Raw genomic sequence first — 144,179 nt, forward strand, 5'->3', positions numbered from 1 at the left:
AGTTACAGTGGGCTTTGACACTGAGATCATTTGACATGAAAACTCCAAGGTCTTTAATGGGGTGGGGGTCATCTGTAAGGTAATGTCCATCAAGTATGTACTTAGTGTTTGGGTTCTTTTTTCCAATATGTAAGACTGAGCATTTGCTGGTTGAGATCTGGAATTGCCAAGTTTTAGACCAAGTGGTTAGATGATCAAGGTCTTTTTGGATGATAGATGCATTGTCTGTGGTGTTAAATAGTTTGACATCGTCAGCAAAGAGAACACAATTACTTGCGATATGGTCACAAAGATCATTAATGTATAGTATGAAGAGTGATGGTCCAAGGATGCTGCCTTGAGGAACGCCATTCTTGACAGGAACAGGATTTGATAGAGCATTGCCAATTTTGACCACTTGTTGTCTGTTGGACAGAAATGCAGATATCCATTTGTGAAGGGCTCCTGAAATGCCATAGGATCCTGAAATGCCATAGGATTATGGGAACTCCCCAGTCCCCTGGACCCCTGTATCATTTGGTCGAGGCTGGGGAAAACTGGCCTCGGAATGAGATAAAATGGGAAGATCTCCCAGCCATTCATTCATTCATTCATTGTCCCCCTTCATCCTTCGTATCTGGGAAAGTCCTTGTGTGGCATGTAAAATCAAGAGAGAACAGATAACCTCTCCGAAAGTTTCTCGAAAGAAGGACAGTTTAAAAACGTTTCCTGGAAAGGCGTGAATAGATCACCTAAGAGGGAAAGACTCGGGCACACCTTCCCTAGCAAATTTCAGCACTTTGCATGGGACTCTCGCTGCCAAATCAATCTAACGTACAGCTCAGGAACGGGAAACGCACATTAATTTCTGGAAAGGGTTGCCTGAATTGTAATCGCTAGAAGGCGGCTCTCAGGCCAAAAGCTGGAGCAAGGGAGGGGAAGGAGTGGGGGGGACGTCCCTTTCCCTTTCTCGACAGAGCATTCTGGGCAGACTTTCCCGCAGCGAGCGAGCGAGCGAGCGCCGAGGCGCATTCTCTCTGCCAGGAGAAGCCCCGGAGCAGCTCGCCGGACTCCAGGGAGCGCTGTGTCGCCGCCCGCCAAGGGAGGGGAGCCGCAGGAGGAGAAGGCGGCAGTCCACCAGGCGCATCTGGACACGGGAGCCGAGGGCGCAGCCTGCCTCGGTGCGGCTGATGGGCGCACTCCGGCCGGCAGCCGCCAGACTCAGCCACAGCTCCGAGCTCCAGGTAAATCAAACTTGCCGGCTTCTTTGTTGTGTCTTGCTCGGCCGGAGGGAAAGGCACGGCCGCCCGATCTCTCGCGAATCAAATCCCCGCGGGTCGATCTGGAAGGGTCCCCCGGGGTTGACAGTCTCCAAGGAGGAGGGCGAGGGCGAAGGCGGGCAGGGAGCGCTGGAGGGCTCGGGGGAAGAAGGAGGTGGGGGGAGTCCGGGAATCGGGGCAGAGCAACTAGCGGGACTGAAGCAGCTGGGGGCCGAGCCGCAGCTTATCGTGGGGGGGGGGCGACCTTGGAGTAGCGCAGCAGCAGCAGCGCCTCCCCGAAGGTTTGCACGGGCTCCCTTCCCCTCGGGGAGCACCGGTCTTCGGATCTGCTCGCCCCCATGCCCGGGCCGGCTGCCCCCTGCAGGTCAAGGCCGGCCCAAGCCCTAGAAGCTGCCCCCAATTGCAGCTCTAGCGGGCTGGACGTTTCTGTAACCGGCGGACTGCAGCAGATCTCCCGATCCGGGACTTAGGGAGATCTAGACGTCTTGCCTCCGATTCCCTCTTTGTTTAGTTAGGAGCCCGCGATTCCGGCTCGAAGCCCATAACGCCGAGGAACTAACCTCCAGTTAGTCTGGCCGGCCGGAGCCCCTTCCCTTTCGGCGCTGCGTAGTCCATATGCCTGATGAGGGAGAGATGTGGAAATGGGTCGGCAGCCCCGATTCGGTTCTGCTGTAATGACCCAGCCCTAACTCGATTGGGGGACAGTGAGGAACGGGCTCTGGGAAAACTAGTCGCATTGGGTCTTTTCCAGAGTGGGATCAGTTGCAAGCCAAGTTGACCTATTTGACCTCTGGGAAACAATTTTTGCCGTTTCCTCCCCTCCCCCAAGGATTGGGTTTCTCCAATAGTCTAGACTCCTGATAAAGTCTAAACTGCCCATTCCTAAGACTCCCCATTCCTAAGAGGTCTATAAGGGCATAAGAGCACCAGCGTGCCTATGTTCCTGTCCTGATGTTCCCTTTAATTGTATCCAATTTGTATGGTTATTTCATGCTTATACTTATATATACTGTTGTGTTTGACAAATGAATAAAAAAATAATAAAATAAATAAATAAATAGGACTGGGACTGGGACTGACTTCCATCTTTGATAGCAGAGTTAAGACACAGGACTTCTGGAGACCTCAGTTGAACCCACTAATGATTTACTAGCCCCGATTTCTTTGAAAGTCCAAATCACTTATTTGGACTGAAAAAGAGTTACATGGTCTATTGTGATATGTGGTGCATTCAGCCGCTTTGGGGCTTTCTTTGATTCTGGGTATAAACTCAAGGCACCCGCTCCAGTCCACCTGCGCAAAGGCCATCTCAACATGCTTCTCCTGCTGAGAGAGAAATTGTGGGCAGGATCTTATTTTATCAAAGTTAAAGAAGTATTCCAAGAGTTTAGACAGAAGCATGTCTGTCTGTCTGTCTGTCTGTCTGTCTGTCTGTCTGTCTGTCCATCTATCTTCATCATCACCATCACCTTCTATCTATCTATCTATCTATCTATCTATCTATCTATCTATCTATCTATCTATCTATCTATCTATCTATCTACCTACCTACCTACCTACCTACCTATCTATCTCTTCATCATCTACTCTGTCTATCTATCTGTCTCTTCAACATCTACTCTATCTATCTATCCCTAAAATCTTCATCATCACCATCACCATCACCATCATCTTCTATTATCTATCTATCTATCTATCTATCTATCTATCTATCTATCTATCTATCATCTAACTATCATCAATCTTGGCAAGTTTAATACTTTAATATTGGCAAGTTTAATACTGGGCCATGGTAGCTCAGGCTGGTAAGAAGCCTGTTATTAGAACACAGCAGCCTGCAATTACTGCAGGTTCAAGCCCGGCCCAAGGTTGACTCAGCCTTCCATCCTTTATAAGGTAGGTAAAATGAGGACCCAGATTGTTGGGGGGGCAATAAGTTGACTTTGTAAATATACAAATAGAATGAGACTATTGCCTTATACACTGTAAGCCGCCCTGAGTCTTCGGAGAAGGGCGGGATATAAATGTAAATAAATTAAAAAAAAGTTTCCCTTTCTTTTAAATTTTGAGCATTGCAAGTTGTGTAAGTGTTTGGGGCTCTGATCACCATTTACTACTTTCTATAGTGTGTGGGTTTAATGTCATTTGGGACCATAAAGGCAGGGGAGGATGGTGGGTAAACAATCTCAAATATTCACAGAAAAAAAGTCTTCTGGGAAATTTCACTTCAACTCTGGATACAATAATTGGTGCAATTACTGTATCTAGAGCTGGTTATTAAGACTGTCACGGTAGTTTGGAAACATTTTTTTTAAAGAAGTAAAGATTATGGAGGAAACTGTTCAGAAAAGATAGGCTCTGCAACACAAGAGGATAACCTTGATTGAATTCCTGACTTCTTTTTTTTTTTTTCAAAGGAGTGTGCAAATGCACATGAAATAGACCAGTACTTACCTCGGGAGGTGTTTTCGAAAGTAAATTGGGTAGGCATGGAGTGATCGTGCATATGTGTCACATACAGGAATAGTATGTTATGCATCTTATCAGTATATTCAGTGTATCCAGTACATGCATGTTATGGTATACAATAGCTACAAAGCAGGGATCATGCTTACTGTAGGAAAGACTAATGTTTATTAAGATTGTAACACAAGACCAATAAATGATAATACAACAAGGAGAAAAGAACTTTACATCTTTATTATGCTAGCTGATCTCCAGTCCAACATCTTTTTCTGTGCCCATACTTAACATTTACTACTTATAGGACAATCACTTCTCAGCCTTTCTATTAAGACCAAGGGTTGTTACCAAGAGTTGCAGATAGTCCTTCACTTTTGACCACAGTTGAACCCAACATTTCCATTGCTATGCAAGATGGTTGTTAAGAAAGTTTTGATCCATTTTACAACCTTTCTTGACACAGTTGCTAAGTGAATCACTGCAGCTGTAAGTTTAGTGAGATGGTTGTTAATTGAATCTGGTTTCCCCACTGACTTGGCTTGTCAGAAGGTCTCAAAAGGTGATCACATGACCCCAGGCAACCGTCATAAATATGAGTCAGTTGCCAAGTTGACAAGAATTTTGATCATGTGACCATGGAGATGCTACGATGGTCGTAATTGTGAAAAAATGGTCATAAGCAGGGGTGAAATGCTACCGGTTCGCTCCAGTTCGGGCGAACCAGTAGTTAAAAAAAGCTACCAATTTGTCCGATGATCAGCTATGCTGCACAGTTTAGCTTCACTAGAAAGCAGGAAATCCTACTTTGTAGAGAAGCTAAATTGCGCGGCACAGCTGTTCCCCCCCTCACTGTTCTACTTACCTAGTGAAGTCTTCTTTTTCTGTGCGCAGTGTGCATTTGGAGTGCGGCGCGCATGTGCGAGCAGCAAACCAGTGGCAATCCGAGGAGGATTTCACCACTGGTTGTAAGTCACTTTTTTCAGTGCTTTTGTAACTTTGGATGGTCACTAAACAAACTGTTGTAAATTACCTGTACAGTTTTCAGCATCCCTGCAAAGCATGAGCAATACAGTAGGATGCTCGGAAGGGTAGTTTAGCAACTTTCAGAGAACTCTTGAGTTGTCAACAGGATATGATGGCCTGTAGTCCTTGGTGCTCTTCTGATTGACATACCTGGCATTAGTTTACAAATCTCATTTGGTTTTGGACTGCTAAGGTATGACGTCCCTGGTTTTTCTTTCTGAGATCACTGTCTAGGTACCATAGTGAAGATATTATGGAATGGATGGAGAAGAGAGCATTTCAATATAGCTAATTCTCAATTTACAACTACAATGGAGCCCATAATTTCTATCATGTGTCATGACGGCTGTAAGTCAAGGCACACACAACCAACCTAATTTTATGACATATATTATAGTAGTTCTTAAGTGAGAACTACAGAGAGAAGCCATTGTCCTCACTGGGCATTTTTTTTTTGCCAGAAATGAAAAATAAAATGCCGGTTTCTAGCAAGAACATCATAAATTGTGTGACCATGGAACACTGCAAACAGGTATAAATGCAGGCTGGTTGACAAATGCCCTAAATGTGACAATGTGTGTGTGTGGGAGGGGGGAGCTGGCGGTCTGAACTTTAAATATGCATCACAAATATCGTTTGGGAGGTTCATCATAATTTCAAATAATTGCTAAGTGAGCGGTCATAAGTCAAGAACTACTTATTTCTGATTCAGGTCTAGGATATGACCTTTAAAAAATACTTAAAAAGGACATCATCTCTCTCCCCCCCCCCACAATGTAGATTGGTTTTGACCCTGCTAGCCTTTAAGAAAGCCCTGAAGGCATGGTTCTGTTACCATGCTTGACGTATGTCAATGATGGGGAAATTTTACAATGGGGTTTTGTGGGGCTTGAAACAAGGGTGGATTTGACTGCTGATGAGTTATTGATGATTTTATATGCTTGTATATTGGTTTTTAACTTGTTCTTATTGGATTGTTGTTTTAAATTGTGAGCTGCCCAAAACCACTTAGGTGTGATGGGTGGTGTGGAACTGTATAAATCTAATAAATAAAAAAAAGTACAATAACAAGAGGCAAGAATGGATGCGTTTAATTCCTTACCCATGGTTCCAAAACCTCCTGTAAATAGACTACCTGAAGCTTTTGAAGGTTCACTAAAAACTTTGACCAGCAATTTTTATCCTGAAGTCTGTAAAGGCATCTAAAATAAGTTATTGTTTTTATTGCTGTATATTTAAAAGGGGGGGGGGTTGGTACATTTTTCTACTTTTCTTTCCTTGTTTCTGAAAGCATCTACTGGGGTAGATTTAAAGGGAGGCTTGTTTGTACAAGTGACTATAGGAGTATGAAATTATTGAGGGATAAAGTTGTTTTGGATGACTGTTTTCTTAAGAGTTCAGGAGTGGGTAATCTCTAATTCTTAGAAAATAGATTCTCAGGACAAGAAAAGTGAAGTCAGCAAAATATTTAGGCATGATTACTTGCCAAACAAAAGAATAGCTACTATTTTGAAGTATTATGACAAATATTTCCGAGAAACAAAGAAAATGGGGGGCGGGGCGGGGAGAGAAACCCTTGAAGTATTCGTTTTTTTCTGGCCAAGCAAACAAAGCTAATTTGAAAAATCTATAAAGGATTTTTGTTTTGTTTTGTTTGCAAATAACCTCTGCTTCTTAACACCCTTAAGAAACAAGAGGATTATAAGTATATGTGAGCATCTTCAACAGGGCTAATCAACAATCATTCAGAAGACACATTCAAATAGCAGGTCCTTAAGACTGACCTAATTAAGTTTACCATCAGTAAGGGACCTAAGGACACAATTATTATGCTAATCCAATTTGCCTTGGAAATTAGCAGCTTCATGGGCGACGATTTCAATCACTGCAAACTGAAGGCATTTATGCCACAGAGGAATTTTTTAATATATAAATAAACAAATTGCGCCTCAAGAGAGGTAAGGAACACCATAGTCTTTATATACAGCAAATGCAGTGTCCAATATCACAATCAGAATACAGCTGAAAGGGACCTTGGAGGTCTTCTAGTCCAACCCCTTGCTGAAGCAGGAGACCCAATACCATTTCAGACCGGTTGCTGTCCAGGCTTTTCTTAAAAATCTCCAGTGATGAAGCCCCCACAACTACTGAAGGCAAGCCTCAATATTAGGAAGTTCTCCTTCATTCTAGGTCGCTTCCCACCTTGATTAGTTTCCATCCATTGTTTCTTGTCTTGCCTTCTGGTGCTTTGGAGAATAAGTTGACCCCCTCTTCTTTGTGGCAGCCCCTCAAATATTGCTTTCCTGTCACCCCCAGGCCTTCTTTGCTCAAGACTTCCTGCAACCATTCTTCATATTTTTTAGTCGCCAGGCCTTTAATCATCTTAATTGCTCTTCTTTGCACTTTTTCTAAAGTCTCAACATTATTTTTTTTTTGGTAACGTGGTGACCAAAACTGGATGCAGTATTCCAGTTGTGGCCTTATTAAGGCTTTATAGAGCGGTACTAATACTTCATGTGATTTTAATACTATGCCTCTGTTTGTACAACCAAGGATTGTATTTAGCTTTTTTGGCTGCTGCTGCACACTGCGGGCTCATGTTTAAGTGATCATCCATATTGGACCCCTTGGTCTCCCCTTCCAAAGCTCATAATAATTAAATTCCTGTCTGACTTTTTTTTTTTTACCTCCAGAGCAGCTTATCCTACCTGGCAGCTTTAAGACTTGTGGACTTCAACTCCCAGAATTCTCCTATGCTGTCTGGAGAATTCTGGGAGTTGAAGTCCACAAGTTGCCAAGTTTGGGGACCCCTGTGCTATAGCATTCAGGTAGACCGCCTCTCCTCTCACATAGGTAGGTAAAGATTCCCTGGGATCAAAGAGCTTCCATTTGGTCTTGGTAACCACCTTCAAAGCGCTCCATGGCATAGGGCCGGGTTATTTACGGGACTGCCTACTGCTACCGAATACCTCTCACCGACCCATGCGCTCTCACAGAGAGGGACTCCTCAGGGTGCCGTCAGCGAGGCAGTGTCGTCTGGCGACGCCCAGGGGAAGGGCCTTCTCTGTGGGGGCTCCCACCCTCTGGAACGAACTACCCCCAGGACTTCGTCAACTTCCGGACCTCTGAACCTTCCGTCGTGAGCTTAAAACACACTTATTCATTTGCGCAGGACTGGATTAGATTTTAAATTTATGGGTTTTAAATGGGTTTTATTTTTTTTATATTGTTTTTAAACATTTGGCCTTTTAGAATAAGTTTTTTAATTGTTATTTTAATCTGTATTTATGTGTTTTTATTTGCCTGTGAACCGCCCTGAGTCCTTCGGGAGATAGGGCGGTATATAAATACGATTAATAAATAAATAAATAAATAAATTTTCAAGAGGGTCTTAGCAAGCATTCTCAAGGGCTTTGGATTAAGAAGATTAAGTTTGACTTTTAGCTTTTTAACTTTCTTTTTACAGCAGGGGTCCATGGGGCATGCCAGCAACCAGGCCGCACAAACAAGTGAAGCCCCATCCACAGGCAACATGCAAAACCACACCCCCTCCAGTTTATTCATGGAACCAGTCTTTGGTGCCCATAGGTTTGGGGGCTACTGCTTTAGAGGGAGTCCTCAATTTACAACAATTCATTTAATGACCATTCAAAGTTACAATGGCACTGAAAAAGTAACTTATAACCATTTTTCACACTTACAACCTTTACAGTCTTCCCATGGTTACCTTATGCACAGTCACCCATGCCCTTGTTACATCCCGCCTGGACTACTGCAATGCTCTCTACATGGGGCTCCCCTTGAAGGGGACCCGGAGGCTTCAACTGGTCCAGAATGCGGCTGCGCGGGTGATAGAGGGAGCACCTCGTGGCTCCCGTGTGACACCTCTCCTGCGCAGTCTGCACTGGTTCCCAGTGATCTTCCAGGTCCAATTCAAGGTGCTTGTTATCACCTTCAAAGCGCTCCATGGCTTAGGACCCGGGTATTTACGGGATCGCCTACTGCCGCCAGTAGCCTCACACCGACCAGTGCGCTCTCACAGAGAGGGCCTCCTCTGGATACCGTCAGCCAAACAATGTCGGCTGGCGACCTCCAGAGGGAGGGCCTTCTCTGTGGGGGCTCCCGCCCTCTGGAATGAGCTGCCTCCGGGGCTTCGTCAACTCCCCGACCTCCAGACTTTTCGCCGCGAGTTGAAGACGCTGTTGTTTCGACGTGCAGGACTAGCTTGAACATAGTTTTAATTTTAGGGTTTTAATTAGGGTTTTAAATGGGGTTTTAAACTGTATTTAAATTTTTAGGCCGTTATTGAATCAGTTTTTTATATAGTTTTTAAATTTGTATTGTATGTACCATTTTTATTGGCTGTGAACCACCCTGAGTCCTTCGGGAGAAGGGCGGTATACAAATATAATAAATAAATAAATAAATAAATAAATAAATAAATAAATAAATAAATAAATAAATAAATAAATAAATAAATAAATAAAATAAAATCCGGACGCTTGGCAACAGGCTCATATTTATGACAGTTCCAGTGTTCCGGGGTCATAGGATCAGTTTTTGTGACTTTTTGACAAGCAAGTTCAATGGGGAAGCCAGATTCACAACCTGTCTTGCCACAGATGTTAAGTGAATCACTGCAGTTGTTAACAACCGTGTTAACAACTGCAGTGCTTCACTTAACATCTGTAGCAAGCAAGGTTGTAGAATGGAACAAAACTCACTTAACAAAAGTTTTGCTTAGCTCAATTGTGGTCAGAGGTTGAGGCCTACCTGTATCATGCTTCTTCACAGAAGTAACTCCTGATACAAAGACCTTCTGTGGTACAGGGATTAAAGTTGTGGATTAGAGCCAGATTCAAATCCATCCTCAACTATAGAAGCTCACAGGGTGCCTTTGGGCCAGTCACAGTCGCTCAACCTGACATAACTCGGGGGATTGAGGGAGCTCCTCGTAGCTCCCATGTAACACCTCTCCTGCACGGGCTGCATTGGTTGCCGGTGGTCTTCCGGGTGCGCTTCAAGGTGTTGGTTATCACCTTTAAAGCGCTCCATGGCATCGGACCGGGATATTTATGGGACCGCCTGCTGCCGCCAGTTCCCTCCCATTGTCCGGTGCGTCCAGGGCGCTCTCACAGGGAGGGCCTCTTTAGGGTGCTGTCAGCCAACCAATGTCGGCTGGCGGCCCCCAGGGGAAGAGCGTTCTCTGTAGGGCCCCGGCTCTGTGGAACGAGCTGCCAGTGGGACTCCGTCTTCTCCCTGATCTTCGGACCTTTAAACGCGAGCTCAAGACTTTCTTTTTTCATCAAGCGGGGCTGGCCTGATTGATTCATTTTAATAATTGAGGATTTTAGCGGGCTTTTAACAGGGGTTTTATCTTTGTATTTTTATCTAATAGTTTTAAGTATACAGCAGTTTAATTAGATTTTTAACTTTGTTATGGTATTTTAAATGGTTTTTGTATTATTGTCGTTTTATTTGCTGTACATCGCCCTGAGTCTTCGGAGAAGGGCGGTATAAAAATGTGAATAATAAATAAATAAATAAATAAATAAATAAATAAATAAATAAATAAATAAATAAATAAATAAATAAATAACTAACTAACTCAAAGAAATTGGAGGGAGAAGCTGAAAGACAAATTGTGGTAAATCCTGGCTTACAATCATGATGGATACAAAAAATAAATTCTGAAAAATGTCACTTGGTAGAATCTGGAGAAGACATAGAACAATATTCTTTATGTATTAGTACTAGCACTAATAATTTTTATTATAGGATTATTTTACACAGGTTTAAAAAAATTACAGAGATGTAAAATAAATAGGAAAATAAAGCAAAACATGAAAGATAATAAAAGACAGATATCTAATGAAGGAACTTCTGATCTTCTTTGCCGCATAATAATTTCCATCTCCATCTTCCCAAGTTACATCTTTGTTCCCTTATTCCCATAAGTAGACCTTTTTAATCAATAAAGCCCCAAATCACTCATTCATTTTAATCCATTTTCAGCAAAAAGTCCATAAAAGGCTTCCAGTCTTTTATATAAGTAATTATAGTTCCCTCCTTAACAGAGCATGCCAATTTGGCCATTTCTGCAGGCTCAGCCATTTTCACAATCCACGCCTGCATTATGAATATTTCTGTAATCTTCCATCTTTGTGCATATAATAATAATAATATATTGAAATCATTTCCCTGGGCGAGAATTATACAGTGCTCTCAAGACTCAGCCTTTTTCCAAAACATCCCAAATATCTCCTTGAAAGGTGATATACTTTATTAGGTATTATAAACCCACAAGCAGCATGTGAGAATAATAAATGTTTTGCCCATCATGGGATATTCAAAAATACACTGATTCTAAATGTGGTTGTTTTCAAAACATAGCTGAATACATAATAGTTTTATTTATTTTATTTATGTATTTATTCGTTAAATTTATTAGTCGCCCATTTAACCACAGGGTATCTCTGTTTTCTAGACTCTGTGGAGTCACATATGTAAGAATTAAATTTGGATCTCACAGGCCTAAAACATCTAATGTCTTGAAAAAGCAGTTCAGAAACTGAATAGTTGAGTGACAGTATTGGTTATTACACAGGGGGTGCAATGGCTCAGTGGTTAAAGATGCAGAGCTTGAAACTTGACAGCCTGAATTTGAGACCAGAGCATTGCATGACAGCATGAGCTCCTGTTATTATTATTATTTTTTATTATTATTATTTATTTGATTTTTATACCACCCTTCTCCCGAAGGACTCAGGGCAGTGTACAGGCAAAATAAAACAAACAATACAAAGTACAATTTAAAATGCGATTTAAAAAACTTATTTAAATTAGCCTGGAAATTTAAAATTTACCATACATTAAAAACCCCATTTAAAATTGATAAAAATTTGACATTAAAATTCAGTTCAAGCCAGCCCCGCGCGGATGAAAAGATGTGTCTTCAGTTCGCGGCGGAAAGTTCGAAGGTCAGGTATTTGGCGTAAACCCGGGGGAAGCTCGTTCCAGAGTGTGGGAGCCCCCACAGAGAAGGCCCTTCCCCTGGGGGCCGCCAGCCGACATTGTTTGGTGGACGGCACCCTGAGAAGTCCCTCTCTGTGAGAGCGTACGGGTCGGTGGGAGGCATGTGGTAACAGCAGGCGGTCCCGTAAGTACCCAGGCCCTAAGCCATGGAGCGCTTTAAAGGTCGTAACCAACACCTTAAAGTGCACTCGAAAGGCCACAGGTAGCCAGTGCAGTCTTACATGGAGCGGTGTTACATGGGAGCTACGCGTAGCTCCCTCTATCACCCGTGCAGCTGCATTCTGGACTAACTGAAGCCTCCGAGTGCACTTCAAGGGGAGCCCCATGTAGAGAGCATTACAATAATCCAAGCGAGAGGTAACGAGCGCATGAGTGACTGTGCACAAGGCATCCCGATCAAGGAAGGGGCGCAACTGCCGAACCAGGCGAACCTGGTGGAAGGCCCTCCTGGAGACGGCCGTCAAATGATCTTCAAACGACAGCCGATCATCCAGGAGGACACCTAAGTTGCGCACCCTATCCTTTGGGGCCAGTAACTCGCCTCCAACAGCCAGCCGCGGCTGCAGCTGACTGAATCGGGATGCCGGCATCCACAGCCACTCCGTCTTGGAGGGATTAAGCTTGAGCCTGTTTCTCCCCATCCAGACCCGTACGGCTTCCAAACACTGGGACAGCACTTCAACAACTTCATTGGGGTGGCCCGGGGTGGAAAAGTACAGCTGGGTGTCATCAGCGTACTGTTGGTATCTCACCCCGAAGCCACTGTTACTTCCCCCAGCTCCTGCTCACCTAGCAGTTCGAAAGCATGTACCTTATTTTTTTCACTCCCCCCCCCAAAAAAGTGGGTTGAAATGTCTGTGTATCTTATAGAGTGAATATTGCTGCGGGGGGAAGGGGGGGTTGGTGCGGCAGCGGTGTTCACCTGTCACCGTCACCGCCTGTCACCACTGCTTCCATTCGCTTCTGCAGGGGAATGCTGAAGCCTTTGCTGCCGAGCAGCTGATCAGTGGTTGGATCAGCCTCCCGGCATACCGCCAATCAGCTGTTCTAGGCAGTGGTGATCAGTGGCAATAGGTGGCAGGGCAATCAGCGGTGATAGGTGGTGGTGGCAATCCCTGTCACCTAGAACAGCTGATTGGTGGTATTCTGGGAGGCCGATCCAACCACCAAGAGGCTGCTTGGCAGCGAAGGCTCCATTGTTCCCCGGTGGCGGCAGCAGCTCAGCTCAGTTGACTGATGGTGGGCACAATGGAATGGAGCCCTGACAAAACATGTGCTGGGGCTGTGATAACATGCTGAAGCTAACCAGGCTGTTTGCTGTTTGCTGCAAGGACACTAGCCAGAGGAATACCAGATGGATATTGGGAGGCTGATTTTTTCCTCTTGTTTTCCTTCTCTAAAGCTAATGTGTGTCTTATAGTCCGGTGCGTAGTATAAGTGCGAAAAATACAGTAAATGCAATAGATAAATAGGTATCACTTGGGTGGGAAGGTAACAGTGCTCCGCATGCCTCTGCTTATAGTCATGCTGTCCACATCACCATAGAAAAGTCTTTGGACAAAGCTGGCTCCCTCGGCCAAGAAACGGAGATGAACAATGCCCCTTAGAGTCAGACATGACTGGACATCACCTTATTATTTTTACAGAGTAGAGTCAATCTTAGACCATTTTTTGTAAGCCATGAGGGACAAAAGTTCTAGATCTTGCATGATAAAGATAAATTACAGTACTTCAGAGTCCATATGTATTTCATAACCAAATTGTCTTCCGGGATTAATCAAACTAAATTGACTACTTATGGAATAAATGCTGCTTTGTTGACAATTGTGGAACAACTCGTTTTTGTGATACGTCTTGTTCAAAATTACTTCTGATCCCTCTTTATCAGCATTAGTACTATCTTTGGTAGTGCTGCCCAATCAGGAGGGGTAGAAATGTCCTGCCCTTTATAGTGGTGCCAAGGTGAATGTTTTGTGTGTGTGTGTGTGTGTGTGTGTGTGTGTCTGCATTTTGGTTTCTCCAGGTGCTTACTTTTCTCTTCAGATCCTCTTATACAAAAGTTTAATACTAGGTGGTATATAAGAAAATGCATGTTGAAAATGTGAGAAGCTCTAACTTGCCTGTAGGAAAAACAATTCTAATATGCTGAAATAAATCCATACTTATTCCCATTTAATTCCTGTACATATTCATACCTAGATGCTGGATCATAAGAAATCCTCTTGTTGAGCATAGGGTACATTGTTTGGGTTCAGAACACACAAACACAAAAATGTCATTAGCTTTTTAGCAGGCTTTTGATCGTTATTCTAAATGAAAGAAGTTCCAAATCAGCTGTTGGACATGTTTTTCTCTTTTAAAAATGTTACCTCTAGTCTGCAGGTAGCCCTCAACTTACAACTGGTTACTTAGTGATTGTTGGAAGTTACAACAGATCCCTGCCTCTGGGTTGCAAAGTTCCTATGGCCACTCCCTCCCTCATTTCAGAAAAGATATCTAGAATGTCTAGATATCTAGATATCAGCATCTTTCACTCTGGATAGGTTAGTGATGGAGTTGGCCAGCCTCTTAAGGATATAGGGCTGGCTTTAGGAACATGTCAGAGTGAGAAATGCACTGGCTGCCCACAAATTTCTGGGTACAATTGAAAAGTGCTGGTTGTCACCTTGAAAGCTCTATGTATATCAAGACCCAGTTACCTTCCTTCTCCCAGTTGAATCTGCCAAATCAATAAGATAGAATAGAATAGAATAGAATAGAATAGAATAGAATAGAATAGAATAGAATAGAATAGAATAGAATAGAATAGAATAGAATTCTTTATTGGCCAAGTGTGATTGGACACACAAGGAATTTGTCTTGGTGCATATGCTCTCAGTGTACATAAAAGAAAAGATACGTTCATCAAGAATCATAAGGTACAACACTTAATGATAGTCATAGGGTATAAATAAGCAATCAGGAAACAATAACAATACAAGCAACAAAGTTACAGCCATACAGTCATAAGTGGAAGGAGATGGGTGGTGGGAACAATGAGAAGATTAACAGTAGTGCAGACTTAGTAAATAGTTTGACAGTGTTGTGGGAATTATTTATTCAGCAGAGTGGTGGCGTTTGGGAAGAAACTGTTTTTGTGTCTAGTTGTGTGCAGTGCTCTATAGAGTCATTTTGAGGGTAGGAGTTGAAACAGTTTATGTCCAGGATGTGAGGGGTCTGTAAATATTTTCACAGCCCTCTTTTTGACTCGTGCAGTATACATATCAATGGAAGGCAGGTTGGTAGCAATTGTTTGACAAAGATCTGACAAAGAGGGCTTGCTGAGAATCCCACGTTATCTTTTGGGATCATTGGCTCAAGATGTCTTGCTAATGGTTGTCCTCTTTTGGAATTCACTTCAGGAGATCTTCTTCGCTTCCTCTATATTATAGTTTTGGAGAGCCAAAAAAACCTGAGAACAAGTAACTGCTCATGATCCCCACTCTTTATTTTTATACGTCTGCTTGCTTGATTAAAGAAAAACAATTTTTAATTTCTTCTTTTAAAATGATCTCTGTTGTGAGGCCTATGAGGTAGACCCAATAGGGAAGCTGACTCCCCAGGAAGACTAGCTCTACACTTACTTGAACTATGCTATAGTAACAGTATCTTGCAAGCCTGTGTTTTTCCACTTATAGCCATGATGGTGAACCTTTTTGCCATCGCGTGCCAAAAGGAGGGGGAATGCGAGAAGGGGTCGCACATGCGCATGCCCACGCCCATAATTCTATGCACACCACCCCTGCGCATGTGCGCGTGATATCCCCCGTGCTCTCCCCACCATAGCGAACCAATGCCATAGGATTTGCCATCATGGACTTATAGCATAGCGAGTCAAAGGGCATCCACCAGAGACTTTTTCCAATACTTACCTGCATCCTTGGGCTGAATGCCCTCTTCTGCACTTGTTCTTCTTCTTTGATGGCTTCTGGATGGTCTAAAGCAGGGGTAGTCAACCTTTTTATACCTACCGCCCACTTCTGTATCTCTGTTATTAGTAAAATTTTCTAACCGCCATCTGCGCATGCCTCTCACGCATCTTGGATTGGGTTTGTGGGGGTGCCGACTACCAGCTCTGCTTGTCTATTACAGCTGGGTGGTGTGGGGGGAGATGCTCAAACTATTCTGGGACGAGGCTCTTTTGTTTGCGGTCGCACTATAGCGCCATTTAGTTTCACTTAAACGTAATGTGAACTAAACTTATGCGCGGGCGATACAAATAGTATATTTTCAGAAATTTAAATTGTCACGGGGAATTTTATGAAAACCTAATGAAAATGTTTTTAAATAATGCTATGAATTTTTTTAAAAAAGTCAATTAAATTAAAAAAAAGGAAAGTGCTTCAGTATCAGACAAAACCCCTACCGCCCACCATGAAAGCTGGAACGCCCATTAGTGGCCGGTAGGGACCAGGTTAACTACCACTGATCTAAAGGCTATCTCTATAGCTATTTACAGCTATTTACAGTGGCTTAAGGGCTAAGACTCTGAGCTTGTCAATCAGGTTGGCAGTTCAGTGGTTCGAATCCCTAGTGCCGCGTAATCGAGTGAGCCCCCGTTACTTGTCCCAGCTTCTGCCAACCTAGTAGTTCAAAAGCATGTAAAAAATGCAAGTAGAAAAATAGGGACCACCTTTGGTGGAAGGTAACAGTGTTCCATGCACCTTCAGAATTTAGTCATGCTGGCCACATAATCAGGGAAATGTCTTCGGACAGCACTGGCTCTTCAGCTTAGAAACAGAGATGACCACCGCCCTAGAGCCATAAATGACTAACACACATGTGCGGGGGGACCTTTACCTTACCTTATAGCTGCTTACACCCATATATTTAGGCTAGAAATGGAAGAAGAGAGTGGTCTTTAAGAAATGTTTTTCTACCTGGTGTGAGTCATCATCTCCCAGTTTTCTGCTTTGCATTCATAAAGCTGAAAGTTCCCACAATTTGCATTTCCTATTTGGCACTTCTGGAGCTTCAAAATAGATGTTCAAAGGACTTATTTTCTATTGTTGAAAGGGTCATCTAGATGTTATCTACCTACAATAGCTCTGGCTGCTTTGACTTAGATTCTACCTAACCATGGGTCTGTCTACTGTGAATCTTGGTTTTACCTTTCCATGATATTGCATACCATTGGCTGTCCAGTCTGTATCCCACCAATGGCAGCGGGACAGATCGCAACCCTCCAGTTTAAACAGTTTTAATAATTGAACCAGACGGGACAGTTTATCATCAAACCTTCTGGTTGACCTAAAGAAATCATTAATTCCTCAGTTATCTTCTAGAAGTATTGAGAGCAATGAATTCAGAGGGCGCTTTTTTATATTCCTGATTTTATGTGCAAATGTTGCTTTTTGCTTTGCCAGCTTTAAGCTTTTTACTCAACGACACATGCTAGCACAAACACTACAAAACTTCTCCTTTTTCTTTTAGCAACATATAAGACCTCCCAACCTCCCAAAGTATGATCTTTCAGCTGTACATTAGGTGTACGTATTTGTGGGTGCTTTTGACAGTTTGTGTTCCTTTTTTGGCGACAATTTTGTCTGCTGTTGAGTTGAATTCAGAAAATGGATATGCGCAACCTTCATAAACGGCAGTCTTTACTTGGCAGAAGACAGAACATGCACCTTCCATTCAAAGTAATCATGCAGTTAATTGTTATGAAACGTGTAGGACACATGAAAGATCACAAGCACGGAATTCTGATCACAAACTAATTTAAAATCTGTGCTATACTGCTATTTTAAATGAAGCCATTCAACTATTAAAATGCTGACATCAAAAAAAGGATTTGGGTAGCTTGATGATAAAATATATCCATGTTAAATAAAAAACCTGATCTCTGCTTTTAAAAGAAATGGTCTGGCGGATATCAAAGCAAGCTCTTTTTAAAGCAAGCGAAGAGGGGGGGAAACAATTATTGAATTAAAGAAGAGATTGGCAGAGATGTCTCTTTTATTTTTCTAATATAATATTATTAAGAAAATTTAAAAGGAAGTTAAAAATTAAGTAATAGAAGAGAAAAAAAATAAAGAGTAAGGTAAAAATGCAAGAAAGAAAGAAAGAAAGCAAAAGAAAAAATAGAAAGGAAAGGAAAAAGATACAAAGAAGTGGCTGCTAATCTTTATAACAGTTGTAAGAATCTGGTTTCTCCTATTAACTTTGCTTGTCAGAAGCTTCCTAGGACAGTGACAATCCAGGAACCTCAGGATGCTGCAACCATTGTAAATAGATGCTGGTTGCCAAGTAGCTGAAGTTTGATTATATGACTGGGAATGTTGCAATGGTCATAAGTGTGAGAATTGGTCATAAGACACATTTTTCAGTGCCATTCTAACTTTGAATGGTCATTAAATGAGTTGTAAGTCGAGGACAATCTGTACATCATTCTAGATATTGTTATCACAGAAATTCTCCCTAGCAATGACAGTTTTAGTTTTTTCCATCTTAATGTTTTAAAACTTCATTCCATGTCTTAACATAGTTATAACATGAAATAACATAATAATCATATTCATCATATTGATATCCCGATATCTTACCTTACTCTCAAACTTAAAACCCATTTTGTTGATCAGTTTGTTTTGATCACCTTCATATTTTTGAATTTTTGTTCATTTTTTATCCTGTTTGTTAATTTGGCTAATGCACCAATTTTTTAAAATTTGACTATTAAGGTTTCAGTTTAAAGGATCTTCCAAAAATGACATCAGCATCATCTGCAAAAACCCCTAATTTATGAATTTCTTTTTAAATCTTTGATTCCATAATCATTTCATTTAGTCTTATAAATTTATTCAGTATTTCATGGACTGAAACAAGAGAGGAGACGTTCCCCTGGAGTGGGGAGGGAATTGAGATTTTCCCCTGCCACACCCACCAAGCCACACCCACAGAACCGGCAGTAAAAAAATTTGAAACCTACCACTGCCTATCTTGTTTCTTTTTGTACATTACAGTAAATCTAAATGTTGTTAAATTTCTATTAACAATTAATTGTACTTTCTGTGAAAGATTTTATCCATTTTATAAAGTTCTCTCCAAAATTCATACTTTCCAAAACCTTGAAATAGAAAGCCCAGTTCAAAGTTTCAAAGGCCTTCTCAGCATTTAAAAACAACATATGCCTCTTGTTTTTCATTATGTTGCTCCAAATATTCCAAAATGTCCAGCACAGTTAACACTGTCCTTTCGCTGTCTAGTAGGTAAAAATCCATATTGATCTTCATGAATAAATTCTTGCAAAATTATTTTCAGTCTATCTGCTAGAAATGCTGTAAACAACTTGTAGTCATTATTCAATAATGACATCAGCTTGAACCTGGAGTGCGTGCATGTGTATGCACTGGAACCCAGAAGAGAGCAGCTAGCCAGTGAACATACTATATGCGCGGCAACCAGCTGCTCTTCTGGGTTCCGTCGCATTCATACGCACTGGCCATCTGCTCTCTTCCGGGTTCCGGCATGCACATGCATTGGTGTAACGGAACCCAGAAGAGCAGCTGGTGATGATGCATGTGCCCACAGAGAGGGCTCTGTGTGCCACCTCTGGCACACGTGCCATAGGTTCACCATCACGGGCCTACAGTGTCTTGTTAGACAAAAGAAGGCAAATATATGTGTCCCAGGATAATGTTGCAGGATCCAATCTGGGCTGGTCACCAGACCAGAAATTTAGTTTTCCAAGCTTACAGACTCGTGCTGGAGCCCATCTTCAGGGAACTTCTCTCTCATCAGAGTGGGTCACCGAATGTGTTTGGTGAGAGAGAAGTTCCCTGGGGCTCCAGCACAAGTCCAAAAGTTTGGAAGACTAAACCTCTGGTCCCAGTGAGCGAACTAGATTGGATACTGTCTGATTAAAATCAAATCTTGTCCCTCTTTAGATATTGCTGGCCTTTTCCCAACTCTATAGCATCTTTCTTCTCTGTAAGAAGTAGAGCAGTCTCTTTTATCTTGTAGCGGATCAGTTGTTTAGTCTTCTTCAACTTAATATACATCGGCTAGGTTCACTTTGTAGTTCAAGAGAAGCACTGATGTGATTTTAAAAGCTTTTTAAAGTTATGTGAACTTAACTGTGGTTTATATATTACTACAATTAATATAAATTGTATATTCGTATGTTAAACTGTGGTTAAACAATAGCTTAGTGCAATGTATGAAAGTAAATTAGGCATGCACAAGAAATGATTAGAAATCATAGTGAGAATTATTAATCAATGAAATAACTTGCCTCCTGGAATTGTGGGTGCTCCTTCACTGGTGTTTTTCAAAAACAGACTATTTTATTTATTTATTTATTTATTTGATTTGATTTTTATACCGCCCTTCTCCCAAAGGACTCAGGGCGGTGTACAGGCATAATAAAACCGACAAATACAATATACAAGTTTAAAATACGATTTAAAAAACTTATTTAAATTAGCCCAGTAATTAAAATTTACCATATTAAAAAACCCCATTTAAAATTAATAAAATTTAACATTAAAATCCCAATTTAAGCCAGCCCCGCGCGGATAAAAAGATGAGTCTTGAGTTCGCGACGAAATGTCCGAAGGTCAGGTATTTGGCGTAAACCCGGGGGAAGCTCGTTCCAGAGTGTGGGAGCCCCCACAGACTAGACTAGACAACCATTTGGTTGGGATGGTATAACGTCTTCTATCTTGCGCACAGGGTTGGACTAGAAGTCCTCCATGGTCCCTTCCAGTCTACAATTTTATATTCTACGTGCTATATTCTCCAAGCAGCTGTTTCACATAAAAAATAGAATTACCCCACCCCCAAAATCAGAAATCTAAAGTTGCAGGATGGGTGGGCAGCCCTGTTATCAGAGGTTGTTTTTCATCAAATGTTCTACACATGTAGCACCAATTAGCCAAGTGACTGTAGGAACGTTTTAACCGTTGGATAATTGTGCGGTTGATAAATGATATCTTTTTAATCAAATCCACTACAAAGAACATGTTCACTGGATTTGCATATTTCTTATGATTCATTCACAGTTGCCTGCATTGCACCATCAGTTCAGAGCCACCATTCAGTGTGAACAGAGTAGCATTTTGTCTAAGTTTGAAAAAAAACGCAATTCTTGCAGTATTTGGTGTGTAGACATTCATTGGTGGGTGTTGACCTTCCCTCTGAGCTACAGATTGTTAAACCCATAAGCCAGCTTGAGAAAGACCGAATTGCTTTTTGACTGACATCCAAGTTTTTTATCCAAGAGAAGTCAATGGGACCTTTGTCATTGACTTCAGTAGGTTAATGATTTACTCTTTTGAAAATGCCTCATATTTGCCAACTTACTGCCAGGACATATTAAAGGATGCAACACTCTGCAAACCTGAACCATGTTGAAAGGGAAGGTTTAATGATTTTTAAAGTTTTATTTTATTTTTTAATAAAACATACGTGACGCAACTAAGCAGAAGCGTATCTGCAAGTGAACTAACCTTCCTAACAAAATCAAGCAAGCATTAGTTATGTAAGAGAAAATGACATTTGAGACAAAAAGGATAGTCCCATATATGCATTATTGCCTTCATTGTTAACTGGTTCTTTAGTGGTGTACCGATTCAGAATCACTAAAAGTTGAGCTAAACTTTTTGAATACAATTGAGTGTGTATTAAGTGATTCTGAATTAATTGTATCAAAACTAAATTGTATCAAAACTAATTTGCACAAATTAGTTCACATAGTAATATATCTGATAATGACCCAAGCTGACCCAAGGTTGATCTTCCGTTGAATCCCAAAGGTGCTTTTCCAAAAGGCACCTGGACTTCCCTTGTTTCCTTTGGAGGTGTTTTGTTTCTCATTCAAGAAGCTTCTTCAATTCTGAGATGAGAAGCTGAAGAAGTTTCTTGGACAAGAAGTGAAACGTCTTCAAGGAAAAACAAAGGAAGTCCGGTTGCCTTTTGAAAAAGCATATTTGGGACAACCATGACCTGGATGACTGAGAATCTCCATAGACATTCTTCTGATGAATGTAATTAACAAGGTCAATTCAATTTACAGATATATCTTCTTCCTCCTCCCCCTCCTCCTCCTCCTCCTTCTTCTGCCATATCCGTTATTGGATGTTGGCGATCATGTTGGCAATCCTATTTTTGTCAACAGCTGTATGAAAAAGTGCTGCTGAGTTTTGTCCAGACCGGTCCCTTTTGAAACCATGATGTTCTTCTTCTGCCTGGACCTCATTTGCCTTCAATCTTTCCCTGGAGGATTAAGTGAAGGATGCCGTATTTTTCTGGGTGTCACATCACATGTCCAAAATATTCTAACTTTCGCTTTTTAATGGCTTTGATTATTTCCCTTTGCTTTCCCAGGCGGCTTATCACCTCCTCATTTGTGATTTTGTTAAACCAGCTTATACGTAACAGTCGTCTGTAAATTCACATTTCAAATGCTTCTAGTTATATACAATGTATATACAGTGTTAAATCCTCAAAAGATCTATTTTTTTAAAAAAGGACTATTTTTTAAAAATAGTAATATAGCAGGGGTGAAATGTAAAATTTGTTACTATCGGTTCTGTGGGCGTGGCTTGGTGGGGGGGGTAATGTCACTGGGTGGGCATGGCCAACTTTTTTTTTCTTTTAAAAGCATTTTTTCTACAACCTCTTCAGCTGAAGAGGTTGTAGAAAAAATGCTTTGAAAGGGTTCTGATGATCCCAGGTGAGTTGCCTGATCGCCAGAACCCTTTAAAAGCATTTTTTAGCCAAAGAGGCTATTAAAAAAAGCTTTTAAAGGGTTCTGACAATCCCAGCTGAGCCGCACGATCATCAGAGGCTTTTTTTTTTACTTTTAAAAGCATTTTTTGGCCAAAGAAAAAATGCTTTTAAAAGTAAAAAAAAACCTCTGATGATCGCGCAGTTCAGCTGGGCATGCGGGGGGGGGGGGAGGAGGGATTTTTGCTACTGGTTCTCCAAATCACCCGCCGGCATCGTTACCGGATCACGCGATCCGGTCCGAACTGGGAGATTTCACCCCTGATATCACGTTCTATTTTCTTAAAAGCCTCTTCTAGGAACTTTCCCCAACTGGTGCTTCCATATCTGTGGGTACTTGGAAGAGTCATTGTTTCAACACAACAGGAGATACCAGGCTTGGTATCAGGTATACCAAGGTATATTGCTCATTTAATGCTTCTTACTATCAGACATGGCTGCTGTTATGTATCTTTAAATATTTTGGCGGGAAACAAGCACGTTGCTGATTGGTTGAAGCCGCCGGTGAAACAGTATATAAGGAGAGGTTTTTCCCCAGCCAGGTTGCTGGGTTCACCATATATTAAAGAGCTGTTGTCACTACCCTGGTCTCCAGCCTCGTTACTTCCCGAACATAACACTGGCGACGAAGGTGGGATCTCGAGGCTAAGGAGCACCAGAACCGAGCTGAAGCACGGAAGAACCGAACCCAGCAAACACAGGGCAGAAACGCGGAGATGGCCAGTTACACTCCGCCCACGCCGTTTGACCCAGCCAGAGAGAAATGGGGAACGTACATGACCCGTTTCGAAAGCTTTCTAGAAGCAAACGAACTGCAAGGAGTTCCAGACAACTGCAAAAGGGCATACTTCTTGAGCCACTGCGGTCCCGAGGTCATCGACATCGCGGAAGCCCTGGCAGAGCCAACGCCGGTACAATCGGCATCGTGGCAAACTCTGCAAACCCTGCTAAAAAACCATTTCGCGCCAACGCCGTCCAAATACGTGCGGCGTTTTGAATTTGGAGAGCGCCGACAGCTAGAGGGCGAATCCATCGGCGACTACATGGCCGCCCTGCGGAAAGCCTCCAAAGACTGTGGGTACCGAGACCTGGACGAGGCGCTGCTGGAGCAACTCATCCGTGGGGTCAGAGACATGCGTTTGCGGGGGCGGCTGCTATCGAAAAGCAATCTAACGCTGGCAAACGCCCTGGACGAAGCCAGAGCGCATGAAATGTCCACCCAAGCGGCGGAGACCCTGCAACAGCCACTCACACCGAAGGCGAGCACAAAATCAACCCCGGTGCACCAAGAAGAGATCCAGACCGAATCCGACGGTGAGGATGAGGAAGGGGTTTGTCGAACCGAGAAACGCGGCAAAGAAGACCGGGACGAATGCGGAAGTTGCGGAGGTCAACACCAGCGCCAACACTGCAAGTTCAAGGACGCTACATGTCGGCGGTGTGAGAAGAAGGGGCACCTAGCTCAAGTCTGTCGAGCTCCCCAACCTTCCCGCCGAAAATTCAAATCGGCCAATCAGAGCGCGGGATCGGCAAGGCGACCCGTGATTGGCTCAAACAAAAAAGGCGCGAACTCGAATCAAACGACGGTGATCATAGGCCGCGCCACAACCCGGGTGGAGAAGAAGATCTTCACCAAGCCAAAAATAGAAGGAGTGCCGTGCCGACTAGAAGTGGACACCGGGTCAGCGATCACCATCATGTCCTGGGACACTTTGGCGAAAGCGTTGCCATCAGTCGCAAAGCGCCACCTGCAAACACAACGGCTACGAGTCCACGACTACCAAGGGAATCGCATCCCTGTTCGAGGGACCACCTCTGTCCGAGTCGAGTACGGACCACACAAGAAGACCCTGCCCATCACGATCGTCGAAGGGACCCTGCCTAGCTTGTTGGGACTAGACTGGTTCCGTGCGTTGGGCATGGGAGTGACTGGCATCTACAGAAGTGACTGTAACCTGAAAGACATACTCATGAACGAGTTCGAAGATGTCTTCAAGGACTGCCTGGGCAAGTACAAGGGGACCCCTATTTCCTTCAACTTAGACCCCCAGGTAGCCCCCATTAGGTTAAAGGCAAGGAGAGTCCCTTTTGCCCTGAAACCTAAGATTGACAAGGAGCTAGATAAGCTCATAAATCAGGGGATTCTGGTGCCAGTCGATCACGCAAAGTGGGAGACACCAATCGTCACCCCAGTCAAACCAGATGGGTCAGTTAGAATCTGCGCTGACTACAAGGCGACATTAAACAAAGCCTTACAGAAAAGCGCTTACCCGGTTCCCGTGGTGCAACACTTGCTGCACTCGTTGGGGCAAGGGCAAGTCTTTGCAAAGTTAGACTTGGCTCAAGCCTATCAACAACTGCCCGTAGACGCCAACACAGCTGAAGCCCAAACGATTGTGACTCATAGAGGTGCTTTCAAGTGTACCCGATTACAATTTGGGGTGAGTGGAGACGACTTCCGGTATCCGGTGGCAACGGACGTCTGGAAGGCTTCTCCTGCCTCCAGTGTCCGAATCCGGCCGCCGCCGAGGCCCTCAGGGGCCAGGTGTTCCGAAAAGGACACCTGCCGCACGGACGGCTCGCCAGGGGTCTCCCAGCCGATATACAGGACTGGGGGGACCGATGCTGGCGCGTCCTAGGCTCGGCGGGGTCCGGAGGCCACAGGCCGCGGCCATTATTTTGGTCGTCGCCTAGGCCGCTGTGCCCAGTGACACCGGGGCTTTGGATTTATAATTGCAGCAGCCTGGTAGTGAACAGGAAACGGAGAAGAATTGAGGAATGAAGAAGGGAAGGGGATATCGGCAAACGTGGTGGAGTGCTCCGGTGCGGGGGTTTTCTCCCCTGCGACTGGAAGGAGTACGAATCACTTTGGAGAGAGGAGAACTTAAAATAACAAGATTACGGTTTTGTGGAGCTCTGGAGAGAAGAGGTGATGGAGAAATTTAGGAGGGAGGTTTGAGGCCCCTCCTCTGAGGAACAATGGTGGCGTCCAGCTTCCGCCTTCACTATGAGAATCTTGATGACATCACTTCCCTTGGTTTCCTGGTTGACTAACTGTACTCTGGACTCGTTGCTCCTGTGAGTGCCCCTGGTGGATCCGGAGGAAATTATAAGGATACTGTGCTTGCCTGAGGACTTTAAAAATTTTTTAATGGCAAAAGGTCAGAGACCAACTGCTGGAGAAATGGAGAATTTTGGAAAAGTTATCTAATATGGACAAGAAACTGGATGAAATAAGAGCGGAAATTGTGACTATCCAAAAGGATTTAAAGGATACTCAACAAGTCTCAGCAGAAAATAAGCAGAAAGTGGAAGGTCTGGAGGGTGAGATGCGGGCAGTGCAGAAAAGAGGGAGACGACAAGCAATGCTGTGCTTGGACTACAGATGGATAAAATGTCTTATTTCCTTAGGTTTCAAAATTTGGAAGAAGTGGACCAAGAAGACTTGAGAGATGTTGTGACTAACTGTTGGGAGAATTTCTTGGGAGAGGTGTTGTTTTTATGAATTGGGATGTGGATCGAGTTTATAGAGTTAATTCACAATATGCACGCACGCATGCAGTTCCTAGAGTGGTTCATGTCAAATTTGTGAAAAGAGAGGCGAGTGATGAAATTCTTAGAAAACATAGGAGTGGGGCACTGACTTATAGGGGCAGGCAGATAGCCATTCTGAGGCAGATTCCCAGACAGGTACGTGAAATGAGAAAGAAATATTACTTTTTCTCAAGCAAATTGTACCAGAAGGGAGTAGGCTTCAGATGGCTGTTGCCAGAGGATTGATGATTTTCCGGGAGGGCATTACGAAAAAATTAGTACAATTGCGGAGGCTACGGCCTACGTGGAGGAACACAAAGCCCTCCTGGAATCAGATGACCCAGGAATTGAAGAAGGGGAGGTTATAGACCATGGGGCGGAGGCGGCTGCCGCTGTTGCCGCCCTGGGGTTGGGGCAGGCTGAACCCAGAGTTCTGGGGTCCAAAACTAGGAGGTGACAAAGATATTTGGTATTGTGTTGGTTTTACTTATTCTCTTTCGTATGATATTCTGATTATTCTTGACCCTTCTTTATTGCGTATGTAAGATTGGTAAACTTAGCTACTCCGTATTACCTGCTTGCCATATGGCTGTTGTATGTGTTTAAAATTTTGAGTAAAATTCTTATCATGTATAAGAAAAATGAAAATTTACCATACCTGATATGTATTTGTATAAACTTTTTTTTGACCAATAAAAACTTTTTTTGGAAAAAAAAAAAAAAACAAAAAACAATTTGGGGTGAGTGTGGCACCGGGACTGTTCCAAAATCTAATGGAACGACTTCTGCAAGGGCTCCCAGGGGTAGTCCCCTACTTCGATGATGTATTGATATCAGCCGAAAATTTAGAGGAATTGGGGGAGCGTTTGAGAAAAGTTCTGGGCATTTTCCGGTCAGCCGGACTAAAGGTTAAAGTGAACAAATGCCAGATAGGGGTAGAATCCGTTGAGTTCTTGGGCTACAGAATAGACAAGAAAGGAATTTACCCCACTGAGAGCAAAGTCAAGGCAATAAGAAAGGCTCCAGCGCCTAAAAACAAAACAGAGCTACAGGCATTCCTGGGGCTAGTGAATTTTCTGGTCTTTTAAAAACAAAGCGACCGTTGCTGAACCGCTGCATAAGCTTCTGGGAAAGAATACTGTTTGGTCTTGGGGAAAGTCGGAAGCTAGGGCTTTCGAAGCAGTAAAAAACCTACTCTCAAGCGATAGCCTACTGATTCAGTATCATAGCTCATTGCCATTATTACTGGTTTGCGATGCCTCCCTTACGGGGTGGGGCTGTGCTCAGCCACAGACTTCAAAGCGGCACAGAAGCCCCTATAACCTTCTACTCCAGAACGATGTCCTCCACAGAGAGGAACTATAGCCAGTTGGATAAGGAAGCGCTAGCAATTGTGTCAGGGGTAAAAAAGTTTCACGAATACGTTTTTGGTAGAGACTTTGAAATTGTTACTGACCATAGACCGCTGTTAGGGATACTGGCTGGCGACCGCCCAACGCCTGTGGCACTTTCGCCACGATTGACCCGATGGACTATCTTTTTAGCCGCTTATTCCTACAAGCTGCAGCATCGACCGGGAAAAGAAGTGGGGCATGCGGACGCTTTAAGCAGATGCCCACTACCAGGGGCGATCGAAGACCCCACTCCGGGGACGCCCATCCTGCTAATTGACTCTTTGGACTCTGGCCCAGTCACATCTAAGGAGGTGGCTCGGGCATCATACCGGGACATTACTTTGAGGACTGTACTCGGTTGGGTACAAAGAGGGTGGCCCTTCTTGGCGAGCGTTTAAGGAATTTGTAAAAACGTGGGGAACTCTCGGCTCAAGGGGTGCCTGCTATGGGGCGATCAGTGGTGATCCCGGAGAAATTGAGGGAAAGGGTATTGGACCTCCTCCACGAGGGTCACCCAGGGATCGTAAGGATGAAGGGGCTAGCAAGAAGTTATGTTTGGTGGCCACTCATGGACTCAGAAATTGCTGAGAGGGTAGGAAAATGCCAGGCTTGCCAAGAGTCCAGACCTCTACCCCCAACGGCCCCAGTCAGGCAATGGGAACAACCCCAAGGGCCCTGGTCCAGAATCCACATTGATTTTGCTGGCCCTTTCCACGGCCAAACCTTCCTAGTGGTAGTCGACGCTTTCTCTAAATGGTTGGAAATCATTCTCATGAGATCCATGACAGCCGAGGCAGTAATCGCAGCCCTGCGGCACCTATTCGCAACCCACGGGTTGCCTGACACGCTAGTATCCGACAACGGCCCGCAATTCACGGCAACCCAGTTTGAGGAATACTTGGCAGAGGAGGGCATCCGACATGCCCTCTCTGCGCCTTTCCACCCTGCGTCGAATGGCCTTGCAGGCGTTCCGTCCGGGCGCTAAGGAGGCGTGTCAGACTCAAGCCAGGCGACTGGCAAACAAAGATAGACTTCTTTCTGGCCGTTCAGCACAGAACCCCAGCACTGCTACAGGCAGAAGCCCAGCCGAATTATTGATGGGACGGAAGCTCCGGTGCCCACTTGACCGTTTAAATCCCCATTACACACCAGAGGGTTACAAGGGGGAACTGGAAAAAACTAGAGAAATGGGCATAGGCGACCGAGTGTGGGCCCGCAACTATGGGGACGGCCCAAGTTGGCTAGCAGGGCAAATCATAAAAGCAACCGGTCCAAAATCATACTTAGTTGAGTTAAAAGACAACCGAGTATGGAGGCGCCACATAGATCAGATAAGAAAACGAATAGCCGAACAACCCGAGCTAAATGAGACAGATCATGACCACTCATTATTTGAACCCACAGCTGACCCTAACCCGGGGGAGGCACAAGACTTAGCTGAATTCCCGGAGGTCCAGCGACGCCATCAGGTTCCCGATGGAAACAGCAGGGACAACTCTGCAAGTAATCCAAGGCCGGCTGGCCTAGAAAAAGAGTCTGCAAGTAATCCAGGGCCGGATGGCCTAGAGAAAGAGCTGGGAGGAGCAAACAGCCCCTCCGACCAGCTCAACCCACTCCCAAGGACTGAACCGCGCAGGTCCGAAAGAATCAGGAGACGCCCAGGTTATTTGCGTGACTACGTCGAAAAATAACATGTAAATAATATGTAAATATAGGTAAAGTGTTTTCTGGGAGGGGAGGAGTGTTATGTATCTTTAAATATTTTGGCGGGAAACAAGCACGTTGCTGATTGGTTGAAGCCGCCGGTGAAACAGTATATAAGGAGAGGTTTTTCCCCAGCCAGGTTGCTGGGTTCACCCTATATTAAAGAGCTGTTGTCACTACCCTGGTATCCAGCCTCGTTACTTCCGGAACTTAACAGCTGCTTCATAAAAAAAAAAAAAAAAAAAAGAGCTCAAAGGTTAACAGATTTTCATTAAATGCGCATACATTAATATGGGAAGAGTATGCTTTATAATTACAAGAGTAGTGAAAATATTATACATCTCATCCTAGGCAAGATTGCAACAGTTTTAATGTTCAATTCTCATGAGCCCTTCACCTTGTTACCTTGGTTTGACTCTAGAATTATTCCATACCCTATGTTGCAAATAATTCACACATAGAGACCCATGCTCACATATATTGGTGCATTTGTCTTCTCAGAGCCATATAAATACAACTTAGAATTTGACCTTTGATTATGTGGAAGCTCCTTTCTGGATGCTTTTCATGGGCATTACCATGTTTTATTTTAACATAATAATAGTAGATACATTTCAGGTAACTTTTTTTTAGAGGTGACCTTTCCAGAATGCTATTACACCATGCAGCAATCGTACGGATGATTCCTTAAAGACTCATGAATATTTTGGTGTAATTTATTTTTAATGGGGCATATAGTAAGAGCATCTTTGCCCAAGGAAGAGTAATAATAAAGTCGGCATTGTAATTCAGCTTAATTTTTTCATTAGATTGTTTTATCCCTCCTATTGCTTTCTGAAAGACTTTCATGCTGTGCCTGGTATATTTAAGATTTTCCCAGGGCAGATGTTAACTAGAAAAGAAAAAAAAGTGTATTTAATGTATGGCTGCAAAAGATAATTCGTGGAATATGGAACACTCTATGTTATCTATTCATTTATTGAAATGTAATTTTTCAATTTCACGCAATGAACATGAATTTGGGCAAACTCTGGGAGACAGTGGAGGACAGGAGGACCTGGCGTGCTATGGTCCATGGGGTTGTGAAGATCAGACATGAATTAGCGACTAAAAAAACAACAACAAATTTTTCAGCTCAGCTTCTAAAATGAGAGAAGAGCCTGGTTCGTCTATGATTGCAGAAAACCAGAAAGAATCTGGAACCACCTGATGCGATTCACCAATTTTATTAAAAGCCAATATACTTTTGAGCATCTCATATAGAATAATAACAAGAGGACCTTAGAGGTCTTTTAGTGCAGCGGTTACCAACTGGTGGTCTGTGGATCACTGGTGGTCCACGAAAAAAATTTGGTGGTCCGGAGAAAAATTATTTGCATTTTTTATATTGCACTAAATCAGGGGTCCTCAAACTAGGGCCCCTGGGCTGCATATGTGCAATGAACATGGCAGTTAAGAAGCAAAAACACTTGTGTTGCTGCAGAAAGTCTCCCCCTTCAGGGTCTTTTTGTGTTGGTTGGAGGTGGGCGGAAATTCCAACTGGGGGTCTGCTTCAGCCTCCTGATGCAGGGCTTTGGGCGAAGGCTGGAGGGAAGAGCCGCTGGTGGCAAGGAGCCAGAGGGCCTTGTTCCAGTGGGACTGCATCATGGCCTGGAACTGGCTAATTATCTCAGCCCACTGAGCCTCCAGGCACCGGTACCTGGCCTTGCACTCCTACAGGTCTTCCCTCTGATTGGAAAGCCTATGCTCCTAGTCCTCAGTGAGGTGCTTCTGCTCAGCCTTCATCTTGGTCAGATCCAATTTGAACTGAGCCAGCTGTTTTGCCAACTCTTTCTCGTGGTGGCTGCTTAACTCCAACAACTGCTTCCTGCTGGGGCCCTAAGGAGCCCAGGCGGGGAGGCAAGGAGGGGCTGGGAGTGGAGGAGTGAGTAGAGGCTGGTGAGGCACCCCTCAACGTGAGTGACATCAAGTTGGCCACGCCCACCCAGCCAGTCATTAGGCAGATCATATTCGTCATCTGTGGGATTTAAAATTATGAATTTAGTGGTCCCTGATTTCCAAAAGTTGGGGACTCCTGTTCTAGTGCAACCCCCTGCCAGTAACCCTATACATTTTAGATAAATGGTTGTCCAATCTCTTCTTAAAAACTCCCAGTGTTGGAGCACCCACAACTTCAAAGGACAAAAGAAAGGGGAGAACATTTGTAATGCAGAAGATAAATATAACACCTTTTTACAACTTGCAAAATCTATGGCTTTAGGGCAGTTATAAAATCAGAAATGGAACTAGAAATAACGTTCTGCCTTCCAAAACCAGCTGAAATCTGAGCTATTCCAGGTCATCTGTGTGTTGATGACAGATATTATTTGCGGGCTGTATATATTGTATAGTTTATTATTTATTATGATGTTATTGTTTTTGCCGATGAGCTGCTGAGAATCCATTTATGATTGCAGTGAGATATAAATCTAATTACCATATTGTACCATTAACATAACACAAACATATTCCATGATGAAAAAGAGTTGCCTATGAATCTCTGGATCTCAGGCCACTCCTAAGGATCTCCTTCATATTTCTAATTTCCTGGTAGCATAATTATAGCTCCTGGGTCCCAGTGTAGCTGTTCTGAATATTAATATGCATATCAAACTCGCGGTGTAACATTGTCGTCATGTGATTTATCACAACTTTTCCCCCTTCATTGAAATGGGGGTGGACGTGGCCTTTAATTGTGTAGATTTAAACAAACAAATTATATACATATATGCCAGTTGCCAAGTGCCCAAATTTTGATCATGTGGCCATGGGGATGCTGCGACAGCCATAAGTGTGAAAACCGGTTATCAGTTACCTTTTTCAGTGTCATAATAACTTGGAATGGTTACTAAACGAATAGCAATAGCACTTAGCATTTACATACCGTTTCACAGTGCTTTACAGCCCTCTCTAAGCGGTTTACAGATTCAGTGTATTGCTCCCAACAGTCTTGGTCCTCATTTTACTGACTTGGAAGGATGGAAGGCTGAGTCAGCATTGAGCCTGGAGAGATTGGAACTGCCAAACTGCAGGCAGCCTGCACTATTGCATTCTAACCACTGAGCCACCACGAATGATTGTAATTTGAGAATTACCAGTATTATATTTGAAGAATCCCAATTCTGGCTGGTTTATATTGAAAAATGAAGAGAACCTGTGTGAGAAGACAAACCAATCATCAATCAATCAACTAGGGCTGCACAACTATCTTTTAAAAAGGCCTGGGAGAAGTCTTTTTTTAAAAGGGCTTTCAGAACACATTCAAGATGAGAGATACAGAGATCTCTGGGAGAATATAATTTCAGAGGGCAGGCACCACAGGATCTGTAGCACATATGTCTGAAAAGGCAAATTGGGAATTCTAGCTCCACGGACAGATGAATAGAAAGAGAGAAGATCTTTCCTACCTGTTCACCTGTTGAGCCTTGCCACTAGCCAACTGAGCACAGAGGCCAGAAGGCAATGAGAAAGATGTTGTGGATATGCCTATGACAATCACATGATCTTAGATGATTGTGGTTGCATAGTAGTAGAGTGGCAGTGCTTAGGCAGTGACAACATTGCTAAATTTCAATCTCATGGGAGAATGGATCCTGAATTTTGGATGAATTTTGTAAGTTAGCTTATTTGCAAATCATGGTGTGCAAATTACCACAATAAGACTATTATAATAATAGTATAGTATAGTATAATTAGAATATTTGTTTTTATATTTTGAAAGGTTGTGTCAGGAGGAAAGATAGATTATAAATCTAAAAACAATATATCAGTGATATATTTCGGCAACGAGTGCCGAAAAGGGAGCGCGTGGGCGCGTGGGGTACCAATTGCCAAAAAGGAAGCACTTCACGCACACGCGCTAGTCAGGGCTGCAACCAGGAAGAGGAGCTGCCCAGGGGGCATGTGTGTGCCGCATAAGATACTTCTGGTTTCCAGTGCACACATGCGCGCCGGCAAGTCTTCCAGTTACTGCTGCTCATGCACACGTGCCGATCAGCTGGCCGGCATGCATGCTCATGCCGGAAAATAGAAGACCAGCTTTTCCGGTTTCCGGCACTGCCACATACACAAAGGTCAGCTGATTATCATGTGCTCATGCACGCCAGAAACCCGAAGAGGAACGGGCGACACCACGCGTGCCAGGTGACATGGCTACGCATACCACTCTGGGCACATATGGCATAGCAATATGTACTTGTATAATTTAATGTATAATTATTGCTTTATTTACCACATAAATAATATTGGATTATTAAAAAGAAACCAAAGTAAATGGACACAATTCAGGAGGTTCGCCTTGGCTACACTCCTCCAAACTGCTTATATTGGAATATAAAACCTGTTGGAACAATCTGATTTAAGACTCAGGAATGTGTTTAGAATTAAAGGAATATTTCAGAAAATAAAACAGTTTCTTTGTATGGAGGTTTATTAGGTGAGGCAAAAATCTCTTTTAAGAAGCAGCCTTAACTTGCCTTGTTCTCGCCCTCAATATTTTAATGTGTGTGGTCCTTTGTGTGATCCCTGATATATGATTAACTATCTTAAAAAAAACAACACCTTTTTTGAGTAAGGAATGTACATTTATATGATTTATTGGAAGTTTTTGAAGCTTAAAGATTTTTTTCTACTGAGGATTTAATTAACATAACTGGTGTCAATAGGAGGCCTCTTTTGTCTATTTCCTCAGCCAGGGTAACTTAACCAATGTTTCTCTGCATGTTTGTGAACATGAATTATTCTTGCACCCCCTCCAGGTTATCATACTGCAAGTTGTATTTACTTTTCAAACAAGGTCATTAGCCAACTGACCCACTCCTGTAGTTTCTGGGGGGGAAAAAACCATACACACCATGATTTGCCAGTATAGCAATTCTGAGAACTTCCTCGAAAGGAAAGGTGGCCCGATTCTCTTTCCTTGGCAGCTAAGAGTCTGTGAAGGTAACTCACAAGGCACTTGTCTTAATTGCTAGTTTTCATTTGGGTCATTAAATGCTAAATGGGATGGTTGTAATGCAGCTGAAAATGATAGGCTGGATCAGAAAGCAGTTGCTGTAGCTCTAATGAGATGGGATTAATTTTTTAATAAGTCCATTGGAAAGGACTTATATCATGGTTTGCTTCTGGGCGGACAAGTCCTTTTCCCCTTAGGGACTATTTTAAGCATTACTTATTCTGCGTGTGTTTCTTAATTCTTGCAGTCCTTCTCTTCAGAAAATGTAAGTTCCATTGAATTTAGTGCTCAGTTGCCTCTGATTCTTTGTGACTCAGTGGATAATGTTTTGCTCAGATTGTATCTCGGTTCTGCTTATTAGGATTCTTGAAGCTTAAACTTGAATCTTTGGTTATGGTATCTGGGTCCTTGCTTTCTTTTCAGCCTCTTTCTAACTGGCCTCCCATTTTTCCAAATACCAGCATTTTCTCCTGTGACTGATGGGATTACTGTTTAAGTAAAACGGAATTGTAGTCTTAGTCACTGAAGTGAGCTTAGCTGAAATTAATCCTTTATATTATATCCACCTATTTTGATTTAGAACAATAGGTGTGGAAGGGACATTTCACAATAAGTTTAGTGCAGAAGTCTACCGGTAAATTAACTGCTCTAAGCAGCCTCTGCTTGATGCTATCCAGCAAAAAGTATCCCCACTGACCTGGATAATTGGTTACACCGTTGGACTGCTTTTACTATTAGCATTGGGTTGGGGAAAACGGAACTTATATTCAATTTATCTGGAAATCATCACATTGGAAAATGCTGTTCTAGATACATTAGTGCTCATGTGTTTGAGAGTAAGATTCTTTATATATTATATGAATAGACATTGACAGGATTTTGCTTTAAGTTAACATAGTTTTAAAATGGTTGGCTGATCCTCATGACAGTATATTTTATTACGAGATTCAAGTTTTTTGCACTTTGGAATCAGTATAAACATAAGGGTAGGTTTCTTTTCTACAAAGATTAGAGTTTTTAAAGTTGTTGCATCATCTTTAGAAGTAAAAAAAGCTAGAATATATATTTTTTTACACGGCTTCAATTTTTCCCATTTAATAATATAATTATGTAGGTTTATAGCTTTATTTTCTGTTATGTTTTCATTTATTGTAATTGTCCCCATTCATATAGATGCATCCAGTAGGACAGGAAGTTGCTCATATTCAAGCAATTTGGCTAAAAGTTTAAATCAAATTTCTCAGTGCTGTTGTATGCACAGAAAATTCTTTTGCGTAATACACATTTCTGGATTCCAGTAGCATAGTCAAAAGGTTTTCTTAGCAAGCAAAATATGACTGTTTAGATGTGTGCACTGAATTCCGAGGGCTGCTATAATTTAATTTGGGCACATAAAAAATGAAGGGTCTGACATCAGAGATGGAGTCTTAAAATTACCAGGTTGTGAAAAAGAACCAAGAGAGAGAACGGCAATGGAGCTATAATGGTTGGTGGTTCAGATGGTTCTAGAAAGGTTCTGGGTACTGAAGATTAATTTTTGGCCTTAGCGAAGAGCAACGATAACCCTGAAACAGACTGGACAGTATTACACTACTGAACCTTTGTTTCTGTTCTTGGAATCGTGAAGTGGAGAAGAACCTGATCTGGAGAAGTATGTGAAAGTGAAAAGAAGGACACATTGTGAGAGAAAATCTATTCTTCACGGATGATCCCTCAGGAATTGAAGATTATGGAAATGAAAAGTGTTGTAAGCTAGAGAAAAGCCGTGATCCAATTTGGCTGACAGAGGGAATTAAGCCTCTTCTTGATTCTAGACGGTAGTATTTAGGAGCACAGAGTACATATAGGCTAAACTACAAGTATGCCTTGCTGGAAAATATATATGGACTCTTTAGTAAAGGAAAGTCCATCCATTTACATGCATTTTCTTGATCTCAGGCAAAACTACTCTGCTTCTTATCAGTAGCTAAGAGAAGGCAGGAGCACCCCTGTATGGTTTGAACAGCTATAAATAACCTTATTGTGGAAGGTGATTGAAAGTGAAATTAGAAGCTGGTTGTTTAATAAAAGGGAGGAACAGTCCGAAATGTTGTTTTGCATGGAGTTTTCTATCAAAGCATAAGACCCTACAGAAAATCTGTAGAACAAAAGAAAATTACATTAACCCTAGGTAGATTTCCTAGAACCCAGCACTTAATTGTAAGGACCATAATTCACACAGTGAAAGGAATTCCTTCAAGCTATCTCTATGTATTTCTAAACTGTGCAGTAATCTGTGATTACCTTTAACATTGGTAGAGTTCGCATAAAGTCTAGATTCCTTTTTCTATTGTGTTCTTGGTATACTCACCAATTAAAGCACTAATCAAGGTTATCAAGAAGAATGATCTCTATCCCTAAAGCAGGAAATGTATGATCTGCACAAATAGGCACATTAAATATTACATTCCTGACATTTCAAGACTGTATAACCATTAGGAATTGGGGATTTTGCACCATTAAAAGAAAAATTAAAAACCTATTATTTAATTCTACAACTGTATACTTTTGTACATTGACACTTTGAGCTTGTGAAGCATAAATAGGACTATCTCTAATTGATTTTTTGTATCTGCCAAACACACACACACACACACACACACACACACAAAGACACAAACATATGTCATATAGAAATGGAAGGCTACACAACTGTAACCGAGACAATGAAGTCAAGAAAACATTATACAAGGTGACAAAGGCAACCACTTGTTTACTGTTGCCAAGAATATTACATGGATGTGTTCACAAAACCCCCAGAATTCAAAGTTGAGTTGAACGTAAATTTATGTATAACTATTTAAACTAGGAAAACAATATATAAATTGCAAGCCTTCCTACTATGATCAACATATCTCATATAATACAATGAGAAGTAGAATTAGATGGGACCAGTTAAGCTATTGACTTCACCCCTCTGCTAAATGCAAAGATCCAAATTCGAGCATCTCCAACAGGGAGCGATCTGGTCCTTTTTTTCAACACACCCAAGAAAGGTATTCAATACCTTTTTTTTTTTCTTTTTGATAATCTGCTCTTACTCTTGGAAGATGTTTTTTTTTTTAATACCATTGAAGATGAGTCTGATTTCCTAGAATGTGAATCCATAATTCTATATATTGCAGTGTGGAATGATAGAAAACAGGTCTTGATCACCTTCTGCATGACATCCTTTCAGATATGGAAGATGCTTTTATATGCCCCTAAGTATTTTCTTTTCAAGTTTGTACAAGTCTATCTACTTCACTCTTTACTTATGAGATTTAGCTTACAAACACCCTTGAACTTCCTTGTTGCCATTGTTGTCAAACTTGTTCTAGTTTCCTTAAATCCTTTCTGTGGTGGCCAGAATTGGACATGGCTTTTCTGCTATGATTTGATCAAAGCAGAATAAAATGGAGTTGTTACTTCTCATGATTTGAGCACAATATTTCTGTTGATGTAATATGAAATAACCATACTCTTTTCTGCAACGGTATCAAACTGCTGAATCATATTCAGCATGCAATCAACTATAAGAGCTGTAGTGGCACAGTGGTTAGAATGCAGTATTACAGGCTGATTCTACCCACTGCCAAAAGTTCAGTCATGACTGGTTCAAGGTAAAAACTCAGCCTTCTATCCTTCCAAAGTCAGTAAAATGAGGACCTAGATTGTTGGGGGTAATATGCTGACTCTTTAAACTGCTTACAGAGGGCTGTAAAGCGCTATGGAGTGGTATATAACTGCTATTGCTATTGTTACTATTTTAGGATGTTTATTATTATATATTCAGTGATAATGTGCCTGCACATAGGATTTTTCTTTCCAAGTAACTTTGCCTTTATTGATATTAAATTTTTGTTACCTCTCGTATAGCTGTGTCAAGAAAATTCTAATTTTTATTTCTGTCATTTAAGCTATTATGTCAGAGTTTCTTGCAAAAATCAAATCCAGAAGCACACACAGATAACTGATTCAGCAGGATTCATTAACTTCTCCTTATATACATAATAACAGATGAAGATAAATGTACAATACCACTATAGATTCTTCTTCAAAAGTTACAAGCAAAACACAAGCAGAGTACAGCAGACAGACAAGTTTGCAGCTTCAGAGCTTAACACACACTAGTTTCATTTTCTCTGCAGAGACTCAGAAGCTGCAGACTAAGACATGCCTGGCTCCAGTCTATCTCAGCTCCCAAAAAGCCCTCACTGGCTGACTTAGTTGCTATGCCTATTCATTGGCTGACCTTATTACCAAGTCCTATTTCAGTTGATGAATATACTGTGACATAATAGTTATGCCACCCAATTCTATGTTACTTGCCGATTTGATGTCATTCTACTGACTGCTTCATTCAAGTCATAGTAAAAGCATTGAAGAGTAGTATTCTTGGTATAAACCTTCCATAGCCCATTCAATCCTGTATATCTCATATCTGTATAGTCTGATTGTGAAACATCGAGTACAATTTTGGGGCCAGTAATTGTCATCTCATCCAGTACATACTTAAGTAGCTTGTTAATTAGCACATCATGATATACTTTTTCTGCATTTTGGAAGATAGGCAAGGATGTCCTCAGGCTTTTGCTGATTGTATCAAAATGACAAAGATAGCATCATGTTGTCGCATTACAAGCTCCATCCCTTTGGGGTGTGCATACAAAGCATAAACAAAAAAGTGTTTGACTCCCATTCTACTGAGACCCCTGAAAATAGGAACTACATTTGTTGCTTCCAAGTCATCTGGCACTTTATTCTTTAGTCTTTCTCAAAGATAATAAATAACATTTCACCGAGCCTATCATTACTGGTTTCAATACGCCGGGAAGCAATTTGTTTGGCCCTGGAAATTTATAGTCACTGAAGAATTTAAAAGTATTCCATGACTCTGTTTCTGTCAATTTTAAATTTCAGTCTTTTAATTTTTTAATTGCTTGTTTATTCTTATGATTACTTTCATTGATTTTAATCTGAAAGGCACCCAGCGTTACTTCTCTAATTCAAGTTGCCTACACCCTGATTAGACAGACAGACAGACAAACAGATACCCAGACAGATAGACTCTTGTCCCTTTCTCCTGCCCTTCACAATTTCTTGAGAAAACTGTTGCTGAACGTAAGTTGAAATACAGGTTGTCCTTGATTACAACAGTTCATTTAGTGACTGAAATTCTAATGGCATTGAAAAAAGTGATATGACCATACTGCAAAATCCCCATTCCCTCCCCACTCCTGGGGGAAGGATGTTGCAAAATTCCATTCCCACCCCACTCTGGGGTCAGCCAGAGGTGATATTTGCTGGTTCTCTGAACTACTCAAAATTTCCTGTATAGCACCCTTAACAAATACTTACTTAACAAAAATTCACTTAACAAATATTTCACTTAGCATCAGAAATTTTGAGCTCAATGGTGGTCGTAAGTCAAGGTCTATCTATTCTTGGTTTTCTTTATTCTCTGTCAACATTCTGTCATCTTCATTGATTCTTTTACTTGAAGGTATATAGAGAAGCCCTTTTTGTTATTCTCAGCATCATCTGTCGAATTCAATTCATTTTCAGCTTCAGCTTTCCTGATACCATATTTACGCCAAGAGACCCTTTTCCTCTTTCCAATTCTTTGGAAAGAACAAATTTTTGTTGTTGTTTTCAAAACATTTATACTTTCGTATAGTTACTATATCATGTTAGCCTCTGCTCAGTATGCACCCCCTGGGCATTTCTCTGTTCATCATGCTGAATTTCTGGAAGGACGGTGAATTGTTTCTCAGCAATAAGAAATAATTACACAGAGTTATGTATTCTCAAAGCAGAAACTGTCATGGTTAGGAGAGGAACACCAATTTTAAAAAATTCTTAAAATGCTTATCAGGTAAGGGCTAAGAGCCAATAATTTCATTCCAGGAAGAGCAGAATGTGTTTTTAAAAGACATTGGTGAAATGTATACTTTATGTATAAAACTAAAATGTAAATAATTGTTATATTCAATTCTTGAAAGAGCCATGACTTACTTTAAAAACAATAACAACACTCCCTTCTTTTTTTTTCTTTTTTAGGTGGACTGCATTTCTTTTTATGAAGCATCAGTAATGGCTTGACATCGGCAAATTAAACAGAATTCTCATCATGGAGAATACAGATGGTATGGATACAAACTTCATCTTAATTGAAAGTCAAGTATTTTCTCTATGAAGTAAAAATTATCTTTTACTAAGAACAACATAAACACACTTTCGTGTTTGAAATGTCCTTCTTTTGCATATTCTGTGTTCAAAATCTATCCGTACACTGGCAGAAAGTGTGTTTTCCAGAAAGCATGTATTTTTGAATGGTGCCATTGATCATCGCTTGTGATAAATGACTGGAAATTAGGAGGGTGGGATGATTCAGGTTTTCAGATTTATCAAACAACCTTTCCCCTTGATCTATGGAAAGAAACTCAAATGCATAAATTCTAACTAAAAAGAATGCAAGTAGGAGATCTAGACCAGGGGTCTCCAACCTTGGCAACTTTAAGACTTGTGTACTTCAACTCCCAGAATCCCTCAGCCAGCAAAGCAAAGCTGGCTGAGGAATTCTGGGAGTTGAAGTCCACAAGTCTTAAAGTTGCCAAGGTTGGAGACCCCTGATCTAAACAGCATTTTAGATAAAAAGGTTGAAGAAGATTTCCCAGACAAAGTTAGCAGAATTATATTTTATGAATGGGTAGTTTTTAAACAAAAGTAGACATTTAGCACCAATGCCAGCTTGGTTTTCATTGTGAAGATCAGTGATGGGGTTGTTCTTACTGAGATTTAATCAATATTGAGGTTAAAAGAATAGAACCTGTCATATTTACTATTTTTCTATAGTTACCCATATGCATGACTATATGGGTATTGAGTAACTATATCTCCAAGCAGCATCAAGGATAGTTTGGCTTTGAATTAATCAGATTAACTAATCAAATAATTATATTAGCCCTGTTGTAATATTTCTTTCATTCATCTATCTGGGGGGAAATTTAATTTTTTGTACTCGTATTTCAAAGAACATATCCAAGAGCCAAAAATACATTATGCAGTGAAGTCTATTTAGCAAGAATTGCTCTTAGAAGACCATTAACAAATGCCTAAATAGTATTTATCTATTTAGCTTTATAGACTAAACAAACATCTGGGGCCATGCCATTTTGTGTGCCCACTAAAACATTCTTACATTTTAAAAAGAGCAAGGCTGACATAGCATTCTTTTTTGTCAAGACTCCTGTTAAATCCATGCCAGTAAGTGCTTGTCATGGTTAGAAAACATGTTGAAAAATGCATTATCAGCACTGAACATCATAGTAAAGATTTCACATATATTAGAATCACGTGGCTTTTATAGCAGATCTGTAATACAGTCTGCAGAAGCTGTTGTTTACACAATTATCAATTAGAGTGATGATTTAGCAAATTCCCGAGGACTCATAATGGAACAAATATCTGTGGAGTCACAGAAAATAAGTTTATATATTTTCATATCCCTCTTTAGGGCTGTATCTTCTAGCTGACTCTACAGAGATGTCTTGAATGACAAATCGCCAGCCGTTCTTTCCCTCTTTGCCTTGTGGATAGAGACTAACTGCACAGTGATTTAATGAAGCTGCCTTGCAGTTGTGCCTGGAGCTATAACTAGCATTTAGAATAAAAAGTTATGCATACTGATACAGGCTGATTTTTGTCTGTGCTGGAATAGGTCTGTATTGCTGCAACCTCAAGGCAGAAATGTCTCGAGAAAGCAAATAGGATGACTTAAACTTAGCATAACTAACTCTCCTTGTCTGGTATTTAGTTTTCTTTTTTTATATACATATATCCTGTCTTTCCTCCAAGGAACTAAGAACAACATTTTAAACTTCCTTGGGATGAAACCTGATAAGCTCAAAAAGATCTGCCTTAATCAGCCTGTTATTAATATTGTTATTAATAATATATGTATAATCAGCCTGTTATTAATATTCTGTGTGCATAATGTTACTTAGTCAAAATACTTTGTTATTTCCTTCTGGCCTTTCCATAAAATTCCATCCTTGGGCTTATGTAATTTATGCAGTGAAATCTTTGGAATAAGAATGCTGCATGATAAGTATATGGGTTGTTTTGGTATAAAAGTTGTTTCTGTCCAATCAGAAGTAAAAAGGATAGCTTTATAGGCTTGTTCTATGTTCAAGCCAACAACTCTGCAGCATTAGAAGAGATGTGTAGAATTTCCTGAACAATTAATCTAAAAAGAGAAGACTATTTCCTAATTGTTTTTCCTAAATATCTAGAATAGAATAGAATAGAATAGAATAGAATAGAATAGAATAGAATAGAATAGAATAGAATTTTATTGACCAAGTGTGATTGGACACACAAGGAATCTGTCTTGGTGTACATAAAGAAAAGATACCTTCATCAAGGTACAACACTTAAAACACTTAATGATAGTCATAGGCTACAATCAGGAAACAATCAATATCATTATAAATCGTAAGGATACAAGCAACAAAGTTACAGTCATACAGTCATAAGTGGAAGGAGATTGGTGATGGGAACAATGAGAAGATTAATAGTAGTGCAGATTTAGTAAATAGTTTGACAGTGTTGAGGGAATTATTTGTTTAGCAGATTGATGGCGTTCGGGAAAAATCTAGGTTTGCCTTCCACTATTTATATGTATCAGGAAGAGTGAATATGGATAATAATGAGATTTCTAGATTTTAATATAATCTCTTGTACATTAAAACTTTTATTTTTTGTTTCTATTTTTCCCCCATGTTAGCAGATAACTGGGCATCAAAAGCAGAGGATAAAGATCCACCCCAAAGTCCCTATTCTGTTGAAACCCCCTACGGTTTCCATTTAGATCTTGACTTCCTGAAGTATGTCGATGACATTGAAAAGGGAAATACTATCAAGAGAATTCCAGTCCGCCGGAAAACTAAGCACCCCAAATTTAGCACCCTGCCTCGGAACTTTAGCCTCCCAGAAAATGGATCCAATGTCTGTTCCTTAAATAAGAGTTTCCTTACACAGAGAAAGACCTCCTTAGATGCAGAGGAGAGCAGATCCCTGGTCACCCCCATTGACACGTCTTCACATTCAACTCTTCCCCAAGGACCGAGCTACAGAAAGAAAGCCCTGCTAATAGAGGCTGTCAAACAAGATCCTCTTCCCCTTGAAGAGGAGACTGCCAATTGTAAAGGAAGGCCTCAGCTTCTAAGGGCATCCAGCATGCCTTCCAAACTTCTACCAATTCCAAATTTAGAAGAAGAAACTCATCAGGCAGCTTTTCTGCCTTCAGGATTTCTTCGGTCTTCCAATGGAAATGGTTTAGAGCTTGATTTTAGCCCTGCAAAAAAGCCATCTGAGTTAATTAGTTCCAAAAGATCTCCGTTACCACCTCATGAAAATCCAACGGATATGAAAGAGCAAACCAATAAAGCCATCCAGGATTCTGAGAAAAGTCCAGGATTAAGGAGAGAAGCTCAGCCAAAAACAGAGCTTCCTAAGGAAATAACACAACCCAGTGATCCACAGCAAAGCCAACCCCTAATTTCTCAGAAATTCCATGAGGCGGTCGAGAGTGGAGAAGAATGTCATGAGTCACAGGTATGTCCATCATCAGTTCAGAGTGGTTTGGTCCCTACCAGTACCTCAGAAAATAAGTCTGTAAAGCAATCCCAGGAAGAAATAGAACTTAACATATGTGAGACTGTTACAGAAGAAGCAGAGGAAGAGGATGAAATGACAGGTCTTAGCACTAGAGAAGGGAGGAAAAATATAGAACTCGAGCCCTTCCTTCTGAAAGGTCCCAGCAATATAAGAGCGTTACAGCAGCATATTGCAATTCTGGAGAAGCAGCTGAATCACAAAACAGAAGAACTTGAGCAGATCCGGGTGGTTTTGAAGCAACAGGATCAAGAAATCAAAGCCAAAGAGAGAAGTATTGAATTGCTAGCAAGTTCTAAAGCCCAGCTGGAAGAGAAACTCTGTGGGGAGAACATCAAAGAAATTAAGCCAGGCGTGCAAGCCAGAAATGCCCCCCAATACTTGGATGTTGCTGTGAATACCGAACATGTACATGAAAAGGTGATGCATGAAAAAGAGATTTCTGTAAGCATCACGGAGCTTGTGGAACCTCTAGGAGGTGATACTTACAAGGCTGATGGTAAAAATGTGGAAATATGTAAAGTGTTACTCGGTGCTGAGATATCAGGTGTTTCTGCTGGTGATGGAGGAAGAGATGAACCTACTTTGCAGAAAAAGGAAGAAGGAGAGAGAATTGTTCAGGAAAGTGATTGCTCCATTGTTGAACCAAGCTATGATGAGCTACACATTGGTAATGAAATAAACATGACAGAACGAAACCCTTTGAACCTCTTTGTTCCTGGGGGAGAAAATGGTTCTGCTCCCAAGACCGCTGACATAAAATCCAAAGGAATGCAGATCATTTTTCAAGAAGATGCTCAGCGAGAGCAGGAGGAGCCGACTCATCAAAAAGCAAAGGAATCACCTGCAGATCCCATTGTGGGCCAGTACATTAAAAAAATCCAGGCTCTCTTACAAGAGCAGTGGCTGTGCCTAGAACATGGGTACCCCGAGCTAGCCAGTGCAATAAAGCAACCTGCCTCAAAGCTCAGTTCGATCCAGAATCAACTTGTTAATTCTCTGAATTTGCTGCTCTCTGCCTACTCAGCACAGACACCAACAGACCAGGAGAATTCCAACACAGAGTATCAACAGTTGGGTAAATAGTTTTGACAAAGCCAGTCTTTCATTCTCTTACACTGATGGTATTCAGGGGTTGCACCACTTGAGAAACAAATCAAGTAGACATAATTGCCTTTTCAAAATAAAAAGGTGAAACTAAGATATTTACAGAATAGTCCCTGATTTTTTTTAAAAAACGAAACATAGCTTAATGTACTGTCCATACCTTCTTTGCAGTTGTCTGGAAAATCTCAAAGAAGTTATGTACTAAGCCTGGGCTCCCATTATTCTAAGTTAATATTTAAAAATGCCTTATGACTTATAAAGGAGGATTACCTGTACATATTTATATATTTAAAAAGCTAGCATGAGGCCAATGATGGAAAAACAAGCAAAAGTTATGAAAGACGCTTAGGTGTACAAATTCTGGAATATTAAATATTTTTCAAATAGAACAAGAAACTTATACTAATTGGAATGCTCACTATGTACATGTAGCATTCATTAAGTCAATAACCCTGATCTTGAGTTGGTATCAGTCAGGAAAATCAATCCTTCCAGTCCAAGATTCCCAAATGAGTAAGTGGTATTTCAGTGCATATAAATAAGCATACAGTCAAATACAATATGATAAAAGTAAGTCAATACAAATACCCTTTAACGTACAACCATAACTGAGCTTGAAATTTCCATTGCCAAACAACATAGCTGTTGAGTTTTGCCCTGTTCTACGTCCTTTCTTGCCACAACTGTTCAGTGAAACACTCCACTTGTTAAGTTACACTTTTTTATTTATTTATTTGCATTTATATCCCGCCCTTCTCCGAAGACTCAGGGCGGCTTACACTGTGTCAAGCAATAGTCTTCATCCATTTGTATATTATATACAAAGTTATTGCCCCCAACAATCTGGGTCCTCATTTTACCTACCTTATAAAGGATGGAAGGCTGAGTCAACCTTGGGCCTGGTGGGACTTGAACCTGCAGTAATTGCAAGCAGCTGCTGTTAATAACAGACTGTCTTAGCAGTCTGAGCCACTTAAGGACTTAACACAGCTGTTAAGTGAATCTGGCTTCCCCATTCATATCACTTGTCAAAAGGTCACAAAAAGTGATCGTGTGACTCTGGGACATTCCAGCCATAATAAATCCATGCCAGTTGCCAAGTGTCTGAATTTTGATCACGTGACCAAGGGTGTGCTGCAGCGGCATAAGTGTGAAAAATGGTTGTAAGTCAATTTTTAGTGCTGTTGTAACTTTGAGCCAGAGGTGGGATTCAGCAGGTTCTGGCCAGTTCTGGAGAACCAGTAGCGGAAATTTTGAGTAGTTCGGAGAACTGGTAAATACTACCTCTGACTGGCTCTGCCCCCATCTATTCTCTGACTCCCAAGTCCAAGCTGATCGGGAGGAAATGGAGATTTTGCAGTAACTTTCCCCTGGAGTGGGAGGGAATGGAGATTTTACAGTATCCTTCCCCTGCCATGCCCACCAAGCCACGTCACCAAGTCACGCCACGCCCACCAAGTCATGCCCACAGAACCAGTACTAAAATTTTTTGAACCCCACTACTGCTTTGAGCAGTCACTAAACAAATGGTTGTAAGTCAATGACTACCTTAGGTACAAAACTGATTCTACCGTAAGCATACTAGAACGGTATGTTTGGGAACATTGGCTCTTGAACTCCCTGGCTACTTATCTCTGTCAAGGCTTTAAATATCACATCCTTGACTTCAGATTTTGACCTTCTCAGTGTTGGTGGACGTTGCCATCAAAGAAGCCTCACTACATAGAATAGGGGGGGGGAGCTTACTCTGCGCTTTGCCTTAGATAACAAAATACTTTGGGTCAGTGCCTGCTTTGCCACAGTGCCTACTATTGTGCCAAAACTATAAGGTGTTCCTGATCATGGGCAAACTCCGATGCCTCTTTTTGTTTTAAATTATGGATAGCTAAAGTTTAAATATAAGGTTTGCCACATGTAAAATAGCAGCAGCAAATCCTAGTCACTCTCAGATTCTACCTTTCAATCTCTTGTGATAGTAGAAAATCAGCTGATAGTCTTCCTTCTCTTTCATGCATTATCGACATTCTAATTTTTGCCATGCTATCTCTGAATGATCTGGGCTTTTTAGTTTGCTGTCTCAGCATGTGACAATGTGACCTAGTGAGCTACATGTGGCTGACAAATAACATACTTTGGCAGAAACCTTGCATAGATCCCTAGCCTTACATTTTAATGAACAACAAGAAAGGGAAAAGCCCTTATTCATGTTCAATTTCACAAATTTTTGTTCTCATAATCTACGCAGTGTAGGATGTCTTTTCCCCAAGCATATTGAAAGTTGATTCCCTATGATTCCATTCCATCTCTTAAAATTTTCAGTCCAATTTCAAAGTTCAGTTTGAAATTAAAAATGTGAATATCTTTGTTCTTGTGTCTAAAATGCCTAAAAGGAAGACATTAAATAGACTTGGCAGGTCCTGAGGGTTTTCAAATCCAGAAAATAATGAAGGGACAAAATCCTAAATGGAAAAGATAATTTCTTCAATTGTCCAGTAAGGGCTGAATGAGGTCAGAGACCTGTGGTATTCTGACAAATCTCCCCTCCAGAGTGAATGGATCTCTAATAATACAGGGAGAAAAACTGTGGGAAATGGATTTTTATGTTTTTATTATCCCTATTCAGTCAATTCTTTCATCAATGGTGCAGAATTGACAATTGAGGATTCTTTCAATCTTTTTTCTGCCATTTTATATATAAAAGCTTTAACATGGGATAAAAGAAAGGCCACCACCCATACTAATTATTCACAATATAATTTCTAGTAGCTCTGGAAAATTTTGTGCCTTTTTACATATAGAGATATAGATAAATTCTTGCCTGTCTCCCTGCATTTTCCTGCTTTTGCCAGTTAACTGTTGTGGTGTTTGCTGATGTTTAAAAATATAAAGATCAAGCCGTGTATTTTTTTTTCCCTAGCAGAACTGAGTGCTGTGTGCTTGCTTTGATCTGGATAGAGGGATTGAGCATGCTAGGTGAAATTTAGATTGGAACATTTTAGGCCATCTAGCATGATTCTAGACCCCTGCCAAATGATGCATATGTGGCGATGCTATCAAATATGTTGCCATCCCCATGTATAATCAGATCCTAGCACACGATGTGATGTAAAACAAAACATTTTAGCAAATTCAAAAAAAATCTTCTGGAATGTATAGGCAAACTTATGGAGTTCAGAAAGTGACCCATCTGAAGATTCTCAGACTGATCAAGAAGTAGGCAATTTGTTGTCCTCTCACAATCTTTTCCACCAAATTTGGCTGATAAAGAGTTTACAATCCAAAATATCTGAGGGGACACTGGATTACTTGCATTTGCCTGACAATATTAAACCACCCAACTTTCTATTCCTGTGTTTAAGAGAAAACCTCTAAGGCAGTTAATGCTGAAAGAAAGTTATGTACAAAGTTTATAGTTTAGTATAAAATGCTAAGGTTCCGGATGGAGCTTGGGCCGTTTCCTGAGGATCTTGCCCACGGCACGACTGAAGAACTAGTTGCGGCCTGGGAGCGGGCCGCGGCTGGGGCTTTGGACCGTGTCGTGCCTTTGTGGCCTCTGACCCGGCGTAGATCTCACTTGGCTCCCTGGTTCTCTGAGGAGCTGAGGGAGATGAAACGCCGGAGAAGACGCCTAGAGAGTACCTGGAGGTCTAGCCGTTCCGAGGTTGATCGGACACTAGTGAGTTCTTTTACTAAGACCTACCTAGTGGCAATGAGGGAGGCGAAATGTTCCTACGTTTCCACCCTCATTGCATCGGCAGATAACCGCCCGGCCGCCCTGTTTCGGGTGACTCGCTCCCTCCTTCAACAGGAGGGGCAGGATGACCCCCTACAGGGACGTGCCAAGGAGTTTAACGGTTAACTATACGATAAAATCGTTCAGCTTCGGGATAGTTTAGACCAAAATTGCGATGATCCAAGTGAGATGGCAGAGGCACGTCTTGTTGAGGTTATTTGGGATGAGTTTGAGACTGTGGCTCTCGAGGACGTGGACAGGTTACTGGGGAGGCTACATGCGACCACATGTTTACTGGACCCGTGTCCTTCCTGGCTGGTGCTGGCTACTCAGGAAGTGACACGAGGCTGGCTCCGGGGAATTATAAATGCTTCACTGTTGGAAGGGGTTTTCCCCACTGCCTTGAAAGAGGCGGTGGTGAGACCCCTCCTCAAGAAGCCTTCCATGGACCCAGCTATTTTGGGAAATTATCATCCAGTCTCCAACCTTCGCTTTGTGGCGAAGGTTGTAGAGAGTGTGGTTGCATGGCAGCTTCCCCGGTACCTGGATGAAGCTGTCTATCTAGACCCGTTCCAGTCCGGCTTCCGGTCCGGTCACAGTACAGAGACAGCTTTGGTCGCGTTGGTGGATGACCTCTGGAGGGCCAGGGATAGGGGTTGTTCCTCTGCCCTGGTCCTATTAGATCTCTCAGCGGCTTTTGATACCATCGACCATGGTATCTTGCTGCACCGGTTGGAGGGGTTGGGAGTGGGAGGCACCGTTTATCGGTGGTTCTCCTCCTATCTCTCCGACCGGTCGCAGACGGTGTTGACAGGGGCAGAGGTCACCGCGAGGCACCTTACTTGTGGGGTGCCTCAGGGTCAATTCTCTCGCCCTCCTGTTCAACATCTACATGAAGCCGCTGGGTGAGGTCATCAGTGGTTTTGGGGTGAGTTATCATCTGTCGCTGATGATACTCAGCTGTACTTTTCCACCCGGACCACCCCAGCGAAGCTGTTGAAGTGCTGTCCCGGTGTCTGGAAGCCGTGCAGGTCTGGATGGGGAGAAACAGACTCAAGCTCAATCCCTCCAAGGCGGAGTGGCTGTGGATGCGGCACCCGGTACAGTCAGCTGCAGCCGCAGCTGGCTGTGGGGGCGAGTTATTGGCCCCAACGGAGAGGTGCGCAACTTGGGTGTCCTCTTGGATGGGCGGCTGTCGTTTGGCGATCATTTGGCGGCCGTCTCCAAGAGGGCCTTCCACCAAATGCGCTTGGTGCGCCAGTTCGCCTTCCTTGACCGGGATGCCTTATGCATGGTCACTCATGCCCTTGTCACTTCCGCTTGGACTATTGCAATGCTCTCTACATGGGGCTGCCCTTGAAGTGCACCGGAGGCTGCAGTTAGTCAGAATGCAGCTGCGGGTAATAGTGGGAGCAACTCGTTGCTCCCATGTAACACCAATCCTGCGCAGTTTGCACTGGCTTCCTGTGATCTTTCGGGTGCGCTTCAAGATTCTGGTTACCACCTTTAAAGCGCTCCATGGCTTAGGACCCGGGTACTTACGGGACCGCCTGCTGTTACCTTTTGCCTCCCACCGACCCGTACGCTCACACAGAGAGGGCCTTCTCAGGGTGCCGTCCGCCAAGCAATGTCGGTTGGCGGCCCCCAGGGGAAGGGCCTTCTCTGTTGGAGCTCCTATGCTTTGGAATGAACTTCCCCCTGGTTTACATCAAGTGCCTGATCTTCGGACCTTTCGCCGTGAGCTGAAAACGCACCTATTTATTCAAGCGGGACTGGACTGAAATTTTATTGGGGTTATTTATATTTTAAGATTTTAAATTGTTTTAAAATTTCGGCCACATTATGATATGCTTTTTAATTTCTCTTAATGTTTATATATTGAATTTTACTTGGCTGTACACCGCCCTGAGTCCTTCGGGAGAAGGGCGGTATAAAAATCGAAATAAATAAATAAATAAAATAAATAAATAGTTTAAATAGAAAGTTTTAAATTTCAGAACTTAAAAGCATATAGATACATTTGAAAAGAAACAGTCTTAATTTGTATTAATAATTTAAAATCACAATTAATTAGCCCAATTCAATAATCCTTTGGCAAGCAGAACAAATAACCAGTTTTTCATACTGAGACCTAATGCCCCATTGTGCAGATAAGCAAATGAATTCCTTCAGATGTTACATACTGCCATAGTCACTAGTTTTATTTTTGCCCAGGTTAGGCTAGCAAAGGTAGCCCCAGGTAGCTTTTACAGTTCTTCAAAGTAGAAATTTCCAGACAATACAACCAAAATACAAAATAAAACAACCAGAGTGTCGTGTAGGAAAATATACTATTATTAGCATTTCATACTAAACGTGAACTCTGGTAGTCTTTTTCATTGTGGATGAGAGCCAGTTTGGTCTATTGGTTATGGTACTATGCTAGAAAGCAGGAGACCATGAGTTCAAACTCTGACTTAGCCATGAAAACCAGGTGGATGACCTTGGGTCAGTCACTCTTGCAGCCTAACCCATCTCACAGGGTTGTTTTTGTAGTAGAGAAAATAGGAGGAGGAAGATGTGTTGGATATGTTCGCCACTTTGGATTGCTTGTAAAAATAATAAAGGTGGGATACAAATAAGTAAGCACATAAACAAGCAAGCGAATAAAATTATGTAGAATGTCACAGATTAGTCGCCATGGTTCTGCAGCTGGCAGTTTATCACCTCAGTAGGGCTAGCTCAAGAAATGTGGTTGGCAGTATTGATAGACAACATGATGCTTTTTGAGGTATCCTAGACTGAGCATGGGATAACCTCCTTCCTGAAGGCAACAGGCATGTATTGGAGTGTAGATTGGGCTACATTGTGTAGATAGCTTGGTGCCTAATATCACACTGCTGCTTAATGCCACTCCCGTATGCTTGCTTGTTGCCTTTCAGAGAACTTTCACCATGCTGAATGGTGAGAACGGATGTTGTTTGATCCAATTCTTTTCCTATTCACTTACAGCTCTTTATCAGTCCAACTGGAAAGAACTTTTAATTAAAAGTTAGCCTGAGAAATGAGTCAAATCACCACTGACAATTCAGACAATAGGGAAAAGTGGGGAATGATGTCTGTTGTCACTCATAGCATCTTCTATCTGACTCTTAACAACCATACAGGTAGATTGTCTCCATAATAATCTGTCCCTAGTAGGGTCTTTCAGGGATTCCAATTGTACATTCACTGCCACTGTAACTGAGCCCACCCACCTTGCCACTAGTTGTCCTCCTCTTTTGTCCCACCTTCCCAGCACTGGAGCCTTCTCCAGAGAGCTAAGTCTCTATATAATGTGTCCAAAGTAGGACAATTTGAACCTGGTCATTTGTACATTGAAGGAAAACTCTGGAGTGATTTGTTTGGTAATCCATGTGTTTATTTCTTGGTTGCTCACAGTATCCTCAGTTCTTGTTCCTATGTTGTCACAATTCTTTTTACGGACTTCAGCTGCCATAATGTGTTTGTATGACTCACTGTAGAGAAAAGCGTGGAAGATTTTTCTACCACATCTTCTATGTTGGCATGAGAATTCCTGTGCATTGGAAAGAATGCCTGGTGGCTGCATGAAGCCCTGACCACCCAGGGATGTCCTTCATGAACATCTGTCATGAGGAAAAAATTGGCAGTAGAACTCAACATTTGCAACGTATCTGGTAATATTAAGAAAAAGCGATGATGATAACATTTTTATATAATTGTTTTAAAACTTATTTCTATCAGAAATCTCTCCAAGTACAAGTTTGAAATCTATTATGAAAAAGAAAGAAGCTGGTTTCCACGAAGGAAGTAACGGCACCAAAAAGAACCTTCAGTTTGTTGGGGTAAATGGTGGGTAAGCATCAGTGGAAGGGACAAGGTTGCCTTTTCATTTTATAATGCTTCATTGCATGTGTACTCAAAGTGATGTGGACATGTCTGATTAAATGCAACTTTGTTTATTCCTCTTCCATTCTACTGTGGATTAGATCTCTGTCAAAAGTTGCCAAGAAGCAATAAAGAGAATGTAATTAATAGGACTCATATATTCCTGCTTCAAGCATAATTGATTCCTTGCTTAGTGATCAAGGAGAAGCTCAACCCACGGTTCAGAAAAGAAATGATACTTGTTCCAATGAATGATTAATGGACTATGCAGTGATCCTCAATACAGGTTATGATGACAGTTGGGACCAGAATTGCCATTGCTAAGTGATGGGGTTATAAAATGCAGTGTCACATGACCACATCACTAAGCAATGACAATTCCAGCAATCCTGATTGCCATAATTAAGCAAGGATTGCACGGGTTGGTAATAAGCATGGACCTCACATGATTGCGACTTCTGACTTCCTATTGGCTTCCCCAATGACTTCTCTTGTGGGACATTGGCAAGGGATGTCAGAAATTGTAATTGACTTCAGAGACAATGTGACAGCCGGAACTCTTTAAAACTGCTCATAAATCTCTCTTGTTCAGCACCATCGCAAGTTTGAATAGTTGACGAATGAGCAGTCATAACTTGTATGCCACACTAGTGTTGTTACTTTATTGTATACATTAGGCATTACTTTCTTTATATTATCTTACATATCTTATTCCATACTGTTACTGTATTTAGCCTTCAGTTTAAGCTTCTTCCTCTTTAAATTTCTAAAGAGGGGTCCAAATAATTTCATTATGATTGTTACCCCATTCTCTCTTACAAGCCACCTTTTAAAAAGGCACATGGGAGTTCTTGAATCTATTAGTCAGAGAACTGAAAGTGTTGTGCAGTTCACAGTTTGGGACAATTACTATTAGAGGTTGCTTACGGTCAGGTCCTGCCAGTTTCTGAGAGGCTTAATAGTTCTTGGCTCCCAGGGCATCAGAATCAGTCAACTGCACTTTTCTCCCATGTTAATCAAATCTTTTCTCACCAACCATAAGTCATCCTTGTCCCTTGGTTCCAAATCTAAACATACAATTTATTCCATAGCAATATTTCCTCCTGGAATTTTATTTTTAAAAAGGGTAAAGCAAAGCATGTGTGTAGCCAGTTATCTGTAAAAATGACCACGTCGAAAATGGAAGTTTACTGCAGTTGGCAATTGACTCAGTCAGTAAATGGGCAGAGTCAGCGGCTACTGACAATTGAAGAAGTTTATATGCGGCTACCTAGGGGCAAATGGCCATTTATTTCTGCATCAATATACTCAGGATTACAGTAATGCCTTTCTTTTCCTTCCTAAGAAAGCAAAACAATCCCTGCTGGAAATAAGAAAGTTAGGCAAAGACAAACATCAAGAGGAAGAAAAAGTATCTGGAGGGTAGATTGAATCTCCTAAGTCAGGAGCTAATGTAGGCACATACAACACTAATGGACACCTGGAGATCCTAGGCTGGATGTAGCCCTCCAAACTCCTTTTTTAAAAAACCTTTTAGATCCTTCTTTATCTGCCTTACTAAAATTGCAGTCTCTTGTCAACGAAGTCTTGTTTCCCCAAATATTAATGCAGTCTTGTCCCCATCCCAAATATTGCTTACTCCTGTTTGTGCCCCTCTTCCTTTTCCATGAGTTCCTGCCTCTAGCAGATTATTCCAAGACTTCATGTCAGGAGAGGAAGCAGAGCCATTTCTGCACTAGATAATAGCCTTGTTTTTTTGAATTGAGTCTTGCTCTTCCTCTGACGGCCATATCAACTTGCTGACAACTCAGTCATGGTCAACTTGCCAAGGGACAACTCACCGTGGGACAGTTCCCTATGGGATAACTCAACGCAATAAATGTTATCAGTCATGGGTTCTTTGACATTACTTCCATTTTTGTCAATGGAAATAATGTCGAAGAAACAGTGGTGGGTAACATTTATTGCATTCAATTCTCCTGTGTGGAATTGTCTTAGTGGCGAGTTGACCCACGGCCAGTTGCCCATGGCTAGTTGGTTGTGGCAAGTCATCCTATTTCCGCCCCCTCCTCCTCCATCATAGAGAAACAGTTATTGTGCCTCGACGTACTGAAAAAGCTATCTTTAAATGGATATCTTGGGCTGTTTACTAAATACTAATCAAATTCTTCCTGGATCTGGATATAATTGTTGATACAAATCTCTTCCTTGTGATTTTACTACAGTAAGGAAGTAAGGTCTAAGCAAATCAGGAAAGTGTGCCAAGACTTTAACTAAGGCATGATTTATTGTGAACCACAATAACATTTCTTTAGATTTTGGGGGAAAGTCTTTGCAGAATAATCTCAATCTGGTTTCATCTAATATCACTCATTAAATAATTAAAACTAGTTCTTCATTAATAAGTGGGCTCATATATGGAAATCAAAAATATCATTTTTGTCATATTTGTGGAAATGTTTCAAATTATTTTAGTAGAATTAGGTATTTACAAACATAGGGATGACTTAGTTAGCTACAGAATTATTACTTAAGGTCACACTCAGGTAAGTCAGTTACCTAAATCAGATGGGCCTACTCATCAGATCTGGACTGATGAGAATGATGTTTTTGGTTCAAAAATTTGAAAGTGCACAGTATCCTTAATCATTGCTCCTAATATTATGATTACTTCTGTATAAGAGCAACAAATTAGTTATGGCATTGGGAGAAATTTAATTTTTATTTCCTCTCATTTTTAAATGTACTTCCGTATCTAGTTTCAGCCATATGAACCTTTCTAGTTATAACATCATCAAGCATGTGCAGAAAGAAAGATCAAGCAAGCATTGATTTCTTCATGAAGCAGTAAATACAAGCTAATTCCATGGTTTACCTTAAGGTTCTCTTCCCACTAAAACCCTTTAATGCAACTCCTTACAATTTAAAAATGATTTAGAATTTCCAATTTAGAATTTAGAATTGTAAATTTCCTTGCAATTTAGAAAGAGTGCAGAGAAGAGCAACAAAGATGATTAGGGGACTGGAGGCTAAAACATATGAAGGACGGTTACAGGAACTCGGTATGTCTAGTTTAATGAAAAGAAGGACTAGGGGAGACATGATAGCAGTGTTCCAATATCTCAGGGGTTGTCACAAAGAAGAGGGAGTTGGGCTGTTCTCCAAAGCACCTGAGGGTAGAACAAGAAACAATGGGTGGAATCTGATCAAGGAAAGAAGCAACTTAGAACTAAGGAGAAATTTCCTGACAGTTAGAACAATCAATAAGTGGAACAACTTGCCTGCAGAAGTTGTGAATGCTCCAACACTGGAAATTTTTAAGAAAATGTTGGATAGCCATTTGTCTGAAATGATGTAGGGTTTCCTGCCTGGGCAGGGGGTTGGACTAGAAGGCCTCCAAAGTCCCTTCCAACTCTTTTATTATGTTATGTTATGTTATGTTAAAACAAGTATCATCAAGATAATTCTTTTAATAACAATTAATTTACAAATTCGGAACCGTTTCCCTTACATTTAATTTGACTGCATTTCGCAAACTTTCAGGAACAGCCTATTGTAGCAAAACCACTTAAAAAAGGTAACTTACTGATGTAGGAACTGAAGAACATAATCAATATAAAGAGCATAGTCATGCAAGGGCTAATGACTTTAAAGTGCTCTGACGCAGAGGCAATTTTGCTTTTTAAAAAAATGCACAAATGGCTACCAGTGGCTGCTTGTCTTGATCTCTATCTGCTAGATGCAACATGCCTTGAATGCCAGCTGTTACAGAGCAACTGGGAAACCTCCCTCCCCCTTCCCTGTTTGGAGTTATCTGAATATATCTGGTTGACCTTTGTCTGGCCTAGAATACTCATTTTTCCCCCCAAAGCAAAATTACATGTTATTCAAATATATGCGCCAAATGCCTCTTCTATTTACTGTTTCATCCAGCAGTAAAAATGAATGTCAGGAATGCATAGATTAACATTCAGGCAAATTTTTATTCAATGTAAAATAGCAGCATTGCTTTGGTATCAGTAATAAATAACAATGAGAGCAGTGTCTGTCATGTGTATTTCCAAGTAAAACAGCCGGTTTGTTTTCCCCCTTTGGCATTAGCAGTCGACTGTGTTTCTGGGAATTAATTTATTCTGTCAATAATCACGGTAACTACACCTTTTATGCTCATTTTCTTGGAATTAATTGCCATTCAATTTAGGCTAAGCAAACACTTGATTGCACACACTACTCTTAAGTTATAATGTGGGGTTTTTTCCCCATTTGCATTAATTCAGCCACTGAAGTTTTAAAACTTATTGGCTTAGTGTTTTGTGTGAATCTTGGCAATGGTGACTTGTTCAACAACTGCGGTTAAATAAACCATGCAGTGTACAAACTCAGTCACCTAATACTTCTGCATGAGTAGTACTGCAAACTATTCAAAAAAGGCTCTAGCTAAAACATTACTATAATTCTTCCAAGATAATTATTTCTACCATCTATTATTGCTATCTATCTATCTATCTATCTATCTATCTATCTATCTATCTATCTATCTATCTATCTATCTATCTACCTACCTACCTACCTACCTACCTACCTACCTACCTACCTACCTACCTACCTAACTATCTATCTATCTAATCTCTATCTAATCTCTCTCTCCCCCCCACTGCCCATTTCACCTTAAGTGACTCAGGATGGTTTACAATAAAAAAACATATTTTTCAAGTCAGCTCTGAGTTCCGAGTTATCCTAATTTCAGATATATATTTTATTACTATAAGCAATACAAAAATTGACCAAGAATAAGTCAAAGAACATACATATCAATTTCTTTGCATCTTAAATTCACATGTCTTGCATAGGATGAATTTTAGAGTTAGACATTTGGGGCCGACTACTTGTTTTGCTTGTCAAAAGAGGAAACTTAAGTAATGCCTGGTGTTCATATTCAGTTATGAAACCACGTCCAGTGAAGATTCTAGCTGTGAAGAAAACTCCTCTGAAGCTGATTCAGATAATGAGATGGACAGAAAACATGGGAACGAAGAGCAAAGTTGGGGGGAAGACATCAAAGAAGATGAACAATCAACCTCTGCAACTCAAAGTGCAAAGAAGGACCGTGATCCAGGAAAACTAGAGGAAACCACACAATCAACAATGCAAGATAAAGCTGAGAGGTAATTACAGCTTTGTATAGAACTGCAAGTAATCAACCCATAACAATTTGTGTTTCATAACATGATCTGCAGGTGAAATAGGTAGTGAGAAAAAATAATATCTGTGTTTATATAAAGAAAAGTTTAACACTGATGATATTTATTGATACAGATAGTCCTTGACTTATTAACATTCATTTAGTAACCATTCAAAGTTGCAACCACACTGAAAAAAGTGACTTATGACTGTTTTTCACACTTAAAACTGTTGCAGCATCTCTATGGTCACATGATCAAAATTTGGACACTTGGCAACTTGTTCATATTGTTGCAGTCTCCTGGGGTCATGTCATCCCCTTTTGAAACCTTAACAACATTGACAAGAAAGGTCTTAAAATGTGGCAAAACTCACTTAACTGTTTCACTTAGCAACAGAAATTTAGGGTTCAGTTGTGGTTGTAAGTGGAGGGCTACCTCTATTCTTTGAGCAGATCTTGAGTTTTATGTAGAATGTATATTTAAATCCATATATTTAATCACAAAGCTAGCAATAGATTTATAAGCATCTGTTTAAATTAGTGGAATTAACTTTGGAATAGTGATCCTGGGGAAAAAAAGCCAGATGAGAGAATTTAATGTTTAGGCTGTGGGCCATCTCTCCTCCATCAAAGCCTTGAGCCATTCTGTAGACAATGGCATCATCATGCATATAGTAACTTACTAGCAATTGTATAATTCTTGTGAAGGAACTTTCTCTCAGTGAAACCTCTGATGAAACAGAGCTTTGCTCCTAACTAAGCAGGGTGTTGTGTGTATCAGAACGATGAATATAATCTAAGAGAAATCATGCAATTGAATCTAGCATGCCTTACTCCATTGGATTGTGGCCAGTGTTGGTAATATACTTATTAACATATATAATTAAGAGTCGCGATGGTGCAGTGGCTAGAATGCAGTACTGCAGGTTACTTCTGCTGACTACCGACTGCCTGCAATTTGGCAGTTCGAATCTCACCAGGCTCAAGGTTGACTCAGCCGTCCATCCTTCCGAGGTCGCTTAAATGAGGACCCAGATTGTTGAGGACAATATGCTGACTCTGTAAACTGCTTAGAGAGGGCTGTAAAGCACTGTGAAGTGGTATATAAGTCTAACTGCTATTGCTATTGTAGGGATCCATTTAAATTCTTGCTGTAGCCCTAAATGGGTCTCTGGTGGCTCAGACTGCAAAGACAGTCTGTTATTAACACAGCTGCTTGCAATTATTGCAAGTTCAAGTCTCACCAGGCCCAAGGTTGACTCAGCCTTCCATCCTTTATAAGGTAGGTAAAATGAGGACCCAGATTGTTGGGGGCAATTAAGTTGACTTTGTATATAATATACAAATGGATGAAGACTATTGCTTAACACAATGTAAGCCGCCCTGAGTCTTCGGAGAAGGGCGGGATATAACTGCAAATAAATTTTTTTTGCTATTTTGACTTTCTGCTTCAAACTTTTCCAGTAAGTTCAGAGATAAGTACAAAGACGGGTCTTAATAGTAAAAGTAGCATTGGTAGTAAAAGAATAAAAAGGAAAGTCGTTAGGGCTTGAGAGATTTATAATAAGATCCCTTGTCCATTGCCATAGCTATATTTTTTTTCCAATTCCCAATCACCATTCCTTATGTATTTCTTAGGTAAACACACAAATTTATGTTTTTCATTTTCAGATTTAGACCCTCGGGAGATTTTCTCAAAGGGTGCCAGATCTTAAGCAAAAACTTGTCAGAAATAAGGACCACAAAGGACAAATACCTGGTACTCCTGTTTTTTTTCTCCATTTGCATTTTAATCATGTGTTTCTTTTATCTTTCTTTAAAAACCTTATAATTTACGTTTAATTTTATATACAGGCACTAACCGTTAATAGTCCTAGGAATTTCGAAGTTCCTCTTCTCAAAAACCAAATTGAATTTTGGGGTAGAATTTAACAACTAGGTTAAGTGTAAATGCAAATAACACATTCATAAATATATGTCATCCTTGTGACGGACAGCAATAAAACAATGCCCTTAGTTCTTTTGTAAAAAAAAAAAAAGACAATGTATTGCATTAGAACACGTTGACCCTGCACCCAACAGAAATAGCTTTAACCTTTTTTGGCTACAAAGAAAGTGAGGCTGCTGGAGACAAGGATTCAAAAAAGGAGATGAATGTCTTTTGTTATTATTGGACAATGTGTTGCTGAAATCCACATTTGGAGGACAATTTCTTATGTGTACAGTGCGTGCTTGGTATCTTTCAGATAAAGTTAAGCTGCATGCCACAGAATTCTTAGCTAACACAAGCCCTGGCTAAGCCAACTGATATATATTGTTCAAGACAAGGTTAAAATACAAAATTCAAAACTCACTCCAAAAAAAAAATAAATCAAAAAAATCCAAAAGAACAAAAAAGAGAAAAGAATACAAAACACAAAACAATCAAAACATTTTTTAAAAAGTGCATCAAAGAAGAAAAAAAGAAGGCATATATATACATATTATCCCCTCCAGCTGAGTACTGGTTAATATTATTACAACATTAGTTCCCACCAGTGGTGGGATTCAGCCAGTTTGCAACACTTTGGGAGAACCGGTTGTTAACTTTCTGAGCAGTTTGGTGAAGTGGTTATGGGAAGAAATCATTAAGGCAGAGAACCGGTTGTTAAATTATTTGAATCCCACCACTGATTTCCCACCCATTGCAGAACAGGCCCTTCCAAAATTTTTATACTGCTAAATCTATTTGCAAATTGTTGATATGTCTTCTATATGTTATGCTAGTGACAAAGTAGTTAACAGGAAAAACAATAATAGTAATACAAAACAAAATTAAAGTTGAAAAACTCTCTGTTGAAATTAACAGAAAGCATCGTTGGAAGGGACCTTGGAGGTCTTCTAATCAAACCCTTCTCAGGAAATCTGCTGTCCCAGATTTCAGGAAACCCTATACCATTACCATTTCAGACAAATAGTTTCCAATCTCTTCTTAAAAACTTCTAGTGTTGAGCATTCAACAGGTCTGGAGACAAGTTGTTCCACTGATTAATTTGTTCTAACTATCAGGAAATTTCTCCTTAGTTCTAGATTGCTTCTGTTCTTGATTAGTTTACAACCATTGCTTCTTGTCCTTTTCTCAGGTGCTTTGGAGAATAGGTTGACTCCCTTTTCTTTGTGGCAAGCCTTAAAATATTGGAAGACTGCTATCATGTCACCCCTTGTCCTTCTTTTCATTAAACTAGACACACAATCCCAGCACCTTTTTTTTTGTTTTAGCCTCCAGACCCCTAATCATCTTTGTTGTTCTTCTCTGCACTCTTTCTAAAGTCTCTTTTTGCATAATGGCGACCAAAACTGGATGCAGTATTCCAAGTGTGGTCTTACTAAAGCATTATAAATGCCTGTTAAGAAACTGTCATTGTAATCCATTTGTACAAAGTTTACCACTATTTATCCCAAATTCTATCTTGTCTATCCCAAATCATCCCCAAAGTTATAAATAATTCATCCTGGATCAAATCCCATGTTTGTTTCTTAATAGCATCTCTTGTCAATTGCTGTTTAATTAAATGTAATAAGTTATGTCTGCAGAATAAATCTATCTTCTGATCAAGGTGCAAACAGAAGTAATTGGCAATTAACTGTAATAACTATAATGTTGAATCTATACGCATAAAACCTGCCTAGAATCTGAATGGATTGAGCCAAAGTATGCATGTCAGAAATAAATAGCATTTTTTGTAACATGAAGTCTGTGTCTTAGGAAATAGTGAAAACATGCTCTGGTTACCTGCTGCATTAGGAAGGAAGCGTTATAAGGCCAACAAATTTCATTATAACTGGTTTTTAAATGATAAGTAAATTATTTATTAATCAGCTTTATATCCTACCCTTCTTTAGTACAATTCAAAGTCGCCTAAGTAATCCTCCTATTTTCCCCATAATCACAGCTCTGAAGGAAAGGGTGGGCTGAGCGAGCGAGTGATTGGCCTAAAGTCATCCAACCCACTTTCATGTCTAAAGGATAACTAGAAATCCTGGTCTCCTTGTTTCTGTTCCAGTATCTAAACCTCAACACCACTGATTTTTAAATACTTATCAGGTAGCAATTACTTTAAAAAAAAATCCAGCTAGGTAAAATACTGAAGGTAGAGGTGTTATTTTATTTATTTATACTGCCCTTCTCCCGAAGGACTCAGGGTGGTTCACAGCCACAATAAAACAATGACAATGTACAGATAAAACCATAATTAAAAAACTTATTATATGTATGGCCAAATTAAAACATTTATACCATTAAAAAACCCCTAAAATTTGTATCAAATATAAATATTAAAATTAAAACTATATTTAAATTTAAAATTTCCTAGGCCAGTCCTGCGCGAATAAACAAATACGTCTTCAGCTCGCGGCGAAAGGTCTGAAGGTCAGGCAGTTGACGCAGTCCAGGGGGAAGTTCATTCCAGAGGGTGGGAGCCCCCACAGAGAAGGACCTTCCCCTGGGGGCCGCCAGCTGACATTGCTTGGCGGACGGCACCCTGAGAAGTCCCTCTCTGTGTGAGCGTACGGGTCAGTGGGAGGCATTCGGTAGCAGCAGGCGGTCCCGTAAGTACCCTAAGCCATGGAGCGCTTTAAAGTACGGCGCTCCGTACCGTACCAAAACCTTAAAGTGCATCCGAGAGACCACAGGCAGCCAGTGCAGCCTGCGCAGGAGTGGTGTTACATGGGAGCCACATCATAAATTAATCATCAATTCAAGCAATGTAGCTGAACAAACTTATACTATGAACTATAAGGGTTCTTACTCTTCTTCATCCAATAATCTTAGGAGCTATATCGGAGAACAAAACAACAGAAAGAGTGTAAAGCTATCCATTGTGAAGAATTAGGTGGGTGTCAAATGAACAGTGAGTGTAAAGAACTTTCCAGGGGAAAAAAAGAGAAATCCTTCCAATTATTAGCTAGACATGCATGGTTTATTTATTTATTTAATTAATTAAATTTATATGCTTCCCATCTCACTGTTCGAGAGACCCTGGGTGTTATATAAATGAATCTGAAATAGAGAAATAATTGCTTAAATATGTATTCTAATATATGATATAGCTGAAGGGCCAACTCTTGAATATATTCCCCGTCAGAATTTAATGAAAGGAACGTTCTAGTACAGTGATGGCTAACCTTTTTTTCCTTGGATGCCAAAAGCATGTGCACGTGCAATAGAACGCACGTGCGTGCCCACACCCATAATACAATACACTCACACATGCCCCACCCTCTGCGCATACGCGGCCCATCTCCGCCGTACTCCCCACCCCCCCATGCATGTGCATGCGACCCCCCCCCAGGCGCCCCGTTTTGGGCCTAGCAGGTCTTCCTGAAGCATCCAGAGGCCAGAAATCGCCCGTTTCTTGACTTCTGGTAGGCCTACTTTTCACTCTCCACAGGCTCTGGAGGCTTTCCTGGAGTCTCCAGGAGGGTGAAAGCAGCTTTCCCCCAGCCTTCTGGGGGCCGGAAACGGCCCATTTCCAGACTTCCGGTAGGCCCGTTTTTTGCCCTGCCAGAGCCTCTATGCGAGCTCTGTACTTACCTGGCATCCAAAATGGGCCACATGGAGACTCCTGGGAGAGACATGGCAGCATGGGCATATGCGCACATCTCCCGCATGCACAGGAGAGACCCAAAAATCAGCTGGAAGGTGAGAGGCATGTGCACATTTGCAGTGGAGCTGATCTAGGGCAATGGCTCGCGTGTCTGCAGAAATGGCTCTGAGTGCCACCTGTGGCACGCATGCCATAGGTTCGCCATCATGGTTCTAGTAGAAAGTAGCAAGTAATCCAGTTATTTCAGATGCAATATTACTTATAGCTTTCAAATAAAGCAATAGATTTCCCCTTAATAAATGAAAACCCATTTATTTCCAAGAGGCCAAAGTGAGATTCTTATGGTTTGGGTTGGGACTCAAGAAAATACAAACATAGTTGGATAGTTTACCTACACCATTAACCTAACTCAGATCCTGATCTTTTTAGAGGCATGTGTTGAACACTGTCTGTCAGGAGTGGTTCCGGATCTCAAGCAGGAAATCTTCGTCCTCTGGAATTGTTGCAGTTTACCTCCAGGAGATTGAGGCAGTTCATCCCCACCTACAGAGTGTCATTGTCAATTTAGCCGATGGAAATGGCAACACAGCCCTTCATTACAGTGTTTCGCATTCTAACTTTTGGATTGTGAAGCTTCTTTTAGAGACAGGTAAGAATCTTTAATTTATGCTTTGTTTTCACTGGCTGGGCTTTGAAAAGTCCCATTGAATTGGCTTTTTTCATTCCGTTTTATATTGCCAAATCTGGTGTCATAGATGCCTGGTATAAATACAATGATGAAAAATGACAAAATGTGAGTTGTCGCAACCCTTCTCCTGCCTTTCATTCACTATTTATCTGTTAGCAGCTACAGGTGAATGAAACTTTTTAAATATTTCATGGCATTCGGCACATTGAGTATAGGACTGCATACAATAAAAGTACATAGAGTTGACTTAATACTTCATAATTAGGAATTGTTACTTGGAAACTTTTTAAGATTGTAAGAGAAATCTATAATTCAGCAAGAATAATTTCATACAAGGGAGTGATCGTTAGATCAAATAAGAAAAGAGTCTTGTGAAATTCTCATCCAATAAACAGGAATGCATTTTTCTACTGAGAAGAAAGAAGCTTTGTTGCTATTGAGTTGGCATGCCAATCTATAAAATGTTAGAAAAGTGGCATATTATCATAAGTGTCTATAAATCAATTGTTGCGCTAAAACTTCATAACAACTCCAAAAGATTCAAACAAGGCTGTTTTGTTCTCTCAGTCGATTGCCTTCGGGCAATTATGTTCAGAGCTACACACAGACTTTAAATACTAAATTGTTTCAAGTCTTTATGAAAAAAAAAGGAAGAATGATCTGAAGTTCTAGTAATGATGCAAAGGACACCCTGTATTTCTTTTCTCTGACTGACAGCAAGCAATTTTTTTTTAATCAACTTTGCTGCTTGGGATAATTTCTTAGAAAAGCACACATTCTGCTCCTGAACTACCTTTTTCTACTTCTTTACTCACTATAGTATGTCCTTTTGCTCTTTTACTCTGCCTCTTTCTTTGAGGAATTCTACTTTGAAAACTATGGTTATTTGGAAGTTTAGCAGGAAAAAAAAAGGATAGTTAGATGTATTGTATGAATGATGATTAGGGCACTCTATATTTGATAGGCATACAGTAAATATGTGGAAAATGTATACATTCAATTAGACACGATGGATATGATCTAGTCTAACTAAGTCCTAAATAATTTTGGTGGGTTGGTTCTGTTTGACTAAATCTGGCTCTAATCCAATATATATTCTCATAGGTAAGGTAACTCTTACTTTTCCCTCCTACTTTTTTTCAGAGTCCAAGTGTATTGCAACATATTTTGAATGAAATTAAATTCTGTTTACTATCTCAGCACATTTTCTTGGCTGATATTCAAGTTGGCATTAATTGTCTAGACAATTTTGCATACTACTGACCTCTGCTGACCAGAGATAAAAATGTCACTATTGTTTAGGGGCCCATTTATATTTGCAAATGGGTAACATATCAAGATATTCTTATATCAACAAAAAAATTCCGATAATATTTACAAATGTGTTCAATAATCCCTACCAGTAAACCATGAATTGCCCTTCCTTGGATGAAACTAGATGAATCAAGAATTCTTCATTATGCTCTTAATTTAAGATGATTTTTTATGCGTTTGTTTTTGTTTGGTGGTAGATGCTAAATAAAGTCAAAGAAGTAAAGTTGATGGAGGGAAGGAATACATAACTCTTATAGTTCCCCCAACAAAATTTTGAGAAATTCCCATTATGATTTTCCCATGGCCTGAAAAGACATGTGAATGTTGTCCCAAAGGTGCTTTTTCAAGAAGCAATTGGACTTTCTTTGTTTTTCCTTGAAGACATTTTGTTTCTCACCCAAGAAACTTCTTAAATTTCTTGAAAAGCCAGTTGCCTCTTGAAAAAGTACCTGTGGGACAACAATGACCTGGTTGACTGATAATCTCCATAAACATGTGAATATTCTTGATAAAACCTACCTTGTAAATTAACTACCGTATATACTCGAATATAAGCCGATCCGAGTATAAGCCGAGGTCCCCAATTTTACCCCAAAAAAACTGGGGTAAACTGGGGACTCGAGTATAAGCCGAGGGTGGGAAATGAGGCAGCTACCGGTCGGGGAAACCCTCCCTCCCTCAGCCGAGAAGGCTGGCGGCTCCCCCGCCCCGCCCTCTCACTGCACCGGCAGGGCTTCCCCGCGCTAATGCAAAAGCCCGCCAAGTTTGCGCCATCCGGTATAATGTGAAAAAAAGAAGAAAAAAAAAACCTCGAGTATAAGCCGTATATACTCGAGTATAAGCCGAGGGGACGTTTTTCAGCACAAAAAACGTGCTGAAAAACTCGGCTTATACTCGAGTATATACGGTATCCTAAAACAGAAGCAACAGAAAGGGCTAACAGAAAGGGTTAATGCAATTATCTATATATCTTTCTGGTTTATGTAATGATAAAATAGTTTTATAGTTAAAAATTATTTATTTATTTATTTTGTTTGTTTGTTAAACATGAACAAGTTGACAAGTATAGGTATGAACATAAACATAAACAAAGAAGTAAATACAAATAAATGGGGACAGTAAGACAGAGACGGTAGGCACACTGGTGCATATATGCATGCCCCCTTTATGGACCTCTTAAAAAGAGAGTTCCAGATTGTCCAAACCCAAAATTTTAAACCTGGTGGTGTAGGTAATTCTATTGTGAGTCAAGGATTGGAGTACTTTTCTTGTGAAATATCTCTGAATTTGCTCAATCGTATTAATGTCCGAAATACAGTGTGGGTACTGGGAGGATGAGCTGTATTCAAGAACTGGTCTGGCAAAGGTTTTGTGTGCCTTAGTTAGCAATACAATATTACTGGAGAAGAAACTTCACAAAATTAGGTTAATAACTCTTAGTGCCTTTTTGGCAATGCTGTTACAGTGAGCTTTTGGGCTTAGATCTTTTGAGATGAGCACTCCTAAGTCCTTGACAGAATGTGGGTCATCTACGAGATTGTTTCTGCCCAACTTGTATTTGGCGTTCTGATTTTTATTGCCAATTTGTAGGTCAAAACATTTATTAGTAGAAATTTGGAGTTGCCAATTGCGCGACCATTCTGATGCATAGTCAAGGTCGCTTTGTAGGACAGCAGCATTGTGGTGAAGAATGCATCCTAAATTAAGGTCAGAGAGGACTACAGCCATGCAACTCAGCATAACTAAAGGTCCTGCTGCCAATGCTGTCCAAGACTGAGAGGGGTTGTCATTCTTTCTCTCATTTGGTGCAATAGAAGTAAGGAACATAATCAATCAGCCTTTGTCTATATAGATGTAAATGCTGAAGACAAAGGCTGTTCTTCTTACATACATGATACTGAAATGTGTATTAGGCAGAACTGAAGCTGCCTGTTGACCCTGGAAGGGAAGGAGACAGAGAACAAAAAAAAAGGTTATGGTCTTTTCTATTGTGTGAGGACCATCAATATATGGGTACAATAATGGACATTGTTTTTGTTAGAAGGTGCTAGGACATGGAGTCTCCTTAGAACATCAGAATATAGAGGTTCTGGGACAGCCCACAGCAAGGTTACCCCATATTGTAGTTATTAGATATCCTAAATAGCTAATATTCATGCATCTTAATGCATTTTTTTGGTAAGTTTTGTGACCATTGACCTTGTGAGCTTTGGGGTTCCACTGTAGTTACACATGTAGTAAAAGATATGTTGTTGCATCTATCTCCAATTGCTTTGGCTCCTAATTTAATTAAGCATTTCCCCCACAATGTGTGGAAGCTCCTTAGAAGAATGTAGACTTCCTATTTCTACTTGTGCTGTTCTTGCTTCTTTTGAGTCCTGTTGATTCTTATTGATGGAAACCTTTTTGGCAGTAACATGATGGATACAGATATAGTGGCCATTCAGCTGAGGTGAAACCTCTTCTTCTCTCTACTAACAGAGTTATTAAGTGGAAGAGCAGCTCAGTTGAGAAGTAGCTCATTTCCTGAGGCAAACTAGGTATGGGAGGATTAGATTTTGAGACTATAAATAAATCAATTTTGGAAAGTCTTCTTCTCCAATGACTGATATCTAAATCTTTGTTTTTCAGGTGTTTGTGATGTGGATCATCAAAATAAAGCTGGGTATACAGCAGTAATGATCACTCCACTAGCATCAGCAGAGACCGAGGAAGAAATGGAAGTAGTCAAAAAGCTCTTGCAAGAAGGCAATGTCAATATAAGGGCTAGCCAGGTATACTGAACTTTTGGCTAACTGCAAAGGCTTTTTTTTTATACGATCATTTTCTCCAATTACTTATGTCTTATTTATGTCTTTAATAAGACATAAATAATTGTCTTAACTTTAAGCCTGGGAGTTGAAGTCCTCCAGGCTTAAAGTTACCAAGGATGGAGACCCCTGGTTTAAACCATGTAAACACACATTCTATTTCCAGTCTTAGACATTAACAGATGAATTAACATCAACATAAATAAAATTGATCACATAACAATAATTTAAAAAATCAGAAGATGGAGGTACAAACTATTGAGAGTTTTTATAAGTGCAGATTGTGAAACAGCCAACAACTATACATGTATATAGGTTATACCTATATATTTGTGGTCTGAAATCTCTTTGAAAAGTACAGAGATTAGGTATGCCATCAAGATTTGATTTGGTATAGGTATGCCATCAAGATTTGATTTGGTATATATATGATTTTGGTATTTATATAATAAATCTAACATTATATTATATATGTTACATAATATATTATACATTCTATATTGTGCATATAGGATCAATATAAGGACCTATGGATACATATAGGTTATGCAAAAGAGAACCTATGAGAAGAGGTAGGCATTGTGGAAACACAAATAGGAAAAAAAGCAAACCAAACAAAGATTTCAAAGAGGAAAAGATGAAAGTGGTTTCCTAACAAGCTATCACACTCAGGAAAAAATGGGGAATGAATAGTTTTCTGCAGTAAGAATATATGATAATTGAACATAAACTTTCAGCATCAAGTAAGAAAAGACCCAAAAAGAAATCTAAATCAAGAATGTTAGAAGAAGAAGAAGAAGAAGAAGAAGAAGAAGAAGAAGAAGAAGAAGAAGAAGAAGAAGAGGAGGAGGAGGAGGAGGAGGAGGAGGAGGAGGAGGAGGAGGAGGAGGAGGAGGAGGAGGAGGAGGAGGAGGAGGAGGAGGAGGAGGAGGAGGAGGAGGAAGAAGAAGAGGAGGAGGAGGAGACATTTTAAAGAAGAATGTTAAGAAAGGAATTGCTGGAACATTTACTGCCAAAGTAGGATTTATACAAAGTAATCAAGAAAACGCATCTAAGAAATGTGGTTGAAGGAAAACAGAAAAGCTGTACCAAAATAATTTACACACAGGATTGTAGAATGATAGATGCATGTATAGACAGGGAGTCTATTTAGGAACAATTTCACTTGAAATCATTGAAAGTTACATATGATAGGCAGTAAATTGTTGGTAAATAAGAATGATGGATGTGCAGGGCATAGATGAAATGCTAACTAACTGTAGTAGATGGGTCCCCTAAATTCACAAATGGCACAAATGCCAAGTATAGAGGAAGAGAATATAACCTGGAGTAACTGGGAGAAAAAAAATCTATTTATCTATGCCAAATGAAAAAGATGCAAGACAGCGTGCAGAATTGCAAATCATAGCACACTTTCCTGCAATGCAAGCAAACTTTAGATTAAAGCCTTATTAAAAAAAAAGAATAAAACTAGATACGGAAAGAAAAATGCCAAATGAAGATCCAGGGGAACAGGTCATCAGATGCCTAGCATAAGATGGAGAAAAAGAAAGGGAGAGAAGGTTATAATGTAATGTATATAATGTATTCTGAAGTGCTGCCTGCAGATTGATATTTTACCAATGAGGATACATGAATAAGTATGGTATAGCAAAATTGAATACATGATGTATAACCCTCATTAATGGTATTTTATAGGGTGGACAGACTGCCTTAATTTTGGGAGTGAGCCATGATAGAGAAGATATGGTGAAAGCATTGCTGTCATGCAATGCCGATATAAATCTTCAGGATGAGGATGGCCTATCACCATTAATGGTGGCTTCTCAACATGGCAATTTGGAGATGGTGAAACTTCTTTTATCTCATTCAGGCTGTGATCCTGCATTAGTGGACAAGGTGAGAAAAAATAGATGTTCCCCACATATTTTGGGCTGTGTGCTCCATACGAGTTCTTACTTACAAAATTATTTGGACTAGGGCTGTTTCCATAATCTGTTTGAATTGGTGCCCAGTTGGATGAAATCTGTTAGGCAGGCAAAAAAATATTTCACGCTTTTGATTTAATAAAAAAGTGTGGTTATTTTAAAAGATTTGGTGTGGAGGTCTTTTTGATTTAAGATTTTCCGATGGGTCGGACACGACTTCGCAACTAACAACAAAAATGTTTTAACAAGTATTCCAAACATGGCATTATTGACAATCAGTTAATATTTGCATTTTTTTAAATAGAGAACAGACATGCTATATTTTCACAATATTATACCGTATGCTTTTTTTTAAGCTGTTTGCTTGTTTCTTTTTGTGTCAGTTATAAAACTAAAAACAAATAAAAAAGATCCTGAAGTTTGAGCCATATCGAAAAATAAGTTTGCCAGATATTAACCCCAGAAAGTTTCAATTTAAGAGTTTGAAAACCACTAATATGATTTTTTTTTCTTTAGCATGCAGACATTCTTCTAGAAATCTATGTTGTTCAGATAAATCTGCTCTTCATTTGACTGTTAGATCCTTAAAAAGGGAGTACATGCAACACAAAATTACATTAAGGGGTATAGTTCTTACAAGTAATTATTGTACTCAGTCACAGATTGGCATGAGTTTGTGTAGATATAATACCCATAAACACCATAATTATATGTGCATCAGTAATTTAAATCACATGGTGTAATGGCAGCATGATGGAGTAAAACAAGCATGCTGGCAAACAATTTTTATAGTATCGGTAGATTAAAAATTCATGATATAACAAGATTGAGTATGTGGATACGTGCTTTGTTTGAAAGTACAGATTGCAAACTAAAATTCTTCATGGGTGGTTGCCTACTTGCAGAGCAAAGTAATACTCTTGTTCATTTCCCCTGCAATTTGAACCAAATTTAAGAACCTTTGCACTGACAATATATCCGTTATTACTTAAGATTTACTGACCTCCTTTTTGAATTAGTTAATAGGAGGTTGGTAAAGGCCCAGTTCTGTAAAATAAAAGATGATGCATATAGAATACTCAGCAAATACAAAGAAAAATATCAATATGATATTTTCAAATGTGAAAAATAATAACAAATAATTATTTCACATAATTAAGCATAGAAATAAATCAAAAGATTTTATCTGACATTTTACTATTGGACCATGCTGGCTTCCATGTTCTCATATGTTATGTTGAGTAACTCTTTGTTTTACTCACAGTAAAAAATTGGTCTACCGAGCTATTGATGGAATGTCACTCTAGATTCTTTAAACTGTATGAACCAGAAGGTATTATATAGCCTCCATAAAAGCGACCCTCAGTTTTCTGATGTTAGACCAATTTCTATTCAGGAAAATAACTCAACTAGACTAAATACACCCCAGCTTATCTTTTGTTCATTGTTTGATTTACATTGGAAAAACCTTTGTTTACTTTCCTGATGGAAGCTGAAGAAAAAGCTATAATTAGGTACAGATGAATCTTATCAAGTTTGGATTCATTGCGAAAAGGGCCTGGTTTGGAAGCACAATATGCAAACTAGGTCTAAGGCAGGGCCATGATTTATAATGTGCCTGTAATTTCATAAGCACTGAGGCAGCTGGAAACCATCAGTATCCTTCTTCACAAATAGCTCATGTTTATTCTACATCCAGTCAGTGCTATTGAGATAAAGGAGCTGTTCCATGAATTAGTGGTCCACTCTACCAGCAGAGGACTGATTTTATAAAGAGAGATATGGTTCTGTAAAATTAAAAGAAGTCAAAGGATTCATCTAACATTTTATTATTGGATCATACTGGTTTCCATGTTCTCCAGCATTGCGTTAAGGAATTTTCTTTTATTCAGAGTAAAAATTTGGTTTACTTAGCCAATGGTGGGCTCCCACTCTATGAATGAATATGGGTACAGGTAGTCCTTGACTTACAACAGTTCATTTAATGACTGTTTGAAATTACAACGGCACTGAAAAAAGTGACTTATGAACGTTTTTCACAATTATGACCATTGCAGCATCCCTATGGCCATGTGATTTCCATTCACTTGATGATCTCTGACCTTGATTGCTTTCTAGCAGACGTTTAATCACCAAACTAGGTAATATCATCAGTGAGCACTGATGAGGTTATCTAATTTGGTAATGAAATGTCTGTGGGAAAATTACCAAGTACAGAGAACATAAGAACTCCACAAACAGTTGATAGATAAATGACTGTTCTCACATAGAAGTATTAATGGGCTTCCTAATATATAGTAAAAACAATGGTGCTATTATTTATACACATGGTTCACATCAAAATATGCAGCTTTAAATGTGTGTATGTCTGATATCTGGGAAAACTAAAGAGTTTAGGAGAGCTGGCATAATAATCTCCTTTTTTTTTGTTTTTCATTATGTAGGCTGGCAATTCTGCTTTGTCCCTGGCTTTGAAATCTGCCCACATGGAAATTGTAGAGTTCCTACGGACCCACATACATCATACTCAATTTCTGAATACATAAAAGGAAATGGGAAAAAATTGTATCTGATTGAATGAGAAATTTATAACAAAAGACTTATTGTATTAGCCAACTCTGTAACCACTTTATATGCCAATGATTTAGCTGATAACCACTGATGTATCTATTTACAGGAAAAAAGGAATTATGCCATTATTTGCATACATTCCTCATAAATGAATCGCTCTCCTGAGCTGTTTTAGTCCTGACCTATAACCAGTGGTGGGATTCAGCCAGTTCGCACCACTTCGGGAGAACCGGTTGTTAACTTTCTGAGCAGTTTGGTGAACTGGTTGTTGGAAGAAATCATTAGGGCAGAGAACCGGTTGTTAAATTATTTGAATCCCACCACTGCCTATAACCACTGCAACAAATGAGAATTAGATTACTGCATTGCCTTTGTATTAACAACTATTCTTTTCTTCCACAAATTATTGCCTTCTTAAGGGGGAGATTTCAGCCTATTTTTATTTTTCAAAATACCTGTGAAAAACATTAAGAAACTACCTTTGAAAAGCATTAAGAATTTATTTGTTGACATACGTCTTCCGTTGCCTAGAATGATGGCAACCCATTTATAAGGATGAAGTGCTTCCAAAAATTTTATGAACACACCAAAGCTATTCAGTGGAAATATTGGTAAATACCGTATATTTGGATAATGTGATCCTAGATCAGTTTATATGAATTATCAGGGTACTATGACCTAGTAAAGCAGATAAGTTATGTGCCACCTCTAGTTATAGAACTAGCGGTGGCACAGTAGTTAGAATGCAGTACTGCAGGCTACTTCTGTTGACTGCTGACTGCCTGCAATTTGGCAGATCGAATCTCACCAGGCTCAAGGTTGACTCAGCCTTCAATCCTTCCGAGGTTGGTAAAATGAAGACCCAGATTGTTGGGGCAATATGCTGACTCTGTAAACCGCTTAGAGAGGGTTGTAAAAGCACTGTGAAACAGTATATAAGTTAAAGTGCTATTGCTATTGCTATAGTTTCCCTGCAAGGTCACTCCTCTTGATTCTCTTATTGGCTTTGGCTTGATGCTACCAGAGTTTACTTAATTCCAGAAACCAATTCATTGTTGTAGAAGGGAATCGGTTAAGTCCAGATCTTGTTCTCGCTAGAAAAGGGACAGCTTAAGGATATAGTTTGAGACTGATCCCAATGCTATCTAGAGCAGGGGTCTCCAACCTTGACAACTTTATGGACTTCAACTCACAGAATTCCTTAGCCAGCATGCATAGGCTGAGGAATTCTGGGAGTTGAAGTCCACAAGTCGTAAAGTTGCCAAGGGTGGAGATCCCTGGTCTAGAGGATCCTTGTTAGTATAAATGGCATTGACACTCTTAGGCCTGAGAATCACTAGATCAGGGTTACCCAAATCCTGGCCCATGGCCCATTTAAAACCGGGCTGTGCAAGTGGCGGGTGAGAGCATGTGCGCGTGAGACTCCATTTGTATAAGCAGCGCATGTGTGTTCACTTGTCGCTTGCGTGGAACCATTGCCTTTCCCGCCTCCCTCACTGCTGCCACCACCATTGCTGATCCACAAAGCCAGAAAAGTTTGGGACTGCTGACCTAGATGTCATGAGACACTATCGTTCTATAGTGTCCCCATTTTGTATAAATGTCTCACAAGAAATCTATTGTGAGTACTCTGGATCTAGCAGTGAGATTTAGCCCTTCCTTCTCTTCCATATTCCGTATTTCTGCCTTTACAGAAGATAATGTGAAATTTAATCTGTTCTTTGCCAGCCTTACCAGAAATCATTAGCTATCATGCTATGCTTTTCTGCCCGTGCTAATAGCTAATGATTTCTGATAAAGGTGGTAAAAAAAAGATCAAATTTCACATTATCCACTGCACAGCTAGGCATAACCAGCCAGATAAATAAGAAGACATGGAATTAAAATGTAAACCCTCATAGTGAGTTCCTACAGACCCAGAAAAATCAATTTATTGAATTAGCTGAGAATAGTGACTCTGCTTTTAAAATGAATGTCTAGTATTTTGCTCCTATGGCAGATGATGTTTCCAATTTAGCTATAAGCACAGTAGTAAAGCAATATTTATAAAATAGATAGTGCATGCTATTTTTAACCAGCTGTTTCAAAACAAAATTCAGTCAATTTGTAAGTTGTGCTATTTATTAGTATTGATTTTGGTAGGTACCAATGATCAGTGCTTTCTTAGCACGCAGTAAATATAGATTAAGATATCCTTTACATACTAATCCAATTGACTTGACATATATGGCTGTAAGAACAAGTATTTAAAGTTCAGTATATCAGACAAGGCTTGGAAAAAAGTAGATTCAAATCAGTGGTGAAATCCAATTATTTTTATTACCGGTTCTTTGGGTGTGGCTTGGTGGGTGTGGCAGGGGAAGGATACTGCACAATCTCCATTTCCACCCCACTCCAGGAAAAGGATACTGCAAAATTTCCATTCCCAACCCACTCCAGGGGAAGGATACTGCAAAATCCCCATTCCCTCCCCACTCCCGGGGGGAGGATATTGCAAAATCTCCATTCCCACCCCACTCTGGGGCCAGGCAGAAGTGGTATTTGCTGGTTCTCCGAATTACTCAAAATTTCTGCTACCGATTCTCCAAACTACTCAAAATTTCCATTACTGGTTCTCCAGTAACCTGTCACAATCTGCTGGATTTCACCCCTGATTCAAATCTACTATTAACCACGCAGGGGTGTCAAACTGGCGGGCCATGGGCTGGATGCATCACGCACAGGCCACGCCCATCCCAGTTCCGCAAAGGGAAAAAAGGTTGCGATGCGTGATGCCACAAGTTTGACACCCATGCTCTAGTGGATCACCAGGTCAATGATTCCAAATGATTGAACCAAAATGAAAATAAATGCTTTTTCTAAATTAGGGAATTAATATTAAAAAAACAAATAGAAAGGAATAGGAGTGAAATTGTGTACAAACTCTAGTTTTAAAAAGAAACACATGGGCTCATTTAAATCTAATTGAGCTTAGTTTATAACTAAAATATAAGTCCGTATGAATAGCAATAGCCTGCCTATTTTTTATTTAGAAAAAATACATGAATGTATCCAGTCCAAATGCACACATTATTTCTTATATATTAAAAAGCACAAATACGTTGTTCTCTGTCCTTTTGGAATTATTATATGCACAGCACTTTTATCTCATGTAATTTGTATTTGATCAAAAATCTTAAAATGAACTATATTTTTCTCTGGAGGCTTGAGGACAGCTTTGATACAAGAACTGCTTTTTCTTCTTGGGTTTTCTTTTTTGGTAAGTGAAGCACAAAGAGCAAATTAATTTAAACTTTCTTGTGAGGATGATTATTTTCATAATTGTGTTTTGCAGAGTCTGTCTCATTAGGGCTTCATGTGAAAGGTGCTTTTGGGCAAATATCTGTTCCTTAGTTTCACTAAGCAAAACTCTTGGAAATCCTGAATTTTGGGAAATGAAATGTGATGGGCCACAAGTTTGCTCAGGGGTATCAAACTTGTGGCCCATGGGCTGGCCATGCTCACAGTTTAGCAAAGGGGAAAAATGTCATGATACGTCACGTGACAACAACATGAAACCCCTGTTTTAGCTGATTCCACTTACTGAGTATCCCTCCCACAGGGTAGCTAGCATGTACAGGTAGTCCTCGACTTACAGCCATTTGTTTAGTGACTCTTCAAAGTTACAACGGCATTGAAAAAACCTGACTTATGACCGGTTTCATGCTTATGACCATTGCAACATCTCCATGGTCACGCTTGGATGCTTAGCACGTGCCTCATATTTATGACGGTTGCAGTGTTCCGGAATCAGACGATGTACCGTTTGCAATTTTCTGACGAGAAAAGTCAATGGGGAAGCGAGATTTACTTTATAACCGCGTTACTAACTTAACAACCGCAGTGATTCACTTAATAACTGTGGCAAAAAGGATCATAAAATGGGGCAACACTCCCTTAGTTTAACAAATTTTGGACTCAATCGTGGTTGTAAGTCAAGGATTACTTGAAACCATTGCAGTGCATATGCGACAGGCTTTCCTTGATTTTCCATAGTTCACACAATAACTTTCAAACATACATTCCACAGTCTTAAAAATATGCAGGCAGCTCCTCAACCCCCCCTCCCTGCCCCGTGGATCACTTAAAGTTCAGGGTGATGAAAAATAATATGCAATATGTATACTCTTAGTGATTCCGTCTTGGCTTTGGGCTGCAAGTGTAACATTTGAAATGGCTTAATTTGCTATGCATGTATGTGATATCGTTTTTGCTTAATTTGGGGGGGAGGTGGGATAGGTTTGCTGTAATCTATTGTTTTCAGGCAAATAAATTGAACTGAAAAGCAATCATTTACTGGCAAATAAGTTTTGAAAATCTGCGTTTTAGAAACATGTAATATAATAATAACAGAGTTGGAAGGGACCTTGGAGGTCTTCTAGTCCAACCCCCTGCCAGGCAGGAAACCCTACACCATTTCAGACAAATGGTTATCCAATATTTTCTTAAAAATTTCCAATGTTGGGGGGAAACATGGATGCTACTTCTCGAAGAAATAAATCACATGCTTTTCCAGGAACGTGCAAGACTTCATGGCTGCAACACTGTAAGAAGCATCAGGATTCCTTTTAAAAGGAAAACCGCATGAATTATGGCTGTGCAACACCTTAGCAATAATTTGGAAAAGATAACTCAATGTGCACGAGAATGTTTAACTTTGTCTTTTGCTATTTAAAGCAGCTGCATCTTTTCCTAAGTTACCCTCTGCCTGAGTTTCTTTCCGTAAGACAGTGCTTTTTCTTCTTCCAGATTTCTTACTCATTTGAATCTTTAGAACAGAACCACATTTTATTTGGATTTGGGAACTGTGGTCTCTTATAATTACAGTAAGGAGGACTACTTAAGACCAAGGTACATAATCCCAGAGATTGATATTGATCAACCCAGGGTTCTCTGAATTTGAACATAACAAGGATCAATGGTTAATGCAGCAACAATGCTGAACCTAATGAGAAAAGAAGTCTCAAAACTCTTCTCCGAGGAATTACACTTCTAACTCGGCCACCTATCTTGATACAGTGGCTTGGTAGTGTAGGAAGTTAGCACCCACCCCTCTCCTACAAAAATGAAATATTCGAGGAAATATTAAAAAGGCAGAATATTTTATTTCCCTCGATGAGAAATGAAGAAATATGTTTTTTTAGGCAGAAAGCAGATTCACTCTTAATAGCACCCACCCTCCTCAATAGCCCACAGCAGATATCCACACTTAAGAGATAAAGGGCTAGCTAGGTCTATTCAAAGGCAAATATCCTCACCCAAGGTTAGGATTAGCCCTCTACCCATCTCACCACATGGCACCTGGGAAGATTACATCACCCAGCAAGGCTCAACTGAACTTGGTCTCAAAACACAGCCTACAGAGTTGTCCCTGCATGGCCCCATGGGAGTCTGACAACCAATCAGAATGCAAGCTCAAATTCAAAGCCCAACAAAGGGCATAAAGCCAAGACACTCTCAGCATCTCTGCCCTTTTCTGCTCAGGAATTCAAGCCATGTGATCCTGTCTATCATTAAACCATCTTTCCAAATGGTCTCCATCAGTGGTGGGTTTCAATTTTTTTTACTACCGGTTCTGTGGGTGCGGCTTGGTGGGCGTGGCATGGTTTGGTGGGTGTGGCTTGGTGGACATGGCAGGGGAAGGATACTGTAAAATCTCCATTCCCATCCCACTCCAGAGGAAGGTTACTGCAAAATCTCCATTTCCTCCCGATCAGCTGGGACCGGGGAGGCAGAGAATAGATGGGGGTGGGGCCAGTCAGAATTTTTACTACTGGTTCTCCGAACTAGTCAAAATTTCTGCTACCGGTTCTCCAGAACTGGTCAGAACCTGCTGAAACCCACCTCTGGTCTCCATGTTTCCAGTGTCTTTTTACCCACTTGGAACTGAACCCAGATGGACATATCTTCCAACAGTAGTTATCCATTTCAGAATCCTTTCTGTGTTTTGTTTCAACTCAGTCTTGATTCCTGGTGACTACCAGACAAGTCCATGCAATTTTCTAGGCCTCATTTTTGGAAGTAGTAGTTCTTTGCCACCTTCTTAAGGTTAAGAGAAAAGTGGCTAGCCTATGGTTATCCATGGCTTTTAAGCCTAAAGCAGAACTTTCCCTGCTTCTAATCCATCATTTTAAACTCCAGACTGAATTGAGTCTCCTTGCTGACAAAGAAAAAGAAAAAAAAATGTCAAAATTAAAAGCAAACTGAAGCACTACCTTGTAAGGAGTTTTGGGGTGATGGCAAAAAAAATCAACCCTTTCTCCTTCGAGAGATATTATAATCACACAGTGTGAGAATCCAATTTTATTAAAAAGAAAAAAGGAACATACTGCCAAATACCCTTTTAGCTTTAAATAGTGTCATAGAAGGCATTCAGAGACCAAGGAGATAGTATGCAAAGCTTCTCTAATCACAATATCATTTTGGGGAAGATCTTAAATGGTATCGCTCTGCCTTTAATTTAGAGGAATGCTATTGTAAAGTGGTTTCAAATTGTATAAAAAACATACAATTTACTGAACGTGTACAAGGGTAACTTTAATTTGCAAAAGGGCTTCTATTTTGATTATAAAATGTAGAGTGCTCTGTAATAGGCTCTTAGAGAAAAGATTGAAGAAGAAAGCAAACTAATAAACGAGTCCTTTCATATTTTGGTAAGGTAACTATGGGGCACATGGTTACCCAGAGCATCTCCAACTTAAATCATATTTCAAAACCAATTTTATTTGGAATATTGAAAAGGTCCCTCCTTTGACCTTTCTGTGCTACAATACTGTAATACAATTAAGACTTTCCTTCAGCAGGGAGTCACAACAAGGCATCGGTGAACTTCATGGCAAACTGCCATTTAAATTAGTCATACGAGGCTCCTGGCAGAATTGCTCTTTTAAATTTTTTATGAGTATTCCATAATTGCACTGAGAGGAAAGTTTATAAAAAGCTTCAAGAATGCCAGGATTGACAAAAGTAGCCACCGACATTGAAAGGTAATCAATGCAAAGCCGAAAACTCTGAAAGCTGAGACAAACCAAATTAGTCGGAAAAACCAGCACAGTTTTTCAGAAGAAACGTATCATCTGTACTTGAAGTTAAAAAAAAAAAGTAATGACCACAGCAGTGCAAAAGGTTCCTTTAAAATGTTAAGTCCTTTACTAAACTGCTGTTGTTAAAAATAGATTAGAACTAATCCTCTACTTACAACCATTCGTTTAGTGACCATTCAAAGTTACAATGGCACTGAAAAAAATGACTTATGAATGTTTCTCATACTTACAACCCATGGTCACGTGATCAAAATTTGAACACTTGGCGACTGGCATGTATTTATGCCAGTTGCAGTGTCCTGCTTTCAGGGTCATGTGATCACCTTTTGCAACCTTCTGACCAGCAAAGTTAACGGAGAAGTCAGATTCACTATACAACCGTGCTACTAATTTAACAACTGCAGTGATTCACTTAGCAACCATGGTCATAAAATGGGGCAAAGTTCACTTAACAACTGTCTTGTTTAGCAACAGAAATGTTGTGCTCAGTTGTGGACATAAATTGAACAATACCTGTACTTAATCATTCCATCACTAAAACAAATGTCTGGCACAACTGTAATGTCACTGGTAGATCAAAGATTGGGGGGGGAGTCTGTTCTCAGCAATATCTTCCCTTCCCTCTTTTTATATATTTTTCCCTTTTTTTCTTCACCGGATGTGCCACACTATATATTTCAGTGCTGGTTTGAGAGTGTGTGGCGGATCCAATAGATTTGCTCCAGTGGTGGGTTTCAAAATTTTTGACTACCGATTCTGTGGGCATGGCGTGGTGGGCTTGGTGTGGTTTGGTGGGCGTGGCAGGGGAAGGATACTGCAAAATTCCCATTTCCTCCCGATCAGCTGGGACTTGGGAGGCAGGGAATAGACGGGGGCGGGGCCACTCAGAATTTTACTATCGATTCTCCGAACTACTCAAAATTTCCATTACCGGTTCTCCAGAATTGGTCAGAACCTGAAACCCACCTCTGATTTGCTCCAATTTGCCAAAGTACTGGATTCAGAAGCCCAGGATTTTACATTTCTTTTCAAAACCTTGAACGAACCCTTGAATTCATTACTGGGCTCCAGGAATGAAACTAGTTTCATTTCACCCCAGAAGGTCTTTTCATCTCACATTCAATTATTTGTGGCCATGTTTGAGGCAGGCACAATCTGTGAACGATCAAATTGAGCTAGAGGTTGATTCACCACAACCAGAAAGGAAAGGTGAGCTAAATACCACCTCACTCCAGGTTAATATAATTAAGTGATTAGAAGAGAGAGAGAGAAAGAGGGAGGGAGGGAGAGAGAGAGAGAGAGAGAGAGAGAAAATGAATCACACTGGATTCACAGGTTATATATTTACTAGTTAAACAAAACTGTAAATAATTAAGTACATTGTACAATTAGTATTTCTAATATTATGCATTTAATGTTGATATTAGCAAACATAAATTCTTCTAAAAAGGATTATAATGTTTTATTCATATATTATATAGCTATATAGTTGTACGTATACACACATATGTATATACACATGTAATTAATATACCTGTATATGTGTGTGTGTGTGTGTGTGTGTGTGTGTGTGAATGAGTGAGTGAATGTGAGTGATAACAGATCAATTAAATGTGTACGGAAGGCCTTGTACTAGAATGATATTGAAACTTCTTTCATTCTCTGATCCTCCCAGATGTTTGTGTTTGGGCTATAAATAACAGAAACATGAAAAGACAAATAGGTGGCTTTGACCAAAAAATGCAGAGTTGTGAACATGGAGTATAGCAGGGTTAATATCCAAAATTTATTTTTTTGAAAGGCCATGTTCTTAAACCCTTGAACCAGGGGTAAAATCTAAAATTTTTCCCTACCGGTTCTGTGGGCATGGCTTAATTGGTGGGCGTGGCTTGATGGTCAGATGACTAGGTGGGTGTGGCCAATAACAATAAATAATAAAAATAATAAACAAAGTATACAAATCAATAAGAGGTACCAAAAACCAACTTTCACACTTTACACACACACAACACAACACAACTGACTCACACACAATTTAAAAGCAGCTGCACTTCACCCAAAATGGACCCTGCAACAAGCAGGAACCTCACACAGCCACAAAGAGCTCAAAAACCAACTTTCACACTTTACACACACACACACAACACAACACAACTGACTCTCTCTCTCACACACACACACACAAAATGCCACATACAACTTTGTGAGATTTTGTGTGTTTGTGTAGTTAGAGTGAAACACTACAGAAACACACCAAATCTCAGAAAGCTGCACAAATATTTTATTTTATTATTTTATTTTATTTATATTTTTTTAGATCAGGGGTCTTCAACTTTAGTAACTTTCAGATTTGTGGACTTCAATTCCCAGAGTTCCTCAGCCAGCAAAGCAGGCAGATTCAGTTGCTGACTGAGGAAATGGATTACAAGCAGGCAGATTCAGTTGCTAGCTGATGCAACTGATGTAGAGCATGGCTTTCCCAGCCCGAAAGGAGAAGAAATTAGGTAAGTGCCTGATTGCAGCCCAGAACCTCTTAAAAGGAGGTTTTTTAAGGTTCTGGTGATGAGGAACTCAGCTGGGATCGGCAAAGGAGCCTTTTAAAACCTTTTTTTTTCAATGTCTTTGGCCGAAGAGGTTGTGGAAAAAAAGAGTTTAAAGGGTTCTGATGATCCCAGCTGAGCCGCGGGATCATCAAAGGCTTTTTTTTTACTTTTAAAGGCATATTTTTGGCTGAAGAAAAACTGCTTTTAAAAGTAAAAAAAAAACTGATGATGGCGCGGCTCAGCAGAGGCAGGGGGCAGTGCCAGGGAATTTTGCTAATGGTTCTCCGAACCACCCGCCACCATTGCTACCAGATCGGGCAAGCCGGTCTAAACCGGGAGCATTTCACCCCTGCTTTGAACCCCATATTTTTACTAAGTCTAGGGCATCTCAGAAAGATTTTCATTTCATTCAGGGAAACTAAGTGAGGATGCAAGGAATTTCACACTGGCATTATAAAAACGAATTACACCTTTGCTATTAATAAAATTAAGTGACAATTCAAAATATACTGCTCCTTCCCTTTATTTGCGTAAGCAAATAATCTGATGGAGAATGGTAACATAATTCTATCATTAAAAACCCCCAGGCAGGAATGTCTTGACCACAGTTGCTCTGAATTCCCTGAAGATAAGCCCAATATTTAACTGTTTTATGTTGTAATAACTATCAAGCATTTTATTTTTTAACTCATGTAAAAGAAAATTACCTAATAGTATTTTTGTCCTGATTTTCAAAATTTTAGATCACAATGCATTCATTTCTGAAAACATTACGGTGAGGAAGCTTTCAGTTCCTCGAAATTTACCAAAATTTAAAACCAGAATCCACAAGTGAATATTGTACCCCTATAAATTATATTTCTCTATCATGCTAGCTTGCTATAGAGATAAATCATAGAGCCACCTGAAAGAATGGATTACTGAGGCTCCATGAAATGAGATCCAATATGGGGCAATTTTTTCTGCAGACTATTGGATCTAGAGTCGCCTATACTGATGGTGCAGTGGTTAGAATGCAGTTGTTCTGCTTCCCTCCCCCCAATACTCCCAGCAAAGAGTCAGTCAGAGGCCTTCTTTTCTTCTTTTATTTACATAGATATATGTCCTGGCCACGTCTACCCACGGGCCTGCCAAGTTTCTGGAGATAACGAGGAAATTATAGATAAGGCCAGAATTACTCACGAATATATTCTTCCCTCTATTGATACAGTTTGCCCGCGCCAATTCATTGCTTTGTCCAAGACAAAAACCAGGAAGTCCCGCCTCCTATTTATAGTCTCTGCAGATGTCACTGCATGACAATTATGACTTGGCTTTATCCCAACACTGCTTCTGCTGCGCATGCCGGTCATGCCTGCGCAGCCTTGCATCACTCCAAAACTGTTCTTGGGGCGTTGCCAAATCAGAATAAGGCTCCAGGGAATCAGGTCTTGCCGGCCCCTCCTCCTCCCTTTGAGTGGGTGCCAGGGAGGGAAAGGGCTCAAGAGAAGCAGGGCTTGCCAGGTCTTCTCCCTCACTTTCTGAATCATCCGAGTCCAGGAACCTGGGTCACAACAGCAGTACTGCAGGCTACTTTTGCTGACTCCCACCTGCCTGCAATTTGGCAGTTCAAATCTCACCAGGTTCAAGGTTGACTCAGCCTTCCATCCTTCCAAGGTCTGTAAAATGAGGATCCAGGTTGTTGGGGGCAATATGATGACTCAGTAAACTGCTTAGAGAGGACTGTAAGACACTGTGAAGTGGTATATAAGTCTAAGTGCTATTGCTATAGGGATGTGAAGGCATTCACTTAGTGAATGTATATACATTTAGTGAATGGTTACAATGGCACTGAATAAAATGACTTATAATGGTTTTTTACATTTATGACTGCTGCAGCATCGCAAATGGTCACATGATCAAAATTGGGGGGCTTGGCAACTGCTATGTACTGTATTTATGATAACTGCACTGTCCTGGGGTCATGTGATCACCATTTGTAACCTTCCCAGCTGGCTTCCGACAAGCAAAGTCAATGGGGGAAGCCAGATTTGTTTAATGACCACATGATTCACAACAACTGCAGTGAGTCATTTAACAATTGTGACAAAAGGTCGTAAACTGTGACAAAAGACAAAACTCACTTAACAACTACTTTGATTCACAATGGAAATTTTGCACTTAGCTGGGGCAGGACTACTTCTACAATTTTTTTATGTCTGATATAGAATCTGCATCAGCTTGAAGGCTTATTAGATCCAAGGATCTAATTTCTTCAAACATTCTTCTTTTTTAGCATTTCTAAACCTGAAGTTATTCAACTATGGAGCACACCAAAGCTGGAATTGTTTGTAAGAGGAAGAGAAGGAGGAGGAAGCAGGACGAGTTTCCTGGCCTCCAATTTCTTGTACCGAATGAGATATTATTCTTCTATTAATCAAATGGATCCAAATGTAGACATATTAAGAATAGACATGGAAACATTAGTTGGACTTTAATTGGAACAGTTATCAGCTAGGAAAAAGAAGAATCACACCCTGCACATACTGACAAAATGATTGAGTGTTGGATAAAACATAAGAGGGCAGTAACAGCTATTTCAAGGATGTTGAATATACAACATATTTATCCATTTGTACAGCTGCTGTCATTAGAATGGCAGAACTGGGCAAAATATGCTAAGGGTTTGACTAAGAGTTATAAAAAGCTGCAACATTCCTTGGCCGTAGATAATATCTGGACTGAAAGTATGTTATACATTGAGGCAGTTTGCATTGCTTTTCCATAGCTTTACTTCATCCACCTGCTTTCCACTGATAAACACATCCTTTTCACCAAAAACTCAAAGGAACTCTCCCTGTTCTTCTTGGTGTGTGTTGCCAGCCACTGAATAGTTCGAGGAAAAGTTCCGGAACATGCTTAATCCATGCTGAGAAAAACAACAGCTTGGGTGGCCATTACTACCTACAAAAATATGAATAACGATAACTGAACTAGAAATTGTTCTTCTGTTTCTCTACCAATTTTTTTTTAAGTTGTAATTTTCCTTGTGTTCTTTTTAAAAATTCACTCCTTTAGAAAGGTTTATAGAAGGGGAGCATTTAAATCTTCCCACTTAATTAATTAAATAAATTGCTAGCCGGTTTTTTGATAGCACCATTTTAAATTCCTACAATGGTGTAACTGCGTAACAGTACGCAAATGTACTGTGGTACATTTATCACTATGACTAAACTAAATACAGTACATTACAGTCAGAGGCGGTATTCAGCTGGTTCGGACTGGTTTGCCCCATCCCAGCTCTATGCCATCCTATTTAGACACATTTTTGAGGCCAGGCCAGGGCTGAAATGCTCCCAATTTGGACCGCATCGCCCGATCCATAGCAATGGCGGCGGGTGGTTCGGAGAACAGGTAGCAAAAATCCCTGCCCCCCCCATGTCCAGCTGAGCCATGTGATCATCAGAGGGTTTTTTTAACTTTTAAAAGCATTTTTTCTTCAGCCAAAAAATGCTTTTAAAAGTTTTTTAAAAAGCCTCTGACGATCGCGTGGCTCAGCTGGGATCATCTGAACCTTTTAAAAGCATTTTTTTACAAACTCTTCAGCTGAAAATGTAAAAAATGTAAAAAAATGCTTTTAAAAGCCTCTGATGATCAGGCAACTCAGCTGGGATCACCAGAGGAGCCTTTTAAAAAAGCATTTTTTCCACAACCTCTTCTGCCGAAAAAATGCTTTTAAAAGTAAAAAAAAAAGTTGCCAAGCCCACCGGGTCACATTACCACCCCCCCCCAAGCCACGGCCGCAGAACCAGTAGTAACAAATTTTACATTTCACCCCTGGGCCGGGTGCATGCGCGGAAGGCGTGTGTGTGAGCAAAGCACATGTGCGGAAGGCCGGGCGCATGTGTGAAAGGCAGATGCACGCATGAACTGGGCACGCATGCGCATGAAGCAAATGTGTGCAGTGAACCGGTAGTAACTTCATTGCATCGATTTATATCTCATCTAGCTGTATCCCCATAATCTCAATCTGCAAAGTAGGATGTTTTGACAGCTACTGGCTCCAAATAGCCAAGTTAATTCCATCATTAAACAGGACTTGAGACTGGATACAAGTCTAACATTTTAACTACTATTATCACTGCACTAGTACTTATGTGACTCAATCATTTATTGATTTTAAAAAAATTCTTCACATTTGGTGGTCATTGTAAAAAGACTCAAAAGTATTGGAAAAGAATATATCAAAACATACAATTTTGAGAATTATATGTGAATTGAAATCAGAAATATTTTTGTGAGGCATGACCTCAGGGAGGAGAAATGAAAAGCATCAGAACTTGTTTTGGCATTCAGTTTTGGTCGCCACGATGTAAAAAAGATGCTGAGACTCTGGAAAGAGTGCAGAGATGAGCAACAAAGATGATTAGGGGACTGGAGGCTAAAACATATGAAGAATGGTTGCAAGAACTCGGTATGCCTAGTTTAATGAAAAGAAGGACTAGGGGAGACATGATAGCAGTGTTCCAATATCTCAGGGGTTGCCACAAAGAAGAGGGAGTCAAACTATTCTCCAAAGCACTTGAGGGTAGAACAAGAAGCAATGGGTGGAAACTAATCAAGGAGAGATGCAACTTAGAACTAAGGAGAAATTTCCTGACAGTTAGAACAATAAATCAGTGGAACAACTTGCCTGCAGAAGTTATAAATGCTCCAACACTGGAAATTTTTAAGAAAATGTTGGATAACCATTTGTCTGAAATGGTGTAGGGTTTCCTGCCTGGGCAGGGGGTTGGACTAGAAGACCTCCAAGGTCCCTTCCAACTCTGTTGTTGTTGTTGTTGTGGTGGTGGTTGTTTGTTGTTATTGTTGTGGTTGCTGTTGTTATTGTTGTTGTTGTTGTTGTTGTTGTTAAGATACATGCTGACAGTGGCAAAAATTGATCAAACTGCAAAAGCTGAAAAATCTTGCTGACGGTACAAGACCAAAATTGGAAAATATGCAGCAATGGAAAAATCAGCTGTAAATGCTCGTAATAAAAGACTAACCAAATTCAAGCAGAAATATTCCCATTCTATACAACATATTACACAGCAAGACAAATTAAAATATTTCGATTAAGGTTTTTGAAGAAAAAGAGAAACCATTTAAAACAATAATTTAAATTAAAACAATTTAAATGGAAATGAGTAATAACTGCAGAGGTTTAAGGCATAGTATCAAAATAAAAAATAAGGAGAAACAAAGAACAAAGAGGAGGTCTGCTTGGATGTTTTTCCTAATGGCTACTTTTAAAAGAAATTTTATTTTTATTTATTTCTTAATCACTATATTAAATTTCACCTTTTGAATCCTTCAACTCTCACTTCAAAGTAAAAGTTAAACAATAGCAATAATCATGTTAATTTTATTTAAAACGGTAAATAACACAGAAGCGTTGCAGATTAAACTGGTCTATGTGTAATTAAATACTTACATGTAATTATATATACATCAAGGGGTGAAAGCCAGCAGGTTCTGACAGGTTCTGGAGAACTGGTAGTGGAAATTTTTAGCAGTTCGGAGAACCGGTAGTAGAAATTTTGAGTAGTTCAGAGAACCAGCAAATACCACCTCTGGCTGGCCCCAGAATGGGGTGGGAATGGGGATTTTGCAATATCCGTCCCCTAGGAGTGGGGTGGGAATTGAGATTGTGCAGTATCCTTCCCCTGCCATGCCCATCAAGCTACACCACACCCACCACGCCACGCCCACAGAACTGTTAGTAAAAAAATTTGGATTTCACCACTGATATACATGCATGTAAAATGTTTAGGAAACGACACAAATGTGAGCATCCATTATATGTTTGTTTACAAGTTAATATTTGAAGGCAACTTTTTTCTCTTTTCCTATTGTTCATAAGTTGTGTTGTCAGGCATAAAGCTATAGTTTACAGCTGTACATTTCATATGTGATGCAAAATACATTCATTTTTTAGTTCAACAGCTGTACCTGAATACTGAAGCTTTTATTAGAACCAGCCTAGAGTGTTAAAAGATTGGTTTTGAAACAAGCAATTTTCAGAAAGACCAGCATCTGTTCATGTACCTAAAAGAGGTATAGTAAAAGCACAGACCATCTATTTAAAATTGTTAAGGGCAGATTCCTCAAGCAAGTTGTCATGATATAAGCTCCAAGATATGTGAAGAATGCAAGCATCCAATCTATGGCTTAATGTGCGGTCTCTTTGACTCAAAACCTCTAAGAAAAAAAAAAAAAAGGAACCGAGAGGCCCTCTGACTTAAAAATAAACAAAGTAACTGGCCTCACTCTTCCCTGTATATTTTAAAACAGAAGGCAGCATTCTTTCCTCTCAAGATACAACAGCCAAATGACAGGAGACCTTGAGCAATTTTCTACACGTCTTCAGCAGCTCCAATATTCAGGCAACTTTTTTTTTTTTTGGTCATAGTTCATTCTAACAGAATGGTGCAGAGTTTCTCAACCTTAACTGCTTGAAGATGTATAGACTTCAACTTCCAGAATTCCCCAGCTTTGCTGGGTTGGGGAATTCTGGGAGTTGAAGTCCACACATCTTCAAGCGGCCAAGGTTGAGAAACATTGGTGTGAAGTCTTTGGTTTTAAGAACTTGGGTTAGTAATTTGACTCACTTTTTTGTTCATGGTCAAATCAAGGCTGAGCAGGGCTGTCAAACTTGTGGCCCACAGCCCGGATGCATCACATGCTGGTCACTCCCACGCCTGGTTTAGCAACAGGAAAAAAAGACATGATATGTCATGTGACAATGCCATGACAATGTGAGTTTGATACCCCTGATATAGATTGATCAACCTTCCAGTTATTAAGAAGATGAAAGCTGGTTCACACATGCATACTCATCAAGCTTTGGAAGCTAACACATGGTGGTAACTTGCTCATGGGAATGGGCCTTCAGCAAAGTACTACAGGTGGAGCACTCAAATAAACCTAGTACAATGTCTTGGATCAAGAGAGACCCTTTCTTGCTAGAAGTAAAGGATAAGAAAGCCATTAGTGTTATCCTCCTACCTGAAGTCCACATGTTGCCAAACGATTGCTCTGGAGATTGTGGACAATCCAGTTTTTCACTGAAAATAAGTTGCATATATTCACAAAGCATATAAGACTGGATAACCATGTGGTGCAAAATCTTACAATTAGGAAAACTGTCTATGACTGAATCGAAACATGGTCCATCTGATGCAGTCTAGCTCAGGGGTGAAATCCAGCTGGTTCTGACAGGTTCTGGAGAAGCGGTAGCGGAAATTTTGAGTAGTTTGGAAAACCAGCAAATATTCTGGCTGGCCCCAGAATGGGGTGGGAATGGAGATTTTGCAATATCCTTCCCCCAGGAGTGGGGAGGGAATGGAGATTTTGCAGTATCTTTCCTCTGGAGTGGGGAAGATTTATATTCCCATTCCTCAAATTCATTATAACTAGATTCAAACTGTAAAATATCTTTTCCTGAGAATTATACTTCACATACATGTCAAACAAGTTTTTGAATATTGAAGTTAGCCTCATCTTTTCCTGAAAATATGAACCAATTCTTAATACAAATAAACATATATATGTTTAAATATATATGATAATTTATGGTGTCCTCGTAATCATGAAAAATAGTCACTTTTAAACTTTGAAGAGTCCAATGGAAAAGATGAAAATGATATTTGCATATCCCTGACGATGTTTACTATTTATAACTATATGTGAGTAAGCACAGTGATATAAAAAGACATAACCATTAAAAATATCCCTAAGTCCTATTTTAAAGTCATTACTACAATGTGATCATTTAATTTACTTGGTTGGATCTATAAAAATCGATGCATATTAGTTTTTAATGGAGAGATGCCTTTGGTTAACAGGATATTTTATATACAATTTTTATGTCTTCTGGTGTCATCATCTAAACCTGGGGTGTCCAACCTTGGAAGTTTAAGACCTGTGGACTTCAAGTGCTGGCTTGGGAATTCTGAGAGTTGAAATCGCCAAGTCTTAAAATTGGACACTCAGGATCTAGACTATATAATAAAAGGCAAAAAAAAAAAAGAATTTATCTAATGAAAGATGGCATGATGGGAGCCAACGTTGTGTAATAGTTGTGTTAACTGGCAACAGAGAAACCCAATGGTTATCTTCTTTCAGCAGACTGTATTCCAAAGCTCATGTGCAACCAGAGAGAAAATTAAACCTTGAGTTGTTGCCAGCTGACAGTTGTTTGTTTGCAAATTCAGCATCTCTAAGAGTTAAACCTTGGAAAGAGGAGTTACTTGAAACTACACATATTGTAGTTTCATGTACAATTATAAATTCCCTCATATGCATGCACAGACATTACACACATCCAACCAATTACCAGAATGGCAAGTTGTTTGAGGACCAAGCAAGTTAAGGGTCATTCAAATCTGGGGGACTATCTCTGTAATGGCCTCAAATGTTAAATTGAACAGGTCATCCATTAAACTTATCCCAGCCAGCTGGGAAGGTTATGAAGGGTGATCAGATGACCCTGGGACAGTGCAACTGTCATAAATACAGGCCAGTTGCTAAAAACCTATATTTTGATCATGTGACTGTGGGAATGCTGCAACAGTCCTACGAGTGAAAACCAGACAGAAGTCCCCCTTTTCAATACCATTGTAACTCCGAACGGTCATTAAACAAGGTAATTCAAGGACTACCTATATCACCTATATCTATATCTATGACAGCAAACTAAAAAGCAAAGACATCACCCTGCCAACACAAGTGGGTCTAGTCAAGGTTTTGGTTTTCCCAGTTGCAACATAAGGCTGTGAATGTTGGACCATAAGAAAGGCTGAGCGCCAAAGAATTGAGACCTTTGAACTATGGTGCTGGAGAAGACTGCAAGGCGATCAAACTGGTCAGTCCTAGAGGAGATCAACCCTGACTGCTGTTTAGAAGGCCAGATCTTGAAGTTGAAACTCAATACTTTGGCCACTTAATGAGAAGGAAGGACTCACTGGAGAACAGCCTAATGCTGGGAACGATTGAGGGCAAAAGAAGAATGGGATGACAGAGAATGAGGTGGCTGGATGGAGTCACTGAAGCAGTCAATGTGAGCTTAAATGGACTCCGGGGATGGTAGAAGACAGGAAGGCCTAGAGGAACGTTGTCCATGGGGTCACATTGGGTCAGACACGACTTTGCAATTATAACAACAACACATATAACACAGACTATTGCGAGGTGAATAGAGGAATGTTGAAAAATGTGGATCTGATCATGCATATTTCTGACAGTCAAAAATACTTAGATAAAATGTTTCCCAATTTTTTTTTCTTGGCCTCATGAATTTACTTGCCAGTTCCCTCAGGAAAGAGTCTAGCCCCTCCCCTCCTCTTTTGAGATGCTAAGGAGCTGTCTGGGCTGATATCAGAGGGAAGCATGTGATATGTGCCATCTGAATTATGTTACATGTGTCATTCCCCACTACCACCACAGATGCCCACTGACTTTCCCAGATTAGCATGGACCACCATAAATGTTCCACTTTTTTTCATTCAAAGATATATTCCCCATCTTTAATAAGGAGTTGCTCTTCTACTTTCCATTTATTCACATTTGGCATTTCCACTTGAGAACACCATTGTGTTTGCCTGAAGAATTTGGAGAAAAATAATGAAAGGGAACCTAAATCGCATAGGCCTTGCTATTATTTAGCATTAAAACGGATTTAAAATACAGCTTCCCATTCTTCCAGAATCAGAGAAGTAAACCAATATTCCAATTCATTTTGACATATAGGCTCCCTCTTTGTATTTTATTTATTTAGGAAATTTATCTACCCACCCATCTTAAGCAAATAACTCTGGATGCAAACTTGCTAAGCAAATACTCTTCTAGAAAAGAATTTTTTAAAAAAGGAAAAGAAAAAAAAGCATGTGTATACTATTCAGATTCAATAGACGATTCTTTTAAAATGTCTGTTCTTAACACGAATGGAATACAAAATATTGTCAACTGCTCCACCTATTGACATCTTAGTAGAATGTGAATATTAAATATATATCTATATATCTATATCTATCTATCTACACACACACATACATCATTATGCATTCTCTGTATTTTGCATCCCCTGTGTTAAAAACTAGGGATATCCAGGAAGTCAAAAAAGCCAAGAATGAAATACCTAAAAACGTAAAAAAATTTGCTGTTTTGAACCGGTAACCATGAACCATGATTTGATTTTTTAAACTCTCTCCTCAATGGAAACCTCTGCTGGAAAAACCATTATAAAATAAAACAATCATTATATGGTTTGACATAATCACAAATCAATTGAATTGAGTGAGTGTTTAATAACAGAAGCGTGTTATGATGAAATAATTTTAAATTTGTGCAAGTGTTCTTTTTTCAGCATCTAGATTTAGTTAACTGGCATGGAAAACAAAACCTCATATTCACCTTCAGAAAGCCCAGTGCCTGTTGCTATTGTGAAAAGTAAGATACATTCTTACTTTTACATCTACAATTTACATCTATAATTAAAAATATTACTACATTATAAATATTAAAATGGCAAATACTTCTATAAAATGTATGTAAAAAGGAAGAAAAAAACACAGTGCACACACACACCACACACTACATAGAAAAAATTAAAAGCGCAAACCTGCACCGATTATAAATGATATGTAAGAATGGAACTTTAAATTATATTGATAAATGCAGAAGCTGTAACACTGCATATATCTTCAAGAAACTAACGATTAGTTATACCATTCAGTAGGTTATATTCATAACCTACTGAATAAATGCATGTAGGCCCTGTTTAACGTCTGTTTGAAGTTACAACAAAGATAAATAAGAAACTTTGCAACCAGTCCTTGAATTCACAACCTTTGCAGATCTGTAAGTCAAAAGAAAACTGGAATAAGGTTATAAGCAGCATCACAGTTTCACTTAGCAGCTACTTCACTTAATGATCAGTCCCACTTGTGGTTGTTATGTACTTTAATGTACGAATTATTTAAAACTTCTTCCACATTTCTTATTCCAGCTGTTTTACTTTTTCCTCCATTTTTAAATTTATCACTTTTGTCTCTTCAGTACATTTTGGAAAACTCTGAACAAAATCCCTTGAAAGGGAGTAGGAAGAGTGCTCTAAGCAATCTATTCTTCAGTTGTATATCCTAATTTTATTTATGTCTGAGGCAGGTAATTGCAAGCCATGTGGCCTAAACTTTCTAAATAAAAAAATAGTATATGACTATCACAATCAATAAAACACATCTGTTCTAACAAAGAACTTAAAAACTTTCAGCAGCTGTTGGTTAGCCTGGAAGGATTGTCAGTGTGGTATCATTTGTATGTTTATTTGCCAATTAATAAATATATATGTATATTAATGTCTAACCTAATGAAAAGAAGGACTATGGGTGACATGATAGCGTTATTCTAGTATCTAAGGGGCTGCCACAGATAAAAGGGGGTCAACCTATTCTCCAAAACACCTGGAGGACAAGAAGAAATGGATGGAAACTAATCAAGAAGAGATCCAACCTAGAAACAAGGAGAAATTTCCAGAAAATGAGAATTAATCAGTGGAACAGCTTGCCTTCAGAAGTTGTGGATACTCCATCATTGCAGGTTTTTAAGAAGAGACTGGACAACTATTTGTCTGAGGTATTATAGGGTCTCCTGCTTCTGCAGAGATTGGACTAGAAGACTCCAAGCTGCCAACTCTGTTATTCTGTATTCTGTACATTTTTCAAAGCCCGCATTCATTTTTACAAGCTCCTCAAAAGAATAAATGAGAGAGATCCTAGAAAGCATTCGTGGTTTGTAACACAAGAGTCAACACATTTCTTGCAGAATGCCAAGACAGATAAAATTGTCTGGATTAAAAGTGAGGCTACAACTCAATTTCACAGAAAAGAAATGGCTTTAAAATAAGATATCGGAGTTAGTCAGGAATCTGCTGAGTTGTTTCAGAAGTGGGAAGTGTAATGTATCTTTAAAAGTTTTGGCGGGAATTAGCACGTTGCTGATTGGTTGAGGCCACCGGCCGAATTGTATATAAAGAGAGGTTTGCCCCAGTACTGGTTGCTGGGTTCACTGTATATTAAAGAGCTGTTGTCACTACCCTGGTCTCCTGCCTCGTTACTGCCCAAACGTAACACTGGCGACGAGGATGGGATCTCGAGGCTAAAAGCACCAGGAACGAGCTGAACGCACGAAAGAACCGAACCCAGCAAATTCAGGGCGGAAACGCAGCGATGGCCAGCTACACACCGCCCGCGCCGTTTGACCCATCCAAGGAGAAATGGGGAACGTACATGACCCGTTTCGAGAGCTTCCTCGAGGCGAACGAACTGCAAGGAGTTCCAGATAACAGAAAAAGGGCATATTTCCTGAGCCACTGCGGTCCCGAGGTCATCGACATCGCAGAAGCCCTGGCAGAGCCAACGCCGGTACAATCGGTATCGTGGCAAACTCTGCAGAACCTATTGAAGAACCATTTCGCGCCAACACCGTCCAAATACGTGCAACGTTTTGAATTTGGAGAGCGCAGACAGCAAGAGGGCGAGTCCATCAGCGAATACATGGCCGCCCTAAGAAAAGCCTCTAAATATTGTGGGTACCGAGATTTGGATGAGGAACTGTTGGAGCAACTCATCCGTGGGGTCAGGGACATTCGTTTGCGGAGGCGACTGCTATCCAAGAGCAACCTAACGCTGGCAAACGCTCTGGACGAAGCCAGAGCTCATGAGATGTCCACCCAAGCAGCGGAAACCCTACAAAAGCCGCTCACACCAATGGCGAGCGCGAAATCAACCCCGGTCCACAACGAAGAAATCCAGACCGAATCAGACGGCGAGGATGAGGAAGGAGTTTTCCACACCGGGAGAATGAGCAAAGAAGACCGGGATGAATGCGGAAGTTGCGGAGGGCAACACCAGCGTCAACAATGCAAGTTCAAGGACGCTACATGTCGGCGGTGCGAGAAGAAGGGGCACCTGGCTCAAGTCTGTCGAGCACCCCAACCTTCCCGCCGAAAATTCAAACCAACCAATCAGAGCGCGGGATCGGCAAGGCGACCCGCGATTGGTCAAAACAAAAAGGGCGCGAAGTCAAATCGAACGACCGTGATAGTGGGTCGTGCAGCAACCCGCGTAGAGGAGAAAATCTTCACAAAACCGAAAATCGAAGGAGTGCCGTGCCGACTGGAGGTGGACACAGGATCAGCGATCACAATCATGTCCTGGGACACGTTTGCGAAAGCTTTGCCGAAGATCGCCAAACGCAAACTGCAAACACAGCGGCTAAAAGTTCAAGACTACCAAGGGAATCGCATCCCTGTTCGAGGAACAACCTCCGTCCGCGTCGAGTACGGACCACACAAGAAGACCCTGCCCATCACGATAGTCGAAGGGACTCTGCCAAGTTTGTTGGGACTAGACTGGTTCCGAGCATTGGGCATGGGAGTGACTGGCATCTACAGAAATGATTTTAACCTAAAGGACACACTCATGGACGAATTCGAAGATGTTTTCAAGGACTGCCTGGGCAAGTACAAGGGGACCCCTATCTCTTTCAATTTAGACCCCCAGGTAGCCCCCATACGGTTGAAAGCAAGGAGGGTCCCTTTTGCCCTTAAACCCAAGATTGACAGGGAGATAGACAAACTAGTCAGTCAGGGGATACTAGTGCCAGTCGATCATGCAAAGTGGGAGACGCCAATCGTCACCCCAGTGAAACCAGATGGGTCAATTAGAATCTGCGCTGATTACAAGGCAACTTTAAACAAAGCCTTGCAAAAAAGCGCTTACCCGGTCCCAGTGGTGCAACACTTGCTGCACTCGCTGGGGCAAGGGCACGTTTTTGCCAAATTAGATTTGGCCCAAGCTTATCAACAACTGCCCGTAGACGCCAACACAGCCGAAGCCCAGACAATTGTGACTCACCGAGGTGCTTTCAAGTGTACCCGGTTACAGTTTGGGGTGAGTGTGGCACCTGGGCTATTTCAAAATTTAATGGAGCGACTTCTGCAAGGGCTCCCGGGGGTGGTCCCCTATTTTGATGATGTATTGGTATCAGCCGAAAATTTAAACGAATTGGGGGAGCGTTTGAGAAAGGTTTTGGGCATTTTCCGGTCAGCCGGTCTAAAAGTTAAAGTGAACAAATGCCAAATAGGGGTAGAATCCGTAGAGTTCTTGGGCTACAGAATAGACAAGGAGGGAATTCACCCCACGGAGAGCAAGGTCAAGGCAATAAGAAAGGCTCCAGCGCCCAAAAACAAAACAGAGCTGCAGGCATTCCTGGGCCTAGTGAACTTTTACGCGGTCTTTTTGAAAAATAAGGCAACCGTTGCCGAGCCGCTACATAAGTTACTGGGAAAGAATGCTGTTTGGTCTTGGGGAAAGACGGAAGCTAGGGCTTTCGAGGCAGTAAAAAACCTGCTCTCGAGCGATAGTTTACTGATCCAGTATCATAGCACAATGCCATTGGTATTAGTTTGCGATGCTTCCCCCTACAGGGTGGGTGCTGTGCTCAGCCACCGGCTTCCAAATGGCACAGAAGCCCCAATAGCCTTCTACTCCAGAACAATGTCCTCGGCAGAGAGGAACTATAGTCAGCTGGATAGGGAAGCCCTAGCTATAGTTTCAGGAGTAAAAAAGTTTCACGAATACGTCTTTGGTAGAGACTTTGAAATTGTTACAGACCACAGACCACTGTTGGGGTTACTGGCTGGCGACCGCCCAACGCCTGTGGCACTCTCGCCCCGATTGACCCGATGGACTATCTTTTTAGCCGCCTACTCCTATAAACTGCAGCATCGGCCAGGAAAGGAGTTGGGGCATGCGGACGCGTTAAGCAGATGCCCACTGTCAGGGGCGATCGAGGACCCCACTCCGAGGACGCCCATACTGTTAATTGACTCTCTGGACTCTGGCCCAGTCACGTCTAAGGAGGTGGCTCGGGCGTCATACCGGGACATTACTTTGAGAACTGTAATCAGTTGGGTCCAAAGAGGGTGGCCCGCTGCGTTGGGCGAGCGTTTCAAAGAATTTGTCAAGAAAAGCGGGGAATTATCGGTGCAAGGGGGGTGCCTGCTCTGGGGGGATAGGGTGGTAGTTCCAGAGAAATTGAGGGGAAAAGTTCTGGAACTTCTGCACGAAGGTCACCCTGGGATCGTGAGAATGAAGGGTTTAGCTAGAAGCTATGTGTGGTGGCCCCTAATGGACAAGGAGATTAGCGACAAGGTTGGCAAATGCCAAAGGTGCCAGGAGTCCAGACCACTACCACCAACGGCCCCAGTCCGGGAGTGGGAGAAACCCCAAGGCCCTTGGTCCCGTATACACATAGACTTCGCGGGCCCCTTCCATGGCCAAACGTTTCTAATAGTGGTGGATGCATTCTCCAAATGGCTGGAGATCATCCCAATGAAATCCACAACCGCTGAAGCTGTCATTTCAGCACTAAGGCACCTCTTCGCTACGCACGGGCTGCCGGACACTCTCGTGTCAGACAATGGGCCACAGTTCACCGCGACACTTTTTGAGGGGTATTTAGCAGAAGAGGGCATCCGACATGCCCTCTCAGCGCCTTGCTGAACGTTTCGTCCGGAGCGCGAAAGAGGCATTGTCAAGAAGCGGCCCGGGTGATTGGCAATCACAAATTGACGCATTCCTGACGGTACAACACAGGACCCCTTGTGTAGCTACTGGCCGCAGCCCAGCGGAGCCACTGATGGGGCGAAAACTAAGATGCCCCTTAGACCGGTTAAACCCGACTTACACGCCAGACGGGTACAAAACAATATCAGGCAAAACAAGGGAACTAACCATAGAGAGTCCTGTATGGGCGCACAATTACGGTGACGGCCCAAACTGGTTAAAGGGAACAATCATTGACATCACGGGGCCCAAGTCTTATCTTGTAGAGATAGAGGACGGCCGAGTGTGGAGACGCCACATAGATCAGCTGAGGAATAGGATTATCACTAGACCAGAAATAGACGGAACGGGCCCTGACTATTCATTGATTGAACCCGCAGCTGACTCAAGCCAAGAAAAAACGGGGGACTTATCTGGCTCAGACGAGGTCCAGCGACACCATCCGATCCTTCCGGAGGACAGCGGGCACGACTCGGCAAGTAATCCAAGGCCGGATGGCCCGGAGGAGGAGCTGAGAGGAACGAGCAGTCCCTCCCGTCAGCTCGACTCACTCCCAGATAATGAACCGCGCAGGTCCGGGCGAGTTAGGAAACGCCCAGCGTACCTGTGCGACTACGTAGAGAAATAATATGCTAAATGTATGCAAATATAAGTAAAGTGTTTTCTGGGAGGGAAGGAGTGTAATGTATCTTTAAAAGTTTTGGCGGGAATTAGCACGTTGCTGATTGGTTGAGGCCACCGGCCGAATTGTATATAAAGAGAGGTTTGCCCCAGTACTGGTTGCTGGGTTCACTGTATATTAAAGAGCTGTTGTCACTACCCTGGTCTCCTGCCTCGTTACTGCCCAAACATAACAGGAAGTGAATGTGAAGAGTATCAAGGCTGTATTCTGACAACAAGGATAGCCTCTGAAAATGTCATCAAACAAGAACTACCTTTGCAAGTTTGGGCTTTGACCCAACTAATTGCAAGTAACATTTCTGGCCTTCTTTCTTATTTATTTCTTGTTCCTGTTCCTGTTTCTCTTTCTCTGTGTCCTATGAGATGGCAGCAACAGAAAAAAGATGGCATTAAGCCAGCCCCCCACTTCTAGGAGGCTTAGTTTTACCATCTTCCTCCCTTTGAATTATGGAACATCTTTACATTTTTCACATCACAGATTATTTAGTCCTTTTAAGGCAAGGCAGGCAACTGATTCCTGGAGAAAATGTGGTAGCTTCTGTGGTCTTTCTAGATTCAGAAAACTCAGAAAAATAGTACAAGCTAAAATAGCTTTAATTTTTTTTAAAAGCAATACATTTACGCTCAAGCCCAATATCTGATGACTTATGGGCAGGCCCCACCACATTTTCACGGTAACACTCAAGAATGTTACTTCAGCAAAATCAGTTCAATTTTTTTAAACAGAGGACCACAAAGGTGTATTTCATGGCCAATTGTCAGGCAAAAATAACCACGAGCATTCTTTGTGTTCAAAGCACAAAAGGGTTTGTTATTGTAACCTCTAATTTAACAATCTAATCAATTAATGGTAAAAACTAAATTGATGCTAGATAAGGGTCCACTGAATTCCTTGGCAACACAAGGACTCTAAACTAATGACATGTTTAACCCTACCTTCCAGCTCAGTCTCTTCTCTTACGCCAACAAGGAAAAATTGGCTCAGAGTAAGACTCCCTGCCTCTTCATTTAGCCTTTGAGGGTTCCTGGCAGGCAGCACCCTTAGAACAGGGGCATAAACTTCACCAATGGCACATGGCGATGCCAGTCCAAGTGCTAGGGACTAAGTGCAAGGCACAATTGTGCCCTCTCAGAACAGCTGAAAGGAAGGCGGTAGGACCAGTCTGGTTGTGAGAAACGATGTTGGAGCATGTGAGTCCCACAAATTCCACTTCCTGGTGCTCAGCTTCCTCACCTCTTACCTACTCAGGAAGGGTTGAAAGAATACCTTTAGCAACAATTCCATTTGCCATTCCAGCTTCAACTGTTTCACTACATCCAAATACTAAGTAGGCTTGACCCTGCTACCCTCTCCGTAAACCCCCACTCCTTCCCTAAAAATCTTGATCACAGGGAATGTGCAAGCCATGACTTTACATACTCTGCCACCATGGGCAAACCTGGTCCCCTACAATCTTCATTCACTCTTCCTCATAAATATTTGGTATATAATAGGCCAGATCCCTTTCCCTTGAATGGGCCATCATGGGCAGATGCCTCCATATATAATGGAAGCAAGTTACCTTCTGCTTGCCTTTCTAACAGAATATCCTAGGAAATACGATTGTCTACTGAAACTTGATCACGGTCATTTGAAAGGCAGCTGGGCAAGTCAAAATGAAAAAGATAAGCTAATAAGTTAAATCCTGATCATCAATCAGGATTGCATAAAAATAAGGATTTTTAATGGTATTTTTAACAACAGCTCCAGGAAAGCTAAATCCAAAATTAGTGGGAATTTTTATATTTAATTAATCCCATTGTTCCAAAACCTGCCTCAAAGGTACATCAGTTCAAAAATCTACAAGCTGCCTCCATTTCTTGATGAAAAAAAAGAGGGGTTTTGTCAAAGTTGCTGGAGGAAAAATGCAAACGAACGAGATAGAAGTCAAATTGCTGACCTTAAAATAGCCCTGGGGATGATGGGAAAATAATCCAAAACATCTGAGTCTGTTCTGCATGGAATTTCCCAGTAACGCTTTGCTTAAAAAGAAGCAGAGACACGATATGAGAGAATGTGTGGAGTTGGGAAAATAACCCAACATTGGATGTAAACAATCAAGACATAAGGCAGGAGTTTGTAGTCTAGGATGCACAATGTTCAGTGAAAAGGAGATTCATGAATTTAAAGTCTATTTCATCATAATTAACTAACAAACAAATGATTGTGTGCCAGCTGGAGAATTCTGGGAGTTGAAGTCCACAAGTTCGGAGACCCCTTTCCAAAAGAAACCTGTGCAGTTCTTGCTTTTTTGCCTGTGCTTGTGATGTGGGTTTGACAAGCTGTCTTACTTTGGACCTGAAATGATATTATTCAGATTAACTTTAAGAGACCAGCAATTTTTGTAACAAAGGTCATAAGTACACTGAATTCTCTGAAGGTATTCATTCTGCATGAGTTCTAGTCCTGCTTTAGACATGAAAGCTGGCTGGGTGACCTTAAAGCCAGTCACTTGTCTCTATCCAACCTACCTCGCAGGGTTGTTTGTGTGGGGAAAATAGGAAGAAGTATTTTGTATGTTTACCACCTTGAGTTATGTATAAAGTAATAAAGGCAGGATTTTTTTTAAAAAAAATAACAAATAAATAAAGTATTAATCAGAATCAGTCATATGTTGTGAGGATTGCACCATGACAGGTAGACAAGGGTCTTTCTATATAGCACTTCTGTGATAACCAATTTCATTTGATTAATAGTATGGAATTCAGCTGCATTGTAGTTGAAATTTGGAACAATGGTATTATTATTCATTTAATAAAATTTAATTACATTTAACAGTATCATATAACTTGCTAAATGATCTTATGATTTAAGATACACGATATATATTGAATATAGATATTAAATTCCCCCTCCCTTTAAGAGAAATGGATGCATTAAAAATATTTCAAAGCATCTATTAAATAAAAAAGAACTATTTAGAACCTGAAATTTGGAAAGAATTTTGTTTCATTGATTTTATTGTGAGGCTTGCCGGCCCTTCCCTTCAACTTTTGCAAAGTCGAGCCAGAGTAATAGGACATCTAGGTCCTGGACTCTGGTTTTTTGTCAGGATCAAAGAGTTTAACACAGGGGCATCTAATCTTGGCAACTTTAAGACTTGTGGACTTCAACTCCCAGAATTCCTATGCTAGCTGAGGAATTCTGGGACTTGAAGTCCACAAGTCTTAAAGTTGTAAAGGTTGCCCCCCTGCTTAAACGTATTAGGTTATATATGATTTATACTAAAATTGTTTTAGATGCTTGTTTCTTATTTTCCCAATTATCCTTTTTAAACAGATGTTCTGAACAGAACAATAATACATCTGTCCATTTTTATAGACAGTGAAGGAAAACTGAACTAGCAGCTTGCTTTTAACAGAGATTTGAGAGGACTGTATATGCTGATTGTATGTCTTTGTGAAAGACAGAAAGAAAAATTATATATGCTTCTGTGAAAGACAGAAATCTGAATTGCTGATTACTTGCAAGAGGATCGTGTTTAATACATGGTTGGCAGAATATAAACTTTGGTTTATTAAGTTACTTGAAAAAATGAGCTAGAGTTTGCCTATCACTCAAATTAAGTATATACAGTAGGAGAAAAAAGCCTGTTCTTTTCTATTAAATTCAATGTGTTTTTCTATGTATACATTCAAGAAATAAATACCTTGCCCCATAGCATTTGAAATGCTGCCACAGTGTCAGTTAAAATCTTTATTCCCTCTTCCTTCTTCAACTTGTTTTCAGAAATCACTCCCACACACATTTTATTTTATTTTGCATTTATTTTGTTGGATTTATAGTCTGTCTTTTGCATAGCAGCTAGCAGCAGTGATAGATTTAATATCATTTAATTGTTCACATATTAAGAGGGTGCACAAAATGAAGGAACATGTTTTCTAAGATTTTTTTAATGAGAAGCATTGGTTAAAGGGTAACTGAAACAGCTACATAAGTGAACATAACTAAAAAGAAACAGCTATAATTCTGCTTCAGCCCAGCCCATGAATAACGATATCTTAAAAAAAGAATTTCTATAGCCAAGATTTGATAAGCATGTTAGCCAATAATACGGCAGGCATGAGGTCTAGCTTTTTTGTTTAGAGCCATTTTGAATTTAAGGGAAAATGATTCAGAGCTAGATCTAAATCTTTTATTCTTACCCATTTTAAATGTATTACTTGGGGGGGGGGAAGCAATAAGGAGAGGTGCACTGCAGTGATGCCAATTTCAATATAATATAACACCCACAAATAGTCAAATACAATTTTATAAGTTGATTCAAACTTTATGTTCCTAACATAAAGAGAAGTGGAATCACCCTCTCAGTTCTTTAAGCTAGACCTCAGGAAAATATTCCCTATATAATAATATATTAGCACTGGCCACTATTCCTAATATGTGATATTTACGATCATCCTCCACAAATGTTTAATCACTAACAATATTGGCTTGTTTCCCCCATTTTTGCAAATGGCTGTCATTTTTAATACTTTTAGTCCTATATTATATTTTAGAGTCAAATATAATGGGATAGACCATTTTCCAGGATGTACATTCTTCTCTTCTAAAACGTGTCTGGACAATATCACTAAATGACTTAGTCTTTGCATTAATAATTGGGTAAAATCAGCAAGTGCTTTTCCATGCTTTTTTGCTTAAGTCTGAAAGTTGTGTCATGCTTGGATTTTTAAGCCTTTCCCCATAGTCATGTTAAAGTTTATTTGCTGGCAAAGACCAAAATAATCTGTAATATCATAGTTATGTTTCTGTGAATGGGTGCAATGTTAATTCCTTCCCACCATGCCACCATTATTTATGCAAGTGAACTTTATTAAGAATCTTTGGAATTCATAAAACATTTTATTTTATACACAAACGTACAGTAGGTATCACCGCCCCTCGTAGAAATTAGCAGCATTAACAAAACCTAAAACCCATAAACTCTCTGAAAGACAAAGATTTCTGCTTAAACAACTGAGGCACAATCAACTGGGCAATTTACACTTAAGTAATTCCCATTTATCTCTGAAGGACGTGACAGATGGAAAACCTCCAACCAGATTGTGCTTTTGAATGTTTACATATAGCACTGACTTCCCCATATCATCACCAATTTATCTGCAGGTTGCAATGCGGTTTGTTTGGGGTTTTTTTTTTTTGGTATATCGGGGCTTTTTGACAGCACTATATGAAACACATAAAAAGTGTAAATTATAAGCAACAGTGAGATGATCTCCCATCTGAGCTAGAAAACATGCACATTATTTTAGCATATAAGCCCAACATCCCCTTCATCAGAAACCTGTGAAAAGAAGCTCCACTGTTTGCAAAACAGTTAAAAGGATGATTATATCCATTTAAAATATACATTCTTGGCCAATCACAATTCTTAAACAAATTAACATCTTTTATACCTTCAAGTTAAGAATGAATATCCAATGTAAATCTAAGCATAACCTGACAATATCAAATGTCCTCAACTCTTAAAAAGAATTAGTGAGTTTTCTTCATGGCCATTTTCACTTGCATTTCATATAAATATCATTAATTTGGACATTGAGTAGAAACCTTTTAAAATCATTTTAATCTGCTTTCAGGCACTATTCATGGAATATGCATAGCTATTGCTATATTCCAATAGCTTAATGCACTTTGTGATTCGCTAGATCCAAAGACAGAACATGAAAACACAGACATTATTCTTAACAAGATATGCCATTTCTTTTTTGACCACTACTTATTCACCTTGGCATAGTTAAGAGACATACTTTATTTTAAACAAGATGATCTTATTGCATTCTAATTACATCATAACAGTAAACATATTTTACAGAAGCTGCAGGATTTTAAATAGAAAATTGCCATTTTATTTATTGGTGAGACATGAATGTCAGAATTTGATCATGAGATTGGTAGATCATGTTTACAATTCTTTATAATATTATCATTATAAACAATAAGTAACCTTAATTCCAAATTAAGGCTCATTGTCATTCATTTCAGTGGAGTTACGCTTTACACCAGAGGCTGGGAACCATGGCCCCTTTATGACTTGTGAACTGCAACTCCCAGAATTCCTGAGCCAGTATGGCTCAGGAATTCTGGGACTTGAAGTCCATAAACCATAAAGGGACCATCATTCTCACCCCGCTTTACACGGTACAAATTATTTCCACTATTTAACTATCTGTCCAGAGATAGGAACTTCTAAAGATTCTTGCCAATCTATGAAGGATTTTCCAAAACCAGAAAATGAATAAGGAGAACCTTAAAATTTACTTGTCGTGGTTATAACTAACTTATATATATTTATCCAGAGAGATTAGACAGGAGAATTGGCACTTCATCATTAGAAATTCATATGAAATTAATTTCCCACTGGAGAATTTGATATTTCATTATTCAAAAAAGCTGTAATTGAATTATGTTTTAATGTTTTCTGGCACGGCTAAAAAGTTTGACAATCAAACCATGAACGAGATGAAAAGTCAATCAGTATTTCTATCTGTTCATTAGAATGAAACCAACAAACGGCCACATTCTTTCTAGTATATATGCTAATTTTAGTTTCCTGATTACATTTCCTAGTAAAAGATAATAATTATGGACAAAGGAAGGAATCAAAAGCCCATTCAAGAGGACAAGGGATGAGATGTAGGATTAAGGCTTTCACAAATAGCTTCAATGACAAGACATAATGGACCACGACAATGGCAGTAGCTGCATAGCAACATTCTTAATAATATGTGCTAATTTTAGCTGGAGCTGGGTTGCCACCTGACAAGGATTGTAGATCATTTTATAGCAGCTCTAGCAATGCTTAGAAATAATTGCATCCAGCCCAAACTGCCTTTGCAGCAGAGCTCATGGCAACACCGTTAATGTCACTGCCCCCTTTTGGTGCTTCAGAATAGCTACGGCTTGCTCATGAGTCACACCTTCCAGAGACTGTCCATTAACAGCTAGAATCTGATCGCCTCGCTTCAGTCTGCCATCATCTGCAGCTGCTCCCTGGAAAGAAAGTAAACAAAACAGACCAGAAACAATACACATCATCAGCCAAGCAATGTTTTGGGACTAAAATTATAGATAAATTATAGTGAACACGGAGATGGCAGTCACAAAAAGCATCAACTGTGTGAACTCAAAATGCTGGTGGTTAGCCTTTCACAGGCACATCCTTCCAAATAAATCTTCTATATGGAAATCAATACTTATTTTCCTGCATGTTGAGTCATGGCCATTGGGCTTCTTTTCTTGAAGAACGTTTCAAACGAAAAAAGAAAATAAGTCCAGTTACCATGACACAACTTCCAGGCAATTCAAACTGGATCACTGAGAATCTTCATCGATCATGCTTATTTTTAATTTTATGGAATTAAATAACAGGTGAACGTTTTTGGACTGCCCAGATTCTACTGTTATCCTACTTTTTCTTTTCCAAGTATTTTTTTTTATTATGGACAGGACAGTCACTTCTCTTATCCCACATCTCATAATTTCTGTCAAGACACATCTGTATAGGAAAAGACCCTATTCCCATTTTTTAATGTACATTGCATACCATAGCAAAGGTAAACATATTAATAAAATGCACGGTACTGTACATTATCTACTTAAATATGCTTGCAATAAAATAGTAAAAACATGTCCAACAGAAGGAAGAAGGAAGGAGATATTAAAAGGCTTTTCATTATGATCTTTGTATCGTGTTAATTTATTTGCTTGTCTTTGGTTCATTTGGAAATTAAGATATTTTAAATGAACTGTATTAAATTAACATGATTTGCCCCATTAATGTTCATTGCTAATTGCGCAAATTCATTCTGAGCACAGTGTTGGGGGGATAAAGCAATATAATCAACTGCAACCTCTTTGGAATACATAGTTACAATGGCACTGAAAAAAAGTTAATTACAACTGGTCCTCGCACTTACGACTGCCCACAGTCAACTGGTCAAAATTTGGGCACTTGGCAGCCGGCATGCATTTACAATGGTTGCAATGTCCCAGGGTCATGTGATTGTCATTTGTGAACTTTCTAGATTGTTTCCAACAAGCAAAATCACTGGGGGGAGGTGGATTCACTTAAGGATCGTGTGGTTCACTTAACAACTGCAGTTGATTCGCTTAACAACTGTGGCAGAAACTTTTGTAAAATTAGATGTGACTCACTTAATCACAGAAATTGATTGCTGAACAACAGAAATGGGGTAGTTTTCTTGTATGATCAGACTAGGCCTCTGCCTGATTTTTCATGCCATAAGTAAGTAGTCCCTATCCTCTGTTTTATTTGAATGTTTGGCAGTTTTTTAAGTGATATTTGTTTTCTTCGTAATGCCTGTTAATTTATGTAACTTGTATATTTTAATGAGTTACAGTATGTTATTTTGTTATTTTGTTTTATTATTTTACTCTTCGTATTAAGAAAGGAAGATAGGAACATTAATTTTTCAGTGTCCTATTGGACAAGCATGCCATTTGAGTCCAATTAAGTAAATAATTAAACCAACAAAAGTAAACTGATTAGGAATATGATATATAATTTATATATGTGGTTTGTAGTAAAATAATATGGGATATTTCATGCCTGAAATAAATAACAACCCATGGAGGGTCAAGAGATTTCAGTGGTAAAGATTAACAGTGGTATTCCCACATGTTCCTGCTCCAGTCTAAACTAATTCGTTCTGCAATTGTTTCTTAAAATTTGCACAATAGCAAAATTTCCACGTGTAGCATGGCCTTTTAAATGAAATTGGGGGAAAAAAAATCAAGTTGTCCCAGTTTTCTATATATTATTGTAAAATACAAAACATCTAACTTTCCCCCCCATGTTCGTCATCAAAAGAATGAGTCAAATTGAATATCAATGCAAAGGGCCATTACAAAGTAACGTTTTGAAGTACCTTTGCAAAAATTGTCTTGACATATATCGGGAGGTCTCCTTGTGGGCTTCCGAAACCTCCTACAATGCTAAAGCCCAATCCATCTGACCCTTTCTCCAATATAATGATTTTAGGCTGAGATGCTCTGAAAAAGACAGCAAACATTCATGAATACATTGGTTATTTAATATGAGGAAAAACAGCATCGCTATAGCTGGCTCATTCCATCAGAGCAATGGCTGTCTTGCAATGGTTTTGTCTATTTTATTTATGTCTCCCAAGCTTAAGATCTGGGAGCTCTTGATGGGAGATATTAAAGTCTGGAATACAAAGTATGAATTCCATAACTGATTTTCCCAGGAATTAGCTATGTGCTTGCAAAAATGCTGTCAACTCCCTTCTATTCCCCAATACTCCTCTGTCTTTATTTTCAATGTCTGAAATAAGAAAATATAACATTTCCCGTAACTGAAAACGCTACAGGTTACTGATCTCTGCACCTATTAATACTGTAAGAATTCATGAAACAAAGAATGTGGAGCACTAACACACTACAGATCAGGAATACACGGGTTTTCTAATTTGATTGAAACATTTGTTTGGTAAGATAATTGCTTTTGGCAGGAACCTTTAACATAATTCACCTACTTCCTTTTTTCCTGGACAGATGCCCTTCAGATCTATTGGGAGTACAAGGAAGTCTGGAGAAGACAGAGTTAGTTGAGGCGGAGAACCAGTTACGAGAGATGTGGAATAAGATCTAAGCAGGCCGGGTGGCATATTAGGATAGGATTAATAGGATTAATTCCATCAAAAGGATGATGTGATGGAATGTAGTCTGGATTCCCAGGAGGGAAGGTGTGCATTTCAGAGATTCAAAAGACAATTCAGTTCAGATAGTTTGTGTGAGATAAAGAGAGTGAAGACGGCTATTTAATAATTCCCGGAGAATATGCTTTAGGGGGTGGTGGCACTTTGCTTTAGTTTGGCAAGATTCTACCTATGGGTGAGTAACAGTGAAAATAAAATCTATTAGGGAGAATCACATCATGTATTTTTGGGCCTTGACAGATGGCAAGTTGTATGGAGAAACATGTTCTGCACACAATCAAGTGGGGGGACAGCTGTGTCCTCAGTATTCCCTTCATTACTGTCTTTCTCCATCTGTGATGGGCATAAATATTTCTGCTTGGTTCTACACAGACAGAATCATTATACTAAGTAGCAACAAGCTACTGCTCTGCCTTGAATGGAGTGGCTTCAGCCTTCTTACCCGACTTAATAATGATGCATGCTATTTGGGAATTATAGTACTGCCACTAGACTAAACAACTTGAGTGACATGACCATATTTCGAGTAATAAATTCCTGCAACATAGCTGTAGAGATAGGTATTTATGTTTATTTAACAAAAAGATGGTAACAAGGACAATCTCCATCAGCCTTGTGCCTAAATGAAGCAACAATAAGAAACAAGGGCTCAGCAAACTGCTGTTTCTAAACCTTTGGAACAATTCTCTTTTCTACACCAAGGTGTCCAACATTGGCAACTTCAAGACCTGTGGACTTCAACTTCCAGAATTCTTCAGCCAACATTGCTGGCTAGGGACTTCTGGGAGTTGAAGTCCACAGGTCTAAAAATTGCCAACGTTGGACCCCCCGTTCTAGGCAAAACAATTAAAAAAGAAAGTACTTGGCAAAAGATTCCCAAGCCTCTTGAAGAAAGATGTGCCCTGTTTCCCTGAAAATAAGACGCAACTGGAAAATAAGTCCTAGCATGATTTTTCAGGATGCTCATAATATAAGCCCTATCCCCAAAATAAGCCCCAGTTAAGATTGTCAGCCAGATGGGTGCATTTAGTACCGTATTTCCCCCAAAATAAGATCTCACCAGAAAGTAAGCCCTAATGCACCTTTTTGAGAAAAAATAAGACCCGGTCTTATTTTTGAAGAAACACGGTATTTCAAATGTATACGTGCAAGAATTAATTCAATATATTACAGCAAAATATGTCTGTGTGGCGGGATTCATGAATCCAAGTGAGAAAGCATTCAACTTAATTTTTAAAAAGAAAAAGTTTGTACAGCATTTATCAAGACAATTTTTGAGAAGATTCCACATTTAATTTCTCTAGCAGAAGATCATCTGGAATTGCAGTTGTCATAAATCATCTCAAGTGAAAACACAACCAGACAGAAGGATAATAAACATGACAACATGTCAGTGGGGGAAAACCCACCCAACCTCAGAAGAACAGCTTGTTCTTTTGATCAGTCAAAAGAATGAAAACAAAAATCTTCCAGCAGTCTGAAAAATTCATTGTAGTATATTTTGCACCATTGGAAACATTATTTGAAATTAGAAGCTTGAAAGCAGAAATATTTACATTAACTATCAGGAGAGAGGACCGTAAAAGGTTTCTACAAATCCTACAAAATGGATATGGGGGAGAGAAATTAGAAATATAGAAAGCATGCCTAATTCCAATTTATGAACTAATAGCCATGACTTGTATTTGGACCACCATATATTCAGATGCACAGGGAGAATGATTGAGGGCTGCTTCTATGTCCAAACATCTGGCAAACTTAAGGAAAGCAGAATTACACAATTTATGTTCAATATAATTCTGCACTAGATAGATTTTATACAGGCTCTACGGCTCTGCCTAGAGTTTATATAGGACTTGAATCATATGAATAATGGCCCACTCTGCCATATACAAGGAAAAAGGCTCATCTTCAAAGTTGAGAATTTCAGCAGAAAGCTGACATAATCTGACAGTGTAGAAGATGCTAATGCAGACCTGCACATTTTACAGACTATGGGCAACATCTGACCCTCGGGCTGTTCTTGTCCAGCCCGTGGCAATGTTGGAGGGGGCAGCGTCAGTGGGGGGGCAGGTCAGCATTGGCAGGTAGCGGGCTGACATTGGTGGGAGCCTCCACAACAGTCCCAGTTTCTTATGTGGTCCTTTGGGAAAATTAATTGCTCACCCCTAATCTAATTTAATACACAAAATCCAAAGGTTTGCATGCATGCATTAAAAAAAATCAATTATACATCTATCAGTCTATCTTTGTAGCAGCAATTTCATTATTCACCATATTTTTCCATCAATATGGCACAAGCCTTATTTTGAGCACGAATCTGTTCTTTTATCTATCATACTATCCACAAATGTGTTTACTTACTCTGGGTATTCAGAATGATGTTCAGTGGGTGGAGTAAAGTTAGTGCTGGAAGTCATATTCTCTATCTGGCTGGCAATGGCACTGATGTTGGTATCAGCCACTACCTACAGGAAGGAGAAACAAGTATCAACAAGGTGTGACTTATTTTTGTTAGAAAAATACTAGCAATGGGTTATATTTGATGGCCATATTAATGGATCGAGTTAAACCACTGACAATGTAGCCTGCTTAAGGCTCAAGTGAAAACTGATAGATTAATAAGTGAATCAAGAACTCATTTATTTAGTTATTCCTTTAAAGAACTGATTCAGTCACCCAAATTGGATCTGGGGGAGCAAAAGTTCAGCCCACTGGCAACACTTTTAAGCCTCAAAGTTCATTGTTAAGTGTTAATCCACATCCTGAAAGTTTTATCTTCAAATACAGGCAATATATCAATTTAACTCAACTTTCCGGTTAGAATGAAATCACTGCAAAACTGCTCATATTTGTTTGTTTGCTTTTAATGGCAATAATCTCTCTGTGTGTGCTTGTGTGTCATTGGGAGAGAAAACACACCAAAGTTCGAGAACTCACAAAAAGCTTCTCTTTATCTCTTTACCAGGACTGCAAACAGCTGATTCAATTATCAGGGGGCATCCAAACAGCCAGGCTGGATCAAATATTCCCCAGAGATACTAATCTCTCCTTTGCAAAGAGCATTAACACATTTCTTTGTGGTCCTGCCCAAGACATCCTGACAATTAGCATTCCCACAGCCCTATCTCCAGTCATCTGACCTTTCTTACCCATTTTACCATGAGGTCATTTTGCTGATAATAGAATTACTTAATGATGTGTCAGTGGTGAATATCAGATTTCAAAGAATGAATTCACTTCTGTGGTATGAATTCAGCTTCAGGCAAAGAGCACAGTTATTTAAACACAACCTATTTCACAGACAAAAGCCAGGAAAAGCTCCAGGCCCAGACAAGATAACTCCTTCTTGCTTAAAAGTCTGTGCTGACCAATTGGCCCCCATCTTCACCCATATTTTCAATAAATCACTAGAGATGTGTTATGTTCCTTCTTGCTTCAAACGCTCTACCATCATCCCAGTGCCGAAGAAGCCCACCATCAAGGAACTGAATGACTACAGACCAGTTGCTTTAACATCTGTAGTCATGAAAACCTTTGAAAGGCTAGTGCTTTCCTACCTGAAAACCATCATGGATCCGCTGTTAGACCCCTTGCAATTTGCATACCGAGCAAATAGATCAACAGATGATGCTGTTAATATGGCTCTGCACTACATCCTACAACATCTTGAGTCTCCAAAGACCTATGCAAGGGTCCTTTTTGTAGACTTTAGTTCAGCATTCAATACCATCATTCCAGACATTCTTCTAACTAAGCTAAACCAGCTACAGGTACCGGAACAGACTTGTAAGTGGATCACAAGCTTCCTAACAAACAGGAAGCAGCAGGTGAAGCTAAGCAAGATCACATCAAATACCTGTACAATTAGCACAGGGGCCCCCCAAGGCTGTGTGCTCTCCCCACTTCTCTTCTCTCTGTATACCAATGACTGCATCTCCAATGATCCATCTGTTAAGCTACTGAAGTTCGCAGATGACACAACAGTGATTGGTCTCATTCGAGACAATGACGAATCCGCATATAGACGAGAGGTCGAACGACTAGCCTTGTGGTGCAACCAAAACAATCTGGAACTGAACACATTCAAAACCGTAGAAATGGTGGTAGATTTTAGGAGAAACCCTTCCATACTTCCACCTCTCACAATACTAGACAATACAGTATCAACAGTAGAAACCTTCAAATTTCTAGGTTCTATCATATCGCAAGATCTCAAATGGACAGCTAACATCAAAAACATCATTAAAAAAGGACAACAAAGAATGTTCTTTCTGCGCCAACTCAATAAGCTCAAACTGCCCAAGGAGCTGCTGATTCAGTTCTACAGAGGAATTATTGAGTCTGTCATTTGCACCTCTATAACTGTCTGGTTCGGTTCTGCAACCCAACAAGAAAAACACAGACTTCAGAGGATAATTAGAACTGCAGAAAAAATAATTGCTACCAACCTGCCTTCCATTGAGGACCTGTATACTGCACGAATCAAGAAGAGGGCTGTGAAAATATTTACAGACCCCTCGCATCCTGGACATAAACTGTTTCAACTCCTACCCTCAAAACGACGCTATAGAGCACTGCACACCAGAACAACTAGACACAAGAACAGTTTTTTCCCGAAGGCCATCACTCTGCTAAACAAATAATTCCATCAACACTGTCAAACTATGTACTGAATCTGCACTACTATTAATCGTCTCATAGTTCCCATCACCAATCTCTTTCCACTTATGACTGTATGACTATAACTTGTTGCTGGCAATCCTTATGATTTATATTGATATATTGACCACCAATTGTGTTGTAAATGTTGTACCTTGATGAACATATCTTTTCTTTTATGTACACTGAGAGCACATGCACCAAGACAAATTCCTTGTGTGTCCAATCACACTTGGACAATAAAATTCTATTCTATTCTATTCTATTCTATTCTATTCTATTCTATTCTATTCTATTCTATTCTATTCTATTACTCATATTTTTATGGACATATTTGGCTATTGATACAGACGGTGAGAATACAGCAAGCTGTGAAAACGACTAATACTTTTATTAAAAAATTAACCATACATGTAATAGATTAAGGCTTTAATCTAGTTAATTTAAAATGTGTGATAGCAAAATCCATATTTTATTTCTCCTATTTAATTATTTTTTAAGTAAGAAACATATTGCAGGAGCTAGGCATTATTTTAAAACTTGATCATCTGACAATCTGCTTCTCTAGAAGTGCTAACGTAACTGAGGGTATATTTTTTATCTCATAAACCAATAAACTGAGTTTCCTACATTGCTAAAATATTACTGCCTGTGTATTATTTAAAAAAATAATATTAGCAATTTGTATTAGTATTTGTCTAATAGTAGACTATGGCTCCATCCTTGGCTGTCAATGTTATTTTCACATTATTTTAAAGCAGCTAACTATATTATTTGACTTAACTGCACATTCCTGTCTCATCTGCTCCAAAGCAAAAGTTTATCTCCTCCCCAAAATCATTCATTTTTTTCACTTTGGATTTTCACTGGGTGTGATTCTTTCTTCATATGGTTCTAGCAGCCACTTCAAATAGGCTCCATAAATATCAATTAGGCACTATCTTCCATGGCAGGGGTGGCCAACTTTACAATCTGTGGATTTCAATTCCCAGAATTCCTGAGTCAGCCATGATGGTTCAGGAATTCTGGGAGTTGAAATCTACAGATAGTAAAAAGGCCATAACTGCTTACAACTACCATGCAATGAACATGTCATGGGCAGAAACACAATATCTATTGACCTGAATCTCATTGCCCAAACTTCAGCACCTTAAGAGCTTTAACTGCTGGCTTGGAATTCTGGGAGTTGAAGTCCACACATCTTAAAATTGCTAAAATTGAAAAACACAGTGTTATAAATTGTTGCAGCCTCTGAATCAATTTGCAACATTCCTTCCATTTCTATCGAAATTGATCTTTTGAAATAGAACAAGAAATAAGTCAGAAAATATTTCAGTGTGGTCTCCTTTTTTTAAAAAAAATTGCTGGGATATTTAATTTCATCAAAGCATTACTCTCAAGGCTGGTTTATAATAATTTATAAAGCCTTAGTAAGGCCACATCTGAAATACTGCGTCCAGTTTCAGTCAGCACATTACAAAAAAGATGTTGAGACTTTGAAAAAAGTGCAGAGAAGAACAACTAAGATGATTAAAGGCTTAGAGACTATAATAATAATAATATTTTAATTTGTATACTGCCCTTCTCCCGAAGGACTCAGGGCAGTTTACAGCCAAAATAAAATACAGCAAAAACACATACAATACTAAAAACAGACATTAAGAAACTTATTAAATTTGGCCCAATTTTAAAATACAATCAAACCCTAAAAAATTAATAAAAATTAAAACCCATAAAATCAGCTAAAAAAATTAAAATTCAAGCCAGTCCTGCAAGACGGAATAGATAAATCTTAAGTTTGCGGCGAAAGGTCCGAAGGTCAGGTATTTGTGGAAGAACGGTTGCAGGATTTGGGTTTGGTTAGTCCAGAGAAAAGAAGAGAAAAGAAGGACCAGGAGAGACTTTAAAGCAGTATTCTAGTATTTGAGTGGCTGCCATAAAGAGAAAGGGATCAACTTATTTTCCAAAGCACCAGAGGACAGGACAAGAAACAGTGGATGGAAACTAATCAAGGAGAGAAGCAACCTGGAATTAAGGAGAAATTTCCTAACGGTGAGGACAATTAACCGGTGGAACAGCTTGCAGTCAAAAGTTGTGGGTGCTTCATTATTCTTTTAAAGAAGAGACTGGACAGTCACTTGTCTGAAATGGTATAGAGCAGGGGTGTCCAAACTTGGTCCCTTTAAGACTTTTGGACTTCAACTCCCAGAGTTCCTCAGCCAGCTTTGCTGGCTGAGGGACTCTGGGAGTTGAAGTCCAAAAGTCTTAAAGGGACCAAGTTTGGACACCCCTGGTATAGAGTCTCCTGCTTAAGCAGAGAGTTGGACTAGAAGACATCCAACCTTTACTCTGATTGACTGATTAGTTTCTGAAAATGCTCTAGTAAAATTACTTATTTTGTTTTTAGAAGAGCACGCCCGTTTTATTTTATTTTTTAAAAATATGTTTTGTATTTCTGCAGATGCTGTGTTTTTCCACACACACTAATACTTCACTCTCACTTTTCTGTGATTCAGCAATTCTTGCCACCCAAGTCTGCTGCCGGAAGAAATGATTTTAGCCTTTAAATATATGTTCCTATTTCAATCAACTTCTTTGCAGGTTATTGCACTTTGAGATAGACACAGATCTATCAGTGAGGTTTATTAATATTAAAAACATTCAAGTTACATTCAAAAAGTTGAATGTAAGTATTTTATCACCCTGAATTTAGCATGTTGAAATGTGTTTTTTTTCCTGTGCAGGAACATTAATGCTTTAGACATGCTGTATTTTAGAAAGGCTTTCTCATATAGGGACTTTCTCCAGATTGTTAGGTACCGTATATACTCGAGTATAAGCCGAGTTTTTCAGCACGTTTTTTGTGCTGAAAAACGTCCCCTCGGCTTATACTCGAGTATATACGGCTTATACTCGAGGTTTTTTTTTTTCTTCTTTTTTTCACATTATACCGGATGGCGCAAACTTGGCGGGCTTTTGCATTAGCGCGGGGAAGCCCTGCCGGTGCAGTGAGAGGGCGGGGCGGGGGAGCCGCCAGCCTTCTCGGCTGGGGGGGGGGGGGGTTCCCCGACCGGTAGCTGCCTCATTTCCCACCCTCGGCTTATACTCGAGTCCCCAGTTTACCCCAGTTTTTTGGGGTAAAATTGGGGACCTCGGCTTATACTCGGATCGGCTTATATTCGAATATATACGGTATTTAAATTCATTGCCATTTTCAGTTCATGCATTTTTCTCTTTATTTGTGTATTTTCAATTTCATTTATTTTTACACTGCTTCTAAAATGTGGTCTAATCAAAACTAAGCAGCATTCAATTCTCCCTCTATGTGGGGATAAAACAAAAGCAAAATATACACCATACAAAATAAAGCCTGCACAATTACATAGCCAAGACCCAGAGAATAAATTACAATCAGCCCATTCACAATTACAGCAACTGCCATTGCTAAAGGCAAATGGGTTACCACTCAGTCTAAACACATGTGTATACAGATTAAATCACAGGGCAAAAATGAAATGATGTAATTGCCTCAGGATTGGGCTGTAACACTAATTTTAGTAATTCTCCAACATAAACTTCCAAGAGAATGTAGAACAACTAAAAATGGGAGAGAGAAGGAAAAATGTTTTTCTAAGAGGCGATTCACACAATTGTTTAGACCAGCGGTCTCCAACCTTGGCAACTTTAAGCCTGGAGGACTTCAACTCCCAGAATCCCCCAGCCATCTTTGCTGGCTGGGGGATTCTGGGAGTTGAAGTCCTCCAGGCTTAAAGTTACCAAGGTTGGGGACCCCTGGTTTAGACAGATTTATTTCAGTGAATAGAACTGGAAGCTGAATAAGTTTTTTTCTTTTAGTTTCTTTTTACATACTGTAACTTTCAGATTCAGATACACAGGTAGACCTCGACTTACAACCACAACTGACCCCAAAATTTCCATTGCTAGCAAGGCAAGTGTTAAGTGAATTTTGCCCCATTTTATGACCCCCTTTTTTTGTGTGCCACAGTTGATAAGCAAATCATTGTTTTTCCTAGTCAGAAGCTGGCTGGAAAGATTACAAATGGTGATCAAATGACATCAGGACAGTGCAACTGTCGTAAATACATGCCAGTTGCCAAGTGCCCAAGTTTTGATCATGTGACCAGGGGGATGCTGCAAATGTGAAAGTGCGAAAATTGGTTATAAGTCACTGTTTTTTGTGCCGTTGTAACTTGGAATAGTCACTAAATAAATGATTAAGTACTACCTGTACTGTTCACCATGATTGGATGTGATTACAGTTATAGTAAAAACCTAAGCAAAAATAAATGAAAAATCCAGAACTACAGAGATGACATAGCCAACTCTGTCAATATTTTATCTTAGAGAATAGCAGAAATCAAATCTTCAATTTGCATTCAGGATGTATCCACTTGCCAGATACAGATTCTGCATTTTTAGCTGGTTCCGAACAGATTTCTACAGATGAACTCTTTTTGACTCAGCCAACTTTTGCTTTGAATATATTCAATATAAATAATTGTAAAACGTATTGGTATAAGAGGTAGTAAAAGCCCACTGAGTAAAAGCCCACTGTAAAACTAAAAAAAGTTTTACTGCAGGTTTGAAAGGAAACTACAGCCACCTATCTCCACAACCCCCATCTCAGACACAGCAACAACAGCCAAGCCTCCTACAACTGACCCCATTTCATTGGGTTCACAACCCCTAGTGATCACAGAAAAGGAAGTGCAGGACCTATTTCACAGACAAAAGCCAGGAAAAGCGCCAGGCCCAGACAAGATAACTCCTTCTTGCTTAAAAGTCTGTGCTGACCAATTGGCCCCCATCTTCACCCATATTTTCAATAAATCACTAGAGATGTGCTATGTTCCTTCTTGCTTCAAACGCTCTACCATCATCCCAGTGCCGAAGAAGCCCACCATCAAGGAACTGAATGACTACAGACCAGTTGCTCTAACATCTGTAGTCATGAAAACCTTTGAAAGGCTAGTGCTTTCCTACCTGAAAACCATCACGAATCCGCTTTTTGACCTTGCAATTTGCATACCGTGCAAATAGATCAACAGATGATGCTGTTAATATGGCTCTGCACTACATCCTACAACATCTTGGGTCTCCAAAGACCTATGCAAGGGTCCTTTTGTAGACTTTAGTTCAGCATTCAATACCATCATTCCAGACATTCTTCTAACTAAGCTAAACCAGCTACAGGTACCGGAACAGACTTGTAAGTGGATCACAAGCTTCCTAACAAACAGGAAGCAGCAGGTGAAGCTAAGCAAGATCACATCAAATACCTGTACAATTAGCACAGGGGCCCCCCAAGGCTGTGTGCTCTCCCCACTTCTCTTCTCTCTGTATACCAATGACTGCATCTCCAATGATCCATTTGTTAAGCTACTGAAGTTCGCAGATGACACAACAGTGATTGGTCTCATTCGAGACAATGACGAATCCGCATATAGACGAGAGGTCGAACGACTAGCCTTGTGGTGCAACCAAAACAATCTGGAACTGAACACACTCAAAACCGTAGAAATGGTGGTAGACTTTAGGAGAAATCCTTCCATACTTCCACCTCTCACAATACTTGACAACACAGTATCAACAGTAGAAACCTTCAAATTTCTGGGTTCTATCATATCGCAAGATCTCAAATGGACAGCTAACATCAAAAACATCATTAAAAAAGGACAACAAAGAATGTTCTTTCTGCGCCAACTCAGTAAGCTCAAACTGCCCAAGGAGCTGCTGATCCAGTTCTACAGAGGAATTATTGAGTCTGTCATTTGCACCTCTATAACTGTCTGGTTCGGTTCTGCAACCCAACAAGAAAAACTCAGACTTCAGAGGATAATTAGAACTGCAGAAAAAATAATTGCTACCAACTTGCCTTCCATTGAGGACCTGTATACTGCACGAATCAAGAAGAGAGCCGTGAAAATATTTGCAGATCCATCGCATCCTGGACATAAACTGTTTCAACTCCTACCCTCAAAACGACGCTATAGAGCACTGCACACCAGAACAACTAGACACAAGAACAGTTTTTTCCCGAAGGCCATCACTCTGCTAAACAAATAATTCCCTCAACACTGTCAGACTATTTACTGAATCTGCACTACTATTAATCGTTTCATAGTTCCCATCACCAATCTCTTTCCACTTATGACTGTATGACTATAACTTGTTGCTGGCAATCCTTATGATTTATATTGATATATTGATCATCAATTGTGTTGTAAATGTTGTACCTTGATGAACGTATCTTTTCTTTTATGTACACTGAGAGCATATGCACCAAGACAAATTCCTTGTGTGTCCAATCACACTTGGCCAATAAAATTCTATTCTATTCTATTCTATTCTATTCTATTCTATTCTATTCTATTCTGATATGTACTGGCAAAAAAGTTTTGGCAAAAAACCTATCTTCCAAAATCCTGCAGAAATTAATGGATATAAAATGCATAAGACATACGGCAAGGTATATGATCCCTACAGCCCAATGAGATATATCGGGGTTGATGATAACGTATCTTGCTTTTAAGCAATTTGTATAGGTTTACTAATAAAATAACCACCTCGTAATTTATAAACAGGAAGACAGCGCATTTTCATTTTTGCCTTCTCAAATTAAATTAAATTCAGAGGCAATCCCTCCTGCATCTGAGTCGTATTATAAATCATCAACACTGTTAACAAAATATTTTGTTTTACTCTTTTTCCTTTGAAGAAGATGTTAACTGGATAGAACGCTCCATCAAAGCTCCATAGTAAAAGAGAAGAATCTGTTTTTAGTCAGGTAAATGTTTTGTCTGCAACAGGATTTAATTAGTTTATCAATATAAAGTACAGAAGTACAAAGAAAAAGGAAAATAAGGAAGAAAAGGAGAAGACAGAAAAGTGTAGGGTAAAGGTGAGAAGAAAAAGAAAAACATTGATTTCCAATTCTTTTGGTGAAGTAGAATAAATTAGATACATAAAACCTCAACTTTTTTACTTTTATGTGACAACATATTCTAGTCATTTCTCTAACAACAAACCTACTTAATAAGCAAAACCCAAAATCAAACCCATTTCATTTTTTTCCACCTCAAGCACAAAGTCCAAAAGCAATTGCTAAGTAAAAACAAAATTAATTGTGTTCTTTTCTTTAGTAAAAGCAGTCAATTTAGCCATTTCTGCTAAATCCACCAACTTTTGCAGTCATTCATTCTTCCATTGTGGGACTCAGAGAGGAATCTGTTTTTTGTTTTAAAAGTAACAGAAGCAAAAAAGCAGATATTATTTTTTAAAATCATTTCCGTTTTTCCATTTTCTTTTGATTTCAAACCACCATGCCCATAATTATATGAGCAAGAATAAAATGCGTTTGAACATAATAGATTTTTCTTTCCTCCTGCATAATTGACATCAGTAAACACTCTGTGGTGTCTAATGCCGGACACACTCATGCCATTATTTAAAATTACCACCGAAATCACTGACACCATTGCACAGTTGTCTGTTCAATTTATCATTATACCTGCAGGATGATGGTCCCATAGGCATTCTTCAGCAGATTTACGACCTCAGCATGAGACAGACCATCCAAAGGCTGCCCATTAATACTGACAATCCTATCACCAACCTAAAAGAGAGAGGGAAAAACAGAACATAAATAGAAATCTGGGTAACATCAGGGTACTGGAGTGATCGACCTGTTTTGCAAGTGTGGTGCTGCACAGTCGTGTTTCTTATTTATAAAAACACAATAATCCAATTTATAAACACCCACCAGAAGTACTTCAGCCACATGAATTTGTCTCTAAAATTAATGTATCTTCTAAGGCAGAGGTCCCCAACCCTTGATTCGTGGACTGGCACGAGGCCGCAGCATGCCAGAATCCAGGCCATGTAAACAAGCAAAGCCCCATCTGCAGGATGCAGGCAGCATACAAAACCACGCCCCTTCTGGTCCAAGGAAAAACCTCTCTCCATGAACCAGTCCCTGGTGCCCAAAAGGTTGGGAGCCACTGTTCTAAGGTGAGGAAGTTTTAGTGCTAGTAGCCCATATATGAACCTTCTTGCTCCAAATGGTTTAAATATAAGTTTAATAAATAAACAAACAACTGGATATTAAAAAGATTTATTTTTAAGATACTGTAAAGCTGTTATTCATGATTGTTATTCTGGATTTGTTAACCTTATTTTATAAATAGCACTTTAAAAATTCTTTGATCTGTTTCTGTAATTTGTGAGCTGTTTTCAGCAACTATTTTCTAATTCAAAGGGAAATGTGGTGTTGACGTTTTTGCATAAATAAAATAAAAATGCAAAAAAAAAAAAGAACTCTTGCTCCAATTTTACAATCAAGGTGCAAAGAGAAATCATTGTAAATGGAAGAAGAGATTACTGGTAGTATGTGAAACAGTATTTTTTCCCTAGAGGTACTTGGTGAAGTGAAGATGTTACTCATAACTGCTATTCTCTTCCCTGCAAGTCATCCAGTATCTTCTGAAATTGAAAAAAAAGAAAAGAAAAGAAAAAGAAAATGAAGTTCCTGTTTTTCTATGTGGTATTCAGATTGAAATAGGAAACTACATGAGACGAATTCACGGTCTTGATTGCAGACGTCATACTACTGAAATGCAATTTTCACAATTGCCGTTATTCACAGCAGTGGACAAATGACATTCTTTAGCAGCAAAATGAATGAAGCACCTTCCAAAGTTGAAAAAAGAAACATTTTTGGAGGTAATAAAAACAGCAACAACAGCAAGAAAATAGAGCTAGTTTTTATCAGTCATTCTTTCACTTACTCGTAGTTTATGTGTGCGTGCTGCCACTCCGTTGGCTTGAATCATAGCAATGAAGATTGGAATATCTGCCAAGGGACTTCCCTTGCCACCCGCAATACTGATACCAAGAGCATCGTTCAGGCCCTTAACAGAGAAAGCACGATTATAAGAATTACTTATTCTGCCCAAGTTTCAAATATATAACCTGTGGATCTGGACATGGAATGCAATTAAGCAAGGACACAATCTGATTTTCCATGCCTTGTTCAAAAATTCCATGTCCATCAAATTTTCAAATTGTTTTAGTGATATTATTAAGCACATACAAAGGAAGCGTTGTTTTTTTTTGCATTCATTGAAAGCACTTTTGCATTCATTTGCAAAACTGTGAGATTTAAATGACATGAGACTCCTATATTCTCCAGTGAAGAGCTGAGGTACAGTGGTCAAGATAAAATATTCTCTAGTGGAAAGCTGAGATACCATGGTCAAGCTAATTCCATAATTTCTTTTATTTATTTGTTTAGAATTGCAAATAGATTTGACCACTATAAATCCATTCATTGTTTATACACTGGACAAAAAAATAGTTTTGCTCTTTCTCCCTAAATATATTAAGTAAGAAGAAATTACTGACCCTTGTTATTTCCACAGTTCTTGGGCTTATGTCTGCTCCAACTGGCAAAAAAATAAATACATAGAATAATTAAAGGCTAAAGGTATCATAATATTATGTTCTCTACTTATTACTTCAGAATGATGACAAATATTGTACTCCTTTCCCCAAACTGAAGGTTTCAAGATGCACTATATTTGGTCTACAACAGTGATGGCTAACATTTTCCAGAGAGTGTCCAAAGCGTGCGTCTGCCCTGCATGCCCCCTTGCGCATGTGCGTGGAGCCCCCATGCATGCGTGCATACCCCCACATGCGCCCCGCCCCTCATGCATGCCTATGCACAGCAGAGACCTGAAGACCAACTGGCCAGCAAGAGGTGTGTGTGCATGCGCAGCACAGCTGAACTGGGGCAATGGCTCGTGTGCCCACAGAGAGGGCGCTACGTGCCACCTCTGGCATGCGTGCCATAGGTTTGCCATCATGGGTCTACAACTTCCTGAATTCACAGTCAATATGGCCAATAGTTTGAAAGCCAGTTTGGTCTAATGATTGAGGTACCAGGCTAGAAAGCCAGAGACTATGAGTTCAAGTCCCACCTTAGACATGAAAGCCACCTGGGTAACCTCTGGCCAGTCACTCTTTTCTTAGCCCACCTCATAGGGTTGTTGTAGGGAAAATAGGAGGAGGAAGCATATGTTTGCTGCCTTGAGTTATTTGTAAAAATAATAAAGGCTGGATATAGACAGACAGACAGACAGCAAAGGGGGCTGAACATTTTTTAAGTTCTGAGAATCAAGGTAATTGATTATCTGTACTATAAGAGGGAGAGAATTTGTAAGATTCTGTTATTATAGCCAATCTCAATAAGTGCAGTCGTTTTAGGAGCAAACTCCTAAGAGCAGAATATCCATTATAATTCACAGAGATGTTGTTTGTTCTCTCCCATACCTGAATTTCTCTGAGAAGGATCGGCAGATGATCTCTTAGTGCTGACTAAATTCTGCAAAGTGGAGATAACCGGAGCAAATGTAGGATGAAAGTGGCTATGGACATTATGTTGGCTCATCTGAAAATCCAAAAACAAATAAAGCTCAAAGTAGAATTTGTAAGGTTGTTCCTCATATAATCCACACCAGCTGTTTACAGTTTCTCTCATTGGTTATAGCATCTATCATTAGATCTCTTCATTAAACCATGGATGATGCTTATGTTATCCAAGATGCTATTAAGAATTTCTAAATCACTACTAACATATTCACTACTAACATATTCAAACCCCAGAATTTAAAATTAATTTTTCAAAAAGAAATGTATAGAAACATGCATGAACAAAATTCTAATTTGGCTTTTTCAATGAGGGAAGACATATTGTGCCAATAGGATGAAGAGTCAGAGAGTCTGGCAATTGAGGCTAACAAAGTTGGAATTTATTTATTGCACTTCTAACTTTCTTTAGACTTTTTATTCCATCATATCTGGAGCCCAGCTGCTAAGAGGAAGGAATAAACCTCTACCACTCTCTTAATGAAATAGATTTTCAAGCTGCAGAACACTAATCAAATATCTGGATCAATGTTCCTCTGTATGTCGAGGGAATTCATTAGCAGTAGCATTCTGTATGCTGGAGAAAGAGTAGCAAAATGTAGTAGTACTGGTAATACCTGGATTGGATTTAGAATAGAATAACAGAGTTGGAAGGGACCTTGGAGGTCTTCTTGTCCAACCCCCTGCTTAGGCAGGAAACCCTACACCACTTCATACAAATGGTTATCCAACATCTTCTTAAAAACTTCCAGTGTTAGAACATTCACAACTTCTGGAGGCAAGTTGTTCCACTGATTAATTGTTCTAATTGCCAGGAAATTTCTCCTTAGTTCTAAGTTGCTTCTCTCCTTGATTAGTTGCCACCCATTGCTTCTTGTCCTACCCTCAGGTGCTTTGGAGAATAGTTTGACTCTCTCTTCTTTGTGGCAACCCCGGAGATATTGGAACACTGCTATCATGTCTCCCCTAGTCCTTCTTTTCATTAAACTAGACATACTCAGTTCCTGCAACTGTTCTTCATATGTTTTAGCCTCCCCTAATCATCTTTTTTGCTCTTCTCTGCATTCTTTCTAGAGTCTCAACATCTTTTTTACATCGTGGCGACCAAAATTGAATGCAGTATTCCAAGTGTGTCCTTACCAAGGCATTATAAAGTTACTAAGGCATTTTAAACTTGTTTAGTTTAGTTTATGTAAGGCAAAAATAAATGGTGCATCCAAAGTTTGGAAATTGGGCATAGATTAGGGAATGATCCTAAACTGAAATAAGAACATATGAGAAATGATATTGATAAATATCTCTATGCCTTCCTGGAAGAATGCACAGTAGTTTATTGAATAACTTTCTAAAATTAGAACATAACATCCTGTATCTCATTATTATCAGTATAAGAAGGTTAGTTTTAATTGTATCTTATGTCCTTCACTGCATGTAAAATGGATGGAATGAGATGATTATTGTGGCTGCAAGTGGTTGATGGAAATGATATTGCGCCCATGGCCTTTCTGTAATTAATGGTTTCATGAAAAATCAAATACATGGAAAACTATACAGAAATTATAAAAAATGCATTTCTAAACCAGGATTTTTCTGCCAGTTAAAACACAGGAATTGTCCTAACTATTAAGTGTGCCTTTAGATAATTAAAAATGATGGCTATAAATGATTTTTTAAAAATTAAGGTTATATTTAGATTCTAACTATTTTTTTCGAATGATCAAATCAGACAAGACAAACTATTTACAGATACATTTTGAGATTCATTACTTTATCATTCTTTTTAATGCATCACGATCTGCTACAAACCTGACTGTTTTGAGATGTCTTCCTTGAGGATAATGAAGATCCTGCCCTCAGCCGTCCAATCTCCAGTTGTACAAGTCCTTGGGCACACTTCGATATACAAAATATAAGATAACAGGTATTCATTTTTATGGCTGTCCCTCCAAAAATTATACTTTTAAATAAACCATGACCATTTAAAATGCCCTAGTCCTCAGAAGACCTGGCAACATCCATTTCCAACTTGCTCTTTTTCTTCATTTATCCATAATAAACTCTATTAAAAGACCATATTTTAGCTGTAATATATATATATAATATTGTAATCAATAGAGTATACTAAGGACTGTACAACTGAAAGTTATTTTTAGCTGCATACAGCTAAATTGTGATTTGTTTAATTAGTGAATGATCCATATTGGCCCAATTCTGTAAACAAGCTATATTATGACTTAGTGGGATCTGCAACTTAGTGGGATCTGCAACTGAGCTTGTCTTTTTTTTAAAAAAAATATCTTTTTTTATGAGGAATAACCAGAAAATTAACTTTTTAAAGAAGGCAGCCCTTATATGCTGAAGTAGTAATCCTCTTAGTAGGATTACACAAATGCATTAGTAGGATTATATAAAATGCATTTTATATAGATATATAATTTTTTCCTAAACACTTTACTGATAAATGTGATTTATTTCCATTAACTACAGTTAAAATTAAATAGAGTGGATGATTAAAAATAAAAGTTATATATAAATCATAGCACACAAACTTGAAGCTCCCATCATGCTGGTTTTGATGAGACTGAACTGTGTTTGAACACTTTGGCTGAACTTAGCATTTCTGAAGGATGTTACATTTTACATAGACTCAGCTTCATACTCACCTTAAGAATGGTGGCTACCACCTCTTGAGAAGCATGCCTGACATCCTCACCATTGACAGATAATATCTGATCTCCTTGAATTAGTCGTCCATCAAGGTCAGCGGCTCCTCCTTTGACAATGTCAGAGATAAACACGCCGCTTCCATTTCTAACAATATAGGCAATAAACGTACTGTATTATTAAACAACTAAACTATACGTGCTATTTCTCTGAAATTACACGCTGTTAATTATTTCCAGCCCAAAACCAGGACTGCTGTTCTTACTTTTCTAACACAATAATATAGCTAAAGGCAATTTTCATTGATGGCTTCCTCAATCAGAAAGGTCACATTTCTGTCACTTAGGCCAATTTATTGTGGTATGGCAAATTGTTCTGCTATAGGGCTAAATTGTTATCATCAATACATTTTCAGATAAGAAGTAATCTCTATCAATTTACTTTTGCACACAGAATCACAATGCCACTATACAAAACACTCTACAAAACAATATAATGGAAAACATTGTATCTTCTACTGAACAGTTCATTTTAAGTCTACTGCCCCTGAACAGATAAAATGCTAGTATAATTGCTAGCATAGCACTTATAATAATTTCAGCACATTATGTAAATTTTATAAATATAACATAGCAGTAAGTACCACTATGACATTTATATGCCCTCTCTGTTTCTACTGCAAGAAACGTCTAAAACAGCAGTCGCCAACTGGTGGTCCATGAGAAAATTTTGGTGGTCCGCAGAAAGATTGTTTGCATTTGTCATATTTCACTAAATCAGGACTCCTTAAACTACAGCCCCTGGGCCAGATAAGTGCAATGAACGTTTGTGTTGCTGCAGAGAGTCTCTCTTTTGGGGTGTTTTTGTGAGGGTCAGAGGGGGACAGAAATTCTGACTCAGGGTCTGCTTCAGCCACCTGGTGCGGGGCTTTGGGCGAAGGCTGGAGGGAAGTGCTGCTGGCGGTAAAGAGCCAGAGGGCCTTGTTCCAGTGGGACTACATCATGGCCTGAACTGGCTGACCATTTCAGCCTGCTGAGCCTCCAGGCGCCGGTACCAGGCCTTGCACTCTCGCAGGTCTTCCCTCTTCTTGGAAAGCCTATGCTCCTAGTCCTCAGTGAGGTGCTTCTGCTGAGCCTCCTTCTCAGTCAGATCCAATTTTAACTGAGCCAGCTGTTTTGCCAATTATTTCTTGTGGCTGCTTAGCTCCAACAACTGCTTCCTGTTGGGGCCCTAAGAAGCCCAGGTGGGCAGGTAAGGAGTGGCTGGGAGGAGAGGAGCGAGTAGAGGCCGGCAAAGCACCCCTTGATGGCGAATGACATCAAATTGGCCACACCCACCCAGTCACATGACCACCTAGCCATGCCCACCCAGCCGGTCATTAGGCAGATCATATTAGCAATCCGCGGGATTTAAAATTATGAATTTAGTGGTCCCTGAGGTCCGAAAGGTTGGTCTAAAATAAATTATGCTCAACTCTATATTCCTTACCTTTTCCCTACAATGCTAAGTCCCAATCCTCTACCCATTTTCCGTTGTAGGTCTACAAGGAAAATCTCCAAATTTTCTTCATCTTTATAATGAGCTTCATCTCTATAGACAACAAGCTGCACTTTTGGAGGTGTTTGCCTCAAGGCAGTGATAGCATCTTCATGGCTGGCATTTCTCAAGTCTATGCCATTAACCTAAAAATAAAAAAAAGCATTCTGTTGGACGTACAGGTTACTTACTGGATTTTAATTAGTTTAATAACAGTGGCGCATTGTATTAGAGGCAAATTAGCACAAGCTGCCTTGTGACAAGATAGCCGTCAAATAAATTTAACAAATAAATGAACAAACACATAAATAAATAAATAAATCTTCCTAGGACTTCCCATAAAGAGGTGTTCCCAAAAAATTACATTTTGGGGAAATTGCTTCTGCCAATCCAGCATCTCTATCCCAGGTTAGAGTTAAGGCTGACACAGACTCAGTGCAGAACACCAGAAATTCTGCCAATTCACTTGAAAGATAAAATCATGGCTAAACATTTCAAGAAGGCAGTTTTCATCTCAACCCATTTGATCCAGGAAGTTTATTCACTTTGAACTCCAAAGTCTGATTGATCTTAGTGAGAACAAGTTAGGAGTGAAAAGATGAATGTTTGATTAACTACAGTGACAATTAAAGTTCAGATTTCTAAACTAATATACAGCTTATAGCAGGGCTGAAATGCTCCCGGTTTGGACTGGATTGCCTGATCCAGTAGCGATGCCGGCGGGTGGTTCGGAGAACTGGTAGCAAAAATCCCCGTTCCCCCCCGCCCCAGCTGAGCCGTGCGATCATCAGGTTTTTTTTTTTTACTTTTAAAAGCATTTTTTCTTCCACCAAAAAATGCTTTTAAAAGTAAAAAAAAAAAGCCTCTGATGATTGCGCAGCTCAGCTGGGATCGTCAGAACTCTTTAAAAGCTTTTTTTCCTCTGGCGATCCCAGCTGAGTTGTCTGATCATCAGAATGCTTTAAAAGCATGTTTTTTAAAAGCTCTTTGGCCAAAGAGGTTGTAGAAAAAATGTTTTTAAAAGGTTCTGGCGATTTTATTGAATAAAATACGTGGGTCAAATAAAATAAAGGGAATTAAAATTAGACATCAAGAATAGAGCATTTGCAGATGACTTGGTTCTTTATCCCAACCAACACAATCGGTTATATATTTAATGGATATAATTAGTCAATATGGGAAGGTATCTGGATTTAAAGTAAATCAACAAAAGACAAAAATAATAACTAAAAATATGACTATACATCAAAAAGAAGAATTAGAAAGAATAACGGGATTTGAAATAGTAAAAAAGGTTAAATATCTAGGAGTATATATTACAGCTTCAAATGTGAAATTGTATGAAAATAATTATGAAGTGTTATGGCAAAAAGTGCAGAAGGAAATGGAGAACTGGAAAAAGTTACAATTATCTTTATTGGGAAGAATAGCAGTAATAAAAATGAATGTTTTGCCCAGGTTTTATTTTTGTTTCAAATGATACCAATACTTAAAAAAGATGCAAATTTGAAGGAATGTCAGAAAGGAGTTAATAATTTTATATGGGCGGGTAAAAGACCGAGAATAAAGTTAACAATAATACAGGATACACGTGAAAGAGGGGGTCTCAAAATGCCTAATTTAATATTATACTATGAAGCAGCTGCCCTATCACTAATTAGTCATTGGTTTAATTCAACAGAAGAAAGAATATTAAATATAGAGGGTTATAATTTATTATATGGATGGCATGCTTATTTACTATATGATAAAAAAGTGGATAAAATTTTTAAAACTCAGAAATGCTTTGTTGCGCGTTTGGAAAAAGAATCAATACAAGTTAAACTATAAAATACCCATATGGGCAATTCCCAGACATGCGATAGAGAATATAAGTACAGAACAAAAACAGAAGGTGGTTACTTATAAAGAGCTTCTTTTTATGGAAAAGGGTAAACTACAATTGAAATCTTTAAATACAATGAAAGAGGAAAGGATAATTCATACTTGGTTTCAGTATGGACAGCTGCAAGCTAGATGGAAAGAAGACCAGAAAATTGGTATCATGCAAAACGAGGAAAACTTGGTAAAACAAATTAGAGATCAAAGTCAATCGCATATTAAAAGGTTGTATAATGCATTGATAGAAATAGATTCAGAAACGGAATTAGTTAAGGACTGTATGATAAAATGGGCACAAAATATACAGGAACCTATAATGATGGAAACTTGGGAGAAAATTTGGGTTAGAAATGTTAAATTTACACAAGCACAAAATTTAAGAGAAAATTTTTACAAAATGTTTTATAGATGGCATTTAGATCCTAAAAAACTAGCGTGCATGTATCCGAACTTGCAAGCTAAATGTTGGAGATGTGATTGTGATGATGCTACTTATTATCATATATGGTGGACATGTAAAAAAATCAAATCATTTTGGATAAAAATTTGGTGGATTATGCAAAATATCTTGAAAAAGAAGATAAAGTTTACTCCGCAGTTGTTTTTACTGGGTATAATTAAGGATTGTACAGCAAAAGAGAGTAAACTGATTTTAAATTTAATATCAGCAGCTAGATTATTGGTAGTGCAATATTGGAAGAAGGAACAATTGCCTACTATTGATGAATGGACATTAAAAGTAGCAAACTTAGCAGAGATGGCAAAAATTTCAGCATATTTGAAAGACTACTCAGAAGAAAGATACATATTGGAATGGAGAAGATGGATTGATTATATTCAAAATAAATATCAGACTAAGAAATATGAAATAGTTTATGAATGAATAGAATGTAAGAATTGTATTTTTTTTTATATAAAAAGGGAGTTAAGGTTCCAAGGGAGGGAGGGAGGGGAGCCTATGAATAGTTAGTGTAGTCTAGTTTATGATTGTTAAATGTTATACCCTGTATTTTGCTCCGGGAAGTCTGGGTGTGTGTGTGGGGATTGGGGAAAGGTGGGAGGGGGGAGGGCGGAGAGGTTGAGGGAGGGGTGGGAGAATTTGCAAAAACTTTGTAAAACTTTTTAATAATAATAAAAAAAAAGGTTCTGGCGATCAGGCAACTCAGCTGGGATCACCAGAACCCTTTAAAAGCTTTTTTTCCTCTGACGATCCCAGCTGAGTTGTCTGATCATCAGAACGCTTTAAAAGCATGTTTTCTACAAGTTCTTAAGCTGAAGAGGTAAAAAAAATGTTTTTAAAAGTAAAAAAAAAAAGTTGGCCACACCCATGCCCACCCAGTCACATTACCCCACCACCACAAGCCACGCCCACAGAACTGGTAGTAACAAATTTTACATTTCACCCCTGGATTATAGTTAACCATAGTTCAGAAATGAGAAGATCCAAGGTTGTTTTTTTAAAGATTCTAGCTTCCCTCTGCTTATATTATATAAAATCTCTTATTACTTACGCTTCTTAAATAATTGAGTAAGAATATATCCATTCTTAACTTCTAATAACATTATTTGAAAATGTAGATTTCCCAAAATCCTTAGAGCAAAGCATCATGATGAAAAAGCAAGTACTGTATGTTTTCTGAAGGAGTAACACTGAAATTCTATATGTCTACTGTAAAGTCTACTAATTTCAGTAAGATTTATTCATGGATAAATATTGCTTTCTGACCCTGCTGTTTTGTATGCATAATAAAGATCTACTTGTTTTTTTAAAAAAATTCACAATTCTATCCTTGGAAAGCAAAATAATATTTTTCTATATTCCAATAGATGGCACACCATACCACAGCAAAGCTTTGAATTGGCCTTAAAACAAATATTAATATTACATTGCAAAGGGAGCCAGAACACTATTTTCATTATCATCATGGCCAAGTAAAAATATCTTTCAGTTTTAACTACAACTACTGCAATTTGAAACATGTATCCTAATGTAATTTCTGGAACAGATCTGCTATTGTACTATATTCATCTCTGACAAAGCAATTTTCACATGTAAGGACCGTTTTTTAAAGCCCTCCCTCAACGTCTACATTACATTACTAGATTAATGTAATTGTCTTGCAAAACATTGCCTTCAAGCTTGAAGCAGTAGTACATAGATGAAAGTTATTTTGGTGTAGTAATTAATGAAAGTGAGCTGAAAACCAGGAGACAATTAGTTGTGGTCCTTTTTTAGACACAATACTGGCTGGATGCCTTTAGGCCCATCACTTTCTCTCAGCCCTGGGAAAAAAGCAATGGCAAATCATTTCTTAAAAATATTGCCAAGAACTTAATGGACTTGTCCATGTAATTGGTAAGAGTGAAGACTGATTTGAAGTCACCTCACACACCCTCTAAGAATATTTATAAATTATGTAATATTTAATAGGATATATTTGTGGGACCCAAACAATTAATACTGGATTTTGAACTCAGCTGGAACAAATTCTCAATCTTAAGGAATTTCAACACATCCATACAATTATCCTGAAGACAAGAGGAAATATTCAAGGAAATAAACTTGAAACTCACTTCCAGAATTTGATCACCAGCCCAAAGTCGACCATCTCTAGCAGCTGCTCCTTCTTCATAAACTTCATGAATGACTATGGCATCCTAGAGAAATATATAACCTTTATATCAATATTTTACACTTTGAAAACTGGTAGTTCAGAATATAGAATGACTGATTCGCAGACAGATAGGGAGGGAGGGAAGAAGGTAATTACATGTCAAATTTCCCATTACATATACTGTAAATATATTAAATATTAATAGGTATTGTGTAAATGTTTAAGTCATTCTTTAATACTGTATGCAAGTTTAGATGCATCAATAGAATATAGTATCCAAATCACAATAGGTTATACTCTCACTGTCAGATTCAACCTTGAATATCTGTATCGTAATTGAAGAATTCAGACAAACTGAAACCAATTCATAAAAGGACACAATCACTCTGTCCTTGTCTCTTTAAAAAAAAATCCTCTTTCAGTTCTGAGTGGGCGTTGTAGAATCCAATTAATTCAAAACTACCAAAAAATTTGAGAGAGTGGGAACATCTTTGCCTGATTCGATGGGTATTGGACGGGGCAACATAGGCAGCCTCTACATCTGAGAAGGGCCTCCTTGTAGCCCTGATTCACATTTTTTGGTACCCTGAGAAGGCATTCACAGGTCTGTGACAAGTATACAGGTAGTCCTCAACTTATGACCACAAATGAGCCCAAAATTCACGTTGCTAAGCAAGGTAGTTGTTAAGTGATTTGTTCCTCATTTTACACTCTGGTTCAGATAATTCAAAATACAGTTGGACAATCTTTTTCAGAAATATTTTACTATCCGGTATATAGTCCTGACAAAATTAGCAATTATTCTTATGCATGCAAACAGATATCCTTTTGCCCTTCCAAGGACATCAGAATCTTGTCTTCAGAAAACAGTAATTTGCTTCCATTTCCCCATCATTATAGTATCATTTTATCTCTCTCTCTCAAAAAAAATCTTAATTTTATCTGGAAACAATCTTTGGCAAGGCTAGCACATTAGCACAAGACAACAGTCTGTTAATCCATTGAGTTTCTTTAGGAAATATGATTAAAATTACATCTAATAAGCCTCCAAAGTAAATACACCAAATGTAATTTTAATCATATTTCCTGAAGAATCTCAATGGACTTACAGACTGTTGTCTTGTGCTAAAGGAAGGAAAGAAGGAAGAACCATCTGCCAAGCCTTCCTTCCTTCCTTCCTTCCTTCCTTCCTTCCTTCCTTCCTTCCTTCCTTCCTTCCTTCCTTCCTTCCTTCCTTCCTTCCTTCTTCTTCCTTTCTCCCTCTTTCTTTCTTTCATTTATATTTTCAATATCTAAGCCACCCATCTCCTTCAGAGAGACAAGAGAAAAGTACAAATATTTCTTTAAAAAGGGAATTGAAAATTTAAATCTTCACTTTGGGTACATAAAAGGAACACTAAGAACAAACATTTACAAAATAGTCTGTTGTTCCCTTTGAACATAAGTCAACTATAATTGTATGCCTAGTAGCAAAACTTTCCACCTTTTTCTCTTCAATTTCTTTCACTTCCACAATTGATATATAGCTTTTCCCACAAACTTCCAGTTATAGTAAAATTACTGTAAATATCTAAAGTTCTTTGAAATCATCACTGCAAATTCCTACCCGACATGCATGCGCTGACTACAGGAAAGAGAACCAGACATAAATCTTAAAGATGCTTCTAAAAAGTTACTCTCAATATCAATGAGCAAATCTTACCCATTCTGTCTTTCAACTTAACATTTGGAATTTATTCTTGATATAAAGCCATTGTAGTGGCTTTACAATGTAGTTAGTGGGAGTTCAGAAGAATGTTTTCAATTTAAAAAAATATCTTTCCTGAAGCAACATTACATCACTTAAAGCAAGGTGACACAAAACAAAAAAAGACAAGGAGGAAAGTAACAACATCTTTGCCCTACAGCAGTTCTTTTGATCAAAGGATTGTTTTGAAGCTTCCCTTTTTCTTTTAAACCTCATGGCTATGAGTATTTACAACTATGATGCTATTGGAAAATGTTACACTGCCATATCACATTTCTAATTACTCTGTTTGGGTTTTGAGGGACATTAGTGGCCATTTACGGCAAACTACTGCCGATTCAGGAATCAATCTGTTTACAGGAAGTTGCATAATTAAATTATAATTACTGATATGAAAATATGGTTTACACATGTTACAGAGCGATATTGTTTTGGGAGGGGTAAAATGAAAAATGCAACCAGCATGGGCAGAAAATTAGACAATACTTTTTTTATTAGTAGAGTAGTCGGTTTTCAGATTGCCTTCCAAATAAACAGACTCAGGTATCAAAGATCTGCATTTCTTACCTTAGGCAAGAACTACAGTATAGTCTAAGGCAGGGGTAGTCAACCTTTTTATACCTACCGCCCACTTTTCTGTTAGTAGTATCTCTGTTAGTAGTAAAATTTTCTAACCGCCCACCAGTTCCACAGTAATGTGGCATGTATCATCATCTGTGCATGCCTCTCGCGCATTGTGGATTGGGTTTGGGGGGGCGCCGGCTACCAGCTCTGCTTGTCTGTTACAGCTGGGTGGTGTGGGGGGAGATGCGCTATTCTGGGACGAGGCTCTTTTGTTTGCGGTCGCACTAGAGCACCATTTAGTTTCACTTATGTAATGTGAACTAAACTTATGCGCAGGTGATACAAATAGTATATTTTCAGAAATTTAAATTGTCACGGGGAATTTTATGAAAACCTAATGAAAATGTTTTTAAATAATGCTATGAAATTTTTTTTAAAAGTCAATTAAATTTTAAAAAAGGAAAGTGCTTCAGTATCGGACAAAACCCCTACCGCCCACCATGAAAGCTGGAATGCCCACTAGTGGGCAGTAGGGACCAGGTTGACTACCACTGGTCTAAGGTAACATATGCAGATTTAATGTTGCACAAACTATAATTTTCTAATGTAGTACAGATAGTCCTCGATTTACAGCAGTTTGTTTAATGTCCATTCGAAATTACAACGGCACTGAAAAAAGTGACTTATGACCATTTTTCATACTTATGACTGTTACAGCATCCCCATGATCACTGTTGCGACTCTGGCCCCCGAGCCTGTTCTCATGGAGGAGGAGGACTTGGAGAGTGAGGGAGAGGAGCCGACAAGGCCTCCTTCTCCAGGTCCCTCCTTCCTGGCAACGCCTCAAGTGCTGGCGGAAGGCCAGGAAGAAGGCGTGTCAGAGCCTCCACAGATAGAAGATGAGGAGGATCAATCCTGGATAGACCCTAAGCAGTGTCGGCAAAAGAGGCATGCGCAGCAGAGGAAGAGGTGTGGCAGGCCCAGAGAGTGCTGAGTCACTGAGCCACAGTCCACAGGGGATAAAAACGGGTGGGGCTGCCATCTGGCTCTTGTGACGGACAAAAGCTACTAAGGGTGAACTGCATCGTGTGAGCTTCAGACAGTTTTTGGATTTAAGGCTTGGATTTTCGTGAGTAACTCTTGACCATTCTTTAGTCTCCTGGTTGCTCTGGCAACAGACTGTAAACACGCTGGCTCTTGATAAGAACTTGGCAGGCACTTGGGGAATCGCTACTAGAACTTTCCTCTGCCAAAGGAAACCAGCCCAACTTGTAAATAAATTGCTGGCAGACGTTCTTCGACACGTGTGTTTTCTTAGGTGAGGTGGAGGGGACAGAACAGTAACGTTATTTATATCTGGATGCTTCACAATTGGTTCATATTTTTTTAAAATTTGCATTTATATCCCGCCCTTCTCCGAAGACTCAGGGCGGCTTACACTATGTTAGCAATAGTCTTCATCCATTTGTATATTATATACAAACTCAACTTATTGCCCCCAACAATCTGGGTCCTCATTTTACCTACCTTATAAAGGATATTTATGACGGTCACAGTGTCCCAGGGTCCCAGGGTCATCTTTTGCGATCTTTTGACAAGCAAAGTCAATTGGGAAGCCAGATTCATTTAACAATCAAGTTACTAATTTAACAATTGTGGTGATTCACTTAAAAAATGTGGCCAGAAAAGTCATAAAATGGGGCAAATTTCTCACTTAGCAACATAAATTCTGGGCTCAGTTGTGGCCGTAAGTCACTTAGACTTTCATACGCATTCTTCTGTTTAATTTTTTTACAACCATGCTTTTTTGTTATGATGCATGGCCATAGTGAAATTTAGTTTACTGGCTACTTGTACCTGATCAAGGATATTTGCAAGGTATGGATAAAAAAAAAAGAAGTCAAGATGGTACTAATGACTCCGGTCATTTTCATGTGGGTCTGCACTCTGCAGATAAGCCTGAACAAGATTATTTTAGAAAGTATACCTAATTGGTTACATCATCATAATTTCTGTCAATGGTCATAGAGAAACACCATGTTGCAATGAGAGATTTATATCCAGAGCCCATCTCGAACAGACAATAGGAAGGCAAAGATGTGTTATTGTGGGTTTTCTGAACTCCCACTAATAAGCCAAATCCAGGTCCTTTTCATAGTTTGGTAATTCTGCTCCAGGAAAATGATTATCCCATGCACTTCAGTTTCAATAACAATCAAAAGGTAGGCAAAATTTACATATGGATATGGAAGTTTGCATTCTTGGATGGGGAACATGCCCAGATCCATGTGTGGTTGTCATTAGATTCAAACAGCATTAACAACTCAAATGCAAAGCCAAGTAAGCCAAGCCTTCCATCCTTTATAAGGTAGGTAAAATGAGGACCCAGATTGTTGGGGGGGCAATAAGTTGACTTTGTAAATATACAAATAGAATGAGACTATTGCCTTATACACTGTAAGCCGCCCTGAGTCTTCGGAGAAGGGCGGGATATAAATGTAAATTAAAAAAAAAAAAAGTACCACTGCAATAAAATAGGCAGTGTAATGTAGCTGTGTGTTTTGGGCAAGAAAAGTGATAAAATGGATCCCAAATTAAGTCTGACTATATGTCAGATGGCATTCTTTGGCCGGTATGCATTTAAAAGAAGTGCACAGCAGGTGGCAGGATCTGATCTTAAAATGTTAATAGGATTGGGCATGATCCTATGGTGGTGGACACCACCTGGAAAGCTATGGCTGCAGGCTAAATTGGAATATATATATCTGAAGATGACAATGGTAAATAATATTGCTGCCAAAGAAAGCTGTGGGTTGAAGTCAAGGGAGACATTTCACCTTATGCTTAGTCGAACCTTGTAGCTAGGTCTTGCTATTGCAGGTTTCATACTAGTGCCTTTACAGTCATACTCTTTTTAGATTTAAAACCTACCATTTTAATAGCAATTATTCATTTGCATTCTTTCAGTGTACTCTTATAAAAATTTGCCAGGTTTTATTGTGATATAATAAAAGTAATTTAAATGTTAATGATTTAATTGTTTTTTAAAAATATTTCTAGCAGTCGTATGTTAGAGCAGATGGAAGCGATGTCTTTTTAATAAAACAGAAGAGAAGGAAAATTGTGAAAAGGTGAACCAAATAACTACCTTGCTTTGATGAGGTAGCTTCATTAACCCCACTGCCCCCACTCCCAAAATGTGCTAAGTGAGCAGGGATTAGAATAAGAAAATTATGCTTAAATTGAAAAATTCAGGTTAACCCACTTTTTAGGCCTATTGCTATCTCGCAATTTTTTTAAAAAAAATCTATCACCTCTCTCTCTCTCTGTCTTTCTCTCTCTCTCTTCCATTTCTATTCCACCCATTTAACTAATAAAGCAACTCTGGTCACGTTAATGCTGTATTGATGGTTCCTGGACAAAATGCAGAGTATAAGAGTATAAAACAAAGTTTTCAAAAGCAAGTCGTCTTTAAATAACCTGTCACAAATCATTATTTTCAGAGTAAAGGGAACAGAAACAAGACCTACATATTGGATTCCAAGTAGGAAAAAAATAAATACTAAATTGGGATTGTGTCAAAACAGGAAGGGGATTGATTGACTGTGTGCCCTTCAATTTTCAAGACCATTAAACTATAAGTGGCTGAAAGAGTTTGCATGTCCTCTAAAGGTCACAGAATTTTTTTATGTGCTAAGAAAATTGATATTTCAAAATCTCTTCTCTTGGAATTACAGGTGAGGTTAAAGCACAATTTCTGATCATAATTTAGGTACGTGGGTCACAGTTTCTGACAAATTAAAAATTACAGTAGATGAACAAATTTTCCCCAGAATTAGGGAACATTTTCAATAATGGCTCTATGTATTTACATTAGTGATCTGAACAGCTATTAACTTCATAAATTAAGTCAAATTCACAGAGAATCTTGGGTGGCTACAAAGTACAAAGGTTAAGCTCACTATTTATTTATACCAAGATATTTATATATCATCTGGAGTTATCCTGGATGATTTTCAAAGCAGTATACTAGAATGAATAATTAAAAACGAACAATTAAAATACTAAAAACCTGCAGATTCAAATTAAAACAATTAAGAAAATATAAAGTGATATAATTATTTGCTATCACAGCCATAATTGGCAAAGATGATGCACAAATGAAGCAAAACCATAGTTTCCTTTTGGTCTCTGCATTCCCATCATCCCAAATATAGTCTCTTAAGTTCTCTTACCTGTTCAGTTGAAGTATAGTTCAGCTATATTTCATGGGATATCTCCGTTAAGAGATGAAACTAAGTCCTCTTTGAGGCAGGATAATTGAATGGAAAACAATTCTGGTTTTAGAATTTCTATGGCCCTAATTAAATTAGAAAGTGGGAATGGGTTAAGAACCTATTTGAGAAGTAGACAAAATATTGCCAGTGGTTGCCTTCATGAGAAGTATAATGATGCTTAGTTAGAACAGAAAGAGGGTAGTCTTCATTATTATGAAGACTATGTCAAAGAGATAACAATGTTGTGTTGATTAAAGCTCAACAGGGCAGGTGATATGTCAATCCCAGATATGTCAAGATAAAACGGTAACATTTTTCCAGTTTAATTCATAGGACATTCAAGGACTAACCTGTAGAAAAGAATTTCCTTAACTTCAAAAAGATTATTCCATCAGCCTAAGAAAGTTGGATATTAAGCATTGTAGATTGCTTTGAGGGAAAAGCATCATGGAGATTACTTTGAGGGAAATATTCAGAAGTCATTAGAAAAAAATGGCAGAAGCATTCCTTAAGCCTTGGGAAAAGAGGTAATGTTAGAAAAAGATCAGGCTGGGTCCTCCCTGACTCATTATAGTATAAGAAGGGAAAAACACACTCAGATTTCCAAAATACTGTCAATATAAATAAAGCTGACTTTTAGTTGTCTTGTGGAATCTTTTTCTTGATCTGGATAACCTTGAAGAGCTGACACTTATCTACACTCTTAGCAAAAAAATAATAATCACATTTTAATTCTACAATCGCTCTATTCCAGGAAGGCTAATTTTTTACTAATTGCAGCAACAGTTAATCAAAACTGTTTTAGACAGTTGTTGCAGAATGAATAAATATAATAAGTTGTGTTTAGTATAATTTTTTTTAAAAAATTCCATTTGCATTGCATTTAACCATGTTCCTCTCATTATCTAGTCTCCATTCCATACTTCCTGAGGTTGGAGAAGAATAAGCACATTGTCCTTCTAATAAAGGAGAATATTTGTAGTTGTGGGTTGCTTGAGGGGTCCTTGGTGCTCTCTGAACTTGCTTCTTCAGCACTGATGATGTTATCTAGTTTGAATAATGAAAAATTATCCTTCCCTTGCCCATTATAGTTTCTCTGCCTTAATGTCCTCAGATCACATTTCTATTTTCTTTATTTTATTATCCCAGAACTGAGAGGATTTGCCATTTGTAAAAATTGTCAATTATACACTCTCCATTCAGAACAAACGACTTACAAGTGGTGTATCCTTTCCTCCTACAATACTGAGTCCCAGACCTGATCGTCCTTTGGATATTTCAATAGTCATTTCTTGGCCAGGAACGATTGGGCACATTGCTGGATCTACTGAAGGAGGTGGAAGGTTGTCTGCATCAAAAATAAAAATGATTCATCCACAGAGTTGTAAGCGTTATGTAAACACATTGCAGAGAAATATGTTAGATGTCATAATGGATCTGATTAAAGAAACATGGCTCTTGGGAAAATTCAGATTTGTTTACAGATAATAGAAAGGAAAGGAAAGGAAAGGAAAGGGAAGGGAAGGAAAGAAGAGAGAGAGAGAGAAAGAGAGGGAGGGAGAGAGGAAGAGAGGGAGGGAAAGAGAGAGAGAGAAGCAGTTGAAGTACAACAGGGACAGTTTTTTGTTTCCAAAAAAAGAATCTATTGAAATGAAGGAAAATAGTTTCAGCTGAGCAGCGATTACTCCCTTGCAATACATTTTCTTTGTTTATCTTCAGTCTAGATAGATAATAAGTTCTGCTATCACTATGCCACTAAATGCAGAATAAGAATTTGTTATTTAAAATCCAGTCGAAATTTTATGTTTGGTTGCTAACAGGGATTTTTCTCCTCTCTCAATATGAAATTGTTTACATAAGTCATAGATTATTATATTGACTGTTTCCTAATATGATTTGATTACTTATTTGTACCCTGTGACTATCATTAAGTGTTGTACTTTATGATTCTTGACGAATGTATTTTTTCTTTTATGTACACTGAGAGCGTATGCACCAAGACAATTTCATTGTGTGTCCAATCACACTTGGCCAATAAAGAATTCTATTCTATTCTATTCTATCTGAATTTTTTAGTCTCTTGTGTATGTTTATATGTAGTAAAGGTTTAATGCTTTTGGATAGAATCCAAAAGCATTAAAACACACAATCCCCAAGGCAGGTCACAACTTTTGAGCACCCCTAATATTTGGAAATTCAAAGTTGAAAAATTTGACATGCCATAGTTACTGTTGCGGTAATTTAAGCGATACATTAAACAACTTAAATGTCTTAAGACATTTATCTTACTTAGGTTTCTTTTAATTAAAAAGCAATATTACCACCCTAAATTCTGAGGATTAATGCAAAGTACTTCTTCAGGTGAAAATAACAGGTTCCTACTTTGGTTGATGAATTCTGTCTCTGGAGGATAAGATGATTCGGGGGCCAAAGAAATCTCATGTAAATTGATGGGGATGGGGTTCACTGTGGAAAACTTTGTTTGCTTTAACTGGTTTCGAAGCTGGGAGAGGCAAAAAGAAAAATAAAATAAGTATTTGAATTTTTAACTTCATATAAAATTTTAAACAAAAAGTTTAAACCACTGTGCAGATAATATTTACATGAATCAGGAATGGACAGTGAATAGTTCTAGGAATAAATTATCTGTCTACTTTTGGAAGACCAGTTTCATATATCTTTACATGAATGTATGAAGTAAATACATAAAGATAAATTCCTAACAAAAAGCTGTAAGAAATGTTCATGTTTTGGGCTATTTTATGTGTTTCCTTTAATTGTCAATATATCAATTAAAACTGAAACAATGAATAATAAATAAATAAAACCACTTCTTTTTTATTTAAAACAATAGAATTAAAATACTCACATTTTCTGGAGGCTGATCTGCCTGAACTTGCTGGTCTTCAATCACCTGTTTTTCAGCTTTGCTGCTGGTATCCTAATCAATATGGATACATAAATTGTAAAATATTAGTTTGTGATACACGGTGTTCAATTAATTTTATGAACATCAGCAATTGACATGCTGCTGCTTCTGTTAAGTCTACAAGCAGGTATTTGGTTGTCAGTCCAGAAGAAACCACTCATTGCCATTGTCCTGTGACTAAGAATTTATCAAACTTTACTTATAACATTCTCTAAGATTAATATAAAATGTAAAATTTGATTAAACTACCACTGATTTGCCTTGGACTAAAGCAATGGTAGTCAACCTGGTCCCTCCTGCCCACTAGTGGGCATTCCAGCTTTCATGGTGGGAGGTAGGGGTTTTGTCAAATTGTCAAATTATAAATTTTATAAAGTAAAGTTACTTCCCTACTTTATAAATCACCATTACTTGACATGGAAAAGTGAAGCATTAATTTTAATGGCTACTGTTAGCCAAGTGAAACTCTAATTCCATACTAGCTTTACTTTCAGTATTATTGTTTAACATTTTCCTCTTTTGATGTACCGAATATAACTACATGTACAATCTTAATGGGGCATTAATGTGAATAAAGATATTTTACTGAAAATATCTTTATTTTATTATATCTTGTATTATATTTTATTATAATAAAATATCTTTATTATATAACAATACATGAGCACACAATAGATTTAAGCTTAATGTGAACTGCTTCAATCTTGATTGCAGAAAATATGACTTCAGTAACAGAGTTGTTAATGCCTGGAATGCACTACCAGACTCTGTGGTCTCATCCCAAAATCCCCAAAGCTTTAATCACAAACTATCTACTATTGACCTCACACCATTCCTAAGAGGTCTGTAAGGGGCATGCATAAGAGCACCAACGTGCCTACCGTTCCTGTCCTAATGTTCCCTCTGATTGTATCCAATTTCATATAGTTATTACATACTTATGATTATATATATGCTAATATATCATATAGTTATTTCATGCTTATGCTTATATATACTGCTGTGACAAATAAATAAATAAATAAATAAATAAATAAATAAATAAATAAATAAATAAAGTTTCCCACCCTACAGGTTATAGTTCTCATTTAAAAAATTCACTTCCCACATCTGATGGCATTATATTTTTAGAAATCTAAGTTATTATTATTATTATTTATTAAATTTCTAGACCGCCCTTTTCCCGAAGGACTCAGGGCGGTGTACAGCCTTATTTAAAACACATAAATACACAATATAAATCCCAGATTTAAAATACATTTAAAATAAAATATTTAACAGGCCAATTAAACTAAAACGGTCATAGACCAATATAAAACCCTTAAAATTTAAAAATTATAAATAGATTAATACATTTAAAATTAAGTTAAAATTAAATTAAAATAAATATTTAGGCTAGTCCCGCCAGATTGAATAGTAGAGTCTTCAGTTCCCGCTTGAAGGTTCGGAGGTCGGAAAGATGATGTAGCCCTGGAGGTAACTCATTCCATAGGGTCGGTGCTGCCACAGAGAAGGCTCTCCCCCTGGGGGCCACCAGCCGACACTGTTTGGCTGATGGCACCCGGAGCAGGCCCACTCTGTGGGAGCGCACAGGTCGTTGGGAGGCTATCGGTGGCAGAAGGCGGTCTCGCAAATAACCCGGTCCTAAGCCATGGAACGCTTTAAAGGTGAACACTAACACCTTGAATTGCACCCAGAAGGCTACCGACAGCCAGTGCAGGCCGCGCAGGATAGGTGTTATATGGGAGCAATGTGATGCTCCCACAATTACCCGCGCAGCCGCGTTCTGGACTAGCTGGAGCCTCCCGGTGCTCTTCAAGGGGAGCCCCATGTAGAGACCATTGCAATAGTCCAGGCGAGAGGTAACGAGGGCGTGAGTGACCGTGCGTAAGGAGTCCCAGTCAAGAAAGGGGCGCAACTGGCGTATCAGGTGAACCTGATAAAATGCTCCCCTGGCGACGGCCGTTAAATGCTCTTCTAAAGACAGTGAAGTTGTTAATCACATTTTAAAAGCAGAGTCTGATTTGACCCCTACAGACATACTTTAGAGATATACTCAAGAAGGCTGGCAGGCAATCAAATCATTCCTTTTCCTTCAATTATTGAAACATTTCTTTTATAAGCAATATATACTTTGATAAATACAGTAGAAAATAATTCCATTCTCTGCAATCATGTTGATTGATAACTTTCTCTTTGTATGCATATGTCTCTGTTGTGTTATTCACACAGCCCAGTATGTTTAGGTGCTACACAAATCCAGGAAAACATCCTGTTTTAAATAGTGCAAAGAGATTGTACATTCAAACACTAGGAGCAAGGTTCAGTGATAAATTAAAAGAATTTTCAAATCATATCAGGCTCACTGATTATAATCTATTCCTGGTTATACTTGTAGAGATGAATAATAATGCAAAGAAGAGCTTCAACCCCTTATCACCAAGGACTATGGAAATCTCAGGAGGAAGTTAAAGATTC

General features: G+C 39.4%; 3 protein-coding genes across 10 annotated transcripts in view; 2 read left to right on the forward strand and 1 right to left on the reverse strand.

Moving 5' to 3' along the window:
• The first annotated feature begins 967 nt into the window (after positions 1–967).
• On the forward strand, positions 968–78,252 carry KANK4 (KN motif and ankyrin repeat domains 4). Of its 4 annotated transcripts, none has more exons than XM_058178719.1 (11): positions 968–1,223; positions 3,677–3,742; positions 40,254–40,339; positions 42,982–44,949; positions 52,456–52,567; positions 57,540–57,764; positions 59,453–59,540; positions 63,796–64,015; positions 68,000–68,142; positions 69,877–70,077; positions 72,551–78,252. In XM_058178719.1, the coding sequence occupies exons 3-11, from the start codon at positions 40,324–40,326 to the stop codon at positions 72,650–72,652; spliced, it is 3,075 nt and encodes a 1,024-aa protein (XP_058034702.1). In that variant the 5' UTR covers positions 968–1,223; positions 3,677–3,742; positions 40,254–40,323; the 3' UTR covers positions 72,653–78,252. The 4 variants fall into 4 exon arrangements, with proteins under 4 accessions (XP_058034702.1, XP_058034704.1, XP_058034701.1 ...); XM_058178721.1 differs by having other exon boundaries at positions 42,985–44,949; XM_058178718.1 differs by lacking the exon at positions 3,677–3,742.
• A 17,468-nt stretch (positions 78,253–95,720) lies between these two features.
• LOC131195043 (uncharacterized protein K02A2.6-like) lies at positions 95,721–99,045 on the forward strand (the record flags this gene model as incomplete). Its single annotated transcript, XM_058176668.1, has 4 exons — positions 95,721–96,152; positions 96,225–96,374; positions 97,005–97,816; positions 98,997–99,045. Coding segments are annotated over 4 exons (1,443 nt in total), but the record flags the coding sequence as incomplete, so codon positions are not given.
• Positions 99,046–103,498: 4,453 nt separating this feature from the next.
• PATJ (PATJ crumbs cell polarity complex component) overlaps positions 103,499–144,179 on the reverse strand; it is a 176,975-nt gene continuing 136,294 nt past the window's right edge. For 4 of the 5 annotated variants that reach the window (XM_058178715.1, XM_058178716.1, XM_058178713.1 and 1 more), the window contains 14 exons: positions 141,642–141,713; positions 141,155–141,275; positions 139,990–140,120; positions 132,144–132,227; positions 127,641–127,834; positions 126,152–126,299; positions 125,295–125,381; positions 123,393–123,510; positions 122,463–122,503; positions 121,847–121,969; positions 120,571–120,675; positions 110,742–110,845; positions 107,568–107,691; positions 103,499–105,669 (listed from right to left, as the gene is read on the reverse strand). In XM_058178715.1, coding sequence (XP_058034698.1) covers positions 105,523–105,669; positions 107,568–107,691; positions 110,742–110,845; positions 120,571–120,675; positions 121,847–121,969; positions 122,463–122,503; positions 123,393–123,510; positions 125,295–125,381; positions 126,152–126,299; positions 127,641–127,834; positions 132,144–132,227; positions 139,990–140,120; positions 141,155–141,275; positions 141,642–141,713 — 1,599 coding nt within the window. In that variant the 3' untranslated portion in view covers positions 103,499–105,522. The other variant, XM_058178717.1, reaches the window with a different exon arrangement.

This window comes from Ahaetulla prasina, chromosome 3 (genome assembly GCF_028640845.1).
Source record: "Ahaetulla prasina isolate Xishuangbanna chromosome 3, ASM2864084v1, whole genome shotgun sequence".
NCBI lineage: Eukaryota > Metazoa > Chordata > Lepidosauria > Squamata > Colubridae > Ahaetulla > Ahaetulla prasina.

Excerpts from the sequence above, each read along its gene's own strand:
- KANK4 (XM_058178719.1), top strand. Across the intron at positions 57,765-59,452 it reads ATGCAAGATAAAGCTGAGAG|ATTTAGACCCTCGGGAGATT; the intron begins GTAATTACAGCT and ends TTTCATTTTCAG. Across the intron at positions 68,143-69,876 it reads TCAATATAAGGGCTAGCCAG|GGTGGACAGACTGCCTTAAT; the intron begins GTATACTGAACT and ends GGTATTTTATAG.